Below are 144,179 nucleotides of genomic sequence, written 5' to 3' on the forward strand. Positions count from 1 at the left end.
ATTTTCTGGACTTTAGGGGGTCTAGGATGCCTGTAAACCCCTTTTTTGGGCCTCCAAAGTTTTCAACATTTTTGCAGCCTACGATGCATTTTAAGGCCTTTTTTGGGCTGCTATCATATTCTGAACTTTCAGTGGTGCAGGATGCATGTTATTTCCATAAATATTTTTGGGAATTTCAGTGGTCTAGGATGCGGGTTAATGCCCATTTCAGGCTGCAAATGTTTTTGGGATATTCAGAGCTCTCTGACACCGTTTTTGGGCAACCAACATTTTCTGGACTTTAGGGGGTCTAGGATGCCTGTAAACCCCTTTTTTGGGCCCCCAAAGTTTTCAACATTTTTGCAGCCTAAGATGCATTTTAAGGCCTTTTTTTGGGCTGCTAACATGTTCTGAACTTTCAGCGGTGCAGGATGCATTTTTCGTGCCATAAATATTTTTGGGAATTTCAGTGGTCTAGGATGAGGGTTAATGCCCATTTCAGGCTGCAAATGTTTTTGGGACATTCAGAGCTCTCTGACACAGTTTTTGGGCGACCAACTTTTTCTGGACTTTAGGGGGTCTAGGATGACTGTAAACCTCTTTTTTAGGCCTCTAAAGTTTTCAACATTTTTGCAGCCTAAAATGCATATTAAGGCCTTTTTTGGGCTGCTAAAATATTCTGAACTTTCAGTGGTGTAGGATGCATTTTCCGTGCCATAAATATATTTGGGAATTTCAGTGGTCTAGGATGCGGGTTAATGCCCATTTCAGGCTGCAAATGTTTTTGGGATATTCAGAGCTCTCTGACACCGTTTTTGGGCCACCAACATTTTCTGGACTTTAGGGGGTCTAGGATGTCTGTAAACCCCTTTTTTGGGCCTCCAAAGTTTTCTACATTTTTGCAGCCCTAAGATATGCATGTTATGGCCTTTTTTGGGCTGCTAACATATTCTGAACTTTCAGCGGTGTAGGATGCGTTTTTCCTGCCATAAATTTTTTGGGGAATTTCAGTGGTTAAGGATGCGGGTTAATGCCCATCTCAGGCTGCAAATGTTTTTGGGACATTCAGAGCTTTTTGACACAGTTTTTAGGCCACCAACATTTTCTGGACTTTAGGGGGTCTAGGATGCCTGTAAACCCCTTTTTTGGGCCTCCAAAGTTTTCTACATTTTTGCAGCCATAAAATGCATTTTAAGGCATATTTTGGGCTTCTAACATATTCTGAACTTTCAGGGTGTAAGATGCAATTTTCGTGCCATAAATATTTTTGGGAATTTCAGTGGTCTAGGATAGGTGTTAATGCCCCTTATGGGCTACAAATGTTTTTGGGATATTCAGAGCTCTCTGACACCGTTTTTGGGCATCCAACATTTTCTGGACATTAGGGGGTCTAGGATGCCTGCAAACCCCTTTTTTGGGCCTCCAAAGTTTTCAACATTTTTGCAGCCTAAAATGCATTTTAAGGCCTTTTTTGGGCTGCTAACATATTCTGAACTTTCAGTGGTGTAGGATGCATTTTTCGTGCCATAAATATTTTTGGGAATTTCAGTGGTCTAGGATGAGGGTTAATGCCCATTTCAGGCTTCAAATGTTTTTGGGACATTCAGAGCTCTCTGACACAGTTTTTGGGCCACCAACTTTTTCTGGACTTTAGGGGGTCTAGGATGCCTGTAAACCCCTTTTTTCGGCCTCCAAAGTTTTCTACATTTTTGCAGCCCTAAGATGCATGTTATGGCCTTTTTTGGGCTGCTAACATATTCTGAACTTTCAGCGGTGTAGGATGCGTTTTTCCTGCCATAAATATTTTTGGGAATTTCAGTGGTTAAGGATGCGGGTTAATGCCCATTTCAGGCTGCAAATGTTTTTGGGACATTCAGAGCTTTTTGACACAGTTTTTAGGCCACCAACATTTTCTGGACTTTAGGGGGTCTAGGATGCCTGTAAACCCCTTTTTTGGGCCTCCAAAGTTTTCTACATTTTTGCAGCCATAAAATGCATTTTAAGGCATTTTTTGGGCTTCTAACATATTCTGAACTTTCAGGGTGTAAGATGCAATTTTCGTACCATAAATATTTTTGGGAATTTCAGTGGTCTAGGATACGTGTTAATGCCCCTTATGGGCTACAAATGTTTTTGGGATATTCAGAGCTCTCTGACACCGTTTTTGGGCATCCAACATTTTCTGGACATTAGGGGGTCTAGGATGCCTACAAACCCCTTTTTTGGGCCTCCAAAGTTTTCAACATTTTTGCAGCCTAAGATGCATTTTAAGGCCTTTTTTTGGGCTGCTAACATGTTCTGAACTTTCAGCGGTGTAGGATGCATTTTTCGTGCCATGAATATTTTTGGGAATTTCAGTGGACTAGGATGCGGCTTAATGCCCATTTCAGGCTGCAAATATTTTTGGGACATTCAGAGCTCTCTGACACCGTTTTTGGGCAACCAACATTTTCTGGACTTTAGGGGGTCTAGGATGCCTGTAAACCCCTTTTTTGGGCCCCCAAAGTTTTCAACATTTTTGCAGCCTAAGATGCATTTTAAGGCCTTTTTTTGGGCTGCTAACATGTTCTGAACTTTCAGCGGTGCAGGATGCATTTTTCGTGCCATAAATATTTTTTGGGAATTTCAGTGGTCTAGGATGAGGGTTAATGCCCATTTCAGGCTGCAAATGTTTTTGGGACATTCAGAGCTCTCTGACACAGTTTTTGGGACACCAACTTTTTCTGGACATTAGGGGGTCTAGGATGCCTGTAAACCCCTTTTTTGGGCCCCCAAAGTTTTCAACATTTTTGCAGCCTAAGATGCATTTTAAGGCCTTTTTTTGGGCTGCTAACATGTTCTGAACTTTCAGCGGTGTAGGATGCATTTTCCGTGCCATAAATATATTTGGGAATTTCAGTGGTCTAGGATGCGGGTTAATGCCCATTTCAGGCTGCAAATGTTTTTGGGATATTCAGAGCTCTCTGACACCGTTTTTGGGCCACCAACATTTTCTGGACTTTAGGGGGTCTAGGATGTCTGTAAACCCCTTTTTTGGGCCTCCAAAGTTTTCTACATTTTTGCAGCCCTAAGATATGCATGTTATGGCCTTTTTTGGGCTGCTAACATATTCTGAACTTTCAGCGGTGTAGGATGCGTTTTTCCTGCCATAAATATTTTTGGGAATTTCAGTGGTTAAGGATGCGGGTTAATGCCCATCTCAGGCTGCAAATGTTTTTGGGACATTCAGAGCTTTTTGACACAGTTTTTAGGCCACCAACATTTTCTGGACTTTAGGGGGTCTAGGATGCCTGTAAACCCCTTTTTTGGGCCTCCAAAGTTTTCAACATTTTTGCAGCCTACGATGCATTTTAAGGCCTTTTTTGGGCTGCTATCATATTCTGAACTTTCAGTGGTGCAGGATGCATGTTATTTCCATAAATATTTTTGGGAATTTCAGTGGTCTAGGATGCGGGTTAATGCCCATTTCAGGCTGCAAATGTTTTTGGGATATTCAGAGCTCTCTGACACCGTTTTTGGGCAACCAACATTTTCTGGACTTTAGGGGGTCTAGGATGCCTGTAAACCCCTTTTTTGGGCCCCCAAAGTTTTCAACATTTTTGCAGCCTAAGATGCATTTTAAGGCCTTTTTTTGGGCTGCTAACATGTTCTGAACTTTCAGCGGTGCAGGATGCATTTTTCGTGCCATAAATATTTTTGGGAATTTCAGTGGTCTAGGATGAGGGTTAATGCCCATTTCAGGCTGCAAATGTTTTTGGGACATTCAGAGCTCTCTGACACAGTTTTTGGGCGACCAACTTTTTCTGGACTTTAGGGGGTCTAGGATGACTGTAAACCTCTTTTTTGGGCCTCTAAAGTTTTCAACATTTTTGCAGCCTAAAATGCATATTAAGGCCTTTTTTGGGCTGCTAAAATATTCTGAACTTTCAGTGGTGTAGGATGCATTTTCCGTGCCATAAATATATTTGGGAATTTCAGTGGTCTAGGATGCGGGTTAATGCCCGTTTCAGGCTGCAAATGTTTTTGGGATATTCAGAGCTCTCTGACACCGTTTTTGGGCAACCAACATTTTCTGGACTTTAGGGGGTCTAGGATGTCTGTAAACCCCTTTTTTGGGCCTCCAAAGTTTTCTACATTTTTGCAGCTCTAAGATATGCATGTTATGGCCTTTTTTGGGCTGCTAACATATTCTGAACTTTCAGCGGTGTAGGATGCGTTTTTCCTGCCATAAATTTTTTTGGGAATTTCAGTGGTTAAGGATGCGGGTTAATGCCCATCTCAGGCTGCAAATGTTTTTGGGACATTCAGAGCTTTTTGACACAGTTTTTAGGCCACCAACATTTTCTGGACTTTAGGGGGTCTAGGATGCCTGTAAACCCCTTTTTTGGGCCTCCAAAGTTTTCTACATTTTTGCAGCCATAAAATGCATTTTAAGGCATATTTTGGGCTTCTAACATATTCTGAACTTTCAGGGTGTAAGATGCAATTTTCGTGCCATAAATATTTTTGGGAATTTCAGTGGTCTAGGATAGGTGTTAATGCCCCTTATGGGCTACAAATGTTTTTGGGATATTCAGAGCTCTCTGACACCGTTTTTGGGCATCCAACATTTTCTGGACATTAGGGGGTCTAGGATGCCTGCAAACCCCTTTTTTGGGCCTCCAAAGTTTTCAACATTTTTGCAGCCTAAGATGCATTTTAAGGCCTTTTTTGGGCTGCTATCATATTCTGAACTTTCAGTGGTGCAGGATGCATGTTATTTCCATAAATATTTTTGGGAATTTCAGTGGTCTAGGATGCAGGTTAATGCCCATTTCAGGCTGCAAATGTTTTTGGGATATTCAGAGCTCTCTGACACCGTTTTTGGGCAACCAACATTTTCTGGACTTTAGGGGGTCTGGGATGCCTCTAAACCCCTTTTTTGGGCCTCCAAAGTTTTCAACATTTTTGCAGCCTAAGATGCATTTTAAGGCCTTTTTGTGGGCTGCTAACATATTCTGAACTTTCAGCGGTGCAGGATGCATTTTTCGTGCCATAAATATTTTTGGGGAATTTCAGTGGTCTAAGATGAGGGTTAATGCCCATTTCAGGCTGCAAATGTTTTTGGGATGTTCAGAGCTCTCTGACACCGTTTTTGGGCAACCAACATTTTCTGGACTTTAGGGGGTCTAGGATGCCTGTAAACCCCTTTTTTGGGCCCCCAAAGTTTTCAACATTTTTGCAGCCTAAGATGCATTTTAAGGCCTTTTTTTGGGCTGCTAACATGTTCTGAACTTTCAGCGGTGCAGGATGCATATTTCGTGCCATAAATATTTTTGGGAATTTCAGTGGTCTAGGATGAGGGTTAATGCCCATTTCAGGCTGCAAATGTTTTTGGGACATTCAGAGCTCTCTGACACAGTTTTTGGGCCACCAACTTTTTCTGGACTTTAGAGGGTCTAGGATGACTGTAAACCCCTTTTTTGGGCCTCCAAAGTTTTCAACATTTTTGCAGCCTAAGATGCATTTTAACGCCTTTTTTGGGCTGCTATCATATTCTGAACTTTCAGTGATGCAGGATGCATGTTATTTCCATAAATATTTTTGGGAATTTCAGTGGTCTAGGATGTGGGTTAATGCCCATTTCAGGCTGCAAATGTTTTTGGGATATTCAGAGCTCTCTGACACCGTTTTTGGGCAACCAACATTTTCTGGACTTTAGGGGGTCTAGGATGACTGTAAACCCCTTTTTTGGGCCCCCAAAGATTTCAACATTTTTGCAGCCTAAGATGCATTTTAAGGCCTTTTTTGGGCTGCTAACATGTTGTGAACTTTCAGCGGTGCAGGATGCATATTTCGTGCCATAAATATTTTTGGGAATTTCAGTGGTCTAGGATGAGGGTTAATGCCCATTTCAGGCTGCAAATGTTTTTGGGACATTCAGAGCTCTCTGACACAGTTTTTGGGCCACCAACGTTTTCTGGACTTTAGGGGGTCTAGGATGACTGTAAACCTCTTTTTTGGGCCTCTAAAGTTTTCAACATTTTTGCAGCCTAAAATGCATATTAAGGCCTTTTTTGGGCTGCTAAAATATTCTGAACTTTCAGTGGTGTAGGATGCATTTTCCGTGCCATAAATATATTTGGGAATTTCAGTGGTCTAGGATGCGGGTTAATGCCCATTTCAGGCTGCAAATGTTTTTGGGATATTCAGAGCTCTCTGACACAGTTTTTGGGCCACCAACATTTTCTGGAATTTAGGGGGTCTAGGATGCCTGTAAACCCCTTTTTTGGGCCTCCAAAGTTTTCTACATTTTTGCAGCCATAAAATGCATTTTAAGGCATTTTTTGGGCTTCTAACATATTCTGAACTTTCAGGGTGTAAGATGCAATTATCGTACCATAAATATTTTTGGGAATTTCAGTGGTCTAGGATACGTGTTAATGCCCCTTATGGGCTACAAATGTTTTTGGGATATTCAGAGCTCTCTGACACCGTTTTTGGGCATCCAACATTTTCTGGACATTAGGGGGTCTAAGATGCCTGCAAACCCCTTTTTTGGGCCTCCAAAGTTTTCAACATTTTTGCAGCCTAAGATGCATTTTAAGGCCTTTTTTGGGCTGCTATCATATTCTGAACTTTCAGTGGTGCAGGATGCATGTTATTTCCATAAATATTTTTGGGAATTTCAGTGGCCTAGGATGCGGGTTAATGCCCATTTCAGGCTGCAAATGTTTTTGGGATATTCAGAGCTCTCTGACACCGTTTTTGGGCAACCAACATTTTCTGGACTTTAGGGGGTCTAGGATGCCTGTAAACCCCTTTTTTGGGCCTCCAAAGTTTTCAACATTTTTGCAGCCTAAAATGCATATTAAGGCCTTTTTTGGGCTGCTAACATATTCTGAACTTTCAGTGGTGTAGGATGCATTTTTCGTGCCATAAATATTTTTGGGAATTTCAGTGGTCTAGGATGAGGGTTAATGCCCATTTCAGGCTGCAAATGTTTTTGGGACATTCAGAGCTCTCTGACACAGTTTTTGGGCCACCAACTTTTTCTGGACTTTAGGGGGTCTAGGATGCCTGTAAACCCCTTTTTTCGGCCTCCAAAGTTTTCTACATTTTTGCAGCCCTAAGATGCATGTTATGGCCTTTTTTGGGCTGCTAACATATTCTGAACTTTCAGCGGTGTAGGATGCGTTTTTCCTGCCATAAATATTTTTGGGAATTTCAGTGGTTAAGGATGCGGGTTAATGCCCATTTCAGGCTGCAAATGTTTTTGGGACATTCAGAGCTTTTTGACACAGTTTTTAGGCCACCAACATTTTCTGGACTTTAGGGGGTCTAGGATGCCTGTAAACCCCTTTTTTGGGCCTCCAAAGTTTTCTACATTTTTGCAGCCATAAAATGCATTTTAAGGCATTTTTTGGGCTTCTAACATATTCTGAACTTTCAGGGTGTAAGATGCAATTTTCGTACCATAAATATTTTTGGGAATTTCAGTGGTCTAGGATACGTGTTAATGCCCCTTATGGGCTACAAATGTTTTTGGGATATTCAGAGCTCTCTGACACCGTTTTTGGGCATCCAACATTTTCTGGACATTAGGGGGTCTAGGATGCCTGCAAACCCCTTTTTTGGGCCTCCAAAGTTTTCAACATTTTTGCAGCCTAAGATGCATTTTAAGGCCTTTTTTTGGGCTGCTAACATGTTCTGAACTTTCAGCGGTGTAGGATGCATTTTTCGTGCCATGAATATTTTTGGGAATTTCAGTGGTCTAGGATGCGGCTTAATGCCCATTTCAGGCTGCAAATATTTTTGGGACATTCAGAGCTCTCTGACACCGTTTTTGGGCAACCAACATTTTCTGGACTTTAGGGGGTCTAGGATGCCTGTAAACCCCTTTTTTGGGCCCCCAAAGTTTTCAACATTTTTGCAGCCTAAGATGCATTTTAAGGCCTTTTTTTGGGCTGCTAACATGTTCTGAACTTTCAGCGGTGCAGGATGCATTTTTCGTGCCATAAATATTTTTTGGGAATTTCAGTGGTCTAGGATGAGGGTTAATGCCCATTTCAGGCTGCAAATGTTTTTGGGACATTCAGAGCTCTCTGACACAGTTTTTGGGCGACCAACTTTTTCTGGACATTAGGGGGTCTAGGATGCCTGTAAACCCCTTTTTTGGGCCCCCAAAGTTTTCAACATTTTTGCAGCCTAAGATGCATTTTAAGGCCTTTTTTTGGGCTGCTAACATGTTCTGAACTTTCAGCGGTGTAGGATGCATTTTCCGTGCCATAAATATATTTGGGAATTTCAGTGGTCTAGGATGCGGGTTAATGCCCATTTCAGGCTGCAAATGTTTTTGGGATATTCAGAGCTCTCTGACACCGTTTTTGGGCCACCAACATTTTCTGGACTTTAGGGGGTCTAGGATGTCTGTAAACCCCTTTTTTGGGCCTCCAAAGTTTTCTACATTTTTGCAGCCCTAAGATATGCATGTTATGGCCTTTTTTGGGCTGCTAACATATTCTGAACTTTCAGCGGGGTAGGATGCGTTTTTCCTGCCATAAATATTTTTGGGAATTTCAGTGGTTAAGGATGCGGGTTAATGCCCATCTCAGGCTGCAAATGTTTTTGGGACATTCAGAGCTTTTTGACACAGTTTTTAGGCCACCAACATTTTCTGGACTTTAGGGGGTCTAGGATGCCTGTAAACCCCTTTTTTGGGCCTCCAAAGTTTTCAACATTTTTGCAGCCTACGATGCATTTTAAGGCCTTTTTTGGGCTGCTATCATATTCTGAACTTTCAGTGGTGCAGGATGCATGTTATTTCCATAAATATTTTTGGGAATTTCAGTGGTCTAGGATAGGTGTTAATGCCCCTTATGGGCTACAAATGTTTTTGGGATATTCAGAGCTCTCTGACACCGTTTTTGGGCATCCAACATTTTCTGGACATTAGGGGGTCTAGGATGCCTGCAAACCCCTTTTTTGGGCCTCCAAAGTTTTCAACATTTTTGCAGCCTAAGATGCATTTTAAGGCCTTTTTTGGGCTGCTAACATATTCTGAACTTTCAGTGGTGTAGGATGCATTTTTCGTGCCATAAATATTTTTGGGAATTTCAGTGGTCTAGGATGAGGGTTAATGCCCATTTCAGGCTGCAAATGTTTTTGGGACATTCAGAGCTCTCTGACACAGTTTTTGGGCCACCAACTTTTTCTGGACTTTAGGGGGTCTAGGATGCCTGTAAACCCCTTTTTTCGGCCTCCAAAGTTTTCTACATTTTTGCAGCCCTAAGATGCATGTTATGGCCTTTTTTGGGCTGCTAACATATTCTGAACTTTCAGCGGTGTAGGATGCGTTTTTCCTGCCATAAATATTTTTGGGAATTTCAGTGGTTAAGGATGCGGGTTAATGCCCATTTCAGGCTGCAAATGTTTTTGGGACATTCAGAGCTTTTTGACACAGTTTTTAGGCCACCAACATTTTCTGGACTTTAGGGGGTCTAGGATGCCTGTAAACCCCTTTTTTGGGCCTCCAAAGTTTTCTACATTTTTGCAGCCATAAAATGCATTTTAAGGCATTTTTTGGGCTTCTAACATATTCTGAACTTTCAGGGTGTAAGATGCAATTTTCGTACCATAAATATTTTTGGGAATTTCAGTGGTCTAGGATACGTGTTAATGCCCCTTATGGGCTACAAATGTTTTTGGGATATTCAGAGCTCTCTGACACTGTTTTTGGGACACCAACTTTTTCTGGACTTTAGGGGGTCTAGGATGCCTGTAAACCCCTTTTTTGGGCCCCCAAAGTTTTCAACATTTTTGCAGCCTAAGATGCATTTTAAGGCCTTTTTTTGGGCTGCTAACATGTTCTGAACTTTCAGGGTGTAAGATGCAATTTTCGTGCCATAAATATTTTTTGGGAATTTCAGTGGTCTAGGATGAGGGTTAATGCCCATTTCAGGCTGCAAATGTTTTTGGGACATTCAGAGCTCTCTGACACAGTTTTTGGGACACCAACTTTTTCTGGACTTTAGGGGGTCTAGGATGCCTGTAAACCCCTTTTTTGGGCCCCCAAAGTTTTCAACATTTTTGCAGCCTAAGATGCATTTTAAGGCCTTTTTTTGGGCTGCTAACATGTTCTGAACTTTCAGCGGTGCAGGATGCATTTTTCGTGCCATAAATATTTTTTGGGAATTTCAGTGGTCTAGGATGAGGGTTAATGCCCATTTCAGGCTGCAAATGTTTTTGGGACATTCAGAGCTCTCTGACACAGTTTTTGGGACACCAACTTTTTCTGGACATTAGGGGGTCTAGGATGCCTGTAAACCCCTTTTTTGGGCCCCCAAAGTTTTCAACATTTTTGCAGCCTAAGATGCATTTTAAGGCCTTTTTTTGGGCTGCTAACATGTTCTGAACTTTCAGCGGTGTAGGATGCATTTTCCGTGCCATAAATATATTTGGGAATTTCAGTGGTCTAGGATGCGGGTTAATGCCCATTTCAGGCTGCAAATGTTTTTGGGATATTCAGAGCTCTCTGACACCGTTTTTGGGCCACCAACATTTTCTGGACTTTAGGGGGTCTAGGATGTCTGTAAACCCCTTTTTTGGGCCTCCAAAGTTTTCTACATTTTTGCAGCCCTAAGATATGCATGTTATGGCCTTTTTTGGGCTGCTAACATATTCTGAACTTTCAGCGGTGTAGGATGCGTTTTTCCTGCCATAAATATTTTTGGGAATTTCAGTGGTTAAGGATGCGGGTTAATGCCCATTTCAGGCTGCAAATGTTTTTGGGACATTCAGAGCTTTTTGACACAGTTTTTAGGCCACCAACATTTTCTGGACTTTAGGGGGTCTAGGATGCCTGTAAACCCCTTTTTTGGGCCTCCAAAGTTTTCTACATTTTTGCAGCCATAAAATGCATTTTAAGGCATTTTTTGGGCTTCTAACATATTCTGAACTTTCAGGGTGTAAGATGCAATTTTCGTACCATAAATATTTTTGGGAATTTCAGTGGTCTAGGATACGTGTTAATGCCCCTTATGGGCTACAAATGTTTTTGGGATATTCAGAGCTCTCTGACACTGTTTTTGGGCAACCAACATTTTCTGGACTTTAGGGGGTCTAGGATGCCTGTAAACCCCTTTTTTGGGCCCCCAAAGTTTTCAACATTTTTGCAGCCTAAGATGCATTTTAAGGCCTTTTTTTGGGCTGCTAACATGTTCTGAACTTTCAGCGGTGCAGGATGCATTTTTCGTGCCATAAATATTTTTTGGGAATTTCAGTGGTCTAGGATGAGGGTTAATGCCCATTTCAGGCTGCAAATGTTTTTGGGACATTCAGAGCTCTCTGACACAGTTTTTGGGACACCAACTTTTTCTGGACTTTAGGGGGTCTAGGATGCCTGTAAACCCCTTTTTTGGGCCCCCAAAGTTTTCAACATTTTTGCAGCCTAAGATGCATTTTAAGGCCTTTTTTTGGGCTGCTAACATGTTCTGAACTTTCAGCGGTGCAGGATGCATTTTTCGTGCCATAAATATTTTTTGGGAATTTCAGTGGTCTAGGATGAGGGTTAATGCCCATTTCAGGCTGCAAATGTTTTTGGGACATTCAGAGCTCTCTGACACAGTTTTTGGGACACCAACTTTTTCTGGACATTAGGGGGTCTAGGATGCCTGTAAACCCCTTTTTTGGGCCCCCAAAGTTTTCAACATTTTTGCAGCCTAAGATGCATTTTAAGGCCTTTTTTTGGGCTGCTAACATGTTCTGAACTTTCAGCGGTGTAGGATGCATTTTCCGTGCCATAAATATATTTGGGAATTTCAGTGGTCTAGGATGCGGGTTAATGCCCATTTCAGGCTGCAAATGTTTTTGGGATATTCAGAGCTCTCTGACACCGTTTTTGGGCCACCAACATTTTCTGGACTTTAGGGGGTCTAGGATGTCTGTAAACCCCTTTTTTGGGCCTCCAAAGTTTTCTACATTTTTGCAGCCCTAAGATATGCATGTTATGGCCTTTTTTGGGCTGCTAACATATTCTGAACTTTCAGCGGTGTAGGATGCGTTTTTCCTGCCATAAATATTTTTGGGAATTTCAGTGGTTAAGGATGCGGGTTAATGCCCATCTCAGGCTGCAAATGTTTTTGGGACATTCAGAGCTTTTTGACACAGTTTTTAGGCCACCAACATTTTCTGGACTTTAGGGGGTCTAGGATGCCTGTAAACCCCTTTTTTGGGCCTCCAAAGTTTTCAACATTTTTGCAGCCTACGATGCATTTTAAGGCCTTTTTTGGGCTGCTATCATATTCTGAACTTTCAGTGGTGCAGGATGCATGTTATTTCCATAAATATTTTTGGGAATTTCAGTGGTCTAGGATGCGGGTTAATGCCCATTTCAGGCTGCAAATGTTTTTGGGATATTCAGAGCTCTCTGACACCGTTTTTGGGCAACCAACATTTTCTGGACTTTAGGGGGTCTAGGATGCCTGTAAACCCCTTTTTGGGGCCCCCAAAGTTTTCAACATTTTTGCAGCCTAAGATGCATTTTAAGGCCTTTTTTTGGGCTGCTAACATGTTCTGAACTTTCAGCGGTGCAGGATGCATTTTTCGTGCCATAAATATTTTTGGGAATTTCAGTGGTCTAGGATGAGGGTTAATGCCCATTTCAGGCTGCAAATGTTTTTGGGACATTCAGAGCTCTCTGACACAGTTTTTGGGCGACCAACTTTTTCTGGACTTTAGGGGGTCTAGGATGACTGTAAACCTCTTTTTTGGGCCTCTAAAGTTTTCAACATTTTTGCAGCCTAAAATGCATATTAAGGCCTTTTTTGGGCTGCTAAAATATTCTGAACTTTCAGTGGTGTAGGATGCATTTTCCGTGCCATAAATATATTTGGGAATTTCAGTGGTCTAGGATGCGGGTTAATGCCCGTTTCAGGCTGCAAATGTTTTTGGGATATTCAGAGCTCTCTGACACCGTTTTTGGGCAACCAACATTTTCTGGACTTTAGGGGGTCTAGGATGTCTGTAAACCCCTTTTTTGGGCCTCCAAAGTTTTCTACATTTTTGCAGCCCTAAGATATGCATGTTATGGCCTTTTTTGGGCTGCTAACATATTCTGAACTTTCAGCGGTGTAGGATGCGTTTTTCCTGCCATAAATTTTTTTGGGAATTTCAGTGGTTAAGGATGCGGGTTAATGCCCATCTCAGGCTGCAAATGTTTTTGGGACATTCAGAGCTTTTTGACACAGTTTTTAGGCCACCAACATTTTCTGGACTTTAGGGGGTCTAGGATGCCTGTAAACCCCTTTTTTGGGCCTCCAAAGTTTTCTACATTTTTGCAGCCATAAAATGCATTTTAAGGCATATTTTGGGCTTCTAACATATTCTGAACTTTCAGGGTGTAAGATGCAATTTTCGTGCCATAAATATTTTTGGGAATTTCAGTGGTCTAGGATAGGTGTTAATGCCCCTTATGGGCTACAAATGTTTTTGGGATATTCAGAGCTCTCTGACACCGTTTTTGGGCATCCAACATTTTCTGGACATTAGGGGGTCTAGGATGCCTGCAAACCCCTTTTTTGGGCCTCCAAAGTTTTCAACATTTTTGCAGCCTAAGATGCATTTTAAGGCCTTTTTTGGGCTGCTATCATATTCTGAACTTTCAGTGGTGCAGGATGCATGTTATTTCCATAAATATTTTTGGGAATTTCAGTGGTCTAGGATGCAGGTTAATGCCCATTTCAGGCTGCAAATGTTTTTGGGATATTCAGAGCTCTCTGACACCGTTTTTGGGCAACCAACATTTTCTGGACTTTAGGGGGTCTGGGATGCCTCTAAACCCCTTTTTTGGGCCTCCAAAGTTTTCAACATTTTTGCAGCCTAAGATGCATTTTAAGGCCTTTTTGTGGGCTGCTAACATATTCTGAACTTTCAGCGGTGCAGGATGCATTTTTCGTGCCATAAATATTTTTGGGGAATTTCAGTGGTCTAAGATGAGGGTTAATGCCCATTTCAGGCTGCAAATATTTTTGGGATGTTCAGAGCTCTCTGACACCGTTTTTGGGCAACCAACATTTTCTGGACTTTAGGGGGTCTACGATGCCTGTAAACCCCTTTTTTGGGCCCCCAAAGTTTTCAACATTTTTGCAGCCTAAGATGCATTTTAAGGCCTTTTTTTGGGCTGCTAACATGTTCTGAACTTTCAGCGGTGCAGGATGCATATTTCGTGCCATAAATATTTTTGGGAATTTCAGTGGTCTAGGATGAGGGTTAATGCCCATTTCAGGCTGCAAATGTTTTTGGGACATTCAGAGCTCTCTGACACAGTTTTTGGGCCACCAACTTTTTCTGGACTTTAGAGGGTCTAGGATGACTGTAAACCCCTTTTTTGGGCCTCCAAAGTTTTCAACATTTTTGCAGCCTAAGATGCATTTTAACGCCTTTTTTGGGCTGCTATCATATTCTGAACTTTCAGTGATGCAGGATGCATGTTATTTCCATAAATATTTTTGGGAATTTCAGTGGTCTAGGATGTGGGTTAATGCCCATTTCAGGCTGCAAATGTTTTTGGGATATTCAGAGCTCTCTGACACCGTTTTTGGGCAACCAACATTTTCTGGACTTTAGGGGGTCTAGGATGACTGTAAACCCCTTTTTTGGGCCCCCAAAGATTTCAACATTTTTGCAGCCTAAGATGCATTTTAAGGCCTTTTTTGGGCTGCTAACATGTTGTGAACTTTCAGCGGTGCAGGATGCATATTTCGTGCCATAAATATTTTTGGGAATTTCAGTGGTCTAGGATGAGGGTTAATGCCCATTTCAGGCTGCAAATGTTTTTGGGACATTCAGAGCTCTCTGACACAGTTTTTGGGCCACCAACGTTTTCTGGACTTTAGGGGGTCTAGGATGACTGTAAACCTCTTTTTTGGGCCTCTAAAGTTTTCAACATTTTTGCAGCCTAAAATGCATATTAAGGCCTTTTTTGGGCTGCTAAAATATTCTGAACTTTCAGTGGTGTAGGATGCATTTTCCGTGCCATAAATATATTTGGGAATTTCAGTGGTCTAGGATGCGGGTTAATGCCCATTTCAGGCTGCAAATGTTTTTGGGATATTCAGAGCTCTCTGACACAGTTTTTGGGCCACCAGCATTTTCTGGAATTTAGGGGGTCTAGGATGTCTGTAAACCCCTTTTTTGGGCCTCCAAAGTTTTCTACATTTTTGCAGCCCTAAGATGCATGTTATGGCCTTTTTTGGGCTGCTAACATATTCTGAACTTTCAGCGGTGTAGGATGCGTTTTTCCTGCCATAAATATTTTTGGGAATTTCAGTGGTTAAGGATGCGGGTTAATGCCCATTTCAGGCTGCAAATGTTTTTGGGACATTCAGAGCTTTTTGACACAGTTTTTAGGCCACCAACATTTTCTGGACTTTAGGGGGTCTAGGATGCCTGTAAACCCCTTTTTTGGGCCTCCAAAGTTTTCTACATTTTTGCAGCCATAAAATGCATTTTAAGGCATTTTATGGGCTTCTAACATATTCTGAACTTTCAGGGTGTAAGATGCAATTTTCGTACCATAAATATTTTTGGGAATTTCAGTGGTCTAGGATACGTGTTAATGCCCCTTATGGGCTACAAATGTTTTTGGGATATTCAGAGCTCTCTGACACCGTTTTTGGGCATCCAACATTTTCTGGACATTAGGGGGTCTAGGATGCCTGCAAACCCCTTTTTTGGGCCTCCAAAGTTTTCAACATTTTTGCAGCCTAAGATGCATTTTAAGGCCTTTTTTGGGCTGCTATCATATTCTGAACTTTCAGTGGTGCAGGATGCATGTTATTTCCATAAATATTTTTGGGAATTTCAGTGGTCTAGGATGCGGGTTAATGCCCATTTCAGGCTGCAAATGTTTTTGGGATATTCAGAGCTCTCTGACACCGTTTTTGGGCAACCAACATTTTCTGGACTTTAGGGGGTCTAGGATGCCTGTAAACCCCTTTTTTGGGCCTCCAAAGTTTTCAACATTTTTGCAACCTAAGATGCATTTTAAGGCCTTTTTTTGGGCTGCTAACATATTCTGAACTTTCAGCGGTGCAGGATGCATTTTTCGTGCCATAAATATTTTTTGGGAATTTCAGTGGTCTAGGATGAGGGTTAATGCCCATTTCAGGCTGCAAATGTTTTTGGGATATTCAGAGCTCTCTGACACCGTTTTTGGGCAACCAACATTTTCTGGACTTTAGGGGGTCTAGGATGCCTGTAAACCCCTTTTTTGGGCCTCCAAAGTTTTCAACATTTTTGCAACCTAAGATGCATTTTAAGGCCTTTTTATGGGCTTCTAACATATTCTGAACTTTCAGGGTGTAAGATGCAATTTTCGTACCATAAATATTTTTGGGAATTTCAGTGGTCTAGGATACGTGTTAATGCCCCTTATGGGCTACAAATGTTTTTGGGATATTCAGAGCTCTCTGACACCGTTTTTGGGCATCCAACTTTTTCTGGACTTTAGGGGGTCTATGATGACTGTAAACCCCTTTTTTGGGCCTCTAAAGTTTTCAACATTTTTGCAGCCTAAAATGCATATTAAGGCCTTTTTTGGGCTGCTAACATATTCTGAACTTTCAGTGGTGTAGGATGCATTTTTCGTGCCATAAATATTTTTGGGAATTTCAGTGGTCTAGGATGAGGGTTAATGCCCATTTCAGGCTGCAAATGTTTTTGGGACATTCAGAGCTCTCTGACACAGTTTTTGGGCCACCAACTTTTCTGGACTTTAGGGGGTCTAGGATGACTGTAAACCCCTTTTTTGGGCCTCTAAAGTTTTCAACATTTTTGCAGCCTAAAATGCATATTAAGGCCTTTTTTGGGCTGCTAACATATTCTGAACTTTCAGTGGTGTAGGATGCATTTTTCGTGCCATAAATATTTTTGGGAATTTCAGTGGTCTAGGATGAGGGTTAATGCCCATTTCAGGCTGCAAATGTTTTTGGGACATTCAGAGCTCTCTGACACAGTTTTTGGGCCACCAACTTTTCTGGACTTTAGGGGGTCTAGGATGACTGTAAACCCCTTTTTTGGGCCTCTAAAGTTTTCAACATTTTTGCAGCCTAAAATGCATATTAAGGCCTTTTTTGGGCTGCTAACATATTCTGAACTTTCAGTGGTGTAGGATGCATTTTTCGTGCCATAAATATTTTTGGGAATTTCAGTGGTCTAGGATGAGGGTTAATGCCCATTTCAGGCTGCAAATGTTTTTGGGACATTCAGAGCTCTCTGACACAGTTTTTGGGCCACCAACTATTTCTGGACTTTAGGGGTTCTAGGATGGCTGTAAACCCCTTTTTTGGGCCTCTAAAGTTTTCAACATTTTTGCAGCCTAAAATGCATATTAAGGCCTTTTTTGGGCTGCTAACATATTCTGAACTTTCAGTGGTGTAGCATGCATTTTTGTGCCATAAATATTTTTGGGAATTTCAGTGGTCTAGGATGAGGGTTAATGCCCATTTCAGGCTGCAAATGTTTTTGGGACATTCAGAGCTCTCTGACACAGTTTTTGGGCGACCAACTTTTTCTGGACATTAGGGGGTCTAGGATGCCTGTAAACCCCTTTTTTGGGCCCCCAAAGTTTTCAACATTTTTGCAGCCTAAGATGCATTTTAAGGCCTTTTTTTGGGCTGCTAACATGTTCTGAACTTTCAGCGGTGTAGGATGCATTTTCCGTGCCATAAATATATTTGGGAATTTCAGTGGTCTAGGATGCGGGTTAATGCCCATTTCAGGCTGCAAATGTTTTTGGGATATTCAGAGCTCTCTGACACCGTTTTTGGGCCACCAACATTTTCTGGACTTTAGGGGGTCTAGGATGTCTGTAAACCCCTTTTTTGGGCCTCCAAAGTTTTCTACATTTTTGCAGCCCTAAGATATGCATGTTATGGCCTTTTTTGGGCTGCTAACATATTCTGAACTTTCAGCGGTGTAGGATGCGTTTTTCCTGCCATAAATATTTTTGGGAATTTCAGTGGTTAAGGATGCGGGTTAATGCCCATCTCAGGCTGCAAATGTTTTTGGGACATTCAGAGCTTTTTGACACAGTTTTTAGGCCACCAACATTTTCTGGACTTTAGGGGGTCTAGGATGCCTGTAAACCCCTTTTTTGGGCCTCCAAAGTTTTCAACATTTTTGCAGCCTACGATGCATTTTAAGGCCTTTTTTGGGCTGCTATCATATTCTGAACTTTCAGTGGTGCAGGATGCATGTTATTTCCATAAATATTTTTGGGAATTTCAGTGGTCTAGGATAGGTGTTAATGCCCCTTATGGGCTACAAATGTTTTTGGGATATTCAGAGCTCTCTGACACCGTTTTTGGGCATCCAACATTTTCTGGACATTAGGGGCTCTAGGATGCCTGCAAACCCCTTTTTTGGGCCTCCAAAGTTTTCAACATTTTTGCAGCCTAAGATGCATTTTAAGGCCTTTTTTGGGCTGCTAACATATTCTGAACTTTCAGTGGTGTAGGATGCATTTTTCGTGCCATAAATATTTTTGGGAATTTCAGTGGTCTAGGATGAGGGTTAATGCCCATTTCAGGCTGCAAATGTTTTTGGGACATTCAGAGCTCTCTGACACAGTTTTTGGGCCACCAACTTTTTCTGGACTTTAGGGGGTCTAGGATGCCTGTAAACCCCTTTTTTCGGCCTCCAAAGTTTTCTACATTTTTGCAGCCCTAAGATGCATGTTATGGCCTTTTTTGGGCTGCTAACATATTCTGAACTTTCAGCGGTGTAGAATGCGTTTTTCCTGCCATAAATATTTTTGGGAATTTCAGTGGTTAAGGATGCGGGTTAATGCCCATTTCAGGCTGCAAATGTTTTTGGGACATTCAGAGCTTTTTGACACAGTTTTTAGGCCACCAACATTTTCTGGACTTTAGGGGGTCTAGGATGCCTGTAAACCCCTTTTTTGGGCCTCCAAAGTTTTCTACATTTTTGCAGCCATAAAATGCATTTTAAGGCATTTTTTGGGCTTCTAACATATTCTGAACTTTCAGGGTGTAAGATGCAATTTTCGTACCATAAATATTTTTGGGAATTTCAGTGGTCTAGGATACGTGTTAATGCCCCTTATGGGCTACAAATGTTTTTGGGATATTCAGAGCTCTCTGACACTGTTTTTGGGCAACCAACATTTTCTGGACTTTAGGGGGTCTAGGATGCCTGTAAACCCCTTTTTTGGGCCCCCAAAGTTTTCAACATTTTTGCAGCCTAAGATGCATTTTAAGGCCTTTTTTTGGGCTGCTAACATGTTCTGAACTTTCAGCGGTGCAGGATGCATTTTTCGTGCCATAAATATTTTTTGGGAATTTCAGTGGTCTAGGATGAGGGTTAATGCCCATTTCAGGCTGCAAATGTTTTTGGGACATTCAGAGCTCTCTGACACAGTTTTTGGGACACCAACTTTTTCTGGACTTTAGGGGGTCTAGGATGCCTGTAAACCCCTTTTTTGGGCCCCCAAAGTTTTCAACATTTTTGCAGCCTAAGATGCATTTTAAGGCCTTTTTTTGGGCTGCTAACATGTTCTGAACTTTCAGCGGTGTAGGATGCATTTTCCGTGCCATAAATATATTTGGGAATTTCAGTGGTCTAGGATGCGGGTTAATGCCCATTTCAGGCTGCAAATGTTTTTGGGATATTCAGAGCTCTCTGACACCGTTTTTGGGCCACCAACATTTTCTGGACTTTAGGGGGTCTAGGATGTCTGTAAACCCCTTTTTTGGGCCTCCAAAGTTTTCTACATTTTTGCAGCCCTAAGATATGCATGTTATGGCCTTTTTTGGGCTGCTAACATATTCTGAACTTTCAGCGGTGTAGAATGCGTTTTTCCTGCCATAAATATTTTTGGGAATTTCAGTGGTTAAGGATGCGGGTTAATGCCCATCTCAGGCTGCAAATGTTTTTGGGACATTCAGAGCTTTTTGACACAGTTTTTAGGCCACCAACATTTTCTGGACTTTAGGGGGTCTAGGATGCCTGTAAACCCCTTTTTTGGGCCTCCAAAGTTTTCAACATTTTTGCAGCCTACGATGCATTTTAAGGCCTTTTTTGGGCTGCTATCATATTCTGAACTTTCAGTGGTGCAGGATGCATGTTATTTCCATAAATATTTTTGGGAATTTCAGTGGTCTAGGATGCGGGTTAATGCCCATTTCAGGCTGCAAATGTTTTTGGGATATTCAGAGCTCTCTGACACCGTTTTTGGGCAACCAACATTTTCTGGACTTTAGGGGGTCTAGGATGCCTGTAAACCCCTTTTTTGGGCCCCCAAAGTTTTCAACATTTTTGCAGCCTAAGATGCATTTTAAGGCCTTTTTTTGGGCTGCTAACATGTTCTGAACTTTCAGCGGTGCAGGATGCATTTTTCGTGCCATAAATATTTTTGGGAATTTCAGTGGTCTAGGATGAGGGTTAATGCCCATTTCAGGCTGCAAATGTTTTTGGGACATTCAGAGCTCTCTGACACAGTTTTTGGGCGACCAACTTTTTCTGGACTTTAGGGGGTCTAGGATGACTGTAAACCTCTTTTTTGGGCCTCTAAAGTTTTCAACATTTTTGCAGCCTAAAATGCATATTAAGGCCTTTTTTGGGCTGCTAAAATATTCTGAACTTTCAGTGGTGTAGGATGCATTTTCCGTGCCATAAATATATTTGGGAATTTCAGTGGTCTAGGATGCGGGTTAATGCCCGTTTCAGGCTGCAAATGTTTTTGGGATATTCAGAGCTCTCTGACACCGTTTTTGGGCAACCAACATTTTCTGGACTTTAGGGGGTCTAGGATGTCTGTAAACCCCTTTTTTGGGCCTCCAAAGTTTTCTACATTTTTGCAGCCCTAAGATATGCATGTTATGGCCTTTTTTGGGCTGCTAACATATTCTGAACTTTCAGCGGTGTAGGATGCGTTTTTCCTGCCATAAATTTTTTTGGGAATTTCAGTGGTTAAGGATGCGGGTTAATGCCCATCTCAGGCTGCAAATGTTTTTGGGACATTCAGAGCTTTTTGACACAGTTTTTAGGCCACCAACATTTTCTGGACTTTAGGGGGTCTAGGATGCCTGTAAACCCCTTTTTTGGGCCTCCAAAGTTTTCTACATTTTTGCAGCCATAAAATGCATTTTAAGGCATATTTTGGGCTTCTAACATATTCTGAACTTTCAGGGTGTAAGATGCAATTTTCGTGCCATAAATATTTTTGGGAATTTCAGTGGTCTAGGATAGGTGTTAATGCCCCTTATGGGCTACAAATGTTTTTGGGATATTCAGAGCTCTCTGACACCGTTTTTGGGCATCCAACATTTTCTGGACATTAGGGGGTCTAGGATGCCTGCAAACCCCTTTTTTGGGCCTCCAAAGTTTTCAACATTTTTGCAGCCTAAGATGCATTTTAAGGCCTTTTTTGGGCTGCTATCATATTCTGAACTTTCAGTGGTGCAGGATGCATGTTATTTCCATAAATATTTTTGGGAATTTCAGTGGTCTAGGATGCAGGTTAATGCCCATTTCAGGCTGCAAATGTTTTTGGGATATTCAGAGCTCTCTGACACCGTTTTTGGGCAACCAACATTTTCTGGACTTTAGGGGGTCTGGGATGCCTCTAAACCCCTTTTTTGGGCCTCCAAAGTTTTCAACATTTTTGCAGCCTAAGATGCATTTTAAGGCCTTTTTGTGGGCTGCTAACATATTCTGAACTTTCAGCGGTGCAGGATGCATTTTTCGTGCCATAAATATTTTTGGGGAATTTCAGTGGTCTAAGATGAGGGTTAATGCCCATTTCAGGCTGCAAATGTTTTTGGGATGTTCAGAGCTCTCTGACACCGTTTTTGGGCAACCAACATTTTCTGGACTTTAGGGGGTCTAGGATGCCTGTAAACCCCTTTTTTGGGCCCCCAAAGTTTTCAACATTTTTGCAGCCTAAGATGCATTTTAAGGCCTTTTTTTGGGCTGCTAACATGTTCTGAACTTTCAGCGGTGCAGGATGCATATTTCGTGCCATAAATATTTTTGGGAATTTCAGTGGTCTAGGATGAGGGTTAATGCCCATTTCAGGCTGCAAATGTTTTTGGGACATTCAGAGCTCTCTGACACAGTTTTTGGGCCACCAACTTTTTCTGGACTTTAGAGGGTCTAGGATGACTGTAAACCCCTTTTTTGGGCCTCCAAAGTTTTCAACATTTTTGCAGCCTAAGATGCATTTTAACGCCTTTTTTGGGCTGCTATCATATTCTGAACTTTCAGTGATGCAGGATGCATGTTATTTCCATAAATATTTTTGGGAATTTCAGTGGTCTAGGATGTGGGTTAATGCCCATTTCAGGCTGCAAATGTTTTTGGGATATTCAGAGCTCTCTGACACCGTTTTTGGGCAACCAACATTTTCTGGACTTTAGGGGGTCTAGGATGACTGTAAACCCCTTTTTTGGGCCCCCAAAGATTTCAACATTTTTGCAGCCTAAGATGCATTTTAAGGCCTTTTTTGGGCTGCTAACATGTTGTGAACTTTCAGCGGTGCAGGATGCATATTTCGTGCCATAAATATTTTTGGGAATTTCAGTGGTCTAGGATGAGGGTTAATGCCCATTTCAGGCTGCAAATGTTTTTGGGACATTCAGAGCTCTCTGACACAGTTTTTGGGCCACCAACGTTTTCTGGACTTTAGGGGGTCTAGGATGACTGTAAACCTCTTTTTTGGGCCTCTAAAGTTTTCAACATTTTTGCAGCCTAAAATGCATATTAAGGCCTTTTTTGGGCTGCTAAAATATTCTGAACTTTCAGTGGTGTAGGATGCATTTTCCGTGCCATAAATATATTTGGGAATTTCAGTGGTCTAGGATGCGGGTTAATGCCCATTTCAGGCTGCAAATGTTTTTGGGACATTCAGAGCTCTCTGACACAGTTTTTGGGCCACCAGCATTTTCTGGAATTTAGGGGGTCTAGGATGTCTGTAAACCCCTTTTTTGGGCCTCCAAAGTTTTCTACATTTTTGCAGCCCTAAGATGCATGTTATGGCCTTTTTTGGGCTGCTAACATATTCTGAACTTTCAGCGGTGTAGGATGCGTTTTTCCTGCCATAAATATTTTTGGGAATTTCAGTGGTTAAGGATGCGGGTTAATGCCCATTTCAGGCTGCAAATGTTTTTGGGACATTCAGAGCTTTTTGACACAGTTTTTAGGCCACCAACATTTTCTGGACTTTAGGGGGTCTAGGATGCCTGTAAACCCCTTTTTTGGGCCTCCAAAGTTTTCTACATTTTTGCAGCCATAAAATGCATTTTAAGGCATTTTATGGGCTTCTAACATATTCTGAACTTTCAGGGTGTAAGATGCAATTTTCGTACCATAAATATTTTTGGGAATTTCAGTGGTCTAGGATACGTGTTAATGCCCCTTATGGGCTACAAATGTTTTTGGGATATTCAGAGCTCTCTGACACCGTTTTTGGGCATCCAACATTTTCTGGACATTAGGGGGTCTAGGATGCCTGCAAACCCCTTTTTTGGGCCTCCAAAGTTTTCAACATTTTTGCAGCCTAAGATGCATTTTAAGGCCTTTTTTGGGCTGCTATCATATTCTGAACTTTCAGTGGTGCAGGATGCATGTTATTTCCATAAATATTTTTGGGAATTTCAGTGGTCTAGGATGCGGGTTAATGCCCATTTCAGGCTGCAAATGTTTTTGGGATATTCAGAGCTCTCTGACACCGTTTTTGGGCAACCAACATTTTCTGGACTTTAGGGGGTCTAGGATGCCTGTAAACCCCTTTTTTGGGCCTCCAAAGTTTTCAACATTTTTGCAACCTAAGATGCATTTTAAGGCCTTTTTTTGGGCTGCTAACATATTCTGAACTTTCAGCGGTGCAGGATGCATTTTTCGTGCCATAAATATTTTTTGGGAATTTCAGTGGTCTAGGATGAGGGTTAATGCCCATTTCAGGCTGCAAATGTTTTTGGGATATTCAGAGCTCTCTGACACCGTTTTTGGGCAACCAACATTTTCTGGACTTTAGGGGGTCTAGGATGCCTGTAAACCCCTTTTTTGGGCCTCCAAAGTTTTCAACATTTTTGCAACCTAAGATGCATTTTAAGGCCTTTTTATGGGCTTCTAACATATTCTGAACTTTCAGGGTGTAAGATGCAATTTTCGTACCATAAATATTTTTGGGAATTTCAGTGGTCTAGGATACGTGTTAATGCCCCTTATGGGCTACAAATGTTTTTGGGATATTCAGAGCTCTCTGACACCGTTTTTGGGCATCCAACATTTTCTGGACATTAGGGGGTCTAGGATGTCTGCAAACCCCTTTTTTGGGCCTCCAAAGTTTTCAACATTTTTGCAGCCTAAGATGCATTTTAAGGCCTTTTTTGGGCTGCTATCATATTCTGAACTTTCAGTGGTGCAGGATGCATGTTATTTCCATAAATATTTTTGGGAATTTCAGTGGTCTAGGATGCGGGTTAATGCCCATTTCAGGCTGCAAATGTTTTTGGGATATTCAGAGCTCTCTGACACCGTTTTTGGGCAACCAACATTTTCTGGACTTTAGGGGGTCTAGGATGCCTGTAAACCCCTTTTTTGGGCCTCCAAAGTTTTCAACATTTTTGCAGCCTAAGATGCATTTTAAGGCCTTTTTTGGGCTGCTAACATATTCTGAATTTTCAGCGGTGCAGGATGCATTTTTCGTGCCATAAATATTTTTTGGGAATTTCAGTGGTCTAGGATGAGGGTTAATGCCCATTTCAGGCTGCAAATGTTTTTGGGACATTCAGAGCTCTCTGACACAGTTTTTGAGCCACCAACTTTTTCTGGACTTTAGGGGGTCTATGATGACTGTAAACCCCTTTTTTGGGCCTCTAAAGTTTTCAACATTTTTGCAGCCTAAAATGCATATTAAGGCCTTTTTTGGGCTGCTAACATATTCTGAACTTTCAGTGGTGTAGGATGCATTTTTCGTGCCATAAATATTTTTGGGAATTTCAGTGGTCTAGGATGAGGGTTAATGCCCATTTCAGGCTGCAAATGTTTTTGGGACATTCAGAGCTCTCTGACACAGTTTTTGGGCCACCAACTTTTCTGGACTTTAGGGGGTCTAGGATGACTGTAAACCCCTTTTTTGGGCCTCTAAAGTTTTCAACATTTTTGCAGCCTAAAATGCATATTAAGGCCTTTTTTGGGCTGCTAACATATTCTGAACTTTCAGTGGTGTAGGATGCATTTTTCGTGCCATAAATATTTTTGGGAATTTCAGTGGTCTAGGATGAGGGTTAATGCCCATTTCAGGCTGCAAATGTTTTTGGGACATTCAGAGCTCTCTGACACAGTTTTTGGGCCACCAACTTTTCTGGACTTTAGGGGGTCTAGGATGACTGTAAACCCCTTTTTTGGGCCTCTAAAGTTTTCAACATTTTTGCAGCCTAAAATGCATATTAAGGCCTTTTTTGGGCTGCTAACATATTCTGAACTTTCAGTGGTGTAGGATGCATTTTTCGTGCCATAAATATTTTTGGGAATTTCAGTGGTCTAGGATGAGGGTTAATGCCCATTTCAGGCTGCAAATGTTTTTGGGACATTCAGAGCTCTCTGACACAGTTTTTGGGCCACCAACTATTTCTGGACTTTAGGGGTTCTAGGATGGCTGTAAACCCCTTTTTTGGGCCTCTAAAGTTTTCAACATTTTTGCAGCCTAAAATGCATATTAAGGCCTTTTTTGGGCTGCTAACATATTCTGAACTTTCAGTGGTGTAGCATGCATTTTTGTGCCATAAATATTTTTGGGAATTTCAGTGGTCTAGGATGAGGGTTAATGCCCATTTCAGGCTGCAAATGTTTTTGGGACATTCAGAGCTCTCTGACACAGTTTTTGGGCGACCAACTTTTTCTGGACATTAGGGGGTCTAGGATGCCTGTAAACCCCTTTTTTGGGCCCCCAAAGTTTTCAACATTTTTGCAGCCTAAGATGCATTTTAAGGCCTTTTTTTGGGCTGCTAACATGTTCTGAACTTTCAGCGGTGTAGGATGCATTTTCCGTGCCATAAATATATTTGGGAATTTCAGTGGTCTAGGATGCGGGTTAATGCCCATTTCAGGCTGCAAATGTTTTTGGGATATTCAGAGCTCTCTGACACCGTTTTTGGGCCACCAACATTTTCTGGACTTTAGGGGGTCTAGGATGTCTGTAAACCCCTTTTTTGGGCCTCCAAAGTTTTCTACATTTTTGCAGCCCTAAGATATGCATGTTATGGCCTTTTTTGGGCTGCTAACATATTCTGAACTTTCAGCGGTGTAGGATGCGTTTTTCCTGCCATAAATATTTTTGGGAATTTCAGTGGTTAAGGATGCGGGTTAATGCCCATCTCAGGCTGCAAATGTTTTTGGGACATTCAGAGCTTTTTGACACAGTTTTTAGGCCACCAACATTTTCTGGACTTTAGGGGGTCTAGGATGCCTGTAAACCCCTTTTTTGGGCCTCCAAAGTTTTCAACATTTTTGCAGCCTACGATGCATTTTAAGGCCTTTTTTGGGCTGCTATCATATTCTGAACTTTCAGTGGTGCAGGATGCATGTTATTTCCATAAATATTTTTGGGAATTTCAGTGGTCTAGGATAGGTGTTAATGCCCCTTATGGGCTACAAATGTTTTTGGGATATTCAGAGCTCTCTGACACCGTTTTTGGGCATCCAACATTTTCTGGACATTAGGGGCTCTAGGATGCCTGCAAACCCCTTTTTTGGGCCTCCAAAGTTTTCAACATTTTTGCAGCCTAAGATGCATTTTAAGGCCTTTTTTGGGCTGCTAACATATTCTGAACTTTCAGTGGTGTAGGATGCATTTTTCGTGCCATAAATATTTTTGGGAATTTCAGTGGTCTAGGATGAGGGTTAATGCCCATTTCAGGCTGCAAATGTTTTTGGGACATTCAGAGCTCTCTGACACAGTTTTTGGGCCACCAACTTTTTCTGGACTTTAGGGGGTCTAGGATGCCTGTAAACCCCTTTTTTCGGCCTCCAAAGTTTTCTACATTTTTGCAGCCCTAAGATGCATGTTATGGCCTTTTTTGGGCTGCTAACATATTCTGAACTTTCAGCGGTGTAGGATGCGTTTTTCCTGCCATAAATATTTTTGGGAATTTCAGTGGTTAAGGATGCGGGTTAATGCCCATTTCAGGCTGCAAATGTTTTTGGGACATTCAGAGCTTTTTGACACAGTTTTTAGGCCACCAACATTTTCTGGACTTTAGGGGGTCTAGGATGCCTGTAAACCCCTTTTTTGGGCCTCCAAAGTTTTCTACATTTTTGCAGCCATAAAATGCATTTTAAGGCATTTTTTGGGCTTCTAACATATTCTGAACTTTCAGGGTGTAAGATGCAATTTTCGTACCATAAATATTTTTGGGAATTTCAGTGGTCTAGGATACGTGTTAATGCCCCTTATGGGCTACAAATGTTTTTGGGATATTCAGAGCTCTCTGACACTGTTTTTGGGCAACCAACATTTTCTGGACTTTAGGGGGTCTAGGATGCCTGTAAACCCCTTTTTTGGGCCCCCAAAGTTTTCAACATTTTTGCAGCCTAAGATGCATTTTAAGGCCTTTTTTTGGGCTGCTAACATGTTCTGAACTTTCAGCGGTGCAGGATGCATTTTTCGTGCCATAAATATTTTTTGGGAATTTCAGTGGTCTAGGATGAGGGTTAATGCCCATTTCAGGCTGCAAATGTTTTTGGGACATTCAGAGCTCTCTGACACAGTTTTTGGGACACCAACTTTTTCTGGACTTTAGGGGGTCTAGGATGCCTGTAAACCCCTTTTTTGGGCCCCCAAAGTTTTCAACATTTTTGCAGCCTAAGATGCATTTTAAGGCCTTTTTTTGGGCTGCTAACATGTTCTGAACTTTCAGCGGTGCAGGATGCATTTTTCGTGCCATAAATATTTTTGGGAATTTCAGTGGTCTAGGATGAGGGTTAATGCCCATTTCAGGCTGCAAATGTTTTTGGGACATTCAGAGCTCTCTGACACAGTTTTTGGGCGACCAACTTTTTCTGGACTTTAGGGGGTCTAGGATGACTGTAAACCTCTTTTTTGGGCCTCTAAAGTTTTCAACATTTTTGCAGCCTAAAATGCATATTAAGGCCTTTTTTGGGCTGCTAAAATATTCTGAACTTTCAGTGGTGTAGGATGCATTTTCCGTGCCATAAATATATTTGGGAATTTCAGTGGTCTAGGATGCGGGTTAATGCCCGTTTCAGGCTGCAAATGTTTTTGGGATATTCAGAGCTCTCTGACACCGTTTTTGGGCAACCAACATTTTCTGGACTTTAGGGGGTCTAGGATGTCTGTAAACCCCTTTTTTGGGCCTCCAAAGTTTTCTACATTTTTGCAGCCCTAAGATATGCATGTTATGGCCTTTTTTGGGCTGCTAACATATTCTGAACTTTCAGCGGTGTAGGATGCGTTTTTCCTGCCATAAATTTTTTTGGGAATTTCAGTGGTTAAGGATGCGGGTTAATGCCCATCTCAGGCTGCAAATGTTTTTGGGACATTCAGAGCTTTTTGACACAGTTTTTAGGCCACCAACATTTTCTGGACTTTAGGGGGTCTAGGATGCCTGTAAACCCCTTTTTTGGGCCTCCAAAGTTTTCTACATTTTTGCAGCCATAAAATGCATTTTAAGGCATATTTTGGGCTTCTAACATATTCTGAACTTTCAGGGTGTAAGATGCAATTTTCGTGCCATAAATATTTTTGGGAATTTCAGTGGTCTAGGATAGGTGTTAATGCCCCTTATGGGCTACAAATGTTTTTGGGATATTCAGAGCTCTCTGACACCGTTTTTGGGCATCCAACATTTTCTGGACATTAGGGGGTCTAGGATGCCTGCAAACCCCTTTTTTGGGCCTCCAAAGTTTTCAACATTTTTGCAGCCTAAGATGCATTTTAAGGCCTTTTTTGGGCTGCTATCATATTCTGAACTTTCAGTGGTGCAGGATGCATGTTATTTCCATAAATATTTTTGGGAATTTCAGTGGTCTAGGATGCAGGTTAATGCCCATTTCAGGCTGCAAATGTTTTTGGGATATTCAGAGCTCTCTGACACCGTTTTTGGGCAACCAACATTTTCTGGACTTTAGGGGGTCTGGGATGCCTCTAAACCCCTTTTTTGGGCCTCCAAAGTTTTCAACATTTTTGCAGCCTAAGATGCATTTTAAGGCCTTTTTGTGGGCTGCTAACATATTCTGAACTTTCAGCGGTGCAGGATGCATTTTTCGTGCCATAAATATTTTTGGGGAATTTCAGTGGTCTAAGATGAGGGTTAATGCCCATTTCAGGCTGCAAATGTTTTTGGGATGTTCAGAGCTCTCTGACACCGTTTTTGGGCAACCAACATTTTCTGGACTTTAGGGGGTCTAGGATGCCTGTAAACCCCTTTTTTGGGCCCCCAAAGTTTTCAACATTTTTGCAGCCTAAGATGCATTTTAAGGCCTTTTTTTGGGCTGCTAACATGTTCTGAACTTTCAGCGGTGCAGGATGCATATTTCGTGCCATAAATATTTTTGGGAATTTCAGTGGTCTAGGATGAGGGTTAATGCCCATTTCAGGCTGCAAATGTTTTTGGGACATTCAGAGCTCTCTGACACAGTTTTTGGGCCACCAACTTTTTCTGGACTTTAGAGGGTCTAGGATGACTGTAAACCCCTTTTTTGGGCCTCCAAAGTTTTCAACATTTTTGCAGCCTAAGATGCATTTTAACGCCTTTTTTGGGCTGCTATCATATTCTGAACTTTCAGTGATGCAGGATGCATGTTATTTCCATAAATATTTTTGGGAATTTCAGTGGTCTAGGATGTGGGTTAATGCCCATTTCAGGCTGCAAATGTTTTTGGGATATTCAGAGCTCTCTGACACCGTTTTTGGGCAACCAACATTTTCTGGACTTTAGGGGGTCTAGGATGACTGTAAACCCCTTTTTTGGGCCCCCAAAGATTTCAACATTTTTGCAGCCTAAGATGCATTTTAAGGCCTTTTTTGGGCTGCTAACATGTTGTGAACTTTCAGCGGTGCAGGATGCATATTTCGTGCCATAAATATTTTTGGGAATTTCAGTGGTCTAGGATGAGGGTTAATGCCCATTTCAGGCTGCAAATGTTTTTGGGACATTCAGAGCTCTCTGACACAGTTTTTGGGCCACCAACGTTTTCTGGACTTTAGGGGGTCTAGGATGACTGTAAACCTCTTTTTTGGGCCTCTAAAGTTTTCAACATTTTTGCAGCCTAAAATGCATATTAAGGCCTTTTTTGGGCTGCTAAAATATTCTGAACTTTCAGTGGTGTAGGATGCATTTTCCGTGCCATAAATATATTTGGGAATTTCAGTGGTCTAGGATGCGGGTTAATGCCCATTTCAGGCTGCAAATGTTTTTGGGATATTCAGAGCTCTCTGACACAGTTTTTGGGCCACCAGCATTTTCTGGACTTTAGGGGGTCTAGGATGCCTGTAAACCCCTTTTTTGGGCCTCCAAAGTTTTCTACATTTTTGCAGCCATAAAATGCATTTTAAGGCATTTTATGGGCTTCTAACATATTCTGAACTTTCAGGGTGTAAGATGCAATTTTCGTACCATAAATATTTTTGGGAATTTCAGTGGTCTAGGATACGTGTTAATGCCCCTTATGGGCTACAAATGTTTTTGGGATATTCAGAGCTCTCTGACACCGTTTTTGGGCATCCAACATTTTCTGGACATTAGGGGGTCTAGGATGCCTGCAAACCCCTTTTTTGGGCCTCCAAAGTTTTCAACATTTTTGCAGCCTAAGATGCATTTTAAGGCCTTTTTTGGGCTGCTATCATATTCTGAACTTTCAGTGGTGCAGGATGCATGTTATTTCCATAAATATTTTTGGGAATTTCAGTGGTCTAGGATGCGGGTTAATGCCCATTTCAGGCTGCAAATGTTTTTGGGATATTCAGAGCTCTCTGACACCGTTTTTGGGCAACCAACATTTTCTGGACTTTAGGGGGTCTAGGATGCCTGTAAACCCCTTTTTTGGGCCTCCAAAGTTTTCAACATTTTTGCAACCTAAGATGCATTTTAAGGCCTTTTTTTGGGCTGCTAACATATTCTGAACTTTCAGCGGTGCAGGATGCATTTTTCGTGCCATAAATATTTTTTGGGAATTTCAGTGGTCTAGGATGAGGGTTAATGCCCATTTCAGGCTGCAAATGTTTTTGGGATATTCAGAGCTCTCTGACACCGTTTTTGGGCAACCAACATTTTCTGGACTTTAGGGGGTCTAGGATGCCTGTAAACCCCTTTTTTGGGCCTCCAAAGTTTTCAACATTTTTGCAACCTAAGATGCATTTTAAGGCCTTTTTATGGGCTTCTAACATATTCTGAACTTTCAGGGTGTAAGATGCAATTTTCGTACCATAAATATTTTTGGGAATTTCAGTGGTCTAGGATACGTGTTAATGCCCCTTATGGGCTACAAATGTTTTTGGGATATTCAGAGCTCTCTGACACCGTTTTTGGGCATCCAACATTTTCTGGACATTAGGGGGTCTAGGATGTCTGCAAACCCCTTTTTTGGGCCTCCAATGTTTTCAACATTTTTGCAGCCTAAGATGCATTTTAAGGCCTTTTTTGGGCTGCTATCATATTCTGAACTTTCAGTGGTGCAGGATGCATGTTATTTCCATAAATATTTTTGGGAATTTCAGTGGTCTAGGATGCGGGTTAATGCCCATTTCAGGCTGCAAATGTTTTTGGGATATTCAGAGCTCTCTGACACCGTTTTTGGGCAACCAACATTTTCTGGACTTTAGGGGGTCTAGGATGCCTGTAAACCCCTTTTTTGGGCCTCCAAAGTTTTCAACATTTTTGCAGCCTAAGATGCATTTTAAGGCCTTTTTTGGGCTGCTAACATATTCTGAACTTTCAGGGTGTAAGATGCAATTTTCGTACCATAAATATTTTTGGGAATTTCAATGGTCTAGGATACGTGTTAATGCCCCTTATTGGCTACAAATGTTTTTGGGATATTCAGAGCTCTCTGACACCGTTTTTGGGCATCCAACATTTTCTGGACATTAGGGGGTCTAGGATGCCTGCAAACCCCTTTTTTGGGCCTCCAAAGTTTTCAACATTTTTGCAGCCTAAGATGCATTTTAAGGCCTTTTTTGGGCTGCTATCATATTCTGAACTTTCAGTGGTGCAGGATGCATGTTATTTCCATAAATATTTTTGGGAATTTCAGTGGTCTAGGATGCGGGTTAATGCCCATTTCAGGCTGCAAATATTTTTGGGATATTCAGAGCTCTCTGACACCGTTTTTGGGCAACCAACATTTTCTGGACTTTAGGGGGTCTAGGATGCCTGTAAACCCCTTTTTTGGGCCTCCAAAGTTTTGAACATTTTTGCAGCCTAAGATGCATTTTAAGGCCTTTTTTTGGGATGCTAACATATTCTGAACTTTCAGCGGTGCAGGATGCATTTTTCGTGCCATAAATATTTTTTGGGAATTTCAGTGGTCTAGGATGAGGGTTAATGCCCATTTCAGGCTGCAAATGTTTTTGGGACATTCAGAGCTCTCTGACACAGTTTTTGGGCCACCAACTTTTTCTGGACTTTAGGGGGTCTAGGATGACTGTAAACCCCTTTTTTGGGCCTCTAAAGTTTTCAACATTTTTGCAGCTTAAAATGCATATTAAGGCCTTTTTTGGGCTGCTAACATATTTTGAACTTTCAGTGGTGTAGGATGCATTTTTCATGCCATAAATATTTTTGGGAATTTCAGTGGTCTAGGATGAGGGTTAATGCCCATTTCAGGCTGCAAATGTTTTTGGGACATTCAGAGCTCTCTGACACAGTTTTTGGGCCACCAACTTTTTCTGGACTTTAGGGGGTCTAGGATGGCTGTAAACCCCTTTTTTGGGCCTCTAAAGTTTCAACATTTTTGCAGCCTAAAATGCATATTAAGGCCTTTTTTGGGCTGCTAACATATTCTGAACTTTCAGTGGTGTAGCATGCATTTTTCGTGCCATAAATATTTTTGGGAATTTCAGTGGTCTAGGATGCGGGTTAATGCCCATTTCAGGCTGCAAATGTTTTTGGGATATTCAGAGCTCTCTGACACCGTTTATGGGCCACCAACATTTTCTGGACTTTAGGGGGTCTAGGATGACTGTAAACCCCTTTTTTGGGCCTCTAAAGTTTTCAACATTTTTGCAGCCTAAAATGCATATTAAGGCCTTTTTTGGGCTGCTAACATATTCTGAACTTTCAGTGGTGTAGGATGCATTTTTCGTGCCATAAATATTTTTGGGAATTTCAGTGGTCTAGGATGAGGGTTAATGCCCATTTCAGGCTGCAAATGTTTTTGGGACATTCAGAGCTCTCTGACACAGTTTTTGGGCCACCAACTTTTCTGGACTTTAGGGGGTCTAGGATGACTGTAAACCCCTTTTTTGGGCCTCTAAAGTTTTCAACATTTTTGCAGCCTAAAATGCATATTAAGGCCTTTTTTGGGCTGCTAACATATTCTGAACTTTCAGTGGTGTAGGATGCATTTTTCGTGCCATAAATATTTTTGGGAATTTCAGTGGTCTAGGATGAGGGTTAATGCCCATTTCAGGCTGCAAATGTTTTTGGGACATTCAGAGCTCTCTGACACAGTTTTTGGGCCACCAACTATTTCTGGACTTTAGGGGTTCTAGGATGGCTGTAAACCCCTTTTTTGGGCCTCTAAAGTTTTCAACATTTTTGCAGCCTAAAATGCATATTAAGGCCTTTTTTGGGCTGCTAACATATTCTGAACTTTCAGTGGTGTAGCATGCATTTTTGTGCCATAAATATTTTTGGGAATTTCAGTGGTCTAGGATGAGGGTTAATGCCCATTTCAGGCTGCAAATGTTTTTGGGACATTCAGAGCTCTCTGACACAGTTTTTGGGCGACCAACTTTTTCTGGACATTAGGGGGTCTAGGATGCCTGTAAACCCCTTTTTTGGGCCCCCAAAGTTTTCAACATTTTTGCAGCCTAAGATGCATTTTAAGGCCTTTTTTTGGGCTGCTAACATGTTCTGAACTTTCAGCGGTGTAGGATGCATTTTCCGTGCCATAAATATATTTGGGAATTTCAGTGGTCTAGGATGCGGGTTAATGCCCATTTCAGGCTGCAAATGTTTTTGGGATATTCAGAGCTCTCTGACACCGTTTTTGGGCCACCAACATTTTCTGGACTTTAGGGGGTCTAGGATGTCTGTAAACCCCTTTTTTGGGCCTCCAAAGTTTTCTACATTTTTGCAGCCCTAAGATATGCATGTTATGGCCTTTTTTGGGCTGCTAACATATTCTGAACTTTCAGCGGTGTAGGATGCGTTTTTCCTGCCATAAATATTTTTGGGAATTTCAGTGGTTAAGGATGCGGGTTAATGCCCATCTCAGGCTGCAAATGTTTTTGGGACATTCAGAGCTTTTTGACACAGTTTTTAGGCCACCAACATTTTCTGGACTTTAGGGGGTCTAGGATGCCTGTAAACCCCTTTTTTGGGCCTCCAAAGTTTTCAACATTTTTGCAGCCTACGATGCATTTTAAGGCCTTTTTTGGGCTGCTATCATATTCTGAACTTTCAGTGGTGCAGGATGCATGTTATTTCCATAAATATTTTTGGGAATTTCAGTGGTCTAGGATAGGTGTTAATGCCCCTTATGGGCTACAAATGTTTTTGGGATATTCAGAGCTCTCTGACACCGTTTTTGGGCATCCAACATTTTCTGGACATTAGGGGCTCTAGGATGCCTGCAAACCCCTTTTTTGGGCCTCCAAAGTTTTCAACATTTTTGCAGCCTAAGATGCATTTTAAGGCCTTTTTTGGGCTGCTAACATATTCTGAACTTTCAGTGGTGTAGGATGCATTTTTCGTGCCATGAATATTTTTGGGAATTTCAGTGGTCTAGGATGAGGGTTAATGCCCATTTCAGGCTGCAAATGTTTTTGGGACATTCAGAGCTCTCTGACACAGTTTTTGGGCCACCAACTTTTTCTGGACTTTAGGGGGTCTAGGATGCCTGTAAACCCCTTTTTTCGGCCTCCAAAGTTTTCTACATTTTTGCAGCCCTAAGATGCATGTTATGGCCTTTTTTGGGCTGCTAACATATTCTGAACTTTCAGCGGTGTAGGATGCGTTTTTCCTGCCATAAATATTTTTGGGAATTTCAGTGGTTAAGGATGCGGGTTAATGCCCATTTCAGGCTGCAAATGTTTTTGGGACATTCAGAGCTTTTTGACACAGTTTTTAGGCCACCAACATTTTCTGGACTTTAGGGGGTCTAGGATGCCTGTAAACCCCTTTTTTGGGCCTCCAAAGTTTTCTACATTTTTGCAGCCATAAAATGCATTTTAAGGCATTTTTTGGGCTTCTAACATATTCTGAACTTTCAGGGTGTAAGATGCAATTTTCGTACCATAAATATTTTTGGGAATTTCAGTGGTCTAGGATACGTGTTAATGCCCCTTATGGGCTACAAATGTTTTTGGGATATTCAGAGCTCTCTGACACTGTTTTTGGGCAACCAACATTTTCTGGACTTTAGGGGGTCTAGGATGCCTGTAAACCCCTTTTTTGGGCCCCCAAAGTTTTCAACATTTTTGCAGCCTAAGATGCATTTTAAGGCCTTTTTTTGGGCTGCTAACATGTTCTGAACTTTCAGCGGTGCAGGATGCATTTTTCGTGCCATAAATATTTTTTGGGAATTTCAGTGGTCTAGGATGAGGGTTAATGCCCATTTCAGGCTGCAAATGTTTTTGGGACATTCAGAGCTCTCTGACACAGTTTTTGGGACACCAACTTTTTCTGGACTTTAGGGGGTCTAGGATGCCTGTAAACCCCTTTTTTGGGCCCCCAAAGTTTTCAACATTTTTGCAGGCTAAGATGCATTTTAAGGCCTTTTTTTGGGCTGCTAACATGTTCTGAACTTTCAGCGGTGCAGGATGCATTTTTCGTGCCATAAATATTTTTGGGAATTTCAGTGGTCTAGGATGAGGGTTAATGCCCATTTCAGGCTGCAAATGTTTTTGGGACATTCAGAGCTCTCTGACACAGTTTTTGGGCGACCAACTTTTTCTGGACTTTAGGGGGTCTAGGATGACTGTAAACCTCTTTTTTGGGCCTCTAAAGTTTTCAACATTTTTGCAGCCTAAAATGCATATTAAGGCCTTTTTTGGGCTGCTAAAATATTCTGAACTTTCAGTGGTGTAGGATGCATTTTCCGTGCCATAAATATATTTGGGAATTTCAGTGGTCTAGGATGCGGGTTAATGCCCGTTTCAGGCTGCAAATGTTTTTGGGATATTCAGAGCTCTCTGACACCGTTTTTGGGCAACCAACATTTTCTGGACTTTAGGGGGTCTAGGATGTCTGTAAACCCCTTTTTTGGGCCTCCAAAGTTTTCTACATTTTTGCAGCCCTAAGATATGCATGTTATGGCCTTTTTTGGGCTGCTAACATATTCTGAACTTTCAGCGGTGTAGGATGCGTTTTTCCTGCCATAAATTTTTTTGGGAATTTCAGTGGTTAAGGATGCGGGTTAATGCCCATCTCAGGCTGCAAATGTTTTTGGGACATTCAGAGCTTTTTGACACAGTTTTTAGGCCACCAACATTTTCTGGACTTTAGGGGGTCTAGGATGCCTGTAAACCCCTTTTTTGGGCCTCCAAAGTTTTCTACATTTTTGCAGCCATAAAATGCATTTTAAGGCATATTTTGGGCTTCTAACATATTCTGAACTTTCAGGGTGTAAGATGCAATTTTCGTGCCATAAATATTTTTGGGAATTTCAGTGGTCTAGGATAGGTGTTAATGCCCCTTATGGGCTACAAATGTTTTTGGGATATTCAGAGTTCTCTGACACCGTTTTTGGGCATCCAACATTTTCTGGACATTAGGGGGTCTAGGATGCCTGCAAACCCCTTTTTTGGGCCTCCAAAGTTTTCAACATTTTTGCAGCCTAAGATGCATTTTAAGGCCTTTTTTGGGCTGCTATCATATTCTGAACTTTCAGTGGTGCAGGATGCATGTTATTTCCATAAATATTTTTGGGAATTTCAGTGGTCTAGGATGCAGGTTAATGCCCATTTCAGGCTGCAAATGTTTTTGGGATATTCAGAGCTCTCTGACACCGTTTTTGGGCAACCAACATTTTCTGGACTTTAGGGGGTCTGGGATGCCTCTAAACCCCTTTTTTGGGCCTCCAAAGTTTTCAACATTTTTGCAGCCTAAGATGCATTTTAAGGCCTTTTTGTGGGCTGCTAACATATTCTGAACTTTCAGCGGTGCAGGATGCATTTTTCGTGCCATAAATATTTTTGGGGAATTTCAGTGGTCTAAGATGAGGGTTAATGCCCATTTCAGGCTGCAAATGTTTTTGGGATGTTCAGAGCTCTCTGACACCGTTTTTGGGCAACCAACATTTTCTGGACTTTAGGGGGTCTAGGATGCCTGTAAACCCCTTTTTTGGGCCCCCAAAGTTTTCAACATTTTTGCAGCCTAAGATGCATTTTAAGGCCTTTTTTTGGGCTGCTAACATGTTCTGAACTTTCAGCGGTGCAGGATGCATATTTCGTGCCATAAATATTTTTGGGAATTTCAGTGGTCTAGGATGAGGGTTAATGCCCATTTCAGGCTGCAAATGTTTTTGGGACATTCAGAGCTCTCTGACACAGTTTTTGGGCCACCAACTTTTTCTGGACTTTAGAGGGTCTAGGATGACTGTAAACCCCTTTTTTGGGCCTCCAAAGTTTTCAACATTTTTGCAGCCTAAGATGCATTTTAACGCCTTTTTTGGGCTGCTATCATATTCTGAACTTTCAGTGATGCAGGATGCATGTTATTTCCATAAATATTTTTGGGAATTTCAGTGGTCTAGGATGTGGGTTAATGACCATTTCAGGCTGCAAATGTTTTTGGGATATTCAGAGCTCTCTGACACCGTTTTTGGGCAACCAACATTTTCTGGACTTTAGGGGGTCTAGGATGACTGTAAACCCCTTTTTTGGGCCCCCAAAGATTTCAACATTTTTGCAGCCTAAGATGCATTTTAAGGCCTTTTTTGGGCTGCTAACATGTTGTGAACTTTCAGCGGTGCAGGATGCATATTTCGTGCCATAAATATTTTTGGGAATTTCAGTGGTCTAGGATGAGGGTTAATGCCCATTTCAGGCTGCAAATGTTTTTGGGACATTCAGAGCTCTCTGACACAGTTTTTGGGCCACCAATGTTTTCTGGACTTTAGGGGGTCTAGGATGACTGTAAACCTCTTTTTTGGGCCTCTAAAGTTTTCAACATTTTTGCAGCCTAAAATGCATATTAAGGCCTTTTTTGGGCTGCTAAAATATTCTGAACTTTCAGTGGTGTAGGATGCATTTTCCGTGCCATAAATATATTTGGGAATTTCAGTGGTCTAGGATGCGGGTTAATGCCCATTTCAGGCTGCAAATGTTTTTGGGATATTCAGAGCTCTCTGACACAGTTTTTGGGCCACCAGCATTTTCTGGAATTTAGGGGGTCTAGGATGTCTGTAAACCCCTTTTTTGGGCCTCCAAAGTTTTCTACATTTTTGCAGCCCTAAGATGCATGTTATGGCCTTTTTTGGGCTGCTAACATATTCTGAACTTTCAGCGGTGTAGGATGCGTTTTTCCTGCCATAAATATTTTTGGGAATTTCAGTGGTTAAGGATGCGGGTTAATGCCCATTTCAGGCTGCAAATGTTTTTGGGACATTCAGAGCTTTTTGACACAGTTTTTAGGCCACCAACATTTTCTGGACTTTAGGGGGTCTAGGATGCCTGTAAACCCCTTTTGTGGGCCTCCAAAGTTTTCTACATTTTTGCAGCCATAAAATGCATTTTAAGGCATTTTATGGGCTTCTAACATATTCTGAACTTTCAGGGTGTAAGATGCAATTTTCGTACCATAAATATTTTTGGGAATTTCAGTGGTCTAGGATACGTGTTAATGCCCCTTATGGGCTACAAATGTTTTTGGGATATTCAGAGCTCTCTGACACCGTTTTTGGGCATCCAACATTTTCTGGACATTAGGGGGTCTAGGATGCCTGCAAACCCCTTTTTTGGGCCTCCAAAGTTTTCAACATTTTTGCAGCCTAAGATGCATTTTAAGGCCTTTTTTGGGCTGCTATCATATTCTGAACTTTCAGTGGTGCAGGATGCATGTTATTTCCATAAATATTTTTGGGAATTTCAGTGGTCTAGGATGCGGGTTAATGCCCATTTCAGGCTGCAAATGTTTTTGGGATATTCAGAGCTCTCTGACACCGTTTTTGGGCAACCAACATTTTCTGGACTTTAGGGGGTCTAGGATGCCTGTAAACCCCTTTTTTGGGCCTCCAAAGTTTTCAACATTTTTGCAACCTAAGATGCATTTTAAGGCCTTTTTTTGGGCTGCTAACATATTCTGAACTTTCAGCGGTGCAGGATGCATTTTTCGTGCCATAAATATTTTTTGGGAATTTCAGTGGTCTAGGATGAGGGTTAATGCCCATTTCAGGCTGCAAATGTTTTTGGGATATTCAGAGCTCTCTGACACCGTTTTTGGGCAACCAACATTTTCTGGACTTTAGGGGGTCTAGGATGCCTGTAAACCCCTTTTTTGGGCCTCCAAAGTTTTCAACATTTTTGCAGCCTAAGATGCATTTTAAGGCCTTTTTTTGGGCTGCTAACATATTCTGAACTTTCAGCGGTGCAGGATGCATGTTATTTCCATAAATATTTTTGGGAATTTCAGTGGTCTAGGATGCGGGTTAATGCCCATTTCAGGCTGCAAATGTTTTTGGGATATTCAGAGCTCTCTGACACTGTTTTTGGGCAACCAACATTTTCTGGACTTTAGGGGGTCTAGGATGACTGTAAACTCCTTTTTTGGGCCCCCAAAGTTTTCAACATTTTTGCAGCCTAAGATGCATTTTAAGGCCTTTTTTTGGGCTGCTAACATGTTGTGAACTTTCAGCGGTGCAGGATGCATATTTCGTGCCATAAATATTTTTGGGAATTTCAGTGGTCTAGGATGAGGGTTAATGCCATTTCAGGCTGCAAATGTTTTTGGGACATTCAGAGCTCTCTGACACAGTTTTTGGGCCACCAACGTTTTCTGGACTTTAGGGGGTCTAGGATGACTGTAAACCTCTTTTTTGGGCCTCTAAAGTTTTCAACATTTTTGCAGCCTAAAATGCATATTAAGGCCTTTTTTGGGCTGCTAACATATTCTGAACTTTTCAGCGGTGTAGGATGCGTTTTTCCTGCCATAAATATTTTTGGGAATTTCAGTGGTTAAGGATGCGGGTTAATGCCCATTTCAGGCTGCAAATGTTTTTGGGACATTCAGAGCTTTTTGACACAGTTTTTAGGCCACCAACATTTTCTGGACTTTAGGGGGTCTAGGATGCCTGTAAACCCCTTTTTTGGGCCTCCAAAGTTTTCTGCATTTTTGCAGCCATAAAATGCATTTTAAGGCATTTTTTGGGCTTCTAACATATTCTGAACTTTCAGGGTGTAAGATGCAATTTTCGGACCATAAATATTTTTGGGAATTTCAGTGGTCTAGGATACGTGTTAATGCCCCTTATGGGCTACAAATGTTTTTGGGATATTCAGAGCTCTCTGACACCGTTTTTGGGCATCCAACATTTTCTGGACATTAGGGGGTCTAGGATGCCTGCAAACCCCTTTTTTGGGCCTCCAAAGTTTTCAACATTTTTGCAGCCTAAGATGCATTTTAAGGCCTTTTTTGGGCTGCTAAAATATTCTGAACTTTCAGTGGTGCAGGATGCATGTTATTTCCATAAATATTTTTGGGAATTTCAGTGGTCTAGGATGCGGGTTAATGCCCATTTCAGGCTGCAAATATTTTTGGGATATTCAGAGCTCTGTGACACCGTTTTTGGGCAACCAACATTTTCTGGACTTTAGGGGGTCTAGGATGCCTGTAAACCCCTTTTTTGGGCCTCCAAAGTTTTCAACATTTTTGCAGCCTAAGATGCATTTTAAGGCCTTTTTTTGTGCTGCTAACATATTCTGAACTTTCAGCGGTGCAGGATGCATTTTTCGTGCCATAAATATCTTTTGGGAATTTCAGTGGTCTAGGATGAGGGTTAATGCCCATTTCAGGCTGCAAATGTTTTTGGGACATTCAGAGCTCTCTGACACAGTTTTTGGGCCACCAACTTTTTCTGGACTTTAGGGGGTCTAGGATGACTGTAAACCCCTTTTTTGGGCCTCTAAATTTTTCAACATTTTTGCAGCTTAAAATGCATATTAAGGCCTTTTTTGGGCTGCTAACATATTCTGAACTTTCAGTGGTGTAGGATGCATTTTTCGTGCCATAAATATTTTTGGGAATTTCAGTGGTCTAGGATGAGGGTTAATGCCCATTTCAGGCTGCAAATGTTTTTGGGACATTCAGAGCTCTCTGACACAGTTTTTGGGCCACCAACTTTTTCTGGACTTTAGGGGGTCTAGGATGGCTGTAAACCCCTTTTTTGGGCCTCCAAAGTTTTCTACATTTTTGCAGCCCTAAGAGGCATGTTATGGCCTTTTTTGGGCTGCTAACATATTCTGAACTTTCAGCGGTGTAGGATGCGTTTTTCCTGCCATAAATATTTTTGGGAATTTCAGTGGTTAAGGATGCGGGTTAATGCCCATTTCAGGCTGCAAATGTTTTTGGGACATTCAGAGCTTTCTGACACAGTTTTTAGGCCACCAACATTTTCTGGACTTTAGGGGGTCTAGGATGCCTGTAAACCCCTTTTTTGGACCTCCAAAGTTTTCAACATTTTTGCAGCCTAAAATGCATATTAAGGCCTTTTTTGGGCTGCTAACATATTCTGAACTTTCAGTGGTGTAGCATGCATTTTTCGTGCCATAAATATTTTTGGGAATTTCAGTGGTCTAGGATGCGGGTTAATGCCCATTTCAGGCTGCAAATGTTTTTGGGATATTCAGAGCTCTCTGACACCGTTTTTGGGCCACCAACATTTTCTGGACTTTAGGGGGTCTAGGATGTCTGTAAACCCCTTTTTTGGGCCTCCAAAGTTTTCTACATTTTTGCAGCCCTAAGATGCATGTTATGGCCTTTTTTGGGCTGCTAACATATTCTGAACTTTCAGCGGTGTAGGATGCGTTTTTCCTGCCATAAATATTTTTGGGAATTTCAGTGGTTAAGGATGCGGGTTAATGCCCATTTCAGGCTGCAAATGTTTTTGGGACATTCAGAGCTTTTTGACACAGTTTTTAGGCCACCAACATTTTCTGGACTTTAGGGGGTCTAGGATGCCTGTAAACCCCTTTTTTGGGCCTCCAAAGTTTTCTACATTTTTGCAGCCATAAAATGCATTTTAAGGCATTTTTTGGGCTTCTAACATATTCTGAACTTTCAGGGTGTAAGATGCAATTTTCGTACCATAAATATTTTTGGGAATTTCAGTGGTCTAGGATACGTGTTAATGCCCCTTATGGGCTACAAATGTTTTTGGGATATTCAGAGCTCTCTGACACCGTTTTTGGGCATCCAACATTTTCTGGACATTAGGGGGTCTAGGATGCCTGCAAACCCCTTTTTTGGGCCTCCAAAGTTTTCAACATTTATGCAGCCTAAGATGCATTTTAAGGCCTTTTTTGTGCTGCTATCATATTCTGAACTTTCAGTGGTGCAGGATGCATGTTATTTCCATAAATATTTTTGGGAATTTCAGTGGTCTAGGATGCGGGTTAATGCCCATTTCAGGCTGCAAATGTTTTTGGGATATTCAGAGCTCTCTGACACCGTTTTTGGGCAACCAACATTTTCTGGACTTTAGGGGGTCTAGGATGCCTGTAAACCCCTTTTTTGGGCCTCCAAAGTTTTCAACATTTTTGCAGCCTAAGATGCATTTTAAGGCCTTTTTGTGGGCTGCTAACATATTCTGAACTTTCAGCGGAGCAGGATGCATTTTTCGTGCCATAAATATTTTTTGGGAATTTCAGTGGTCTAGGATGAGGGTTAATGCCCATTTCAGGCTGCAAATGTTTTTGGGACATTCAGAGCTCTCTGACACAGTTTTTGGGCCACCAACTTTTTCTGGACTTTAGGGGGTCTAGGATGACTGTAAACCCCTTTTTTGGGCCTCTAAAGTTTTCAACATTTTTGCAGCCTAAAATTCATATTAAGGCCTTTTTTGGGCTGCTAACATATTCTGAACTTTCAGTGGTGTAGGATGCATTTTTCGTGCCATAAATATTTTTGGGAATTTCAGTGGTCTAGGATGAGGGTTAATGCCCATTTCAGGCTGCAAATGTTTTTGGGACATTCAGAGCTCTCTGACACAGTTTTTGGGCCACCAACATTTTCTGGACTTTAGGGGGTCTAGGATGCCTGTAAACCCCTTTTTTGGACCTCCAAAGTTTTCGACATTTTTGCAGCCTAAGATGCATTTTAAGGCATTTTTTGGGCTGCTAACATATTCTGAACTTTCAGTGGTGTAAGATGCATTTTCCGTGCCAAATCTATTTTTCGGAATTTCAGTGGTCTAGGATGCAGGTTAATGCCCATTTCAGGCTGCAAATATTTTTGGGACATTCAGAGCTCTCTGACACCGTTTTTGGGCAACCAACATTTTCTGGACTTTAGGGGGTCTAGGATGCCTGTAAACCCCTTTTTTGGACCTCCAAAGTTTTCGACATTTTTGCAGCCTAAGATGCATTTTAAGGCATTTTTTGGGCTGCTAACATATTCTGAACTTTCAGTGGTGTAAGATGCATTTTCCGTGCCAAATCTATTTTTCGGAATTTCAGTGGTCTAGGATGCAGGTTAATGCCCATTTCAGGCTGCAAATATTTTTGGGACATTCAGAGCTCTCTGACACCGTTTTTGGGCAACCAACATTTTCTGGACTTTAGGGGGTCTAGGATGCCTGTAAACCCCTTTTTTGGACCTCCAAAGTTTTCAATATTTTTGCAGCCTAAGATGCATTTTAAGGCCTTTTTTGGGCTGCTAACATATTCTGAACTTTCAGCGGTGTAGGATGCATTTTTCGTGCCATGAATATTTTTGGGAATTTCAGTGGTCTAGGATGAGGGTTAATGCCCATTTCAGGCTGCAAATGTTTTTGGGACATTCAGAGCTCTCTGACACAGTTTTTGGGCCACCAACTTTTTCTGGACTTTAGGGGGTCTAGGATGACTGTAAACCCCTTTTTTGGGCCTCCAAAGTTTTCAACATTTTTGCAGCCTAAGATGCATTTTAAGGCCTTTTTTGGGCTGCTAACATATTCTGAACTTTCATTGGTGTAGCATGCATTTTTCGTGCCATAAATATTTTTGGGAATTTCAGTGGTCTAGGATGCGGGTTAATGCCCATTTCAGGCTGCAAATGTTTTTGGGATATTCAGAGCTCTCTGACACCGTTTTTGGGCAACCAACATTTTTTGGACTTTAGGGGGTCTAGGATGCCTGTAAACCCCTTTTTTGGGCCCCCAAAGTTTTCAACATTTTTGCAGCCTAAGATGCATTTTAAGGCCTTTTTTTGGGCTGCTAACATGTTCTGAACTTTCAGCGGTGCAGGATGCATATTTTGTGCCATAAATATTTTTGGGAATTTCAGTGGTCTAGGATGAGGGTTAATGCCCATTTCAGGCTGCAAATGTTTTTGGGACATTCAGAGCTCTCTGACACAGTTTTTGGGCCACCAACTTTTTCTGGACTTTAGGGGGTCTAGGATGACTGTAAACCCCTTTTTTGGGCCTCCAAAGTTTTCAACATTTTTGCAGCCTAAGATGCATTTTAAGGCCTTTTTTGGGCTGCTATCATATTCTGAACTTTCAGTGATGCAGGATGCATGTTATTTCCATAAATATTTTTGGGAATTTCAGTGGTCTAGGATGCGGGTTAATGCCCATTTCAGGCTGCAAATGTTTTTGGGATATTCAGAGCTCTCTGACACTGTTTTTGGGCAACCAACATTTTCTGGACTTTAGGGGGTCTAGGATGACTGTAAACCCCTTTTTTGGGCCCCCAAAGTTTTCAACATTTTTGCAGCCTAAGATGCATTTTAAGGCCTTTTTTTGGGCTGCTAACATGTTGTGAACTTTCAGCGGTGCAGGATGCATATTTCGTGCCATAAATATTTTTGGGAATTTCAGTGGTCTAGGATGAGGGTTAATGCCATTTCAGGCTGCAAATGTTTTTGGGACATTCAGAGCTCTCTGACACAGTTTTTGGGCCACCAACGTTTTCTGGACTTTAGGGGGTCTAGGATGACTGTAAACCTCTTTTTTGGGCCTCTAAAGTTTTCAACATTTTTGCAGCCTAAAATGCATATTAAGGCCTTTTTTGGGCTGCTAAAATATTCGGAACTTTCAGTGGTGTAGGATGCATTTTCCGTGCCATAAATATATTTGGGAATTTCAGTGGTCTAGGATGCGGGTTAATGCCCATTTCAGGCTGCAAATGTTTTTGGGACATTCAGAGCTTTTTGACACAGTTTTTAGGCCACCAACATTTTCTGGACTTTAGGGGGTCTAGGATGCCTGTAAACCCCTTTTTTGGGCCTCCAAAGTTTTCTGCATTTTTGCAGCCATAAAATGCATTTTAAGGCATTTTTTGGGCTTCTAACATATTCTGAACTTTCAGGGTGTAAGATGCAATTTTCGTACCATAAATATTTTTGGGAATTTCAATGGTCTAGGATACGTGTTAATGCCCCTTATTGGCTACAAATGTTTTTGGGATATTCAGAGCTCTCTGACACCGTTTTTGGGCATCCAACATTTTCTGGACATTAGGGGGTCTAGGATGCCTGCAAACCCCTTTTTTGGGCCTCCAAAGTTTTCAACATTTTTGCAGCCTAAGATGCATTTTAAGGCCTTTTTTGGGCTGCTATCATATTCTGAACTTTCAGTGGTGCAGGATGCATGTTATTTCCATAAATATTTTTGGGAATTTCAGTGGTCTAGGATGCGGGTTAATGCCCATTTCAGGCTGCAAATATTTTTGGGATATTCAGAGCTCTCTGACACCGTTTTTGGGCAACCAACATTTTCTGGACTTTAGGGGGTCTAGGATGCCTGTAAACCCCTTTTTTGGGCCTCCAAAGTTTTGAACATTTTTGCAGCCTAAGATGCATTTTAAGGCCTTTTTTTGGGCTGCTAACATATTCTGAACTTTCAGCGGTGCAGGATGCATTTTTCGTGCCATAAATATTTTTGGGAATTTCAGTGGTCTAGGATGAGGGTTAATGCCCATTTCAGGCTGCAAATGTTTTTGGGACATTCAGAGCTCTCTGACACAGTTTTTGGGCCACCAACTTTTTCTGGACTTTAGGGGGTCTAGGATGGCTGTAAACCCCTTTTTTGGGCCTCTAAAGTTTCAACATTTTTGCAGCCTAAAATGCATATTAAGGCCTTTTTTGGGCTGCTAACATATTCTGAACTTTCAGTGGTGTAGCATGCATTTTTCGTGCCATAAATATTTTTGGGAATTTCAGTGGTCTAGGATGCGGGTTAATGCCCATTTCAGGCTGCAAATGTTTTTGGGATATTCAGAGCTCTCTGACACCGTTTATGGGCCACCAACATTTTCTGGACTTTAGGGGGTCTAGGATGACTGTAAACCCCTTTTTTGGGCCTCTAAAGTTTTCAACATTTTTGCAGCCTAAAATGCATATTAAGGCCTTTTTTGGGCTGCTAACATATTCTGAACTTTCAGTGGTGTAGGATGCATTTTTCGTGCCATAAATATTTTTGGGAATTTCAGTGGTCTAGGATGAGGGTTAATGCCCATTTCAGGCTGCAAATGTTTTTGGGACATTCAGAGCTCTCTGACACAGTTTTTGGGCCACCAACTTTTCTGGACTTTAGGGGGTCTAGGATGACTGTAAACCCCTTTTTTGGGCCTCTAAAGTTTTCAACATTTTTGCAGCCTAAAATGCATATTAAGGCCTTTTTTGGGCTGCTAACATATTCTGAACTTTCAGTGGTGTAGGATGCATTTTTCGTGCCATAAATATTTTTGGGAATTTCAGTGGTCTAGGATGAGGGTTAATGCCCATTTCAGGCTGCAAATGTTTTTGGGACATTCAGAGCGCTCTGACACAGTTTTTGGGCCACCAACTATTTCTGGACTTTAGGGGTTCTAGGATGGCTGTAAACCCCTTTTTTGGGCCTCTAAAGTTTTCAACATTTTTGCAGCCTAAAATGCATATTAAGGCCTTTTTTGGGCTGCTAACATATTCTGAACTTTCAGTGGTGTAGCATGCATTTTTGTGCCATAAATATTTTTGGGAATTTCAGTGGTCTAGGATGAGGGTTAATGCCCATTTCAGGCTGCAAATGTTTTTGGGACATTCAGAGCTCTCTGACACAGTTTTTGGGCGACCAACTTTTTCTGGACATTAGGGGGTCTAGGATGCCTGTAAACCCCTTTTTTGGGCCCCCAAAGTTTTCAACATTTTTGCAGCCTAAGATGCATTTTAAGGCCTTTTTTTGGGCTGCTAACATGTTCTGAACTTTCAGCGGTGTAGGATGCATTTTCCGTGCCATAAATATATTTGGGAATTTCAGTGGTCTAGGATGCGGGTTAATGCCCATTTCAGGCTGCAAATGTTTTTGGGATATTCAGAGCTCTCTGACACCGTTTTTGGGCCACCAACATTTTCTGGACTTTAGGGGGTCTAGGATGTCTGTAAACCCCTTTTTTGGGCCTCCAAAGTTTTCTACATTTTTGCAGCCCTAAGATATGCATGTTATGGCCTTTTTTGGGCTGCTAACATATTCTGAACTTTCAGCGGTGTAGGATGCGTTTTTCCTGCCATAAATATTTTTGGGAATTTCAGTGGTTAAGGATGCGGGTTAATGCCCATCTCAGGCTGCAAATGTTTTTGGGACATTCAGAGCTTTTTGACACAGTTTTTAGGCCACCAACATTTTCTGGACTTTAGGGGGTCTAGGATGCCTGTAAACCCCTTTTTTGGGCCTCCAAAGTTTTCAACATTTTTGCAGCCTACGATGCATTTTAAGGCCTTTTTTGGGCTGCTATCATATTCTGAACTTTCAGTGGTGCAGGATGCATGTTATTTCCATAAATATTTTTGGGAATTTCAGTGGTCTAGGATAGGTGTTAATGCCCCTTATGGGCTACAAATGTTTTTGGGATATTCAGAGCTCTCTGACACCGTTTTTGGGCATCCAACATTTTCTGGACATTAGGGGCTCTAGGATGCCTGCAAACCCCTTTTTTGGGCCTCCAAAGTTTTCAACATTTTTGCAGCCTAAGATGCATTTTAAGGCCTTTTTTGGGCTGCTAACATATTCTGAACTTTCAGTGGTGTAGGATGCATTTTTCGTGCCATAAATATTTTTGGGAATTTCAGTGGTCTAGGATGAGGGTTAATGCCCATTTCAGGCTGCAAATGTTTTTGGGACATTCAGAGCTCTCTGACACAGTTTTTGGGCCACCAACTTTTCTGGACTTTAGGGGGTCTAGGATGACTGTAAACCCCTTTTTTGGGCCTCTAAAGTTTTCAACATTTTTGCAGCCTAAAATGCATATTAAGGCCTTTTTTGGGCTGCTAACATATTCTGAACTTTCAGTGGTGTAGGATGCATTTTTCGTGCCATAAATATTTTTGGGAATTTCAGTGGTCTAGGATGAGGGTTAATGCCCATTTCAGGCTGCAAATGTTTTTGGGACATTCAGAGCTCTCTGACACAGTTTTTGGGCCACCAACTTTTCTGGACTTTAGGGGGTCTAGGATGACTGTAAACCCCTTTTTTGGGCCTCTAAAGTTTTCAACATTTTTGCAGCCTAAAATGCATATTAAGGCCTTTTTTGGGCTGCTAACATATTCTGAACTTTCAGTGGTGTAGGATGCATTTTTCGTGCCATAAATATTTTTGGGAATTTCAGTGGTCTAGGATGAGGGTTAATGCCCATTTCAGGCTGCAAATGTTTTTGGGACATTCAGAGCTCTCTGACACAGTTTTTGGGCCACCAACTTTTTCTGGACTTTAGGGGGTCTAGGATGACTGTAAACCCCTTTTTTGGGCCTCCAAAGTTTTCAACATTTTTGCAGCCTAAGATGCATTTTAAGGCCTTTTTTGGGCTGCTATCATATTCTGAACTTTCAGTGATGCAGGATGCATGTTATTTCCATAAATATTTTTGGGAATTTCAGTGGTCTAGGATGCGGGTTAATGCCCATTTCAGGCTGCAAATGTTTTTGGGATATTCAGAGCTCTCTGACACTGTTTTTGGGCAACCAACATTTTCTGGACTTTAGGGGGTCTAGGATGACTGTAAACCCCTTTTTTGGGCCCCCAAAGTTTTCAACATTTTTGCAGCCTAAGATGCATTTTAAGGCCTTTTTTTGGGCTGCTAACATGTTGTGAACTTTCAGCGGTGCAGGATGCATATTTCGTGCCATAAATATTTTTGGGAATTTCAGTGGTCTAGGATGAGGGTTAATGCCATTTCAGGCTGCAAATGTTTTTGGGACATTCAGAGCTCTCTGACACAGTTTTTGGGCCACCAACGTTTTCTGGACTTTAGGGGGTCTAGGATGACTGTAAACCTCTTTTTTGGGCCTCTAAAGTTTTCAACATTTTTGCAGCCTAAAATGCATATTAAGGCCTTTTTTGGGCTGCTAAAATATTCGGAACTTTCAGTGGTGTAGGATGCATTTTCCGTGCCATAAATATATTTGGGAATTTCAGTGGTCTAGGATGCGGGTTAATGCCCATTTCAGGCTGCAAATGTTTTTGGGACATTCAGAGCTTTTTGACACAGTTTTTAGGCCACCAACATTTTCTGGACTTTAGGGGGTCTAGGATGCCTGTAAACCCCTTTTTTGGGCCTCCAAAGTTTTCTGCATTTTTGCAGCCATAAAATGCATTTTAAGGCATTTTTTGGGCTTCTAACATATTCTGAACTTTCAGGGTGTAAGATGCAATTTTCGTACCATAAATATTTTTGGGAATTTCAATGGTCTAGGATACGTGTTAATGCCCCTTATTGGCTACAAATGTTTTTGGGATATTCAGAGCTCTCTGACACCGTTTTTGGGCATCCAACATTTTCTGGACATTAGGGGGTCTAGGATGCCTGCAAACCCCTTTTTTGGGCCTCCAAAGTTTTCAACATTTTTGCAGCCTAAGATGCATTTTAAGGCCTTTTTTGGGCTGCTATCATATTCTGAACTTTCAGTGGTGCAGGATGCATGTTATTTCCATAAATATTTTTGGGAATTTCAGTGGTCTAGGATGCGGGTTAATGCCCATTTCAGGCTGCAAATATTTTTGGGATATTCAGAGCTCTCTGACACCGTTTTTGGGCAACCAACATTTTCTGGACTTTAGGGGGTCTAGGATGCCTGAAAACCCCTTTTTTGGGCCTCCAAAGTTTTGAACATTTTTGCAGCCTAAGATGCATTTTAAGGCCTTTTTTTGGGCTGCTAACATATTCTGAACTTTCAGCGGTGCAGGATGCATTTTTCGTGCCATAAATATTTTTTGGGAATTTCAGTGGTCTAGGATGAGGGTTAATGCCCATTTCAGGCTGCAAATGTTTTTGGGACATTCAGAGCTCTCTGACACAGTTTTTGGGCCACCAACTTTTTCTGGACTTTAGGGGGTCTAGGATGACTGTAAACCCCTTTTTTGGGCCTCTAAAGTTTTCAACATTTTTGCAGCTTAAAATGCATATTAAGGCCTTTTTTGGGCTGCTAACATATTTTGAACTTTCAGTGGTGTAGGATGCATTTTTCATGCCATAAATATTTTTGGGAATTTCAGTGGTCTAGGATGAGGGTTAATGCCCATTTCAGGCTGCAAATGTTTTTGGGACATTCAGAGCTCTCTGACACAGTTTTTGGGCCACCAACTTTTTCTGGACTTTAGGGGGTCTAGGATGGCTGTAAACCCCTTTTTTGGGCCTCTAAAGTTTCAACATTTTTGCAGCCTAAAATGCATATTAAGGCCTTTTTTGGGCTGCTAACATATTCTGAACTTTCAGTGGTGTAGCATGCATTTTTCGTGCCATAAATATTTTTGGGAATTTCAGTGGTCTAGGATGCGGGTTAATGCCCATTTCAGGCTGCAAATGTTTTTGGGATATTCAGAGCTCTCTGACACCGTTTATGGGCCACCAACATTTTCTGGACTTTAGGGGGTCTAGGATGACTGTAAACCCCTTTTTTGGGCCTCTAAAGTTTTCAACATTTTTGCAGCCTAAAATGCATATTAAGGCCTTTTTTGGGCTGCTAACATATTCTGAACTTTCAGTGGTGTAGGATGCATTTTTCGTGCCATAAATATTTTTGGGAATTTCAGTGGTCTAGGATGAGGGTTAATGCCCATTTCAGGCTGCAAATGTTTTTGGGACATTCAGAGCTCTCTGACACAGTTTTTGGGCCACCAACTTTTCTGGACTTTAGGGGGTCTAGGATGACTGTAAACCCCTTTTTTGGGCCTCTAAAGTTTTCAACATTTTTGCAGCCTAAAATGCATATTAAGGCCTTTTTTGGGCTGCTAACATATTCTGAACTTTCAGTGGTGTAGGATGCATTTTTCGTGCCATAAATATTTTTGGGAATTTCAGTGGTCTAGGATGAGGGTTAATGCCCATTTCAGGCTGCAAATGTTTTTGGGACATTCAGAGCTCTCTGACACAGTTTTTGGGCCACCAACTATTTCTGGACTTTAGGGGTTCTAGGATGGCTGTAAACCCCTTTTTTGGGCCTCTAAAGTTTTCAACATTTTTGCAGCCTAAAATGCATATTAAGGCCTTTTTTGGGCTGCTAACATATTCTGAACTTTCAGTGGTGTAGCATGCATTTTTGTGCCATAAATATTTTTGGGAATTTCAGTGGTCTAGGATGAGGGTTAATGCCCATTTCAGGCTGCAAATGTTTTTGGGACATTCAGAGCTCTCTGACACAGTTTTTGGGCGACCAACTTTTTCTGGACATTAGGGGGTCTAGGATGCCTGTAAACCCCTTTTTTGGGCCCCCAAAGTTTTCAACATTTTTGCAGCCTAAGATGCATTTTAAGGCCTTTTTTTGGGCTGCTAACATGTTCTGAACTTTCAGCGGTGTAGGATGCATTTTCCGTGCCATAAATATATTTGGGAATTTCAGTGGTCTAGGATGCGGGTTAATGCCCATTTCAGGCTGCAAATGTTTTTGGGATATTCAGAGCTCTCTGACACCGTTTTTGGGCCACCAACATTTTCTGGACTTTAGGGGGTCTAGGATGTCTGTAAACCCCTTTTTTGGGCCTCCAAAGTTTTCTACATTTTTGCAGCCCTAAGATATGCATGTTATGGCCTTTTTTGGGCTGCTAACATATTCTGAACTTTCAGCGGTGTAGGATGCGTTTTTCCTGCCATAAATATTTTTGGGAATTTCAGTGGTTAAGGATGCGGGTTAATGCCCATCTCAGGCTGCAAATGTTTTTGGGACATTCAGAGCTTTTTGACACAGTTTTTAGGCCACCAACATTTTCTGGACTTTAGGGGGTCTAGGATGCCTGTAAACCCCTTTTTTGGGCCTCCAAAGTTTTCAACATTTTTGCAGCCTACGATGCATTTTAAGGCCTTTTTTGGGCTGCTATCATATTCTGAACTTTCAGTGGTGCAGGATGCATGTTATTTCCATAAATATTTTTGGGAATTTCAGTGGTCTAGGATAGGTGTTAATGCCCCTTATGGGCTACAAATGTTTTTGGGATATTCAGAGCTCTCTGACACCGTTTTTGGGCATCCAACATTTTCTGGACATTAGGGGCTCTAGGATGCCTGCAAACCCCTTTTTTGGGCCTCCAAAGTTTTCAACATTTTTGCAGCCTAAGATGCATTTTAAGGCCTTTTTTGGGCTGCTAACATATTCTGAACTTTCAGTGGTGTAGGATGCATTTTTCGTGCCATAAATATTTTTGGGAATTTCAGTGGTCTAGGATGAGGGTTAATGCCCATTTCAGGCTGCAAATGTTTTTGGGACATTCAGAGCTCTCTGACACAGTTTTTGGGCCACCAACTTTTTCTGGACTTTAGGGGGTCTAGGATGCCTGTAAACCCCTTTTTTCGGCCTCCAAAGTTTTCTACATTTTTGCAGCCCTAAGATGCATGTTATGGCCTTTTTTGGGCTGCTAACATATTCTGAACTTTCAGCGGTGTAGGATGCGTTTTTCCTGCCATAAATATTTTTGGGAATTTCAGTGGTTAAGGATGCGGGTTAATGCCCATTTCAGGCTGCAAATGTTTTTGGGACATTCAGAGCTTTTTGACACAGTTTTTAGGCCACCAACATTTTCTGGACTTTAGGGGGTCTAGGATGCCTGTAAACCCCTTTTTTGGGCCTCCAAAGTTTTCTACATTTTTGCAGCCATAAAATGCATTTTAAGGCATTTTTTGGGCTTCTAACATATTCTGAACTTTCAGGGTGTAAGATGCAATTTTCGTACCATAAATATTTTTGGGAATTTCAGTGGTCTAGGATACGTGTTAATGCCCCTTATGGGCTACAAATGTTTTTGGGATATTCAGAGCTCTCTGACACTGTTTTTGGGCAACCAACATTTTCTGGACTTTAGGGGGTCTAGGATGCCTGTAAACCCCTTTTTTGGGCCCCCAAAGTTTTCAACATTTTTGCAGCCTAAGATGCATTTTAAGGCCTTTTTTTGGGCTGCTAACATGTTCTGAACTTTCAGCGGTGCAGGATGCATTTTTCGTGCCATAAATATTTTTTGGGAATTTCAGTGGTCTAGGATGAGGGTTAATGCCCATTTCAGGCTGCAAATGTTTTTGGGACATTCAGAGCTCTCTGACACAGTTTTTGGGACACCAACTTTTTCTGGACTTTAGGGGGTCTAGGATGCCTGTAAACCCCTTTTTTGGGCCCCCAAAGTTTTTAACATTTTTGCAGCCTAAGATGCATTTTAAGGCCTTTTTTTGGGCTGCTAACATGTTCTGAACTTTCAGCGGTGCAGGATGCATTTTTCGTGCCATAAATATTTTTGGGAATTTCAGTGGTCTAGGATGAGGGTTAATGCCCATTTCAGGCTGCAAATGTTTTTGGGACATTCAGAGCTCTCTGACACAGTTTTTGGGCGACCAACTTTTTCTGGACTTTAGGGGGTCTAGGATGACTGTAAACCTCTTTTTTGGGCCTCTAAAGTTTTCAACATTTTTGCAGCCTAAAATGCATATTAAGGCCTTTTTTGGGCTGCTAAAATATTCTGAACTTTCAGTGGTGTAGGATGCATTTTCCGTGCCATAAATATATTTGGGAATTTCAGTGGTCTAGGATGCGGGTTAATGCCCGTTTCAGGCTGCAAATGTTTTTGGGATATTCAGAGCTCTCTGACACCGTTTTTGGGCAACCAACATTTTCTGGACTTTAGGGGGTCTAGGATGTCTGTAAACCCCTTTTTTGGGCCTCCAAAGTTTTCTACATTTTTGCAGCCCTAAGATATGCATGTTATGGCCTTTTTTGGGCTGCTAACATATTCTGAACTTTCAGCGGTGTAGGATGCGTTTTTCCTGCCATAAATTTTTTTGGGAATTTCAGTGGTTAAGGATGCGGGTTAATGCCCATCTCAGGCTGCAAATGTTTTTGGGACATTCAGAGCTTTTTGACACAGTTTTTAGGCCACCAACATTTTCTGGACTTTAGGGGGTCTAGGATGCCTGTAAACCCCTTTTTTGGGCCTCCAAAGTTTTCTACATTTTTGCAGCCATAAAATGCATTTTAAGGCATATTTTGGGCTTCTAACATATTCTGAACTTTCAGGGTGTAAGATGCAATTTTCGTGCCATAAATATTTTTGGGAATTTCAGTGGTCTAGGATAGGTGTTAATGCCCCTTATGGGCTACAAATGTTTTTGGGATATTCAGAGCTCTCTGACACCGTTTTTGGGCATCCAACATTTTCTGGACATTAGGGGGTCTAGGATGCCTGCAAACCCCTTTTTTGGGCCTCCAAAGTTTTCAACATTTTTGCAGCCTAAGATGCATTTTAAGGCCTTTTTTGGGCTGCTATCATATTCTGAACTTTCAGTGGTGCAGGATGCATGTTATTTCCATAAATATTTTTGGGAATTTCAGTGGTCTAGGATGCAGGTTAATGCCCATTTCAGGCTGCAAATGTTTTTGGGATATTCAGAGCTCTCTGACACCGTTTTTGGGCAACCAACATTTTCTGGACTTTAGGGGGTCTGGGATGCCTCTAAACCCCTTTTTTGGGCCTCCAAAGTTTTCAACATTTTTGCAGCCTAAGATGCATTTTAAGGCCTTTTTGTGGGCTGCTAACATATTCTGAACTTTCAGCGGTGCAGGATGCATTTTTCGTGCCATAAATATTTTTGGGGAATTTCAGTGGTCTAAGATGAGGGTTAATGCCCATTTCAGGCTGCAAATGTTTTTGGGATGTTCAGAGCTCTCTGACCCCGTTTTTGGGCAACCAACATTTTCTGGACTTTAGGGGGTCTAGGATGCCTGTAAACCCCTTTTTTGGGCCCCCAAAGTTTTCAACATTTTTGCAGCCTAAGATGCATTTTAAGGCCTTTTTTTGGGCTGCTAACATGTTCTGAACTTTCAGCGGTGCAGGATGCATATTTTGTGCCATAAATATTTTTGGGAATTTCAGTGGTCTAGGATGAGGGTTAATGCCCATTTCAGGCTGCAAATGTTTTTGGGACATTCAGAGCTCTCTGACACAGTTTTTGGGCCACCAACTTTTTCTGGACTTTAGGGGGTCTAGGATGACTGTAAACCCCTTTTTTGGGCCTCCAAAGTTTTCAACATTTTTGCAGCCTAAGATGCATTTTAAGGCCTTTTTTGGGCTGCTATCATATTCTGAACTTTCAGTGATGCAGGATGCATGTTATTTCCATAAATATTTTTGGGAATTTCAGTGGTCTAGGATGCGGGTTAATGCCCATTTCAGGCTGCAAATGTTTTTGGGATATTCAGAGCTCTCTGACACTGTTTTTGGGCAACCAACATTTTCTGGACTTTAGGGGGTCTAGGATGACTGTAAACCCCTTTTTTGGGCCCCCAAAGTTTTCAACATTTTTGCAGCCTAAGATGCATTTTAAGGCCTTTTTTTGGGCTGCTAACATGTTGTGAACTTTCAGCGGTGCAGGATGCATATTTCGTGCCATAAATATTTTTGGGAATTTCAGTGGTCTAGGATGAGGGTTAATGCCATTTCAGGCTGCAAATGTTTTTGGGACATTCAGAGCTCTCTGACACAGTTTTTGGGCCACCAACGTTTTCTGGACTTTAGGGGGTCTAGGATGACTGTAAACCTCTTTTTTGGGCCTCTAAAGTTTTCAACATTTTTGCAGCCTAAAATGCATATTAAGGCCTTTTTTGGGCTGCTAAAATATTCGGAACTTTCAGTGGTGTAGGATGCATTTTCCGTGCCATAAATATATTTGGGAATTTCAGTGGTCTAGGATGCGGGTTAATGCCCATTTCAGGCTGCAAATGTTTTTGGGACATTCAGAGCTTTTTGACACAGTTTTTAGGCCACCAACATTTTCTGGACTTTAGGGGGTCTAGGATGCCTGTAAACCCCTTTTTTGGGCCTCCAAAGTTTTCTGCATTTTTGCAGCCATAAAATGCATTTTAAGGCATTTTTTGGGCTTCTAACATATTCTGAACTTTCAGGGTGTAAGATGCAATTTTCGTACCATAAATATTTTTGGGAATTTCAATGGTCTAGGATACGTGTTAATGCCCCTTATTGGCTACAAATGTTTTTGGGATATTCAGAGCTCTCTGACACCGTTTTTGGGCATCCAACATTTTCTGGACATTAGGGGGTCTAGGATGCCTGCAAACCCCTTTTTTGGGCCTCCAAAGTTTTCAACATTTTTGCAGCCTAAGATGCATTTTAAGGCCTTTTTTGGGCTGCTATCATATTCTGAACTTTCAGTGGTGCAGGATGCATGTTATTTCCATAAATATTTTTGGGAATTTCAGTGGTCTAGGATGCGGGTTAATGCCCATTTCAGGCTGCAAATATTTTTGGGATATTCAGAGCTCTCTGACACCGTTTTTGGGCAACCAACATTTTCTGGACTTTAGGGGGTCTAGGATGCCTGTAAACCCCTTTTTTGGGCCTCCAAAGTTTTGAACATTTTTGCAGCCTAAGATGCATTTTAAGGCCTTTTTTTGGGCTGCTAACATATTCTGAACTTTCAGCGGTGCAGGATGCATTTTTCGTGCCATAAATATTTTTTGGGAATTTCAGTGGTCTAGGATGAGGGTTAATGCCCATTTCAGGCTGCAAATGTTTTTGGGACATTCAGAGCTCTCTGACACAGTTTTTGGGCCACCAACTTTTTCTGGACTTTAGGGGGTCTAGGATGACTGTAAACCCCTTTTTTGGGCCTCTAAAGTTTTCAACATTTTTGCAGCTTAAAATGCATATTAAGGCCTTTTTTGGGCTGCTAACATATTTTGAACTTTCAGTGGTGTAGGATGCATTTTTCATGCCATAAATATTTTTGGGAATTTCAGTGGTCTAGGATGAGGGTTAATGCCCATTTCAGGCTGCAAATGTTTTTGGGACATTCAGAGCTCTCTGACACAGTTTTTGGGCCACCAACTTTTTCTGGACTTTAGGGGGTCTAGGATGGCTGTAAACCCCTTATTTGGGCCTCTAAAGTTTCAACATTTTTGCAGCCTAAAATGCATATTAAGGCCTTTTTTGGGCTGCTAACATATTCTGAACTTTCAGTGGTGTAGCATGCATTTTTCGTGCCATAAATATTTTTGGGAATTTCAGTGGTCTAGGATGCGGGTTAATGCCCATTTCAGGCTGCAAATGTTTTTGGGATATTCAGAGCTCTCTGACACCGTTTATGGGCCACCAACATTTTCTGGACTTTAGGGGGTCTAGGATGACTGTAAACCCCTTTTTTGGGCCTCTAAAGTTTTCAACATTTTTGCAGCCTAAAATGCATATTAAGGCCTTTTTTGGGCTGCTAACATATTCTGAACTTTCAGTGGTGTAGGATGCATTTTTCGTGCCATAAATATTTTTGGGAATTTCAGTGGTCTAGGATGAGGGTTAATGCCCATTTCAGGCTGCAAATGTTTTTGGGACATTCAGAGCTCTCTGACACAGTTTTTGGGCCACCAACTTTTCTGGACTTTAGGGGGTCTAGGATGACTGTAAACCCCTTTTTTGGGCCTCTAAAGTTTTCAACATTTTTGCAGCCTAAAATGCATATTAAGGCCTTTTTTGGGCTGCTAACATATTCTGAACTTTCAGTGGTGTAGGATGCATTTTTCGTGCCATAAATATTTTTGGGAATTTCAGTGGTCTAGGATGAGGGTTAATGCCCATTTCAGGCTGCAAATGTTTTTGGGACATTCAGAGCTCTCTGACACAGTTTTTGGGCCACCAACTATTTCTGGACTTTAGGGGTTCTAGGATGGCTGTAAACCCCTTTTTTGGGCCTCTAAAGTTTTCAACATTTTTGCAGCCTAAAATGCATATTAAGGCCTTTTTTGGGCTGCTAACATATTCTGAACTTTCAGTGGTGTAGCATGCATTTTTGTGCCATAAATATTTTTGGGAATTTCAGTGGTCTAGGATGAGGGTTAATGCCCATTTCAGGCTGCAAATGTTTTTGGGACATTCAGAGCTCTCTGACACAGTTTTTGGGCGACCAACTTTTTCTGGACATTAGGGGGTCTAGGATGCCTGTAAACCCCTTTTTTGGGCCCCCAAAGTTTTCAACATTTTTGCAGCCTAAGATGCATTTTAAGGCCTTTTTTTGGGCTGCTAACATGTTCTGAACTTTCAGCGGTGTAGGATGCATTTTCCGTGCCATAAATATATTTGGGAATTTCAGTGGTCTAGGATGCGGGTTAATGCCCATTTCAGGCTGCAAATGTTTTTGGGATATTCAGAGCTCTCTGACACCGTTTTTGGGCCACCAACATTTTCTGGACTTTAGGGGGTCTAGGATGTCTGTAAACCCCTTTTTTGGGCCTCCAAAGTTTTCTACATTTTTGCAGCCCTAAGATATGCATGTTATGGCCTTTTTTGGGCTGCTAACATATTCTGAACTTTCAGCGGTGTAGGATGCGTTTTTCCTGCCATAAATATTTTTGGGAATTTCAGTGGTTAAGGATGCGGGTTAATGCCCATCTCAGGCTGCAAATGTTTTTGGGACATTCAGAGCTTTTTGACACAGTTTTTAGGCCACCAACATTTTCTGGACTTTAGGGGGTCTAGGATGCCTGTAAACCCCTTTTTTGGGCCTCCAAAGTTTTCAACATTTTTGCAGCCTACGATGCATTTTAAGGCCTTTTTTGGGCTGCTATCATATTCTGAACTTTCAGTGGTGCAGGATGCATGTTATTTCCATAAATATTTTTGGGAATTTCAGTGGTCTAGGATAGGTGTTAATGCCCCTTATGGGCTACAAATGTTTTTGGGATATTCAGAGCTCTCTGACACCGTTTTTGGGCATCCAACATTTTCTGGACATTAGGGGCTCTAGGATGCCTGCAAACCCCTTTTTTGGGCCTCCAAAGTTTTCAACATTTTTGCAGCCTAAGATGCATTTTAAGGCCTTTTTTGGGCTGCTAACATATTCTGAACTTTCAGTGGTGTAGGATGCATTTTTCGTGCCATAAATATTTTTGGGAATTTCAGTGGTCTAGGATGAGGGTTAATGCCCATTTCAGGCTGCAAATGTTTTTGGGACATTCAGAGCTCTCTGACACAGTTTTTGGGCCACCAACTTTTTCTGGACTTTAGGGGGTCTAGGATGCCTGTAAACCCCTTTTTTCGGCCTCCAAAGTTTTCTACATTTTTGCAGCCCTAAGATGCATGTTATGGCCTTTTTTGGGCTGCTAACATATTCTGAACTTTCAGCGGTGTAGGATGCGTTTTTCCTGCCATAAATATTTTTGGGAATTTCAGTGGTTAAGGATGCGGGTTAATGCCCATTTCAGGCTGCAAATGTTTTTGGGACATTCAGAGCTTTTTGACACAGTTTTTAGGCCACCAACATTTTCTGGACTTTAGGGGGTCTAGGATGCCTGTAAACCCCTTTTTTGGGCCTCCAAAGTTTTCTACATTTTTGCAGCCATAAAATGCATTTTAAGGCATTTTTTGGGCTTCTAACATATTCTGAACTTTCAGGGTGTAAGATGCAATTTTCGTACCATAAATATTTTTGGGAATTTCAGTGGTCTAGGATACGTGTTAATGCCCCTTATGGGCTACAAATGTTTTTGGGATATTCAGAGCTCTCTGACACTGTTTTTGGGCAACCAACATTTTCTGGACTTTAGGGGGTCTAGGATGCCTGTAAACCCCTTTTTTGGGCCCCCAAAGTTTTCAACATTTTTGCAGCCTAAGATGCATTTTAAGGCCTTTTTTTGGGCTGCTAACATGTTCTGAACTTTCAGCGGTGCAGGATGCATTTTTCGTGCCATAAATATTTTTTGGGAATTTCAGTGGTCTAGGATGAGGGTTAATGCCCATTTCAGGCTGCAAATGTTTTTGGGACATTCAGAGCTCTCTGACACAGTTTTTGGGACACCAACTTTTTCTGGACTTTAGGGGGTCTAGGATGCCTGTAAACCCCTTTTTTGGGCCCCCAAAGTTTTCAACATTTTTGCAGCCTAAGATGCATTTTAAGGCCTTTTTTTGGGCTGCTAACATGTTCTGAACTTTCAGCGGTGCAGGATGCATTTTTCGTGCCATAAATATTTTTGGGAATTTCAGTGGTCTAGGATGAGGGTTAATGCCCATTTCAGGCTGCAAATGTTTTTGGGACATTCAGAGCTCTCTGACACAGTTTTTGGGCGACCAACTTTTTCTGGACTTTAGGGGGTCTAGGATGACTGTAAACCTCTTTTTTGGGCCTCTAAAGTTTTCAACATTTTTGCAGCCTAAAATGCATATTAAGGCCTTTTTTGGGCTGCTAAAATATTCTGAACTTTCAGTGGTGTAGGATGCATTTTCCGTGCCATAAATATATTTGGGAATTTCAGTGGTCTAGGATGCGGGTTAATGCCCGTTTCAGGCTGCAAATGTTTTTGGGATATTCAGAGCTCTCTGACACCGTTTTTGGGCAACCAACATTTTCTGGACTTTAGGGGGTCTAGGATGTCTGTAAACCCCTTTTTTGGGCCTCCAAAGTTTTCTACATTTTTGCAGCCCTAAGATATGCATGTTATGGCCTTTTTTGGGCTGCTAACATATTCTGAACTTTCAGCGGTGTAGGATGCGTTTTTCCTGCCATAAATTTTTTTGGGAATTTCAGTGGTTAAGGATGCGGGTTAATGCCCATCTCAGGCTGCAAATGTTTTTGGGACATTCAGAGCTTTTTGACACAGTTTTTAGGCCACCAACATTTTCTGGACTTTAGGGGGTCTAGGATGCCTGTAAACCCCTTTTTTGGGCCTCCAAAGTTTTCTACATTTTTGCAGCCATAAAATGCATTTTAAGGCATATTTTGGGCTTCTAACATATTCTGAACTTTCAGGGTGTAAGATGCAATTTTCGTGCCATAAATATTTTTGGGAATTTCAGTGGTCTAGGATAGGTGTTAATGCCCCTTATGGGCTACAAATGTTTTTGGGATATTCAGAGCTCTCTGACACCGTTTTTGGGCATCCAACATTTTCTGGACATTAGGGGGTCTAGGATGCCTGCAAACCCCTTTTTTGGGCCTCCAAAGTTTTCAACATTTTTGCAGCCTAAGATGCATTTTAAGGCCTTTTTTGGGCTGCTATCATATTCTGAACTTTCAGTGGTGCAGGATGCATGTTATTTCCATAAATATTTTTGGGAATTTCAGTGGTCTAGGATGCAGGTTAATGCCCATTTCAGGCTGCAAATGTTTTTGGGATATTCAGAGCTCTCTGACACCGTTTTTGGGCAACCAACATTTTCTGGACTTTAGGGGGTCTGGGATGCCTCTAAACCCCTTTTTTGGGCCTCCAAAGTTTTCAACATTTTTGCAGCCTAAGATGCATTTTAAGGCCTTTTTGTGGGCTGCTAACATATTCTGAACTTTCAGCGGTGCAGGATGCATTTTTCGTGCCATAAATATTTTTGGGGAATTTCAGTGGTCTAAGATGAGGGTTAATGCCCATTTCAGGCTGCAAATGTTTTTGGGATGTTCAGAGCTCTCTGACACCGTTTTTGGGCAACCAACATTTTCTGGACTTTAGGGGGTCTAGGATGCCTGTAAACCCCTTTTTTGGGCCCCCAAAGTTTTCAACATTTTTGCAGCCTAAGATGCATTTTAAGGCCTTTTTTTGGGCTGCTAACATGTTCTGAACTTTCAGCGGTGCAGGATGCATATTTCGTGCCATAAATATTTTTGGGAATTTCAGTGGTCTAGGATGAGGGTTAATGCCCATTTCAGGCTGCAAATGTTTTTGGGACATTCAGAGCTCTCTGACACAGTTTTTGGGCCACCAACTTTTTCTGGACTTTAGAGGGTCTAGGATGACTGTAAACCCCTTTTTTGGGCCTCCAAAGTTTTCAACATTTTTGCAGCCTAAGATGCATTTTAACGCCTTTTTTGGGCTGCTATCATATTCTGAACTTTCAGTGATGCAGGATGCATGTTATTTCCATAAATATTTTTGGGAATTTCAGTGGTCTAGGATGTGGGTTAATGCCCATTTCAGGCTGCAAATGTTTTTGGGATATTCAGAGCTCTCTGACACCGTTTTTGGGCAACCAACATTTTCTGGACTTTAGGGGGTCTAGGATGACTGTAAACCCCTTTTTTGGGCCCCCAAAGATTTCAACATTTTTGCAGCCTAAGATGCATTTTAAGGCCTTTTTTGGGCTGCTAACATGTTGTGAACTTTCAGCGGTGCAGGATGCATATTTCGTGCCATAAATATTTTTGGGAATTTCAGTGGTCTAGGATGAGGGTTAATGCCCATTTCAGGCTGCAAATGTTTTTGGGACATTCAGAGCTCTCTGACACAGTTTTTGGGCCACCAACGTTTTCTGGACTTTAGGGGGTCTAGGATGACTGTAAACCTCTTTTTTGGGCCTCTAAAGTTTTCAACATTTTTGCAGCCTAAAATGCATATTAAGGCCTTTTTTGGGCTGCTAAAATATTCTGAACTTTCAGTGGTGTAGGATGCATTTTCCGTGCCATAAATATATTTGGGAATTTCAGTGGTCTAGGATGCGGGTTAATGCCCATTTCAGGCTGCAAATGTTTTTGGGATATTCAGAGCTCTCTGACACAGTTTTTGGGCCACCAGCATTTTCTGGAATTTAGGGGGTCTAGGATGTCTGTAAACCCCTTTTTTGGGCCTCCAAAGTTTTCTACATTTTTGCAGCCCTAAGATGCATGTTATGGCCTTTTTTGGGCTGCTAACATATTCTGAACTTTCAGCGGTGTAGGATGCGTTTTTCCTGCCATAAATATTTTTGGGAATTTCAGTGGTTAAGGATGCGGGTTAATGCCCATTTCAGGCTGCAAATGTTTTTGGGACATTCAGAGCTTTTTGACACAGTTTTTAGGCCACCAACATTTTCTGGACTTTAGGGGGTCTAGGATGCCTGTAAACCCCTTTTTTGGGCCTCCAAAGTTTTCTACATTTTTGCAGCCATAAAATGCATTTTAAGGCATTTTATGGGCTTCTAACATATTCTGAACTTTCAGGGTGTAAGATGCAATTTTCGTACCATAAATATTTTTGGGAATTTCAGTGGTCTAGGATACGTGTTAATGCCCCTTATGGGCTACAAATGTTTTTGGGATATTCAGAGCTCTCTGACACCGTTTTTGGGCATCCAACATTTTCTGGACATTAGGGGGTCTAGGATGCCTGCAAACCCCTTTTTTGGGCCTCCAAAGTTTTCAACATTTTTGCAGCCTAAGATGCATTTTAAGGCCTTTTTTGGGCTGCTATCATATTCTGAACTTTCAGTGGTGCAGGATGCATGTTATTTCCATAAATATTTTTGGGAATTTCAGTGGTCTAGGATGCGGGTTAATGCCCATTTCAGGCTGCAAATGTTTTTGGGATATTCAGAGCTCTCTGACACCGTTTTTGGGCAACCAACATTTTCTGGACTTTAGGGGGTCTAGGATGCCTGTAAACCCCTTTTTTGGGCCTCCAAAGTTTTCAACATTTTTGCAACCTAAGATGCATTTTAAGGCCTTTTTTTGGGCTGCTAACATATTCTGAACTTTCAGCGGTGCAGGATGCATTTTTCGTGCCATAAATATTTTTTGGGAATTTCAGTGGTCTAGGATGAGGGTTAATGCCATTTCAGGCTGCAAATGTTTTTGGGACATTCAGAGCTCTCTGACACAGTTTTTGGGCCACCAACGTTTTCTGGACTTTAGGGGGTCTAGGATGACTGTAAACCTCTTTTTTGGGCCTCTAAAGTTTTCAACATTTTTGCAGCCTAAAATGCATATTAAGGCCTTTTTTGGGCTGCTAAAATATTCTGAACTTTCAGTGGTGTAGGATGCATTTTCCGTGCCATAAATATATTTGGGAATTTCAGTGGTCTAGGATGCGGGTTAATGCCCATTTCAGGCTGCAAATGTTTTTGGGATATTCAGAGCTCTCTGACACCGTTTTTGGGCCACCAACATTTTCTGGAATTTAGGGGGTCTAGGATGTCTGTAAACCCCTTTTTTGGGCCTCCAAAGTTTTCTACATTTTTGCAGCCCTAAGATGCATGTTATGGCCTTTTTTGGGCTGCTAACATATTCTGAACTTTTCAGCGGTGTAGGATGCGTTTTTCCTGCCATAAATATTTTTGGGAATTTCAGTGGTTAAGGATGCGGGTTAATGCCCATTTCAGGCTGCAAATGTTTTTGGGACAATCAGAGCTTTTTGACACAGTTTTTAGGCCACCAACATTTTCTGGACTTTAGGGGGTCTAGAATGCCTGTAAACCCCTTTTTTGGGCCTCCAAAGTTTTCTGCATTTTTGCAGCCATAAAATGCATTTTAAGGCATTTTTTGGGCTTCTAACATATTCTGAACTTTCAGGGTGTAAGATGCAATTTTCGTACCATAAATATTTTTGGGAATTTCAGTGGTCTAGGATACGTGTTAATGCCCCTTATGGGCTACAAATGTTTTTGGGATATTCAGAGCTCTCTGACACCGTTTTTGGGCATCCAACATTTTCTGGACATTAGGGGGTCTAGGATGCCTGCAAACCCCTTTTTTGGGCCTCCAAAGTTTTCAACATTTTTGCAGCCTAAGATGCATTTTAAGGCCTTTTTTGGGCTGCTATCATATTCTGAACTTTCAGTGGTGCAGGATGCATGTTATTTCCATAAATATTTTTGGGAATTTCAGTGGTCTAGGATGCGGGTTAATGCCCATTTCAGGCTGCAAATATTTTTGGGATATTCAGAGCTCTCTGACACCGTTTTTGGGCAACCAACATTTTCTGGACTTTAGGGGGTCTAGGATGCCTGTAAACCCCTTTTTTGGGCCTCCAAAGTTTTCAACATTTTTGCAGCCTAAGATGCATTTTAAGGCCTTTTTTTGGGCTGCTAACATATTCTGAACTTTCAGCGGTGCAGGATGCATATTTCGTGCCATAAATATTTTTGGGAATTTCAGTGGTCTAGGATGAGGGTTAATGCCATTTCAGGCTGCAAATGTTTTTGGGACATTCAGAGCTCTCTGACACAGTTTTTGGGCCACCAACGTTTTCTGGACTTTAGGGGGTCTAGGATGACTGTAAACCTCTTTTTTGGGCCTCTAAAGTTTTCAACATTTTTGCAGCCTAAAATGCATATTAAGGCCTTTTTTGGGCTGCTAAAATATTCTGAACTTTCAGTGGTGTAGGATGCATTTTCCGTGCCATAAATATATTTGGGAATTTCAGTGGTCTAGGATGCGGGTTAATGCCCATTTCAGGCTGCAAATGTTTTTGGGACATTCAGAGCTTTTTGACAGTTTTTAGGCCACCAACATTTTCTGGACTTTAGGGGGTCTAGGATGCCTGTAAACCCCTTTTTTGGACCTCCAAAGTTTTCTGCATTTTTGCAGCCATAAAATGCATTTTAAGGCATTTTTTGGGCTTCTAACATATTCTGAACTTTCAGGGTGTAAGATGCAATTTTCGTACCATAAATATTTTTGGGAATTTCAGTGGTCTAGGATACGTGTTAATGCCCCTTATTGGCTACAAATGTTTTTGGGATATTCAGAGCTCTCTGACACCGTTTTTGGGCATCCAACATTTTCTGGACATTAGGGGGTCTAGGATGCCTGCAAACCCCTTTTTTGGGCCTCCAAAGTTTTCAACATTTTTGCAGCCTAAGATGCATTTTAAGGCCTTTTTTGGGCTGCTATCATATTCTGAACTTTCAGTGGTGCAGGATGCATGTTATTTCCATAAATATTTTTGGGAATTTCAGTGGTCTAGGATGCGGGTTAATGCCCATTTCAGGCTGCAAATATTTTTGGGATATTCAGAGCTCTCTGACACCGTTTTTGGGCAACCAACATTTTCTGGACTTTAGGGGGTCTAGGATGCCTGTAAACCCCTTTTTTGGGCCTCCAAAGTTTTGAACATTTTTGCAGCCTAAGATGCATTTTAAGGCCTTTTTTTGGGCTGCTAACATATTCTGAACTTTCAGCGGTGCAGGATGCATTTTTCGTGCCATAAATATTTTTTGGGAATTTCAGTGGTCTAGGATGAGGGTTAATGCCCATTTCAGGCTGCAAATGTTTTTGGGACATTCAGAGCTCTCTGACACAGTTTTTGGGCCACCAACTTTTTCTGGACTTTAGGGGGTCTAGGATGACTGTAAACCCCTTTTTTGGGCCTCTAAAGTTTTCAACATTTTTGCAGCTTAAAATGCATATTAAGGCCTTTTTTGGGCTGCTAACATATTTTGAACTTTCAGTGGTGTAGGATGCATTTTTCATGCCATAAATATTTTTGGGAATTTCAGTGGTCTAGGATGAGGGTTAATGCCCATTTCAGGCTGCAAATGTTTTTGGGACATTCAGAGCTCTCTGACACAGTTTTTGGGCCACCAACTTTTTCTGGACTTTAGGGGGTCTAGGATGGCTGTAAACCCCTTTTTTGGGCCTCTAAAGTTTCAACATTTTTGCAGCCTAAAATGCATATTAAGGCCTTTTTTGGGCTGCTAACATATTCTGAACTTTCAGTGGTGTAGCATGCATTTTTCGTGCCATAAATATTTTTGGGAATTTCAGTGGTCTAGGATACGGGTTAATGCCCATTTCAGGCTGCAAATGTTTTTGGGATATTCAGAGCTCTCTGACACCGTTTATGGGCCACCAACATTTTCTGGACTTTAGGGGGCCTAGGATGTCTGTAAACCCCTTTTTTGGGCCTCCAAAGTTTTCTACATTTTTGCAGCCCTAAGAGGCATGTTATGGCCTTTTTTGGGCTGCTAACATATTCTGAACTTTCAGCGGTGTAGGATGCGTTTTTCCTGCCATAAATAATTTTGGGAATTTCGGTGGTTAAGGATGCGGGTTAATGCCCATTTCAGGCTGCAAATGTTTTTGGGACATTCAGAGCTTTCTGACACAGTTTTTAGGCCACCAACATTTTCTGGACTTTAGGGGGTCTAGGATGCCTGTAAACCCCTTTTTTGGACCTCCAAAGTTTTCAATATTTTTGCAGCCTAAGATGCATTTTAAGGCCTTTTTTGGGCTGCTAACATATTCTGAACTTTCAGCGGTGTAGGATGCATTTTTCGTGCCATGAATATTTTTGGGAATTTCAGTGGTCTAGGATGCAGTTTAATGCCCATTTCAGGCTGCAAATATTTTTGGGACATTCAGAGCTCTCTGACACCGTTTTTGGGCAACCAACATTTTCTGGACTTTAGGGGGTCTAGGATGCCTGTAAACCCCTTTTTTGGGCCTCCAAAGTTTTCAACATTTTTGCAGCCTAAGATGCATTTTAAGGCCTTTTTTTGGGCTGCTAACATGTTGTGAACTTTCAGCGGTGCAGGATGCATATTTCGTGCCATAAATATTTTTGGGAATTTCAGTGGTCTAGGATGAGGGTTAATGCCATTTCAGGCTGCAAATGTTTTTGGGACATTCAGAGCTCTCTGACACAGTTTTTGGGCCACCAACGTTTTCTGGACTTTAGGGGGTCTAGGATGACTGTAAACCTCTTTTTTGGGCCTCTAAAGTTTTCAACATTTTTGCAGCCTAAGATGCATTTTAAGGCCTTTTTTGGGCTGCTATCATATTCTGAACTTTCAGTGATGCAGGATGCATGTTATTTCCATAAATATTTTTGGGAATTTCAGTGGTCTAGGATGCGGGTTAATGCCCATTTCAGGCTGCAAATGTTTTTGGGATATTCAGAGCTCTCTGACACCGTTTTTGGGCAACCAACATTTTCTGGACTTTAGGGGGTCTAGGATGACTGTAAACCCCTTTTTTGGGCCCCCAAAGTTTTCAACATTTTTGCAGCCTAAGATGCATTTTAAGGCCTTTTTTTGGGCTGCTAACATGTTGTGAACTTTCAGCGGTGCAGGATGCATATTTCGTGCCATAAATATTTTTGGGAATTTCAGTGGTCTAGGATGAGGGTTAATGCCCATTTCAGGCTGCAAATGTTTTTGGGACATTCAGAGCTCTCTGACACAGTTTTTGGGCCACCAACTTTTTCTGGACTTTAGGGGGTCTTGGATGGCTGTAAACCCCTTTTTTGGGCCTCTAAAGTTTTCAACATTTTTGCAGCTTAAAATGCATATTAAGGCCTTTTTTGGGCTGCTAACATATTTTGAACTTTCAGTGGTGTAGGATGCATTTTTCATGCCATAAATATTTTTGGGAATTTCAGTGGTCTAGGATGAGGGTTAATGCCCATTTCAGGCTGCAAATGTTTTTGGGACATTCAGAGCTCTCTGACACAGTTTTTGGGCCACCAACTTTTTCTGGACTTTAGGGGGTCTAGGATGGCTGTAAACCCCTTTTTTGGGCCTCTAAAGTGTCAACATTTTTGCAGCCTAAAATGCATATTAAGGCCTTTTTTGGGCTGCTAACATATTCTGAACTTTCAGTGGTGTAGCATGCATTTTTCGTGCCATAAATATTTTTGGGAATTTCAGTGGTCTAGGATACGGGTTAATGCCCATTTCAGGCTGCAAATGTTTTTGGGATATTCAGAGCTCTCTGACACCGTTTATGGGCCACCAACATTTTCTGGACTTTAGGGGGCCTAGGATGTCTGTAAACCCCTTTTTTGGGCCTCCAAAGTTTTCTACATTTTTGCAGCCCTAAGAGGCATGTTATGGCCTTTTTTGGGCTGCTAACATATTCTGAACTTTCAGCGGTGTAGGATGCGTTTTTCCTGCCATAAATAATTTTGGGAATTTCGGTGGTTAAGGATGCGGGTTAATGCCCATTTCAGGCTGCAAATGTTTTTGGGACATTCAGAGCTTTCTGACACAGTTTTTAGGCCACCAACATTTTCTGGACTTTAGGGGGTCTAGGATGCCTGTAAACCCCTTTTTTGGACCTCCAAAGTTTTCAATATTTTTGCAGCCTAAGATGCATTTTAAGGCCTTTTTTGGGCTGCTAACATATTCTGAACTTTCAGCGGTGTAGGATGCATTTTTCGTGCCATGAATATTTTTGGGAATTTCAGTGGTCTAGGATGCAGTTTAATGCCCATTTCAGGCTGCAAATATTTTTGGGACATTCAGAGCTCTCTGACACCGTTTTTGGGCAACCAACATTTTCTGGACTTTAGGGGGTCTAGGATGCCTGTAAGCCCCTTTTTTGGGCCTCCAAAGTTTTCAACATTTTTGCAGCCTAAGATGCATTTTAAGGCCTTTTTTTGGGCTGCTAACATGTTGTGAACTTTCAGCGGTGCAGGATGCATATTTCGTGCCATAAATATTTTTGGGAATTTCAGTGGTCTAGGATGAGGGTTAATGCCATTTCAGGCTGCAAATGTTTTTGGGACATTCAGAGCTCTCTGACACAGTTTTTGGGCCACCAACGTTTTCTGGACTTTAGGGGGTCTAGGATGACTGTAAACCTCTTTTTTGGGCCTCTAAAGTTTTCAACATTTTTGCAGCCTAAGATGCATTTTAAGGCCTTTTTTGGGCTGCTATCATATTCTGAACTTTCAGTGATGCAGGATGCATGTTATTTCCATAAATATTTTTGGGAATTTCAGTGGTCTAGGATGCGGGTTAATGCCCATTTCAGGCTGCAAATGTTTTTGGGATATTCAGAGCTCTCTGACACCGTTTTTGGGTAACCAACATTTTCTGGACTTTAGGGGGTCTAGGATGACTGTAAACCCCTTTTTTGGGCCCCCAAAGTTTTCAACATTTTTGCAGCCTAAGATGCATTTTAAGGCCTTTTTTTGGGCTGCTAACATGTTGTGAACTTTCAGCGGTGCAGGATGCATATTTCGTGCCATAAATATTTTTGGGAATTTCAGTGGTCTAGGATGAGGGTTAATGCCCATTTCAGGCTGCAAATGTTTTTGGGACATTCAGAGCTCTCTGACACAGTTTTTGGGCCACCAACGTTTTCTGGACTTTAGGGGGTCTAGGATGACTGTAAACCTCTTTTTTGGGCCTCTAAAGTTTTCAACATTTTTGCAGCCTAAAATGCATATTAAGGCCTTTTTTGGGCTGCTAAAATATTCTGAACTTTCAGTGGTGTAGGATGCATTTTCCGTGCCATAAATATATTTGGGAATTTCAGTGGTCTAGGATGCAGGTTAATGCCCATTTCAGGCTGCAAATATTTTTGGGACATTCAGAGCTCTCTGACACCGTTTTTGGGCAACCAACATTTTCTGGACTTTAGGGGGTCTAGGATGCCTGTAAACCCCTTTTTTGGACCTCCAAAGTTTTCAATATTTTTGCAGCCTAAGATGCATTTTAAGGCCTTTTTTGGGCTGCTAACATATTCTGAACTTTCAGCGGTGTAGGATGCATTTTTCGTGCCATGAATATTTTTGGGAATTTCAGTGGTCTAGGATGCGGTTTAATGCCCATTTCAGGCTGCAAATATTTTTGGGACATTCAGAGCTCTCTGACACCGTTTTTGGGCAACCAACATTTTCTGGACTTTAGGGGGTCTAGGATGCCTGTAAACCCCTTTTTTGGGCCTCCAAAGTTTTCAACATTTTTGCAGCCTAAGATGCATTTTAAGGCCTTTTTTTGGGCTGCTAACATATTCTGAACTTTCAGCGGTGCAGGATGCATTTTTCGTGCCATAAATATATTTGGGAATTTCAGTGGTCTAGGATGCGGGTTAATGCCCATTTCAGGCTGCAAATGTTTTTGGGATATTCAGAGCTCTCTGACACCGTTTTTGGGCCACCAACATTTTCTGGACTTTAGGGGGTCTAGGATGTCTGTAAACCCCTTTTTTGGGCCTCCAAAGTTTTCAACATTTTTGCAGCCTAAGATGCATTTTAAGGCCTTTTTTGGGCTGCTATCATATTCTGAACTTTCAGTGGTGCAGGATGCATGTTATTTCCATAAATATTTTTGGCAATTTCAGTGGTCTAGGATGCGGGTTAATGCCCATTTCAGGCTGCAAATGTTTTTGGGATATTCAGAGCTCTCTGACACCGTTTTTGGGCAACCAACATTTTCTGGACTTTAGGGGGTCTAGGATGCCTGTAAACCCCTTTTTTGGGCCTCCAAAGTTTTCAACATTTTTGCAGCCTAAGATGCATTTTAAGGCCTTTTTGTGGGCTGCTAACATATTCTGAACTTTCAGCGGCGCAGGATGCATTTTTCGTGCCATAAATATTTTTTGGGAATTTCAGTGGTCTAGGATGAGGGTTAATGCCCATTTCAGGCTGCAAATGTTTTTGGGACATTCAGAGCTCTCTGACACAGTTTTTGGGCCACCAACTTTTTCTGGACTTTAGGGGGTCTAGGATGACTGTAAACCCCTTTTTTGGGCCTCTAAAGTTTTCAACATTTTTGCAGCCTAAAATGCATATTAAGGCCTTTTTTGGGCTGCTAACATATTCTGAACTTTTAGTGGTGTAGCATGCATTTTTCGTGCCATAAATATTTTTGGGAATTTCAGTGGTCTAGGATGCGGGTTAATGCCCATTTCAGGCTGCAAATGTTTTTGGGATATTCAGAGCTCTCTGACACCGTTTTTGGGCAACCAACATTTTCTGGACTTTAGGGGGTCTAGGATGCCTGTAAACCCCTTTTTGGGCCCCCAAAGTTTTCAACATTTTTGCAGCCTAAGATGCATTTTAAGGCCTTTTTTTGGGCTACTAACATGTTCTGAACTTTCAGCGGTGCAGGATGCATTTTTCGTGCCATAAATATTTTTTGGGAATTTCAGTGGTCTAGGATGAGGGTTAATGCCCATTTCAGGCTGCAAATGTTTTTGGGACATTCAGAGCTCTCTGACACAGTTTTTGGGCCACCAACTTTTTCTGGACTTTAGGGGGTCTAGGATGACTGTAAACCCCTTTTTTGGGCCTCTAAAGTTTTCAACATTTTTGCAGCCTAAAATGCATATTAAGGCCTTTTTTGGGCTGCTAACATATTCTGAACTTTCAGTGGTGTAGGATGCATTTTTCGTGCCATAAATATTTTTGGGAATTTCAGTGGTCTAGGATGAGGGTTAATGCCCATTTCAGGCTGCAAATGTTTTTGGGACATTCAGAGCTCTCTGACACAGTTTTTGGGCCACCAACTTATTCTGGACTTTAGGGGGTCTAGGATGACTGTAAACCCCTTTTTTGGGCCTCCAAAGTTTTCAACATTTTTGCAGCTTAAAATGCATATTAAGGCCTTTTTTGGGCTGCTAACATATTCTGAACTTTCAGTGGTGTAGGATGCATTTTTCGTGCCATAAATATTTTTGGGAATTTCAGTGGTCTAGGATGAGGGTTAATGCCCATTTCAGGCTGCAAATGTTTTTGGGACATTCAGAGCTCTCTGACACAGTTTTTGGGCCACCAACTTTTTCTGGACTTTAGGGGGTCTAGGATGGCTGTAAACCCCTTTTTTGGGCCTCCAAAGTTTTCTACATTTTTGCAGCCCTAAGAGGCATGTTATGGCCTTTTTTGGGCTGCTAACATATTCTGAACTTTCAGCGGTGTAGGATGCGTTTTTCCTGCCATAAATATTTTTGGGAATTTCAGTGGTTAAGGATGCGGGTTAATGCCCATTTCAGGCTGCAAATGTTTTTGGGACATTCAGAGCTTTCTGACACAGTTTTTAGGCCACCAACATTTTCTGGACTTTAGGGGGTCTAGGATGCCTGTAAACCCCTTTTTTGGACCTCCAAAGTGTTCAACATTTTTGCAGCCTAAAATGCATATTAAGGCCTTTTTTGGGCTGCTAACATATTCTGAACTTTCAGTGGTGTAGCATGCATTTTTCGTGCCATAAATATTTTTGGGAATTTCAGTGGTCTAGGATGCGGGTTAATGCCCATTTCAGGCTGCAAATGTTTTTGGGATATTCAGAGCTCTCTGACACCGTTTTTGGGCCACCAACATTTTCTGGACTTTAGGGGGTCTAGGATGTCTGTAAACCCCTTTTTTGGGCCTCCAAAGTTTTCTACATTTTTGCAGCCCTAAGATGCATGTTATGGCCTTTTTTGGGCTGCTAACATATTCTGAACTTTCAGCGGTGTAGGATGCGTTTTTCCTGCCATAAATATTTTTGGGAATTTCAGTGGTTAAGGATGCGGGTTAATGCACATTTCAGGCTGCAAATGTTTTTGGGACATTCAGAGCTTTTTGACACAATTTTTAGGCCACCAACATTTTCTGGACTTTAGGGGGTCTAGGATGCCTGTAAACCCCTTTTTTGGGCCTCCAAAGTTTTCTAGATTTTTGCAGCCATAAAATGCATTTTAAGGCATTTTTTGGGCTTCTAACATATTCTGAACTTTCAGGGTGTAAGATGCAATTTTCGTACCATAAATATTTTTGGGAATTTCAGTGGTCTAGGATACGTGTTAATGCCCCTTATGGGCTACAAATGTTTTTGGGATATTCAGAGCTCTCTGACACCGTTTTTGGGCATCCAACATTTTCTGGACATTAGGGGGTCTAGGATGCCTGCAAACCCCTTTTTTGGGCCTCCAAAGTTTTCAACATTTATGCAGCCTAAGATGCATTTTAAGGCCTTTTTTGGGCTGCTATCATATTCTGAACTTTCAGTGGTGCAGGATGCATGTTATTTCCATAAATATTTTTGGGAATTTCAGTGGTCTAGGATGCGGGTTAATGCCCATTTCAGGCTGCAAATGTTTTTGGGATATTCAGAGCTCTCTGACACCGTTTTTGGGCAACCAACATTTTCTGGACTTTAGGGGGTCTAGGATGCCTGTAAACCCCTTTTTTGGGCCTCCAAAGTTTTCAACATTTTTGCAGCCTAAGATGCATTTTAAGGCCTTTGTGTGGGCTGCTAACATATTCTGAACTTTCAGCGGAGCAGGATGCATTTTTCGTGCCATAAATATTTTTTGGGAATTTCAGTGGTCTAGGATGAGGGTTAATGCCCATTTCAGGCTGCAAATGTTTTTGGGACATTCAGAGCTCTCTGACACAGTTTTTGGGCCACCAACTTTTTCTGGACTTTAGGGGGTCTAGGATGACTGTAAACCCCTTTTTTGGGCCTCTAAAGTTTTCAACATTTTTGCAGCCTAAAATTCATATTAAGGCCTTTTTTGGGCTGCTAACATATTCTGAACTTTCAGTGGTGTAGGATGCATTTTTCGTGCCATAAATATTTTTGGGAATTTCAGTGGTCTAGGATGAGGGTTAATGCCCATTTCAGGCTGCAAATGTTTTTGGGACATTCAGAGCTCTCTGACACAGTTTTTGGGCCACCAACATTTTCTGGACTTTAGGGGGTCTAGGATGCCTGTAAACCCCTTTTTTGGACCTCCAAAGTTTTCGACATTTTTGCAGCCTAAGATGCATTTTAAGGCATTTTTTGGGCTGCTAACATATTCTGAACTTTCAGTGGTGTAAGATGCATTTTCCGTGCCAAATCTATTTTTCGGAATTTCAGTGGTCTAGGATGCAGGTTAATGCCCATTTCAGGCTGCAAATATTTTTGGGACATTCAGAGCTCTCTGACACCGTTTTTGGGCAACCAACATTTTCTGGACTTTAGGGGGTCTAGGATGCCTGTAAACCCCTTTTTTGGACCTCCAAAGTTTTCAATATTTTTGCAGCCTAAGATGCATTTTAAGGCCTTTTTTGGGCTGCTAACATATTCTGAACTTTCAGCGGTGTAGGATGCATTTTTCGTGCCATGAATATTTTTGGGAATTTCAGTGGTCTAGGATGAGGGTTAATGCCCATTTCAGGCTGCAAATGTTTTTGGGACATTCAGAGCTCTCTGACACAGTTTTTGGGCCACCAACTTTTTCTGGACTTTAGGGGGTCTAGGATGACTGTAAACCCCTTTTTTGGGCCTCCAAAGTTTTCAACATTTTTGCAGCCTAAGATGCATTTTAAGGCCTTTTTTGGGCTGCTAACATATTCTGAACTTTCAGCGGTGTAGCATGCATTTTTCGTGCCATAAATATTTTTGGGAATTTCAGTGGTCTAGGATGAGGGTTAATGCCCATTTCAGGCTGCAAATGTTTTTGGGATATTCAGAGCTCTCTGACACCGTTTTTGGGCAACCAACATTTTTTGGACTTTAGGGGGTCTAGGATGCCTGTAAACCCCTTTTTTGGGCCCCCAAAGTTTTCAACATTTTTGCAGCCTAAGATGCATTTTAAGGCCTTTTTTTGGGCTGCTAACATGTTCTGAACTTTCAGCGGTGCAGGATGCATATTTTGTGCCATAAATATTTTTGGGAATTTCAGTGGTCTAGGATGAGGGTTAATGCCCATTTCAGGCTGCAAATGTTTTTGGGACATTCAGAGCTCTCTGACACAGTTTTTGGGCCACCAACTTTTTCTGGACTTTAGGGGGTCTAGGATGACTGTAAACCCCTTTTTTGGGCCTCCAAAGTTTTCAACATTTTTGCAGCCTAAGATGCATTTTAAGGCCTTTTTTGGGCTGCTATCATATTCTGAACTTTCAGTGATGCAGGATGCATGTTATTTCCATAAATATTTTTGGGAATTTCAGTGGTCTAGGATGCGGGTTAATGCCCATTTCAGGCTGCAAATGTTTTTGGGATATTCAGAGCTCTCTGACACTGTTTTTGGGCAACCAACATTTTCTGGACTTTAGGGGGTCTAGGATGACTGTAAACCCCTTTTTTGGGCCCCCATAGTTTTCAACATTTTTGCAGCCTAAGATGCATTTTAAGGCCTTTTTTTGGGCTGCTAACATGTTGTGAACTTTCAGCGGTGCAGGATGCATATTTCGTGCCATAAATATTTATGGGAATTTCAGTGGTCTAGGATGAGGGTTAATGCCATTTCAGGCTGCAAATGTTTTTGGGACATTCAGAGCTCTCTGACACAGTTTTTGGGCCACCAACGTTTTCTGGACTTTAGGGGGTCTAGGATGACTGTAAACCTCTTTTTTGGGCCTCTAAAGTTTTCAACATTTTTGCAGCCTAAAATGCATATTAAGGCCTTTTTTGGGCTGCTAAAATATTCTGAACTTTCAGTGGTGTAGGATGCATTTTCCGTGCCATAAATATATTTGGGAATTTCAGTGGTCTAGGATGCGGGTTAATGCCCATTTCAGGCTGCAAATGTTTTTGGGATATTCAGAGCTCTCTGACACCGTTTTTGGGCCACCAACATTTTCTGGAATTTAGGGGGTCTAGGATGTCTGTAAACCCCTTTTTTGGGCCTCCAAAGTTTTCTACATTTTTGCAGCCCTAAGATGCATGTTATGGCCTTTTTTGGGCTGCTAACATATTCTGAACTTTTCAGCGGTGTAGGATGCGTTTTTCCTGCCATAAATATTTTTGGGAATTTCAGTGGTTAAGGATGCGGGTTAATGCCCATTTCAGGCTGCAAATGTTTTTGGGACATTCAGAGCTTTTTGACACAGTTTTTAGGCCACCAACATTTTCTGGACTTTAGGGGGTCTAGGATGCCTGTAAACCCCTTTTTTGGGCCTCCAAAGTTTTCTGCATTTTTGCAGCCATAAAATGCATTTTAAGGCATTTTTTGGGCTTCTAACATATTCTGAACTTTCAGGGTGTAAGATGCAATTTTCGTACCATAAATATTTTTGGGAATTTCAGTGGTCTAGGATACGTGTTAATGCCCCTTATGGGCTACAAATGTTTTTGGGATATTCAGAGCTCTCTGACACCGTTTTTGGGCATCCAACATTTTCTGGACATTAGGGGGTCTAGGATGCCTGCAAACCCCTTTTTTGGGCCTCCAAAGTTTTCAACATTTTTGCAGCCTAAGATGCATTTTAAGGCCTTTTTTGGGCTGCTATCATATTCTGAACTTTCAGTGGTGCAGGATGCATGTTATTTCCATAAATATTTTTGGGAATTTCAGTGGTCTAGGATGCGGGTTAATGCCCATTTCAGGCTGCAAATATTTTTGGGATATTCAGAGCTCTCTGACACCGTTTTTGGGCAACCAACATTTTCTGGACTTTAGGGGGTCTAGGATGCCTGTAAACCCCTTTTTTGGGCCTCCAAAGTTTTGAACATTTTTGCAGCCTAAGATGCATTTTAAGGCCTTTTTTTGGGCTGCTAACATATTCTGAACTTTCAGCGGTGCAGGATGCATTTTTCGTGCCATAAATATTTTTTGGGAATTTCAGTGGTCTAGGATGAGGGTTAATGCCCATTTCAGGCTGCAAATGTTTTTGGGACATTCAGAGCTCTCTGACACAGTTTTTGGGACACCAACTTTTTCTGGACTTTAGGGGGTCTAGGATGACTGTAAACCCCTTTTTTGGGCCTCTAAAGTTTTCAACATTTTTGCAGCTTTAAATGCATATTAAGGCCTTTTTTGGGCTGCTAACATATTTTGAACTTTCAGTGGTGTAGGATGCATTTTTCATGCCATAAATATTTTTGGGAATTTCAGTGGTCTAGGATGAGGGTTAATGCCCATTTCAGGCTGCAAATGTTTTTGGGACATTCAGAGCTCTCTGACACAGTTTTTGGGCCACCAACTTTTTCTGGACTTTAGGGGGTCTAGGATGGCTGTAAACCCCTTTTTTGGGCCTCTAAAGTTTCAACATTTTTGCAGCCTAAAATGCATATTAAGAACTTTTTTGGGCTGCTAACATATTCTGAACTTTCAGTGGTGTAGCATGCATTTTTCGTGCCATAAATATTTTTGGGAATTTCAGTGGTCTAGGATGCGGGTTAATGCCCATTTCAGGCTGCAAATGTTTTTGGGATATTCAGAGCTCTCTGACACCGTTTATGGGCCACCAACATTTTCTGGACTTTAGGGGGCCTAGGATGTCTGTAAACCCCTTTTTTGGGCCTCCAAAGTTTTCTACATTTTTGCAGCCCTAAGAGGCATGTTATGGCCTTTTTTGGGCTGCTAACATATTCTGAACTTTCAGCGGTGTAGGATGCGTTTTTCCTGCCATAAATAATTTTGGGAATTTCGGTGGTTAAGGATGCGGGTTAATGCCCATTTCAGGCTGCAAATGTTTTTGGGACATTCAGAGCTTTCTGACACAGTTTTTAGGCCACCAACATTTTCTGGACTTTAGGGGGTCTAGGATGCCTGTAAACCCCTTTTTTGGACCTCCAAAGTTTTCAATATTTTTGCAGCCTAAGATGCATTTTAAGGCCTTTTTTGGGCTGCTAACATATTCTGAACTTTCAGCGGTGTAGGATGCATTTTTCGTGCCATGAATATTTTTGGGAATTTCAGTGGTCTAGGATGCGGTTTAATGCCCATTTCAGGCTGCAAATATTTTTGGGACATTCAGAGCTCTCTGACACCGTTTTTGGGCAACCAACATTGTCTGGACTTTAGGGGGTCTAGGATGCCTGTAAACCCCTTTTTTGGGCCTCCAAAGTTTTCAACATTTTTGCAGCCTAAGATGCATTTTAAGGCCTTTTTTTGGGCTGCTAACATGTTGTGAACTTTCAGCGGTGCAGGATGCATATTTCGTGCCATAAATATTTTTGGGAATTTCAGTGGTCTAGGATGAGGGTTAATGCCATTTCAGGCTGCAAATGTTTTTGGGACATTCAGAGCTCTCTGACACAGTTTTTGGGCCACCAACGTTTTCTGGACTTTAGGGGGTCTAGGATGACTGTAAACCTCTTTTTTGGGCCTCTAAAGTTTTCAACATTTTTGCAGCCTAAGATGCATTTTAAGGCCTTTTTTGGGCTGCTATCATATTCTGAACTTTCAGTGATGCAGGATGCATGTTATTTCCATAAATATTTTTGGGAATTTCAGTGGTCTAGGATGCGGGTTAATGCCCATTTCAGGCTGCAAATGTTTTTGGGATATTCAGAGCTCTCTGACACCGTTTTTGGGTAACCAACATTTTCTGGACTTTAGGGGGTCTAGGATGACTGTAAACCCCTTTTTTGGGCCCCCAAAGTTTTCAACATTTTTGCAGCCTAAGATGCATTTTAAGGCCTTTTTTTGGGCTGCTAACATGTTGTGAACTTTCAGCGGTGCAGGATGCATATTTCGTGCCATAAATATTTTTGGGAATTTCAGTGGTCTAGGATGAGGGTTAATGCCCATTTCAGGCTGCAAATGTTTTTGGGACATTCAGAGCTCTCTGACACAGTTTTTGGGCCACCAACGTTTTCTGGACTTTAGGGGGTCTAGGATGACTGTAAACCTCTGTTTTGGGCCTCTAAAGTTTTCAACATTTTTGCAGCCTAAAATGCATATTAAGGCCTTTTTTGGGCTGCTAAAATATTCTGAACTTTCAGTGGTGTAGGATGCATTTTCCGTGCCATAAATATATTTGGGAATTTCAGTGGTCTAGGATGCAGGTTAATGCCCATTTCAGGCTGCAAATATTTTTGGGACATTCAGAGCTCTCTGACACCGTTTTTGGGCAACCAACATTTTCTGGACTTTAGGGGGTCTAGGATGCCTGTAAACCCCTTTTTTGGACCTCCAAAGTTTTCAATATTTTTGCAGCCTAAGATGCATTTTAAGGCCTTTTTTGGGCTGCTAACATATTCTGAACTTTCAGCGGTGTAGGATGCATTTTTCGTGCCATGAATATTTTTGGGAATTTCAGTGGTCTAGGATGCGGTTTAATGCCCATTTCAGGCTGCAAATATTTTTGGGACATTCAGAGCTCTCTGACACCGTTTTTGGGCAACCAACATTTTCTGGACTTTAGGGGGTCTAGGATGTCTGTAAACCCCTTTTTTGGGCCTCCAAAGTTTTCAACATTTTTGCAGCCTAAGATGCATTTTAAGGCCTTTTTTGGGCTGCTATCATATTCTGAACTTTCAGTGGTGCAGGATGCATGTTATTTCCATAAATATTTTTGGGAATTTCAGTGGTCTAGGATGCGGGTTAATGCCCATTTCAGGCTGCAAATGTTTTTGGGATATTCAGAGCTCTCTGACACCGTTTTTGGGCAACCAACATTTTCTGGACTTTAGGGGGTCTAGGATGCCTGTAAACCCCTTTTTTGGGCCTCCAAAGTTTTCAACATTTTTGCAGCCTAAGATGCATTTTAAGGCCTTTTTGTGGGCTGCTAACATATTCTGAACTTTCAGCGGCGCAGGATGCATTTTTCGTGCCATAAATATTTTTTGGGAATTTCAGTGGTCTAGGATGAGGGTTAATGCCCATTTCAGGCTGCAAATGTTTTTGGGACATTCAGAGCTCTCTGACACAGTTTTTGGGCCACCAACTTTTTCTGGACTTTAGGGGGTCTAGGATGACTGTAAACCCCTTTTTTGGGCCTCTAAAGTTTTCAACATTTTTGCAGCCTAAAATGCATATTAAGGCCTTTTTTGGGCTGCTAACATATTCTGAACTTTTAGTGGTGTAGCATGCATTTTTCGTGCCATAAATATTTTTGGGAATTTCAGTGGTCTAGGATGCGGGTTAATGCCCATTTCAGGCTGCAAATGTTTTTGGGATATTCAGAGCTCTCTGACACCGTTTTTGGGCAACCAACATTTTCTGGACTTTAGGGGGTCTAGGATGCCTGTAAACCCCTTTTTGGGCCCCCAAAGTTTTCAACATTTTTGCAGCCTAAGATGCATTTTAAGGCCTTTTTTTGGGCTACTAACATGTTCTGAACTTTCAGCGGTGCAGGATGCATTTTTCGTGCCATAAATATTTTTTGGGAATTTCAGTGGTCTAGGATGAGGGTTAATGCCCATTTCAGGCTGCAAATGTTTTTGGGACATTCAGAGCTCTCTGACACAGTTTTTGGGCCACCAACTTTTTCTGGACTTTAGGGGGTCTAGGATGACTGTAAACCCCTTTTTTGGGCCTCTAAAGTTTTCAACATTTTTGCAGCCTAAAATGCATATTAAGGCCTTTTTTGGGCTGCTAACATATTCTGAACTTTCAGTGGTGTAGGATGCATTTTTCGTGCCATAAATATTTTTGGGAATTTCAGTGGTCTAGGATGAGGGTTAATGCCCATTTCAGGCTGCAAATGTTTTTGGGACATTCAGAGCTCTCTGACACAGTTTTTGGGCCACCAACTTATTCTGGACTTTAGGGGGTCTAGGATGACTGTAAACCCCTTTTTTGGGCCTCCAAAGTTTTCAACATTTTTGCAGCTTAAAATGCATATTAAGGCCTTTTTTGGGCTGCTAACATATTCTGAACTTTCAGTGGTGTAGGATGCATTTTTCGTGCCATAAATATTTTGGGAATTTCAGTGGTCTAGGATGAGGGTTAATGCCCATTTCAGGCTGCAAATGTTTTTGGGACATTCAGAGCTCTCTGACACAGTTTTTGGGCCACCAACTTTTTCTGGACTTTAGGGGGTCTAGGATGGCTGTAAACCCCTTTTTTGGGCCTCCAAAGTTTTCTACATTTTTGCAGCCCTAAGAGGCATGTTATGGCCTTTTTTGGGCTGCTAACATATTCTGAACTTTCAGCGGTGTAGGATGCGTTTTTCCTGCCATAAATATTTTTGGGAATTTCAGTGGTTAAGGATGCGGGTTAATGCCCATTTCAGGCTGCAAATGTTTTTGGGACATTCAGAGCTTTCTGACACAGTTTTTAGGCCACCAACATTTTCTGGACTTTAGGGGGTCTAGGATGCCTGTAAACCCCTTTTTTGGACCTCCAAAGTGTTCAACATTTTTGCAGCCTAAAATGCACATTAAGGCCTTTTTTGGGCTGCTAACATATTCTGAACTTTCAGTGGTGTAGCATGCATTTTTCGTGCCATAAATATTTTTGGGAATTTCAGTGGTCTAGGATGCGGGTTAATGCCCATTTCAGGCTGCAAATGTTTTTGGGATATTCAGAGCTCTCTGACACCGTTTTTGGGCCACCAACATTTTCTGGACTTTAGGGGGTCTAGGATGTCTGTAAACCCCTTTTTTGGGCCTCCAAAGTTTTCTACATTTTTGCAGCCCTAAGATGCATGTTATGGCCTTTTTTGGGCTGCTAACATATTCTGAACTTTCAGCGGTGTAGGATGCGTTTTTCCTGCCATAAATATTTTTGGGAATTTCAGTGGTTAAGGATGCGGGTTAATGCCCATTTCAGGCTGCAAATGTTTTTGGGACATTCAGAGCTTTTTGACACAATTTTTAGGCCACCAACATTTTCTGGACTTTAGGGGGTCTAGGATGCCTGTAAACCCCTTTTTTGGGCCTCCAAAGTTTTCTACATTTTTGCAGCCATAAAATGCATTTTAAGGCATTTTTTGGGCTTCTAACATATTCTGAACTTTCAGGGTGTAAGATGCAATTTTCGTACCATAAATATTTTTGGGAATTTCAGTGGTCTAGGATACGTGTTAATGCCCCTTATGGGCTACAAATGTTTTTGGGATATTCAGAGCTCTCTGACACCGTTTTTGGGCATCCAACATTTTCTGGACATTAGGGGGTCTAGGATGCCTGCAAACCCCTTTTTTGGGCCTCCAAAGTTTTCAACATTTATGCAGCCTAAGATGCATTTTAAGGCCTTTTTTGGGCTGCTATCATATTCTGAACTTTCAGTGGTGCAGGATGCATGTTATTTCCATAAATATTTTTGGGAATTTCAGTGGTCTAGGATGCGGGTTAATGCCCATTTCAGGCTGCAAATGTTTTTGGGATATTCAGAGCTCTCTGACACCGTTTTTGGGCAACCAACATTTTCTGGACTTTAGGGGGTCTAGGATGCCTGTAAACCCCTTTTTTGGGCATCCAAAGTTTTCAACATTTTTGCAGCCTAAGATGCATTTTAAGGCCTTTTTGTGGGCTGCTAACATATTCTGAACTTTCAGCGGAGCAGGATGCATTTTTCGTGCCATAAATATTTTTTGGGAATTTCAGTGGTCTAGGATGAGGGTTAATGCCCATTTCAGGCTGCAAATGTTTTTGGGACATTCAGAGCTCTCTGACACAGTTTTTGGGCCACCAACTTTTTCTGGACTTTAGGGGGTCTAGGATGACTGTAAACCCCTTTTTTGGGCCTCTAAAGTTTTCAACATTTTTGCAGCCTAAAATTCATATTAAGGCCTTTTTTGGGCTGCTAACATATTCTGAACTTTCAGTGGTGTAGGATGCATTTTTCGTGCCATAAATATTTTTGGGAATTTCAGTGGTCTAGGATGAGGGTTAATGCCCATTTCAGGCTGCAAATGTTTTTGGGACATTCAGAGCTCTCTGACACAGTTTTTGGGCCACCAACATTTTCTGGACTTTAGGGGGTCTAGGATGCCTGTAAACCCCTTTTTTGGACCTCCAAAGTTTTCGACATTTTTGCAGCCTAAGATGCATTTTAAGGCATTTTTTGGGCTGCTAACATATTCTGAACTTTCAGTGGTGTAAGATGCATTTTCCGTGCCAAATCTATTTTTCGGAATTTCAGTGGTCTAGGATGCAGGTTAATGCCCATTTCAGGCTGCAAATATTTTTGGGACATTCAGAGCTCTCTGACACCGTTTTTGGGCAACCAACATTTTCTGGACTTTAGGGGGTCTAGGATGCCTGTTAACCCCTTTTTTGGACCTCCAAAGTTTTCAATATTTTTGCAGCCTAAGATGCATTTTAAGGCCTTTTTTGGGCTGCTAACATATTCTGAACTTTCAGCGGTGTAGGATGCATTTTTCGTGCCATGAATATTTTTGGGAATTTCAGTGGTCTAGGATGAGGGTTAATGCCCATTTCAGGCTGCAAATGTTTTTGGGACATTCAGAGCTCTCTGACACAGTTTTTGGGCCACCAACTTTTTCTGGACTTTAGGGGGTCTAGGATGACTGTAAACCCCTTTTTTGGGCCTCCAAAGTTTTCAACATTTTTGCAGCCTAAGATGCATTTTAAGGCCTTTTTTGGGCTGCTAACATATTCTGAACTTTCAGTGGTGTAGCATGCATTTTTCGTGCCATAAATATTTTTGGGAATTTCAGTGGTCTAGGATGCGGGTTAATGCCCATTTCAGGCTGCAAATGTTTTTGGGATATTCAGAGCTCTCTGACACCGTTTTTGGGCAACCAACATTTTTTGGACTTTAGGGGGTCTAGGATGCCTGTAAACCCCTTTTTTGGGCCCCCAAAGTTTTCAACATTTTTGCAGCCTAAGATGCATTTTAAGGCCTTTTTTTGGGCTGCTAACATGTTCTGAACTTTCAGCGGTGCAGGATGCATATTTTGTGCCATAAATATTTTTGGGAATTTCAGTGGTCTAGGATGAGGGTTAATGCCCATTTCAGGCTGCAAATGTTTTTGGGACATTCAGAGCTCTCTGACACAGTTTTTGGGCCACCAACTTTTTCTGGACTTTAGGGGGTCTAGGATGACTGTAAACCCCTTTTTTGGGCCTCCAAAGTTTTCAACATTTTTGCAGCCTAAGATGCATTTTAAGGCCTTTTTTGGGCTGCTATCATATTCTGAACTTTGAGTGATGCAGGATGCATGTTATTTCCATAAATATTTTTGGGAATTTCAGTGGTCTAGGATGCGGGTTAATGCCCATTTCAGGCTGCAAATGTTTTTGGGATATTCAGAGCTCTCTGACACTGTTTTTGGGCAACCAACATTTTCTGGACTTTAGGGGGTCTAGGATGACTGTAAACCCCTTTTTTGGGCCCCCATAGTTTTCAACATTTTTGCAGCCTAAGATGCATTTTAAGGCCTTTTTTTGGGCTGCTAACATGTTGTGAACTTTCAGCGGTGCAGGATGCATATTTCGTGCCATAAATATTTATGGGAATTTCAGTGGTCTAGGATGAGGGTTAATGCCATTTCAGGCTGCAAATGTTTTTGGGACATTCAGAGCTCTCTGACACAGTTTTTGGGCCACCAACGTTTTCTGGACTTTAGGGGGTCTAGGATGACTGTAAACCTCTTTTTTGGGCCTCTAAAGTTTTCAACATTTTTGCAGCCTAAAATGCATATTAAGGCCTTTTTTGGGCTGCTAAAATATTCTGAACTTTCAGTGGTGTAGGATGCATTTTCCGTGCCATAAATATATTTGGGAATTTCAGTGGTCTAGGATGCGGGTTAATGCCCATTTCAGGCTGCAAATGTTTTTGGGATATTCAGAGCTCTCTGACACCGTTTTTGGGCCACCAACATTTTCTGGAATTTAGGGGGTCTAGGATGTCTGTAAACCCCTTTTTTGGGCCTCCAAAGTTTTCTACATTTTTGCAGCCCTAAGATGCATGTTATGGCCTTTTTTGGGCTGCTAACATATTCTGAACTTTTCAGCGGTGTAGGATGCGTTTTTCCTGCCATAAATATTTTTGGGAATTTCAGTGGTTAAGGATGCGGGTTAATGCCCATTTCAGGCTGCAAATGTTTTTGGGACATTCAGAGCTTTTTGACACAGTTTTTAGGCCACCAACATTTTCTGGACTTTAGGGGGTCTAGGATGCCTGTAAACCCCTTTTTTGGGCCTCCAAAGTTTTCTGCATTTTTGCAGCCATAAAATGCATTTTAAGGCATTTTTTGGGCTTCTAACATATTCTGAACTTTCAGGGTGTAAGATGCAATTTTCGTACCATAAATATTTTTGGGAATTTCAGTGGTCTAGGATACGTGTTAATGCCCCTTATGGGCTACAAATGTTTTTGGGATATTCAGAGCTCTCTGACACCGTTTTTGGGCATCCAACATTTTCTGGACATTAGGGGGTCTAGGATGCCTGCAAACCCCTTTTTTGGGCCTCCAAAGTTTTCAACATTTTTGCAGCCTAAGATGCATTTTAAGGCCTTTTTTGGGCTGCTATCATATTCTGAACTTTCAGTGGTGCAGGATGCATGTTATTTCCATAAATATTTTTGGGAATTTCAGTGGTCTAGGATGCGGGTTAATGCCCATTTCAGGCTGCAAATATTTTTGGGATATTCAGAGCTCTCTGACACCGTTTTTGGGCAACCAACATTTTCTGGACTTTAGGGGGTCTAGGATGCCTGTAAACCCCTTTTTTGGGCCTCCAAAGTTTTGAACATTTTTGCAGCCTAAGATGCATTTTAAGGCCTTTTTTTGGGCTGCTAACATATTCTGAACTTTCAGCGGTGCAGGATGCATTTTTCGTGCCATAAATATTTTTTGGGAATTTCAGTGGTCTAGGATGAGGGTTAATGCCCATTTCAGGCTGCAAATGTTTTTGGGACATTCAGAGCTCTCTGACACAGTTTTTGGGCCACCAACTTTTTCTGGACTTTAGGGGGTCTAGGATGGCTGTAAACCCCTTTTTTGGGCCTCTAAAGTTTCAACATTTTTGCAGCCTAAAATGCATATTAAGAACTTTTTTGGGCTGCTAACATATTCTGAACTTTCAGTGGTGTAGCATGCATTTTTCGTGCCATAAATATTTTTGGGAATTTCAGTGGTCTAGGATGCGGGTTAATGCCCATTTCAGGCTGCAAATGTTTTTGGGATATTCAGAGCTCTCTGACACCGTTTATGGGCCACCAACATTTTCTGGACTTTAGGGGGCCTAGGATGTCTGTAAACCCCTTTTTTGGGCCTCCAAAGTTTTCTACATTTTTGCAGCCCTAAGAGGCATGTTATGGCCTTTTTTGGGCTGCTAACATATTCTGAACTTTCAGCGGTGTAGGATGCGTTTTTCCTGCCATAAATAATTTTGGGAATTTCGGTGGTTAAGGATGCGGGTTAATGCCCATTTCAGGCTGCAAATGTTTTTGGGACATTCAGAGCTTTCTGACACAGTTTTTAGGCCACCAACATTTTCTGGACTTTAGGGGGTCTAGGATGCCTGTAAACCCCTTTTTTGGACCTCCAAAGTTTTCAATATTTTTGCAGCCTAAGATGCATTTTAAGGCCTTTTTTGGGCTGCTAACATATTCTGAACTTTCAGCGGTGTAGGATGCATTTTTCGTGCCATGAATATTTTTGGGAATTTCAGTGGTCTAGGATGCGGTTTAATGCCCATTTCAGGCTGCAAATATTTTTGGGACATTCAGAGCTCTCTGACACCGTTTTTGGGCAACCAACATTTTCTGGACTTTAGGGGGTCTAGGATGCCTGTAAACCCCTTTTTTGGGCCTCCAAAGTTTTCAACATTTTTGCAGCCTAAGATGCATTTTAAGGCCTTTTTTTGGGCTGCTAACATGTTGTGAACTTTCAGCGGTGCACGATGCATATTTCGTGCCATAAATATTTTTGGGAATTTCAGTGGTCTAGGATGAGGGTTAATGCCATTTCAGGCTGCAAATGTTTTTGGGACATTCAGAGCTCTCTGACACAGTTTTTGGGCCACCAACGTTTTCTGGACTTTAGGGGGTCTAGGATGACTGTAAACCTCTTTTTTGGGCCTCTAAAGTTTTCAACATTTTTGCAGCCTAAAATGCATTTTAAGGCCTTTTTTGGGCTGCTAAAATATTCTGAACTTTCAGTGGTGTAGGATGCATTTTCCGTGCCATAAATATATTTGGGAATTTCAGTGGTCTAGGATGCGGGTTAATGCCCATTTCAGGCTGCAAATGTTTTTGGGATATTCAGAGCTCTCTGACACCGTTTTTGGGCCACCAACATTTTCTGGAATTTAGGGGGTCTAGGATGTCTGTAAACCCCTTTTTTGGGCCTCCAAAGTTTTCTACATTTTTGCAGCCCTAAGATGCATGTTATGGCCTTTTTTGGGCTGCTAACATATTCTGAACTTTTCAGCGGTGTAGGATGCGTTTTTCCTGCCATAAATATTTTTGGGAATTTCAGTGGTTAAGGATGCGGGTTAATGCCCATTTCAGGCTGCAAATGTTTTTGGGACATTCAGAGCTTTTTGACACAGTTTTTAGGCCACCAACATTTTCTGGACTTTAGGGGGTCTAGGATGCCTGTAAACCCCTTTTTTGGGCCTCCAAAGTTTTCTGCATTTTTGCAGCCATAAAATGCATTTTAAGGCATTTTTTGGGCTTCTAACATATTCTGAACTTTCAGGGTGTAAGATGCAATTTTCGTACCATAAATATTTTTGGGAATTTCAGTGGTCTAGGATACGTGTTAATGCCCCTTATGGGCTACAAATGTTTTTGGGATATTCAGAGCTCTCTGACACCGTTTTTGGGCATCCAACATTTTCTGGACATTAGGGGGTCTAGGATGCCTGCAAACCCCTTTTTTGGGCCTCCAAAGTTTTCAACATTTTTGCAGCCTAAGATGCATTTTAAGGCCTTTTTTGGGCTGCTATCATATTCTGAACTTTCAGTGGTGCAGGATGCATGTTATTTCCATAAATATTTTTGGGAATTTCAGTGGTCTAGGATGCGGGTTAATGCCCATTTCAGGCTGCAAATATTTTTGGGATATTCAGAGCTCTCTGACACCGTTTTTGGGCAACCAACATTTTCTGGACTTTAGGGGGTCTAGGATGCCTGTAAACCCCTTTTTTGGGCCTCCAAAGTTTTCAACATTTTTGCAGCCTAAGATGCATTTTAAGGCCTTTTTTTGGGCTGCTAACATATTCTGAACTTTCAGCGGTGCAGGATGCATTTTTCGTGCCATAAATATTTTTTGGGAATTTCAGTGGTCTAGGATGAGGGTTAATGCCCATTTCAGGCTGCAAATGTTTTTGGGACATTCAGAGCTCTCTGACACAGTTTTTGGGCCACCAACTTTTTCTGGACTTTAGGGGGTCTAGGATGGCTGTAAACCCCTTTTTTGGGCCTCTAAAGTTTCAACATTTTTGCAGCCTAAAATGCATATTAAGGCCTTTTTTGGGCTGCTAACATATTCTGAACTTTCAGTGGTGTAGCATGCATTTTTCGTGCCATAAATATTTTTGGGAATTTCAGTGGTCTAGGATGCGGGTTAATGCCCATTTCAGGCTGCAAATGTTTTTGGGATATTCAGAGCTCTCTGACACCGTTTATGGGCCACCAACATTTTCTGGACTTTAGGGGGCCTAGGATGTCTGTAAACCCCTTTTTTGGGCCTCCAAAGTTTTCTACATTTTTGCAGCCCTAAGAGGCATGTTATGGCCTTTTTTGGGCTGCTAACATATTCTGAACTTTCAGCGGTGTAGGATGCGTTTTTCCTGCCATAAATATTTTTGGGAATTTCAGTGGTTAAGGATGCGGGTTAATGCCCATTTCAGGCTGCAAATGTTTTTGGGACATTCAGAGCTTTCTGACACAGTTTTTAGGCCACCAACATTTTCTGGACTTTAGGGGGTCTAGGATGCCTGTAAACCCCTTTTTTGGACCTCCAAAGTTTTCAACATTTTTGCAGCCTAAAATGCATATTAAGGCCTTTTTTGGGCTGCTAACATATTCTGAACTTTCAGTGGTGTAGCATGCATTTTTCGTGCCATAAATATTTTTGGGAATTTCAGTGGTCTAGGATGCGGGTTAATGCCCATTTCAGGCTGCAAATGTTTTTGGGATATTCAGAGCTCTCTGACACCGTTTTTGGGCAACCAACATTTTCTGGACTTTAGGGGGTCTAGGATGCCTGTAAACCCCTTTTTTGGGCCCCCAAAGTTTTCAACATTTTTGCAGCCTAAGATGCAATTTAACGCCTTTTTTTGGGCTGCTAACATGTTCTGAACTTTCAGCGGTGCAGGATGCATATTTCGTCCCCTAAATATTTTTGGGAATTTCAGTGGTCTAGGATGAGGGTTAATGCCCATTTCAGGCTGCAAATGTTTTTGGGACATTCAGAGCTCTCTGACATAGTTTTTGGGCCACCAACTTTTTCTGGACTTTAGGGGGTCTAGGATGACTGTAAACCCCTTTTTTGGGCCTCCAAATTTTTCAACATTTTTGCAGCCTAAGATGCATTTTAAGGCCTTTTTTGGGCTGCTATCATATTCTGAACTTTCAGTGATGCAGGATGCATGTTATTTCCATAAATATTTTTGGGAATTTCAGTGGTCTAGGATGCGGGTTAATGCCCATTTCAGGCTGCAAATGTTTTTGGGATATTCAGAGCTCTCTGACACCGTTTTTGGGCAACCAACATTTTCTGGACTTTAGGGGGTCTAGGATGACTGTAAACCCCTTTTTTGGGCCCCCAAAGTTTTCAACATTTTTGCAGCCTAAGATGCATTTTAAGGCCTTTTTTTGGGCTGCTAACATGTTGTGAACTTTCAGCGGTGCAGGATGCATATTTCGTGCCATAAATATTTTTGGGAATTTCAGTGGTCTAGGATGAGGGTTAATGCCCATTTCAGGCTGCAAATGTTTTTGGGACATTCAGAGCTCTCTGACACAGTTTTTGGGCCACCAACGTTTTCTGGACTTTAGGGGGTCTAGGATGACTGTAAACCTCTTTTTTGGGCCTCTAAAGTTTTCAATATTTTTGCAGCCTACGATGCATTTTAAGGCCTTTTTTGGGCTGCTAACATATTCTGAACTTTCAGCGGTGTAGGATGCATTTTTCGTGCCATGAATATTTTTGGGAATTTCAGTGGTCTAGGATGCGGTTTAATGCCCATTTCAGGCTGCAAATATTTTTGGGACATTCAGAGCTCTCTGACACCGTTTTTGGGCAACCAACATTTTCTGGACTTTAGGTGGACTAGGATGCCTGTAAACCCCTTTTTTGGGCCTCCAAAGTTTTCAACATTTTTGCAGCCTAAGATGCATTTTAAGGCCTTTTTTTGGGCTGCTAACATATTCTGAACTTTCAGCGGTGCAGGATCCATTTTTCGTGCCATAAATATATTTGGGAATTTCAGTGGTCTAGGATGCGGGTTAATGCCCATTTCAGGCTGCAAATGTTTTTGGGATATTCAGAGCTCTCTGACACCGTTTTTGGGCCACCAACATTTTCTGGACTTTAGGGGGTCTAGGATGTCTGTAAACCCCTTTTTTGGGCCTCCAAAGTTTTCTACATTTTTGCAGCCCTAAGATGCATGTTATGGCCTTTTTTGGGCTGCTAACATATTCTGAACTTTCAGCGGTGTAGGATGCGTTTTTCCTGCCATAAATATTTTTGGGAATTTCAGTGGTTAAGGATGCGGGTTAATGCCCATTTCAGGCTGCAAATGTTTTTGGGACATTCAGAGCTTTTTGACACAGTTTTTAGGCCACCAACATTTTCTGGACTTTAGGGGGTCTAGGATGCCTGTAAACCCCTTTTTTGGGCCTCCAAAGTTTTCTACATTTTTGCAGCCATAAAATGCATTTTAAGGCATTTTTTGGGCTTCTAACATATTCTGAACTTTCAGGGTGTAAGATGCAATTTTCGTACCATAAATATTTTTGGGAATTTCAGTGGTCTAGGATACGTGTTAATGCCCCTTATGGGCTACAAATGTTTTTGGGATATTCAGAGCTCTCTGACACCGTTTTTGGGCATCCAACATTTTCTGGACATTAGGGGGTCTAGGATGCCTGCAAACCCCTTTTTTGGGCCTCCAAAGTTTTCAACATTTTTGCAGCCTAAGATGCATTTTAAGGCCTTTTTTGGGCTGCTATCATATTCTGAACTTTCAGTGGTGCAGGATGCATGTTATTTCCATAAATATTTTTGGGAATTTCAGTGGTCTAGGATGCGGGTTAATGCCCATTTCAGGCTGCAAATGTTTTTGGGATATTCAGAGCTCTCTGACACCGTTTTTGGGCAACCAACATTTTCTGGACTTTAGGGGGTCTAGGATGCCTGTAAACCCCTTTTTTGGGCCTCCAAAGTTTTCAACATTTTTGCAGCCTAAGATGCATTTTAAGGCCTTTTTGTGGGCTGCTAACATATTCTGAACTTTCAGCGGCGCAGGATGCATTTTTCGTGCCATAAATATTTTTTGGGAATTTCAGTGGTCTAGGATGAGGGTTAATGCCCATTTCAGGCTGCAAATGTTTTTGGGACATTCAGAGCTCTCTGACACAGTTTTTGGGCCACCAACTTTTTCTGGACTTTAGGGGGTCTAGGATGACTGTAAACCCCTTTTTTGGGCCTCTAAAGTTTTCAACATTTTTGCAGCCTAAAATTCATATTAAGGCCTTTTTTGGGCTGCTAACATATTCTGAACTTTCAGTGGTGTAGGATGCATTTTTCGTGCCATAAATATTTTTGGGAATTTCAGTGGTCTAGGATGAGGGTTAATGCCCATTTCAGGCTGCAAATGTTTTTGGGACATTCAGAGCTCTCTGACACAGTTTTTGGGCCACCAACTTTTTCTGGACTTTAGGGGGTCTAGGATGACTGTAAACCCCTTTTTTGGGCCTCTAAAGTTTTCTACATTTTTGCAGCCTAAAATGCATATTAAGGCCTTTTTTGGGCTGCTAACATATTCTGAACTTTTAGTGGTGTAGCATGCATTTTTCGTGCCATAAATATTTTTGGGAATTTCAGTGGTCTAGGATGCGGGTTAATGCCCATTTCAGGCTGCAAATGTTTTTGGGATATTCAGAGCTCTCTGACACCGTTTTTGGGCAACCAACATTTTCTGGACTTTAGGGGGTCTAGGATGCCTGTAAACCCCTTTATGGGCCCCCAAAGTTTTCAACATTTTTGCAGCCTAAGATGCATTTTAAGGCCTTTTTTTGGGCTACTAACATGTTCTGAACTTTCAGCGGTGCAGGATGCATTTTTCGTGCCATAAATATTTTTTGGGAATTTCAGTGGTCTAGGATGAGGGTTAATGCCCATTTCAGGCTGCAAATGTTTTTGGGACATTCAGAGCTCTCTGACACAGTTTTTGGGCCACCAACTTTTTCTGGACTTTAGGGGGTCTAGGATGACTGTAAACCCCTTTTTTGGGCCTCTAAAGTTTTCAACATTTTTGCAGCCTAAAATGCATATTAAGGCCTTTTTTGGGCTGCTAACATATTCTGAACTTTCAGTGGTGTAGGATGCATTTTTCGTGCCATAAATATTTTTGGGAATTTCAGTGGTCTAGGATGAGGGTTAATGCCCATTTCAGGCTGCAAATGTTTTTGGGACATTCAGAGCTCTCTGACACAGTTTTTGGGCCACCAACTTTTTCTGGACTTTAGGGGGTCTAGGATGACTGTAAACCCCTTTTTTGGGCCTCCAAAGTTTTCAACATTTTTGCAGCCTAAGATGCATTTTAAGGTCTTTTTTGGGCTGCTAACATATTCTGAACTTTCAGTGGTGTAGCATGCATTTTTCGTGCCATAAATATTTTTGGGAATTTCAGTGGTCTAGGATGCGGGTTAATGCCCATTTCAGGCTGCAAATGTTTTTGGGATATTCAGAGCTCTCTGACACCGTTTTTGGGCATCCAACATTTTCTGGACATTAGGGGGTCTAGGATGCCTGCAAACCCCTTTTTTGGGCCTCCAAAGTTTTCAACATTTATGCAGCCTAAGATGCATTTTAAGGCCTTTTTTGGGCTGCTATCATATTCTGAACTTTCAGTGGTGCAGGATGCATGTTATTTCCATAAATATTTTTGGGAATTTCAGTGGTCTAGGATGCGGGTTAATGCCCATTTCAGGCTGCAAATGTTTTTGGGATATTCAGAGCTCTCTGACACCGTTTTTGGGCAACCAACATTTTCTGGACTTTAGGGGGTCTAGGATGCCTGTAAACCCCTTTTTTGGGCCTCCAAAGTTTTCAACATTTTTGCAGCCTAAGATGCATTTTAAGGCCTTTTTGTGGGCTGCTAACATATTCTGAACTTTCAGCGGAGCAGGATGCATTTTTCGTGCCATAAATATTTTTTGGGAATTTCAGTGGTCTAGGATGAGGGTTAATGCCCATTTCAGGCTGCAAATGTTTTTGGGACATTCAGAGCTCTCTGACACAGTTTTTGGGCCACCAACTTTTTCTGGACTTTAGGGGGTCTAGGATGACTGTAAACCCCTTTTTTGGGCCTCTAAAGTTTTCAACATTTTTGCAGCCTAAAATTCATATTAAGGCCTTTTTTGGGCTGCTAACATATTCTGAACTTTCAGTGGTGTAGGATGCATTTTTCGTGCCATAAATATTTTTGGGAATTTCAGTGGTCTAGGATGAGGGTTAATGCCCATTTCAGGCTGCAAATGTTTTTGGGACATTCAGAGCTCTCTGACACAGTTTTTGGGCCACCAACATTTTCTGGACTTTAGGGGGTCTAGGATGCCTGTAAACCCCTTTTTTGGACCTCCAAAGTTTTCGACATTTTTGCAGCCTAAGATGCATTTTAAGGCATTTTTTGGGCTGCTAACATATTCTGAACTTTCAGTGGTGTAAGATGCATTTTCCGTGCCAAATCTATTTTTCGGAATTTCAGTGGTCTAGGATGCAGGTTAATGCCCATTTCAGGCTGCAAATATTTTTGGGACATTCAGAGCTCTCTGACACCGTTTTTGGGCAACCAACATTTTCTGGACTTTAGGGGGTCTAGGATGCCTGTAAACCCCTTTTTTGGACCTCCAAAGTTTTCAATATTTTTGCAGCCTAAGATGCATTTTAAGGCCTTTTTTGGGCTGCTAACATATTCTGAACTTTCAGCGGTGTAGGATGCATTTTTCGTGCCATGAATATTTTTGGGAATTTCAGTGGTCTAGGATGAGGGTTAATGCCCATTTCAGGCTGCACATGTTTTTGGGACATTCAGAGCTCTCTGACACAGTTTTTGGGCCACCAACTTTTTCTGGACTTTAGGGGGTCTAGGATGACTGTAAACCCCTTTTTTGGGCCTCCAAAGTTTTCAACATTTTTGCAGCCTAAGATGCATTTTAAGGCCTTTTTTGGGCTGCTAACATATTCTGAACTTTCAGTGGTGTAGCATGCATTTTTCGTGCCATAAATATTTTTGGGAATTTCATTGGTCTAGGATGCGGGTTAATGCCCATTTCAGGCTGCAAATGTTTTTGGGATATTCAGAGCTCTCTGACACCGTTTTTGGGCAACCAACATTTTTTGGACTTTAGGGGGTCTAGGATGCCTGTAAACCCCTTTTTTGGGCCCCCAAAGTTTTCAACATTTTTGCAGCCTAAGATGCATTTTAAGGCCTTTTTTTGGGCTGCTAACATGTTCTGAACTTTCAGCGGTGCAGGATGCATTTTTTGTGCCATAAATATTTTTGGGAATTTCAGTGGTCTAGGATGAGGGTTAATGCCCATTTCAGGCTGCAAATGTTTTTGGGACATTCAGAGCTCTCTGACACAGTTTTTGGGCCACCAACTTTTTCTGGACTTTAGGGGGTCTAGGATGACTGTAAACCCCTTTTTTGGGCCTCCAAAGTTTTCAACATTTTTGCAGCCTAAGATGCATTTTAAGGCCTTTTTTGGGCTGCTATCATATTCTGAACTTTCAGTGATGCAGGATGCATGTTATTTCCATAAATATTTTTGGGAATTTCAGTGGTCTAGGATGCGGGTTAATGCCCATTTCAGGCTGCAAATGTTTTTGGGATATTCAGAGCTCTCTGACACTGTTTTTGGGCAACCAACATTTTCTGGACTTTAGGGGGTCTAGGATGACTGTAAACCCCTTTTTTGGGCCCCCAAAGTTTTCAACATTTTTGCAGCCTAAGATGCATTTTAAGGCCTTTTTTTGGGCTGCTAACATGTTGTGAACTTTCAGCGGTGCAGGATGCATATTTCGTGCCATAAATATTTTTGGGAATTTCAGTGGTCTAGGATGAGGGTTAATGCCATTTCAGGCTGCAAATGTTTTTGGGACATTCAGAGCTCTCTGACACAGTTTTTGGGCCACCAACGTTTTCTGGACTTTAGGGGGTCTAGGATGACTGTAAACCTCTTTTTTGGGCCTCTAAAGTTTTCAACATTTTTGCAGCCTAAGATGCATTTTAAGGCCTTTTTGTGGGCTGCTAACATATTCTGAACTTTCAGCGGAGCAGGATGCATTTTTCGTGCCATAAATATTTTTTGGGAATTTCAGTGGTCTAGGATGAGGGTTAATGCCCATTTCAGGCTGCAAATGTTTTTGGGACATTCAGAGCTCTCTGACACAGTTTTTGGGCCACCAACTTTTTCTGGACTTTAGGGGGTCTAGGATGACTGTAAACCCCTTTTTTGGGCCTCTAAAGTTTTCAACATTTTTGCAGCCTAAAATTCATATTAAGGCCTTTTTTGGGCTGCTAACATATTCTGAACTTTCAGTGGTGTAGGATGCATTTTTCGTGCCATAAATATTTTTGGGAATTTCAGTGGTCTAGGATGAGGGTTAATGCCCATTTCAGGCTGCAAATGTTTTTGGGACATTCAGAGCTCTCTGACACAGTTTTTGGGCCACCAACATTTTCTGGACTTTAGGGGGTCTAGGATGCCTGTAAACCCCTTTTTTGGACCTCCAAAGTTTTCGACATTTTTGCAGCCTAAGATGCATTTTAAGGCATTTTTTGGGCTGCTAACATATTCTGAACTTTCAGTGGTGTAAGATGCATTTTCCGTGCCAAATCTATTTTTCGGAATTTCAGTGGTCTAGGATGCAGGTTAATGCCCATTTCAGGCTGCAAATATTTTTGGGACATTCAGAGCTCTCTGACACCGTTTTTGGGCAACCAACATTTTCTGGACTTTAGGGGGTCTAGGATGCCTGTAAACCCCTTTTTTGGACCTCCAAAGTTTTCAATATTTTTGCAGCCTAAGATGCATTTTAAGGCCTTTTTTGGGCTGCTAACATATTCTGAACTTTCAGCGGTGTAGGATGCATTTTTCGTGCCATGAATATTTTTGGGAATTTCAGTGGTCTAGGATGAGGGTTAATGCCCATTTCAGGCTGCACATGTTTTTGGGACATTCAGAGCTCTCTGACACAGTTTTTGGGCCACCAACTTTTTCTGGACTTTAGGGGGTCTAGGATGACTGTAAACCCCTTTTTTGGGCCTCCAAAGTTTTCAACATTTTTGCAGCCTAAGATGCATTTTAAGGCCTTTTTTGGGCTGCTAACATATTCTGAACTTTCAGTGGTGTAGCATGCATTTTTCGTGCCATAAATATTTTTGGGAATTTCATTGGTCTAGGATGCGGGTTAATGCCCATTTCAGGCTGCAAATGTTTTTGGGATATTCAGAGCTCTCTGACACCGTTTTTGGGCAACCAACATTTTTTGGACTTTAGGGGGTCTAGGATGCCTGTAAACCCCTTTTTTGGGCCCCCAAAGTTTTCAACATTTTTGCAGCCTAAGATGCATTTTAAGGCCTTTTTTTGGGCTGCTAACATGTTCTGAACTTTCAGCGGTGCAGGATGCATTTTTTGTGCCATAAATATTTTTGGGAATTTCAGTGGTCTAGGATGAGGGTTAATGCCCATTTCAGGCTGCAAATGTTTTTGGGACATTCAGAGCTCTCTGACACAGTTTTTGGGCCACCAACTTTTTCTGGACTTTAGGGGGTCTAGGATGACTGTAAACCCCTTTTTTGGGCCTCCAAAGTTTTCAACATTTTTGCAGCCTAAGATGCATTTTAAGGCCTTTTTTGGGCTGCTATCATATTCTGAACTTTCAGTGATGCAGGATGCATGTTATTTCCATAAATATTTTTGGGAATTTCAGTGGTCTAGGATGCGGGTTAATGCCCATTTCAGGCTGCAAATGTTTTTGGGATATTCAGAGCTCTCTGACACTGTTTTTGGGCAACCAACATTTTCTGGACTTTAGGGGGTCTAGGATGACTGTAAACCCCTTTTTTGGGCCCCCAAAGTTTTCAACATTTTTGCAGCCTAAGATGCATTTTAAGGCCTTTTTTTGGGCTGCTAACATGTTGTGAACTTTCAGCGGTGCAGGATGCATATTTCGTCCCATAAATATTTTTGGGAATTTCAGTGGTCTAGGATGAGGGTTAATGCCATTTCAGGCTGCAAATGTTTTTGGGACATTCAGAGCTCTCTGACACAGTTTTTGGGCCACCAACGTTTTCTGGACTTTAGGGGGTCTAGGATGACTGTAAACCTCTTTTTTGGGCCTCTAAAGTTTTCAACATTTTTGCAGCCTAAGATGCATTTTAAGGCCTTTTTGTGGGCTGCTAACATATTCTGAACTTTCAGCGGAGCAGGATGCATTTTTCGTGCCATAAATATTTTTTGGGAATTTCAGTGCTCTAGGATGAGGGTTAATGCCCATTTCAGGCTGCAAATGTTTTTGGGACATTCAGAGCTCTCTGACACAGTTTTTGGGCCACCAACATTTTCTGGACTTTAGGGGGTCTAGGATGCCTGTAAACCCCTTTTTTGGACCTCCAAAGTTTTCGACATTTTTGCAGCCTAAGATGCATTTTAAGGCATTTTTTGGGCTGCTAACATATTCTGAACTTTCAGTGGTGTAAGATGCATTTTCCGTGCCAAATCTATTTTTCGGAATTTCAGTGGTCTAGGATGCAGGTTAATGCCCATTTCAGGCTGCAAATATTTTTGGGACATTCAGAGCTCTCTGACACCGTTTTTGGGCAACCAACATTTTCTGGACTTTAGGGGGTCTAGGATGCCTGTAAACCCCTTTTTTGGACCTCCAAAGTTTTCAATATTTTTGCAGCCTAAGATGCATTTTAAGGCCTTTTTTGGGCTGCTAACATATTCTGAACTTTCAGCGGTGTAGGATGCATTTTTCGTGCCATGAATATTTTTGGGAATTTCAGTGGTCTAGGATGAGGGTTAATGCCCATTTCAGGCTGCACATGTTTTTGGGACATTCAGAGCTCTCTGACACAGTTTTTGGGCCACCAACTTTTTCTGGACTTTAGGGGGTCTAGGATGACTGTAAACCCCTTTTTTGGGCCTCCAAAGTTTTCAACATTTTTGCAGCCTAAGATGCATTTTAAGGCCTTTTTTGGGCTGCTAACATATTCTGAACTTTCAGTGGTGTAGCATGCATTTTTCGTGCCATAAATATTTTTGGGAATTTCAGTGGTCTAGGATGCGGGTTAATGCCCATTTCAGGCTGCAAATGTTTTTGGGATATTCAGAGCTCTCTGACACCGTTTTTGGGCAACCAACATTTTTTGGACTTTAGGGGGTCTAGGATGCCTGTAAACCCCTTTTTTGGGCCCCCAAAGTTTTCAACATTTTTGCAGCCTAAGATGCATTTTAAGGCCTTTTTTTGGGCTGCTAACATGTTCTGAACTTTCAGCGGTGCAGGATGCATTTTTTGTGCCATAAATATTTTTGGGAATTTCAGTGGTCTAGGATGAGGGTTAATGCCCATTTCAGGCTGCAAATGTTTTTGGGACATTCAGAGCTCTCTGACACAGTTTTTGGGCCACCAACTTTTTCTGGACTTTAGGGGGTCTAGGATGACTGTAAACCCCTTTTTTGGGCCCCCAAAGTTTTCAACATTTTTGCAGCCTAAGATGCATTTTAAGGCCTTTTTTTGGGCTGCTAACATGTTGTGAACTTTCAGCGGTGCAGGATGCATATTTCGTGCCATAAATATTTTTGGGAATTTCAGTGGTCTAGGATGAGGGTTAATGCCATTTCAGGCTGCAAATGTTTTTGGGACATTCAGAGCTCTCTGACACAGTTTTTGGGCCACCAACGTTTTCTGGACTTTAGGGGGTCTAGGATGACTGTAAACCTCTTTTTTGGGCCTCTAAAGTTTTCAACATTTTTGCAGCCTAAAATGCATATTAAGGCCTTTTTTGGGCTGCTAAAATATTCTGAACTTTCAGTGGTGTAGGATGCATTTTCCGTGCCATAAATATATTTGGGAATTTCAGTGGTCTAGGATGCGGGTTAATGCCCATTTCAGGCTGCAAATGTTTTTGGGATATTCAGAGCTCTCTGACACCGTTTTTGGGCCACCAACATTTTCTGGAATTTAGGGGGTCTAGGATGTCTGTAAACCCCTTTTTTGGGCCTCCAAAGTTTTCTACATTTTTGCAGCCCTAAGATGCATGTTATGGCCTTTTTTGGGCTGCTAACATATTCTGAACTTTTCAGCGGTGTAGGATGCGTTTTTCCTGCCATAAATATTTTTGGGAATTTCAGTGGTTAAGGATGCGGGTTAATGCCCATTTCAGGCTGCAAATGTTTTTGGGACATTCAGAGCTTTTTGACACAGTTTTTAGGCCACCAACATTTTCTGGACTTTAGGGGGTCTAGGATGCCTGTAAACCCCTTTTTTGGGCCTCCAAAGTTTTCTGCATTTTTGCAGCCATAAAATGCATTTTAAGGCATTTTTTGGGCTTCTAACATATTCTGAACTTTCAGGGTGTAAGATGCAATTTTCGTACCATAAATATTTTTGGGAATTTCAGTGGTCTAGGATACGTGTTAATGCCCCTTATGGGCTACAAATGTTTTTGGGATATTCAGAGCTCTCTGACACCGTTTTTGGGCATCCAACATTTTCTGGACATTAGGGGGTCTAGGATGCCTGCAAACCCCTTTTTTGGGCCTCCAAAGTTTTCAACATTTTTGCAGCCTAAGATGCATTTTAAGGCCTTTTTTGGGCTGCTATCATATTCTGAACTTTCAGTGGTGCAGGATGCATGTTATTTCCATAAATATTTTTGGGAATTTCAGTGGTCTAGGATGCGGGTTAATGCCCATTTCAGGCTGCAAATATTTTTGGGATATTCAGAGCTCTCTGACACCGTTTTTGGGCAACCAACATTTTCTGGACTTTAGGGGGTCTAGGATGCCTGTAAACCCCTTTTTTGGGCCTCCAAAGTTTTGAACATTTTTGCAGCCTAAGATGCATTTTAAGGCCTTTTTTTGGGCTGCTAACATATTCTGAACTTTCAGCGGTGCAGGATGCATTTTTCGTGCCATAAATATTTTTTGGGAATTTCAGTGGTCTAGGATGAGGGTTAATGCCCATTTCAGGCTGCAAATGTTTTTGGGACATTCAGAGCTCTCTGACACAGTTTTTGGGCCACCAACTTTTTCTGGACTTTAGGGGGTCTAGGATGACTGTAAACCCCTTTTTTGGGCCTCTAAAGTTTTCAACATTTTTGCAGCTTAATATGCATATTAAGGCCTTTTTTGGGCTGCTAACATATTTTGAACTTTCAGTGGTGTAGGATGCATTTTTCGTGCCATAAATATTTTTGGGAATTTCAGTGGTCTAGGATGCGGGTTAATGCCCATTTCAGGCTGCAAATGTTTTTGGGATATTCAGAGCTCTCTGACACCGTTTATGGGCCACCAACATTTTCTGGACTTTAGGGGGCCTAGGATGTCTGTAAACCCCTTTTTTGGGCCTCCAAAGTTTTCTACATTTTTGCAGCCCTAAGAGGCATGTTATGGCCTTTTTTGGGCTGCTAACATATTCTGAACTTTCAGCGGTGTAGGATGCGTTTTTCCTGCCATAAATATTTTTGGGAATTTCAGTGGTTAAGGATGCGGGTTAATGCCCATTTCAGGCTGCAAATGTTTTTGGGACATTCAGAGCTTTCTGACACAGTTTTTAGGCCACCAACATTTTCTGGACTTTAGGGGGTCTAGGATGCCTGTAAACCCCTTTTTTGGACCTACAAAGTTTTCAATATTTTTGCAGCCTAAGATGCATTTTAAGGCCTTTTTTGGGCTGCTAACATATTCTGAACTTTCAGCGGTGAAGGATGCATTTTTCGTGCCATGAATATTTTTGGGAATTTCAGTGGTCTAGGATGCGGTTTAATGCCCATTTCAGGCTGCAAATATTTTTGGGACATTCAGAGCTCTCTGACACCGTTTTTGGGCAACCAACATTTTCTGGACTTTAGGGGGTCTAGGATGCCTGTAAACCCCTTTTTTGGGCCTCCAAAGTTTTCAATATTTTTGCAGCCTAAGATGCATTTTAAGGCCTTTTTTGGGCTGCTAACATATTCTGAACTTTCAGCGGTGTAGGATGCATTTTTCGTGCCATGAATATTTTTGGGAATTTCAGTGGTCTAGGATGCCGTTTAATGCCCATTTCAGGCTGCAAATATTTTTGGGACATTCAGAGCTCTCTGACACCGTTTTTGGGCAACCAACATTTTCTGGACTTTAGCGGGTCTAGGATGCCTGTAAACCCCTTTTTTGGGCCTCCAAAGTTTTCAACATTTTTGCAGCCTAAGATGCATTTTAAGGCCTTTTTTTGGGCTGCTAACATATTCTGAACTTTCAGCGGTGCAGGATGCATTTTTCGTGCCATAAATATATTTGGGAATTTCAGTGGTCTAGGATGCGGGTTAATGCCCATTTCAGGCTGCAAATGTTTTTGGGATATTCAGAGCTCTCTGACACCGTTTATGGGCCACCAACATTTTCTGGACTTTAGGGGGCCTAGGATGTCTGTAAACCCCTTTTTTGGGCCTCCAAAGTTTTCTACATTTTTGCAGCCCTAAGATGCATGTTATGGCCTTTTTTGGGCTGCTAACATATTCTGAACTTTCAGCGGTGTAGGATGCGTTTTTCCTGCCATAAATATTTTTGGGAATTTCAGTGGTTAAGGATGCGGGTTAATGCCCATTTCAGGCTGCAAATGTTTTTGGGACATTCAGAGCTTTCTGACACAGTTTTTAGGCCACCAACATTTTCTGGACTTTAGGGGGTCTAGGATGCCTGTAAACCCCTTTTTTGGACCTCCAAAGTTTTCAACATTTTTGCAGCCTAAGATGCATTTTAAGGCATTTTTTGGGCTGCTAACATATTCTGAACTTTCAGTGGTGTAAGATGCATTTTCCGTGCCAAATCTATTTTTCGGAATTTCAGTGGTCTAGGATACGTGTTAATGCCCCTTATGGGCTACAAATGTTTTTGGGATATTCAGAGCTCTCTGACACCGTTTTTGGGCATCCAACATTTTCTGGACATTAGGGGGTCTAGGATGCCTGCAAACCCCTTTTTTGGGCCTCCAAAGTTTTCAACATTTTTGCAGCCTAAGATGCATTTTAAGGCCTTTTTTGGGCTGCTATCATATTCTGAACTTTAAGTGGTGCAGGATGCATGTTATTTCCATAAATATTTTTGGGAATTTCAGTGGTCTAGGATGCGGGTTAATGCCCATTTCAGGCTGCAAATATTTTTGGGATATTCAGAGCTCTCTGACACCGTTTTTGGGCAACCAACATTTTCTGGACTTTAGGGGGTCTAGGATGCCTGTAAACCCCTTTTTTGGGCCTCCAAAGTTTTCAACATTTTTGCAGCCTAAGATGCATTTTAAGGCCTTTTTTTGGGCTGCTAACATATTCTGAACTTTCAGCGGCGCAGGATGCATTTTTCGTGCCATAAATATTTTTTGGGAATTTCAGTGGTCTAGGATGAGGGTTAATGACCATTTCAGGCTGCAAATGTTTTTGGGACATTCAGAGCTCTCTGACACAGTTTTTGGGCCACCAACTTTTTCTGGACTTTAGGGGGTCTAGGATGACTGTAAACCCCTTTTTTGGGCCTCTAAAGTTTTCAACATTTTTGCAGCCTAAAATTCATATTAAGGCCTTTTTTGGGCTGCTAACATATTCTAAACTTTCAGTGGTGTAGGATGCATTTTTCATGCCATAAATATTTTTGGGAATTTCAGTGGTCTAGGATGAGGGTTAATGCCCATTTCAGGCTGCAAATGTTTTTGGGACATTCAGAGCTCTCTGACACAGTTTTTGGGCCACCAACTTTTTCTGGACTTTAGGGGGTCTAGGATGGCTGTAAACCCCTTTTTTGGGCCTCTAAAGTTTTCAACATTTTTGCAGCCTAAAATGCATATTAAGGCCTTTTTTGGGCTGCTAACATATTCTGAACTTTTAGTGGTGTAGCATGCATTTTTCGTGCCATAAATATTTTTGGGAATTTCAGTGGTCTAGGATGCGGGTTAATGCCCATTTCAGGCTGCAAATGTTTTTGGGATATTCAGAGCTCTCTGACACCGTTTTTGGGCAACCAACATTTTCTGGACTTTAGGGGGTCTAGGATGCCTGTAAACCCCTTTTTGGGCCCCCAAAGTTTTCAACATTTTTGCAGCCTAAGATGCATTTTAAGGCCTTTTTTTGGGCTACTAACATGTTCTGAACTTTCAGCGGTGCAGGATGCATTTTTCGTGCCATAAATATTTTTTGGGAATTTCAGTGGTCTAGGATGAGGGTTAATGCCCATTTCAGGCTGCAAATGTTTTTGGGACATTCAGAGCTCTCTGACACAGTTTTTGGGCCACCAACTTTTTCTGGACTTTAGGGGGTCTAGGATGACTGTAAACCCCTTTTTTGGGCCTCTAAAGTTTTCAACATTTTTGCAGCCTAAGATGCATTTTAAGGCATTTTTTGGGCTGCTAACATATTCTGAACTTTCAGTGGTGTAAGATGCATTTTCCGTGCCAAATCTATTTTTCGGAATTTCAGTGGTCTAGGATACGTGTTAATGCCCCTTATGGGCTACAAATGTTTTTGGGATATTCAGAGCTCTCTGACACCGTTTTTGGGCATCCAACATTTTCTGGACATTAGGGGGTCTAGGATGCCTGCAAACCCCTTTTTTGGGCCTCCAAAGTTTTCAACATTTTTGCAGCCTAAGATGCATTTTAAGGCCTTTTTTGGGCTGCTATCATATTCTGAACTTTCAGTGGTGCAGGATGCATGTTATTTCCATAAATATTTTTGGGAATTTCAGTGGTCTAGGATGCGGGTTAATGCCCATTTCAGGCTGCAAATATTTTTGGGATATTCAGAGCTCTCTGACACCGTTTTTGGGCAACCAACATTTTCTGGACTTTAGGGGGTCTAGGATGCCTGTAAACCCCTTTTTTGGGCCTCCAAAGTTTTCAACATTTTTGCAGCCTAAGATGCATTTTAAGGCCTTTTTTTGGGCTGCTAACATATTCTGAACTTTCAGCGGTGCAGGATGCATTTTTCGTGCCATAAATATTTTTTGGGAATTTCAGTGGTCTAGGATGAGGGTTAATGCCCATTTCAGGCTGCAAATGTTTTTGGGACATTCAGAGCTCTCTGACACAGTTTTTGGGCCACCAACTTTTTCTGGACTTTAGGGGGTCTAGGATGACTGTAAACCCCTTTTTTGGGCCTCTAAAGTTTTCAACATTTTTGCAGCCTAAAATTCATATTAAGGCCTTTTTTGGGCTGCTAACATATTCTGAACTTTCAGTGGTGTAGGATGCATTTTTCATGCCATAAATATTTTTGGGAATTTCAGTGGTCTAGGATGAGGGTTAATGCCCATTTCAGGCTGCAAATGTTTTTGGGACATTCAGAGCTCTCTGACACAGTTTTTGGGCCACCAACTTTTTCTGGACTTTAGGGGGTCTAGGATGGCTGTAAACCCCTTTTTTGGCCTCTAAAGTTTTCAACATTTTTGCAGCCTGAAATGCATATTAAGGCCTTTTTTGGGCTGCTAACATATTCTGAACTTTTAGTGGTGTAGCATGCATTTTTCGTGCCATAAATATTTTTGGGAATTTCAGTGGTCTAGGATGCGGGTTAATGCCCATTTCAGGCTGCAAATGTTTTTGGGATATTCAGAGCTCTCTGACACCGTTTTTGGGCAACCAACATTTTCTGGACTTTAGGGGGTCTAGGATGCCTGTAAACCCCTTTTTGGGCCCCCAAAGTTTTCAACATTTTTGCAGCCTAAGATGCATTTTAAGGCCTTTTTTTGGGCTACTAACATGTTCTGAACTTTCAGCGGTGCAGGATGCATTTTTCGTGCCATAAATATTTTTTGGGAATTTCAGTGGTCTAGGATGAGGGTTAATGCCCATTTCAGGCTGCAAATGTTTTTGGGACATTCAGAGCTCTCTGACACAGTTTTTGGGCCACCAACTTTTTCTGGACTTTAGGGGGTCTAGGATGACTGTAAACCCCTTTTTTGGGCCTCTAAAGTTTTCAACATTTTTGCAGCCTAAAATGCATATTAAGGCCTTTTTTGGGCTGCTAACATATTCTGAACTTTCAGTGGTGTAGGATGCATTTTTCGTGCCATAAATATTTTTGGGAATTTCAGTGGTCTAGGATGAGGGTTAATGCCCATTTCAGGCTGCAAATGTTTTTGGGACATTCAGAGCTCTCTGACACAGTTTTTGGGCCACCAACTTTTTCTGGACTTTAGGGGGTCTAGGATGACTGTAAACCCCTTTTTTGGGCCTCCAAAGTTTTCAACATTTTTGCAGCCTAAGATGCATTTTAAGGCCTTTTTTGGGCTGCTAACATATTCTGAACTTTCAGTGGTGTAGCATGCATTTTTCGTGCCATAAATATTTTTGGGAATTTCAGTGGTCTAGGATGCGGGTTAATGCCCATTTCAGGCTGCAAATGTTTTTGGGATATTCAGAGCTCTCTGACACCGTTTTTGGGCAACCAACATTTTTTGGACTTTAGGGGGTCTAGGATGCCTGTAAACCCCTTTTTTGGACCTCCAAAGCTTTCAATATTTTTGCAGCCTAAGATGCATTTTAAGGCATTTTTTGGGCTGCTAACATATTCTGAACTTTCAGTGGTGTAAGATGCATTTTCCGTGCCAAATCTATTTTTCGGAATTTCAGTGGTCTAGGATGCAGGTTAATGCCCATTTCAGGCTGCAAATATTTTTGGGACATTCAGAGCTCTCTGACACCGTTTTTGGGCAACCAACATTTTCTGGACTTTAGGGGGTCTAGGATGCCTGTAAACCCCTTTTTTGGACCTCCAAAGTTTTCAATATTTTTGCAGCCTAAGATGCATTTTAAGGCCTTTTTTGGGCTGCTAACATATTCTGAACTTTCTGCGGTGTAGGATGCATTTTTCGTGCCATGAATATTTTTGGGAATTTCAGTGGTCTAGGATGCGGTTTAATGCCCATTTCAGGCTGCAAATATTTTTGGGACATTCAGAGCTCTCTGACACCGTTTTTGGGCAACCAACATTTTCTGGACTTTAGGGGGTCTAGGATGCCTGTAAACCCCTTTTTTGGGCCTCCAAAGTTTTCAACATTTTTGCAGCCTAAGATGCATTTTAAGGCCTTTTTTTGGGCTGCTAACATATTCTGAACTTTCAGCGGTGCAGGATGCATTTTTCGTGCCATAAATATATTTGGGAATTTCAGTGGTCTAGGATGCGGGTTAATGCCCATTTCAGGCTGCAAATGTTTTGGGATATTCAGAGCTCTCTGACACCGTTTTTGGGCCACCAACATTTTCTGGACATTAGGGGGTCTAGGATGCCTGCAAACCCCTTTTTTGGGCCTCCAAAGTTTTCAACATTTTTGCAGCCTAAGATGCATTTTAAGGCCTTTTTTGGGCTGCTATCATATTCTGAACTTTCAGTGGTGCAGGATGCATGTTATTTCCATAAATATTTTTGGGAATTTCAGTGGTCTAGGATGCGGGTTAATGCCCATTTCAGGCTGCAAATGTTTTTGGGATATTCAGAGCTCTCTGACACCGTTTTTGGGCAACCAACATTTTCTGGACTTTAGTGGGTCTAGGATGCCTGTAAACCCCTTTTTTGGGCCTCCAAAGTTTTCAACATTTTTGCAGCCTAAGATGCATTTTAAGGCCTTTTTGTGGGCTGCTAACATATTCTGAACTTTCAGCGGCGCAGGATGCATTTTTCGTGCCATAAATATTTTTTGGGAATTTCAGTGGTCTAGGATGAGGGTTAATGCCCATTTCAGGCTGCAAATGTTTTTGGGACATTCAGAGCTCTCTGACACAGTTTTTGGGCCACCAACTGTTTCTGGACTTTAGGGGGTCTAGGATGACTGTAAACTCCTTTTTTGGGCCTCTAAAGTTTTCAACATTTTTGCAGCCTAAAATTCATATTAAGGCCTTTTTTGGGCTGCTAACATATTCTGAACTTTCAGTGGTGTAGGATGCATTTTTCGTGCCATAAATATTTTTGGGAATTTCAGTGGTCTAGGATGAGGGTTAATGCCCATTTCAGGCTGCAAATGTTTTTGGGACATTCAGAGCTCTCTGACACAGTTTTTGGGCCACCAACTTTTTCTGGACTTTAGGGGGTCTAGGATGACTGTAAACCCCTTTTTTGGGCCTCTAAAGTTTTCAACATTTTTGCAGCCTAAAATGCATATTAAGGCCTTTTTTGGGCTGCTAACATATTCTGAACTTTTAGTGGTGTAGCATGCATTTTTCGTGCCATAAATATTTTTGGGAATTTCAGTGGTCTAGGATGCGGGTTAATGCCCATTTCAGGCTGCAAATGTTTTTGGGATATTCAGAGCTCTCTGACACCGTTTTTGGGCAACCAACATTTTCTGGACTTTAGGGGGTCTAGGATGCCTGTAAACCCCTTTTTGGGCCCCCAAAGTTTTCAACATTTTTGCAGCCTAAGATGCATTTTAAGGCCTTTTTTTGGGCTACTAACATGTTCTGAACTTTCAGCGGTGCAGGATGCATTTTTCGTGCCATAAATATTTTTTGAGAATTTCAGTGGTCTAGGATGAGGGTTAATGCCCATTTCAGGCTGCAAATGTTTTTGGGACATTCAGAGCTCTCTGACACAGTTTTTGGGCCACCAACTTTTTCTGGACTTTAGGGGGTCTAGGATGACTGTAAACCCCTTTTTTGGGCCTCTAAAGTTTTCAACATTTTTGCAGCCTAAAATGCATATTAAGGCCTTTTTTGGGCTGCTAACATATTCTGAACTTTCAGTGGTGTAGGATGCATTTTTCGTGCCATAAATATTTTTGGGAATTTCAGTGGTCTAGGATGAGGGTTAATGCCCATTTCAGGCTGCACATGTTTTTGGGACATTCAGAGCTCTCTGACACAGTTTTTGGGCCACCAACTTTTTCTGGACTTTAGGGGGTCTAGGATGACTGTAAACCCCTTTTTTGGGCCTCCAAAGTTTTCAACATTTATGCAGCCTAAGATGCATTTTAAGGCCTTTTTTGGGCTGCTATCATATTCTGAACTTTCAGTGGTGCAGGATGCATGTTATTTCCATAAATATTTTTGGGAATTTCAGTGGTCTAGGATGCGGGTTAATGCCCATTTCAGGCTGCAAATGTTTTTGGGATATTCAGAGCTCTCTGACACCGTTTTTGGGCATCCAACATTTTCTGGACATTAGGGGGTCTAGGATGCCTGCAAACCCCTTTTTTGGGCCTCCAAAGTTTTCAACATTTATGCAGCCTAAGATGCATTTTAAGGCCTTTTTTGGGCTGCTATCATATTCTGAACTTTCAGTGGTGCAGGATGCATGTTATTTCCATAAATATTTTTGGGAATTTCAGTGGTCTAGGATGCGGGTTAATGCCCATTTCAGGCTGCAAATGTTTTTGGGATATTCAGAGCTCTCTGACACCGTTTTTGGGCAACCAACATTTTCTGGACTTTAGGGGGTCTAGGATGCCTGTAAACCCCTTTTTTGGGCCTCCAAAGTTTTCAACATTTTTGCAGCCTAAGATGCATGCATTTTAAGGCCTTTTTGTGGGCTGCTAACATATTCTGAACTTTCAGCGGAGCAGGATGCATTTTTCGTGCCATAAATATTTTTTGGGAATTTCAGTGGTCTAGGATGAGGGTTAATGCCCATTTCAGGCTGCAAATGTTTTTGGGACATTCAGAGCTCTCTGACACAGTTTTTGGGCCACCAACTTTTTCTGGACTTTAGGGGGTCTAGGATGACTGTAAACCCCTTTTTTGGGCCTCTAAAGTTTTCAACATTTTTGCAGCCTAAAATTCATATTAAGGCCTTTTTTGGGCTGCTAACATATTCTGAACTTTCAGTGGTGTAGGATGCATTTTTCGTGCCATAAATATTTTTGGGAATTTCAGTGGTCTAGGATGAGGGTTAATGCCCATTTCAGGCTGCAAATGTTTTTGGGACATTCAGAGCTCTCTGACACAGTTTTTGAGCCACCAACATTTTCTGGACTTTAGGGGGTCTAGGATGCCTGTAAACCCCTTTTTTGGACCTCCAAAGTTTTCGACATTTTTGCAGCCTAAGATGCATTTTAAGGCATTTTTTGGGCTGCTAACATATTCTGAACTTTCAGTGGTGTAAGATGCATTTTCCGTGCCAAATCTATTTTTCGGGATTTTCAGTAGTCTAGGATGCGGGTTAATGCCCATTTCAGGCTGCAAATGTTTTTGGGACATTCAGAGCTCTCTGACACAGTTTTTGGGCCACCAACTTTTTCTGGACTTTAGGGGGTCTAGGATGACTGTAAACCCCTTTTTTGGGCCTCTAAAGTTTTCAACATTTTTGCAGCCTAAAATTCATATTAAGGCCTTTTTTGGGCTGCTAACATATTCTGAACTTTCAGTGGTGTAGGATGCATTTTTCATGCCATAAATATTTTTGGGAATTTCAGTGGTCTAGGATGAGGGTTAATGCCCATTTCAGGCTGCAAATGTTTTTGGGACATTCAGAGCTCTCTGACACAGTTTTTGGGCCACCAACTTTTTCTGGACTTTAGGGGGTCTAGGATGGCTGTAAACCCCTTTTTGGGCCTCTAAAGTTTTCAACATTTTTGCAGCCTAAAATGCATATTAAGGCCTTTTTTGGGCTGCTAACATATTCTGAACTTTTAGTGGTGTAGCATGCATTTTTCGTGCCATAAATATTTTTGGGAATTTCAGTGGTCTAGGATGCGGGTTAATGCCCATTTCAGGCTGCAAATGTTTTTGGGATATTCAGAGCTCTCTGACACCGTTTTTGGGCAACCAACATTTTCTGGACTTTAGGGGGTCTAGGATGCCTGTAAACCCCTTTTTGGGCCCCCAAAGTTTTCAACATTTTTGCAGCCTAAGATGCATTTTAAGGCCTTTTTTTGGGCTACTAACATGTTCTGAACTTTCAGCGGTGCAGGATGCATTTTTCGTGCCATAAATATTTTTTGGGAATTTCAGTGGTCTAGGATGAGGGTTAATGCCCATTTCAGGCTGCAAATGTTTTTGGGACATTCAGAGCTCTCTGACACAGTTTTTGGGCCACCAACTTTTTCTGGACTTTAGGGGGTCTAGGATGACTGTAAACCCCTTTTTTGGGCCTCTAAAGTTTTCAACATTTTTGCAGCCTAAAATGCATATTAAGGCCTTTTTTGGGCTGCTAACATATTCTGAACTTTCAGTGGTGTAGGATGCATTTTTCGTGCCATAAATATTTTTGGGAATTTCAGTGGTCTAGGATGAGGGTTAATGCCCATTTCAGGCTGCAAATGTTTTTGGGACATTCAGAGCTCTCTGACACAGTTTTTGGGCCACCAACTTTTTCTGGACTTTAGGGGGTCTAGGATGACTGTAAACCCCTTTTTTGGGCCTCCAAAGTTTTCAACATTTTTGCAGCCTAAGATGCATTTTAAGGCCTTTTTTGGGCTGCTATCATATTCTGAACTTTCAGTGATGCAGGATGCATGTTATTTCCATAAATATTTTTGGGAATTTCAGTGGTCTAGGATGCGGGTTAATGCCCATTTCAGGCTGCAAATGTTTTTGGGATATTCAGAGCTCTCTGACACTGTTTTTGGGCAACCAACATTTTCTGGACTTTAGGGGGTCTAGGATGACTGTAAACCCCTTTTTTGGGCCCCCAAAGTTTTCAACATTTTTGCAGCCTAAGATGCATTTTAAGGCCTTTTTTTGGGCTGCTAACATGTTGTGAACTTTCAGCGGTGCAGGATGCATATTTCGTGCCATAAATATTTTTGGGAATTTCAGTGGTCTAGGATGAGGGTTAATGCCATTTCAGCCTGCAAATGTTTTTGGGACATTCAGAGCTCTCTGACACAGTTTTTGGGCCACCAACGTTTTCTGGACTTTAGGGGGTCTAGGATGACTGTAAACCTCTTTTTTGGGCCTCTAAAGTTTTCAACATTTTTGCAGCCTAAGATGCATTTTAAGGCCTTTTTGTGGGCTGCTAACATATTCTGAACTTTCAGCGGAGCAGGATGCATTTTTCGTGCCATAAATATTTTTTGGGAATTTCAGTGGTCTAGGATGAGGGTTAATGCCCATTTCAGGCTGCAAATGTTTTTGGGACATTCAGAGCTCTCTGACACAGTTTTTGGGCCACCAACTTTTTCTGGACTTTAGGGGGTCTAGGATGACTGCAAACCCCTTTTTTGGGCCTCTAAAGTTTTCAACATTTTTGCAGCCTAAAATTCATATTAAGGCCTTTTTTGGGCTGCTAACATATTCTGAACTTTCAGTGGTGTAGGATGCATTTTTCGTGCCATAAATATTTTTGGGAATTTCAGTGGTCTAGGATGAGGGTTAATGCCCATTTCAGGCTGCAAATGTTTTTGGGACATTCAGAGCTCTCTGACACAGTTTTTGGGCCACCAACATTTTCTGGACTTTAGGGGGTCTAGGATGCCTGTAAACCCCTTTTTTGGACCTCCAAAGTTTTCGACATTTTTGCAGCCTAAGATGCATTTTAAGGCATTTTTTGGGCTGCTAACATATTCTGAACTTTCAGTGGTGTAAGATGCATTTTCTGTGTCAAATCTATTTTTCGGAATTTCAGTGGTCTAGGATGCAGGTTAATGCCCATTTCAGGCTGCAAATATTTTTGGGACATTCAGAGCTCTCTGACACCGTTTTTGGGCAACCAACATTTTCTGGACTTTAGGGGGTCTAGGATGCCTGTAAACCCCTTTTTTGGACCTCCAAAGTTTTCAATATTTTTGCAGCCTAAGATGCATTTTAAGGCCTTTTTTGGGCTGCTAACATATTCTGAACTTTCAGCGGTGTAGGATGCATTTTTCGTGCCATGAATATTTTTGGGAATTTCAGTGGTCTAGGATGAGGGTTAATGCCCATTTCAGGCTGCACATGTTTTTGGGACATTCAGAGCTCTCTGACACAGTTTTTGGGCCACCAACTTTTTCTGGACTTTAGGGGGTCTAGGATGACTGTAAACCCCTTTTTTGGGCCTCCAAAGTTTTCAACATTTTTGCAGCCTAAGATGCATTTTAAGGCCTTTTTTGGGCTGCTAACATATTCTGAACTTTCAGTGGTGTAGCATGCATTTTTCGTGCCATAAATATTTTTGGGAATTTCAGTGGTCTAGGATGCGGGTTAATGCCCATTTCAGGCTGTAAATGTTTTTGGGATATTCAGAGCTCTCTGACACCGTTTTTGGGCACCCAACATTTTCTGGACTTTAGGGGGTCTAGGATGCCTGTAAACCCCTTTTTGGGCCCCCAAAGTTTTCAACATTTTTGCAGCCTAAGATGCATTTTAAGGCCTTTTTTTGGGCTACTAACATGTTCTGAACTTTCAGCGGTGCAGGATGCATTTTTCGTGCCATAAATATTTTTTGGGAATTTCAGTGGTCTAGGATGAGGGTTAATGCCCATTTCAGGCTGCAAATGTTTTTGGGACATTCAGAGCTCTCTGACACAGTTTTTGGGCCACCAACTTTTTCTGGACTTTAGGGGGTCTAGGATGACTGTAAACCCCTTTTTTGGGCCTCTAAAGTTTTCAACATTTTTGCAGCCTAAAATGCATATTAAGGCCTTTTTTGGGCTGCTAACATATTCTGAACTTTCAGTGGTGTAGGATGCATTTTTCGTGCCATAAATATTTTTGGGAATTTCAGTGGTCTAGGATGAGGGTTAATGCCCATTTCAGGCTGCAAATGTTTTTGGGACATTCAGAGCTCTCTGACACAGTTTTTGGGCCACCAACTTTTTCTGGACTTTAGGGGGTCTAGGATGACTGTAAACCCCTTTTTTGGGCCTCCAAAGTTTTCAACATTTTTGCAGCCTAAGATGCATTTTAAGGCCTTTTTTGGGCTGCTATCATATTCTGAACTTTCAGTGATGCAGGATGCATGTTATTTCCATAAATATTTTTGGGAATTTCAGTGGTCTAGGATGCGGGTTAATGCCCATTTCAGGCTGCAAATGTTTTTGGGATATTCAGAGCTCTCTGACACTGTTTTTGGGCAACCAACATTTTCTGGACTTTAGGGGGTCTAGGATGACTGTAAACCCCTTTTTTGGGCCCCCAAAGTTTTCAACATTTTTGCAGCCTAAGATGCATTTTAAGGCCTTTTTTTGGGCTGCTAACATGTTGTGAACTTTCAGCGGTGCAGGATGCATATTTCGTGCCATAAATATTTTTGGGAATTTCAGTGGTCTAGGATGAGGGTTAATGCCATTTCAGCCTGCAAATGTTTTTGGGACATTCAGAGCTCTCTGACACAGTTTTTGGGCCACCAACGTTTTCTGGACTTTAGGGGGTCTAGGATGACTGTAAACCTCTTTTTTGGGCCTCTAAAGTTTTCAACATTTTTGCAGCCTAAGATGCATTTTAAGGCCTTTTTGTGGGCTGCTAACATATTCTGAACTTTCAGCGGAGCAGGATGCATTTTTCGTGCCATAAATATTTTTTGGGAATTTCAGTGGTCTAGGATGAGGGTTAATGCCCATTTCAGGCTGCAAATGTTTTTGGGACATTCAGAGCTCTCTGACACAGTTTTTGGGCCACCAACTTTTTCTGGACTTTAGGGGGTCTAGGATGACTGCAAACCCCTTTTTTGGGCCTCTAAAGTTTTCAAAATTTTTGCAGCCTAAAATTCATATTAAGGCCTTTTTTGGGCTGCTAACATATTCTGAACTTTCAGTGGTGTAGGATGCATTTTTCGTGCCATAAATATTTTTGGGAATTTCAGTGGTCTAGGATGAGGGTTAATGCCCATTTCAGGCTGCAAATGTTTTTGGGACATTCAGAGCTCTCTGACACAGTTTTTGGGCCACCAACATTTTCTGGACTTTAGGGGGTCTAGGATGCCTGTAAACCCCTTTTTTGGACCTCCAAAGTTTTCGACATTTTTGCAGCCTAAGATGCATTTTAAGGCATTTTTTGGGCTGCTAACATATTCTGAACTTTCAGTGGTGTAAGATGCATTTTCTGTGTCAAATCTATTTTTCGGAATTTCAGTGGTCTAGGATGCAGGTTAATGCCCATTTCAGGCTGCAAATATTTTTGGGACATTCAGAGCTCTCTGACACCGTTTTTGGGCAACCAACATTTTCTGGACTTTAGGGGGTCTAGGATGCCTGTAAACCCCTTTTTTGGACCTCCAAAGTTTTCAATATTTTTGCAGCCTAAGATGCATTTTAAGGCCTTTTTTGGGCTGCTAACATATTCTGAACTTTCAGCGGTGTAGGATGCATTTTTCGTGCCATGAATATTTTTGGGAATTTCAGTGGTCTAGGATGAGGGTTAATGCCCATTTCAGGCTGCACATGTTTTTGGGACATTCAGAGCTCTCTGACACAGTTTTTGGGCCACCAACTTTTTCTGGACTTTAGGGGGTCTAGGATGACTGTAAACCCCTTTTTTGGGCCTCCAAAGTTTTCAACATTTTTGCAGCCTAAGATGCATTTTAAGGCCTTTTTTGGGCTGCTAACATATTCTGAACTTTCAGTGGTGTAGCATGCATTTTTCGTGCCATAAATATTTTTGGGAATTTCAGTGGTCTAGGATGCGGGTTAATGCCCATTTCAGGCTGTAAATGTTTTTGGGATATTCAGAGCTCTCTGACACCGTTTTTGGGCAACCAACATTTTTTGGACTTTAGGGGGTCTAGGATGCCTGTAAACCCCTTTTTTGGGCCCCCAAAGTTTTCAACATTTTTGCAGCCTAAGATGCATTTTAAGGCCTTTTTTTGGGCTGCTAACATGTTCTGAACTTTCAGCGGTGCAGGATGCATTTTTTGTGCCATAAATATTTTTGGGAATTTCAGTGGTCTAGGATGAGGGTTAATGCCCATTTCAGGCTGCAAATGTTTTTGGGACATTCAGAGCTCTCTGACACAGTTTTTGGGCCACCAACTTTTTCTGGACTTTAGGGGGTCTAGGATGACTGTAAACCCCTTTTTTGGGCCCCCAAAGTTTTCAACATTTTTGCAGCCTAAGATGCATTTTAAAGCCTTTTTTTGGGCTGCTAACATGTTGTGAACTTTCAGCGGTGCAGGATGCATATTTCGTGCCATAAATATTTTTGGGAATTTCAGTGGTCTAGGATGAGGGTTAATGCCATTTCAGGCTGCAAATGTTTTTGGGACATTCAGAGCTCTCTGACACAGTTTTTGGGCCACCAACGTTTTCTGGACTTTAGGGGGTCTAGGATGACTGTAAACCTCTTTTTTGGGCCTCTAAAGTTTTCAACATTTTTGCAGCCTAAAATGCATATTAAGGCCTTTTTTGGGCTGCTAAAATATTCTGAACTTTCAGTGGTGTAGGATGCATTTTCCGTGCCATAAATATATTTGGGAATTTCAGTGGTCTAGGATGCGGGTTAATGCCCATTTCAGGCTGCAAATGTTTTTGGGATATTCAGAGCTCTCTGACACCGTTTTTGGGCCACCAACATTTTCTGGAATTTAGGGGGTCTAGGATGTCTGTAAAACCCTTTTTTGGGCCTCCAAAGTTTTCTACATTTTTGCAGCCCTAAGATGCATGTTATGGCCTTTTTTGGGCTGCTAACATATTCTGAACTTTTCAGCGGTGTAGGATGCGTTTTTCCTGCCATAAATATTTTTGGGAATTTCAGTGGTTAAGGATGCGGGTTAATGCCCATTTCAGGCTGCAAATGTTTTTGGGACATTCAGAGCTTTTTGACACAGTTTTTAGGCCACCAACATTTTCTGGACTTTAGGGGGTCTAGGATGCCTGTAAACCCCTTTTTTGGGCCTCCAAAGTTTTCTGCATTTTTGCAGCCATAAAATGCATTTTAAGGCATTTTTTGGGCTTCTAACATATTCTGAACTTTCAGGGTGTAAGATGCAATTTTCGTACCATAAATATTTTTGGGAATTTCAGTGGTCTAGGATACGTGTTAATGCCCCTTATGGGCTACAAATGTTTTTGGGATATTCAGAGCTCTCTGACACCGTTTTTGGGCATCCAACATTTTCTGGACATTAGGGGGTCTAGGATGCCTGCAAACCCCTTTTTTGGGCCTCCAAAGTTTTCAACATTTTTGCAGCCTAAGATGCATTTTAAGGCCTTTTTTGGGCTGCTATCATATTCTGAACTTTCAGTGGTGCAGGATGCATGTTATTTCCATAAATATTTTTGGGAATTTCAGTGGTCTAGGATGCGGGTTAATGCCCATTTCAGGCTGCAAATATTTTTGGGATATTCAGAGCTCTCTGACACCGTTTTTGGGCAACCAACATTTTCTGGACTTTAGGGGGTCTAGGATGCCTGTAAACCCCTTTTTTGGGCCTCCAAAGTTTTGAACATTTTTGCAGCCTAAGATGCATTTTAAGGCCTTTTTTTGGGCTGCTAACATATTCTGAACTTTCAGCGGTGCAGGATGCATTTTTCGTGCCATAAATATTTTTTGGGAATTTCAGTGGTCTAGGATGAGGGTTAATGCCCATTTCAGGCTGCAAATGTTTTTGGGACATTCAGAGCTCTCTGACACAGTTTTTGGGCCACCAACTTTTTCTGGACTTTAGGGGGTCTAGGATGACTGTAAACCCCTTTTTTGGGCCTCTAAAGTTTTCAACATTTTTGCAGCTTAAAATGCATATTAAGGCCTTTTTTGGGCTGCTAACATATTTTGAACTTTCAGTGGTGTAGGATGCATTTTTCATGCCATAAATATTTTTGGGAATTTCAGTGGTCTAGGATGAGGGTTAATGCCCATTTCAGGCTGCAAATGTTTTTGGGACATTCAGAGCTCTCTGACACAGTTTTTGGGCCACCAACTTTTTCTGGACTTTAGGGGGTCTAGGATGGCTGTAAACCCCTTTTTTGGGGCCTCTAAATTTTCAACATTTTTGCAACCTAAAATGCATATTAAGGCCTTTTTTGGGCTGCTAACATATTCTGAACTTTCAGTGGTGTAGCATGCATTTTTCGTGCCATAAATATTTTTGGGAATTTCAGTGGTCTAGGATGCGGGTTAATGCCCATTTCAGGCTGCAAATGTTTTTGGGATATTCAGAGCTCTCTGACACCGTTTATGGGCCACCAACATTTTCTGGACTTTAGGGGGCCTAGGATGTCTGTAAACCCCTTTTTTGGGCCTCCAAAGTTTTCTACATTTTTGCAGCCCTAAGAGGCATGTTATGGCCTTTTTTGGGCTGCTAACATATTCTGAACTTTCAGCGGTGTAGGATGCGTTTTTCCTGCCATAAATATTTTTGGGAATTTCAGTGGTTAAGGATGCGGGTTAATGCCCATTTCAGGCTGCAAATGTTTTTGGGACATTCAGAGCTTTCTGACACAGTTTTTAGGCCACCAACATTTTCTGGACTTTAGGGGGTCTAGGATGCCTGTAAACCCCTTTTTTGGACCTCCAAAGTTTTCAATATTTTTGCAGCCTAAGATGCATTTTAAGGCCTTTTTTGGGCTGCTAACATATTCTGAACTTTCAGCGGTGTAGGATGCATTTTTCGTGCCATGAATATTTTTGGGAATTTCAGTGGTCTAGGATGCGGTTTAATGCCCATTTCAGGCTGCAAATATTTTTGGGACATTCAGAGCTCTCTGACACCGTTTTTGGGCAACCAACATTTTCTGGACTTTAGGGGGTCTAGGATGCCTGTAAACCCCTTTTTTGGGCCTCCAAAGTTTTCAATATTTTTGCAGCCTAAGATGCATTTTAAGGCCTTTTTTGGGCTGCTAACATATTCTGAACTTTCAGCGGTGTAGGATGCATTTTTCGTGCCATGAATATTTTTGGGAATTTCAGTGGTCTAGGATGCCGTTTAATGCCCATTTCAGGCTGCAAATATTTTTGGGACATTCAGAGCTCTCTGACACCGTTTTTGGGCAACCAACATTTTCTGGACTTTAGGGGGTCTAGGATGCCTGTAAACCCCTTTTTTGGGCCTCCAAAGTTTTCAACATTTTTGCAGCCTAAGATGCATTTTAAGGCCTTTTTTTGGGCTGCTAACATATTCTGAACTTTCAGCGGTGCAGGATGCATTTTTCGTGCCATAAATATATTTGGGAATTTCAGTGGTCTAGGATGCGGGTTAATGCCCATTTCAGGCTGCAAATGTTTTTGGGATATTCAGAGCTCTCTGACACCGTTTATGGGCCACCAACATTTTCTGGACTTTAGGGGGCCTAGGATGTCTGTAAACCCCTTTTTTGGGCCTCCAAAGTTTTCTACATTTTTGCAGCCCTAAGATGCATGTTATGGCCTTTTTTGGGCTGCTAACATATTCTGAACTTTCAGCGGTGTAGGATGCGTTTTTCCTGCCATAAATATTTTTGGGAATTTCAGTGGTTAAGGATGCGGGTTAATGCCCATTTCAGGCTGCAAATGTTTTTGGGACATTCAGAGCTTTCTGACACAGTTTTTAGGCCACCAACATTTTCTGGACTTTAGGGGGTCTAGGATGCCTGTAAACCCCTTTTTTGGACCTCCAAAGTTTTCGACATTTTTGCAGCCTAAAATGCATTTTAAGGCATTTTTTGGGCTGCTAACATATTCTGAACTTTCAGTGGTGTAAGATGCACTTTCCGTGCCAAATCTATTTTTCGGAATTTCAGTGGTCTAGGATGCAGGTTAATGCCCATTTCAGGCTGCAAATATTTTTGGGACATTCAGAGCTCTCTGACACCGTTTTTGGGCAACCAACATTTTCTGGACTTTAGGGGGTCTAGGATGCCTGTAAACCCCTTTTTTGGACCTCCAAAGTTTTCAATATTTTTGCAGCCTAAGATGCATTTTAAGGCCTTTTTTGGGCTGCTAACATATTCTGAACTTTCAGCGGTGTAGGATGCATTTTTCGTGCCATGAATATTTTTGGGAATTTCAGTGGTCTAGGATGAGGGTTAATGCCCATTTCAGGCTGCACATATTTTTGGGACATTCAGAGCTCTCTGACACAGTTTTTGGGCCACCAACTTTTTCTGGACTTTAGGGGGTCTAGGATGACTGTAAACCCCTTTTTTGGGCCTCCAAAGTTTTCAACATTTTTGCAGCCTAAGATGCATTTTAAGGCCTTTTTTGGGCTGCTAACATATTCTGAACTTTCAGTGGTGTAGCATGCATTTTTCGTGCCATAAATATTTTTGGGAATTTCAGTGGTCTAGGATGCGGGTTAATGCCCATTTCAGGCTGCAAATGTTTTTGGGATATTCAGAGCTCTCTGACACCGTTTTTGGGCAACCAACATTTTTTGGACTTTAGGGGGTCTAGGATGCCTGTAAACCCCTTTTTTGGGCCCCCAAAGTTTTCAACATTTTTGCAGCCTAAGATGCATTTTAAGGCCTTTTTTTGGGCTGCTAACATGTTCTGAACTTTCAGCGGTGCAGGATGCATTTTTTGTGCCATAAATATTTTTGGGAATTTCAGTGGTCTAGGATGAGGGTTAATGCCCATTTCAGGCTGCAAATGTTTTTGGGACATTCAGAGCTCTCTGACACAGTTTTTGGGCCACCAACTTTTTCTGGACTTTAGGGGGTCTAGGATGACTGTAAACCCCTTTTTTGGGCCCCCAAAGTTTTCAACATTTTTGCAGCCTAAGATGCATTTTAAGGCCTTTTTTTGGGCTGCTAACATGTTGTGAACTTTCAGCGGTGCAGGATGCATATTTCGTGCCATAAATATTTTTGGGAATTTCAGTGGTCTAGGATGAGGGTTAATGCCATTTCAGGCTGCAAATGTTTTTGGGACATTCAGAGCTCTCTGACACAGTTTTTGGGCCACCAACGTTTTCTGGACTTTAGGGGGTCTAGGATGACTGTAAACCTCTTTTTTGGGCCTCTAAAGTTTTCAACATTTTTGCAGCCTAAAATTTATATTAAGGCCTTTTTTGGGCTGCTAAAATATTCTGAACTTTCAGTGGTGTAGGATGCATTTTCCGTGCCATAAATATATTTGGGAATTTCAGTGGTCTAGGATGCGGGTTAATGCCCATTTCAGGCTGCAAATGTTTTTGGGATATTCAGAGCTCTCTGACACCGTTTTTGGGCCACCAACATTTTCTGGAATTTAGGGGGTCTAGGATGTCTGTAAACCCCTTTTTTGGGCCTCCAAAGTTTTCTACATTTTTGCAGCCCTAAGATGCATGTTATGGCCTTTTTTGGGCTGCTAACATATTCTGAACTTTTCAGCGGTGTAGGATGCGTTTTTCCTGCCATAAATATTTTTGGGAATTTCAGTGGTTAAGGATGCGGGTTAATGCCCATTTCAGGCTGCAAATGTTTTTGGGACATTCAGAGCTTTTTGACACAGTTTTTAGGCCACCAACATTTTCTGGACTTTAGGGGGTCTAGGATGCCTGTAAACCCCTTTTTTGGGCCTCCAAAGTTTTCTGCATTTTTGCAGCCATAAAATGCATTTTAAGGCATTTTTTGGGCTTCTAACATATTCTGAACTTTCAGGGTGTAAGATGCAATTTTCGTACCATAAATATTTTTGGGAATTTCAGTGGTCTAGGATACGTGTTAATGCCCCTTATGGGCTACAAATGTTTTTGGGATATTCAGAGCTCTCTGACACCGTTTTTGGGCATCCAACATTTTCTGGACATTAGGGGGTCTAGGATGCCTGCAAACCCCTTTTTTGGGCCTCCAAAGTTTTCAACATTTTTGCAGCCTAAGATGCATTTTAAGGCCTTTTTTGGGCTGCTATCATATTCTGAACTTTCAGTGGTGCAGGATGCATGTTATTTCCATAAATATTTTTGGGAATTTCAGTGGTCTAGGATGCGGGTTAATGCCCATTTCAGGCTGCAAATATTTTTGGGATATTCAGAGCTCTCTGACACCGTTTTTGGGCAACCAACATTTTCTGGACTTTAGGGGGTCTAGGATGCCTGTAAACCCCTTTTTTGGGCCTCCAAAGTTTTGAACATTTTTGCAGCCTAAGATGCATTTTAAGGCCTTTTTTTGGGCTGCTAACATATTCTGAACTTTCAGCGGTGCAGGATGCATTTTTCGTGCCATAAATATTTTTTGGGAATTTCAGTGGTCTAGGATGAGGGTTAATGCCCATTTCAGGCTGCAAATGTTTTTGGGACATTCAGAGCTCTCTGACACAGTTTTTGGGCCACCAACTTTTTCTGGACTTTAGGGGGTCTAGGATGACTGTAAACCCCTTTTTTGGGCCTCTAAAGTTTTCAACATTTTTGCAGCTTAAAATGCATATTAAGGCCTTTTTTGGGCTGCTAACATATTTTGAACTTTCAGTGGTGTAGGATGCATTTTTCATGCCATAAATATTTTTGGGAATTTCAGTGGTCTAGGATGAGGGTTAATGCCCATTTCAGGCTGCAAATGTTTTTGGGACATTCAGAGCTCTCTGACACAGTTTTTGGGCCACCAACTTTTTCTGGACTTTAGGGGGTCTAGGATGGCTGTAAACCCCTTTTTTGGGGCCTCTAAATTTTCAACATTTTTGCAGCCTAAAATGCATATTAAGGCCTTTTTTGGGCTGCTAACATATTCTGAACTTTCAGTGGTGTAGCATGCATTTTTCGTGCCATAAATATTTTTGGGAATTTCAGTGGTCTAGGATGCGGGTTAATGCCCATTTCAGGCTGCAAATGTTTTTGGGATATTCAGAGCTCTCTGACACCGTTTATGGGCCACCAACATTTTCTGGACTTTAGGGGGCCTAGGATGTCTGTAAACCCCTTTTTTGGGCCTCCAAAGTTTTCTACATTTTTGCAGCCCTAAGAGGCATGTTATGGCCTTTTTTGGGCTGCTAACATATTCTGAACTTTCAGCGGTGTAGGATGCGTTTTTCCTGCCATAAATATTTTTGGGAATTTCAGTGGTTAAGGATGCGGGTTAATGCCCATTTCAGGCTGCAAATGTTTTTGGGACATTCAGAGCTTTCTGACACAGTTTTTAGGCCACCAACATTTTCTGGACTTTAGGGGGTCTAGGATGCCTGTAAACCCCTTTTTTGGACCTCCAAAGTTTTCAATATTTTTGCAGCCTAAGATGCATTTTAAGGCCTTTTTTGGGCTGCTAACATATTCTGAACTTTCAGCGGTGTAGGATGCATTTTTCGTGCCATGAATATTTTTGGGAATTTCAGTGGTCTAGGATGCGGTTTAATGCCCATTTCAGGCTGCAAATATTTTTGGGACATTCAGAGCTCTCTGACACCGTTTTTGGGCAACCAACATTTTCTGGACTTTAGGGGGTCTAGGATGCCTGTAAACCCCTTTTTTGGGCCTCCAAAGTTTTCAATATTTTTGCAGCCTAAGATGCATTTTAAGGCCTTTTTTGGGCTGCTAACATATTCTGAACTTTCAGCGGTGTAGGATGCATTTTTCGTGCCATGAATATTTTTGGGAATTTCAGTGGTCTAGGATGCCGTTTAATGCCCATTTCAGGCTGCAAATATTTTTGGGACATTCAGAGCTCTCTGACACCGTTTTTGGGCAACCAACATTTTCTGGACTTTAGGGGGTCTAGGATGCCTGTAAACCCCTTTTTTGGGCCTCCAAAGTTTTCAACATTTTTGCAGCCTAAGATGCATTTTAAGGCCTTTTTTTGGGCTGCTAACATATTCTGAACTTTCAGCGGTGCAGGATGCATTTTTCGTGCCATAAATATATTTGGGAATTTCAGTGGTCTAGGATGCGGGTTAATGCCCATTTCAGGCTGCAAATGTTTTTGGGATATTCAGAGCTTTCTGACACAGTTTTTAGGCCACCAACATTTTCTGGACTTTAGGGGGTCTAGGATGCCTGTAAACCCCTTTTTTGGACCTCCAAAGTTTTCAACATTTTTGCAGCCTAAGATGCATTTTAAGGCATTTTTTGGGCTGCTAACATATTCTGAACTTTCAGTGGTGTAAGATGCATTTTCCGTGCCAAATCTATTTTTCGGAATTTCAGTGGTCTAGGATACGTGTTAATGCCCCTTATGGGCTACAAATGTTTTTGGGATATTCAGAGCTCTCTGACACCGTTTTTGGGCATCCAACATTTTCTGGACATTAGGGGGTCTAGGATGCCTGCAAACCCCTTTTTTGGGCCTCCAAAGTTTTCAACATTTTTGCAGCCTAAGATGCATTTTAAGGCCTTTTTTGGGCTGCTATCATATTCTGAACTTTCAGTGGTGCAGGATGCATGTTATTTCCATAAATATTTTTGGGAATTTCAGTGGTCTAGGATGCGGGTTAATGCCCATTTCAGGCTGCAAATATTTTTGGGATATTCAGAGCTCTCTGACACCGTTTTTGGGCAACCAACATTTTCTGGACTTTAGGGGGTCTAGGATGCCTGTAAACCCCTTTTTTGGGCCTCCAAAGTTTTCAACATTTTTGCAGCCTAAGATGCATTTTAAGGCCTTTTTTTGGGCTGCTAACATATTCTGAACTTTCAGCGGTGCAGGATGCATTTTTCGTGCCATAAATATTTTTTGGGAATTTCAGTGGTCTAGGATGAGGGTTAATGCCCATTTCAGGCTGCAAATGTTTTTGGGACATTCAGAGCTCTCTGACACAGTTTTTGGGCCACCAACTTTTTCTGGACTTTAGGGGGTCTAGGATGACTGTAAACCCCTTTTTTGGGCCTCTAAAGTTTTCAACATTTTTGCAGCCTAAAATTCATATTAAGGCCTTTTTTGGGCTGCTAACATATTCTGAACTTTCAGTGGTGTAGGATGCATTTTTCATGCCATAAATATTTTTGGGAATTTCAGTGGTCTAGGATGAGGGTTAATGCCCATTTCAGGCTGCAAATGTTTTTGGGACATTCAGAGCTCTCTGACACCGTTTTTGGGCAACCAACATTTTCTGGACTTTAGGGGGTCTAGGATGCCTGTAAACCCCTTTTTTGGGCCTCCAAAGTTTTCAACATTTTTGCAGCCTAAGATGCATTTTAAGGCCTTTTTTTGGGCTGCTAACATATTCTGAACTTTCAGCGGTGCAGGATGCATTTTTCGTGCCATAAATATATTTGGGAATTTCAGTGGTCTAGGATGCGGGTTAATGCCCATTTCAGGCTGCAAATGTTTTTGGGATATTCAGAGCTTTCTGACACAGTTTTTAGGCCACCAACATTTTCTGGACTTTAGGGGGTCTAGGATGCCTGTAAACCCCTTTTTTGGACCTCCAAAGTTTTCAACATTTTTGCAGCCTAAGATGCATTTTAAGGCATTTTTTGGGCTGCTAACATATTCTGAACTTTCAGTGGTGTAAGATGCATTTTCCGTGCCAAATCTATTTTTCGGAATTTCAGTGGTCTAGGATACGTGTTAATGCCCCTTATGGGCTACAAATGTTTTTGGGATATTCAGAGCTCTCTGACACCGTTTTTGGGCATCCAACATTTTCTGGACATTAGGGGGTCTAGGATGCCTGCAAACCCCTTTTTTGGGCCTCCAAAGTTTTCAACATTTTTGCAGCCTAAGATGCATTTTAAGGCCTTTTTTGGGCTGCTATCATATTCTGAACTTTCAGTGGTGCAGGATGCATGTTATTTCCATAAATATTTTTGGGAATTTCAGTGGTCTAGGATGCGGGTTAATGCCCATTTCAGGCTGCAAATATTTTTGGGATATTCAGAGCTCTCTGACACCGTTTTTGGGCAACCAACATTTTCTGGACTTTAGGGGGTCTAGGATGCCTGTAAACCCCTTTTTTGGGCCTCCAAAGTTTTCAACATTTTTGCAGCCTAAGATGCATTTTAAGGCCTTTTTTTGGGCTGCTAACATATTCTGAACTTTCAGCGGTGCAGGATGCATTTTTCGTGCCATAAATATTTTTTGGGAATTTCAGTGGTCTAGGATGAGGGTTAATGCCCATTTCAGGCTGCAAATGTTTTTGGGACATTCAGAGCTCTCTGACACAGTTTTTGGGCCACCAACTTTTTCTGGACTTTAGGGGGTCTAGGATGACTGTAAACCCCTTTTTTGGGCCTCTAAAGTTTTCAACATTTTTGCAGCCTAAAATTCATATTAAGGCCTTTTTTGGGCTGCTAACATATTCTGAACTTTCAGTGGTGTAGGATGCATTTTTCATGCCATAAATATTTTTGGGAATTTCAGTGGTCTAGGATGAGGGTTAATGCCCATTTCAGGCTGCAAATGTTTTTGGGACATTCAGAGCTCTCTGACACAGTTTTTGGGCCACCAACTTTTTCTGGACTTTAGGGGGTCTAGGATGGCTGTAAACCCCTTTTTTGGGCCTCTAAAGTTTTCAACATTTTTGCAGCCTAAAATGCATATTAAGGCCTTTTTTGGGCTGCTAACATATTCTGAACTTTTAGTGGTGTAGCATGCATTTTTCGTGCCATAAATATTTTTGGGAATTTCAGTGGTCTAGGATGCGGGTTAATGCCCATTTCAGGCTGCAAATGTTTTTGGGATATTCAGAGCTCTCTGACACCGTTTTTGGGCAACCAACATTTTCTGGACTTTAGGGGGTCTAGGATGCCTGTAAACCCCTTTTTGGGCCCCCAAAGTTTTCAACATTTTTGCAGCCTAAGATGCATTTTAAGGCCTTTTTTTGGGCTACTAACATGTTCTGAACTTTCAGCGGTGCAGGATGCATTTTTCGTGCCATAAATATTTTTTGGGAATTTCAGTGGTCTAGGATGAGGGTTAATGCCCATTTCAGGCTGCAAATGTTTTTGGGACATTCAGAGCTCTCTGACACAGTTTTTGGGCCACCAACTTTTTCTGGACTTTAGGGGGTCTAGGATGACTGTAAACCCCTTTTTTGGGCCTCTAAAGTTTTCAACATTTTTGCAGCCTAAGATGCATTTTAAGGCATTTTTTGGGCTGCTAACATATTCTGAACTTTCAGTGGTGTAAGATGCATTTTCCGTGCCAAATCTATTTTTCGGAATTTCAGTGGTCTAGGATACGTGTTAATGCCCCTTATGGGCTACAAATGTTTTTGGGATATTCAGAGCTCTCTGACACCGTTTTTGGGCATCCAACATTTTCTGGACATTAGGGGGTCTAGGATGCCTGCAAACCCCTTTTTTGGGCCTCCAAAGTTTTCAACATTTTTGCAGCCTAAGATGCATTTTAAGGCCTTTTTTGGGCTGCTATCATATTCTGAACTTTCAGTGGTGCAGGATGCATGTTATTTCCATAAATATTTTTGGGAATTTCAGTGGTCTAGGATGCGGGTTAATGCCCATTTCAGGCTGCAAATATTTTTGGGATATTCAGAGCTCTCTGACACCGTTTTTGGGCAACCAACATTTTCTGGACTTTAGGGGGTCTAGGATGCCTGTAAACCCCTTTTTTGGGCCTCCAAAGTTTTCAACATTTTTGCAGCCTAAGATGCATTTTAAGGCCTTTTTTTGGGCTGCTAACATATTCTGAACTTTCAGCGGTGCAGGATGCATTTTTCGTGCCATAAATATTTTTTGGGAATTTCAGTGGTCTAGGATGAGGGTTAATGCCCATTTCAGGCTGCAAATGTTTTTGGGACATTCAGAGCTCTCTGACACAGTTTTTGGGCCACCAACTTTTTCTGGACTTTAGGGGGTCTAGGATGACTGTAAACCCCTTTTTTGGGCCTCTAAAGTTTTCAACATTTTTGCAGCCTAAAATTCATATTAAGGCCTTTTTTGGGCTGCTAACATATTCTGAACTTTCAGTGGTGTAGGATGCATTTTTCATGCCATAAATATTTTTGGGAATTTCAGTGGTCTAGGATGAGGGTTAATGCCCATTTCAGGCTGCAAATGTTTTTGGGACATTCAGAGCTCTCTGACACAGTTTTTGGGCCACCAACTTTTTCTGGACTTTAGGGGGTCTAGGATGGCTGTAAACCCCTTTTTTGGGCCTCTAAAGTTTTCAACATTTTTGCAGCCTAAAATGCATATTAAGGCCTTTTTTGGGCTGCTAACATATTCTGAACTTTTAGTGGTGTAGCATGCATTTTTCGTGCCATAAATATTTTTGGGAATTTCAGTGGTCTAGGATGCGGGTTAATGCCCATTTCAGGCTGCAAATGTTTTTGGGATATTCAGAGCTCTCTGACACCGTTTTTGGGCAACCAACATTTTCTGGACTTTAGGGGGTCTAGGATGCCTGTAAACCCCTTTTTGGGCCCCCAAAGTTTTCAACATTTTTGCAGCCTAAGATGCATTTTAAGGCCTTTTTTTGGGCTACTAACATGTTCTGAACTTTCAGCGGTGCAGGATGCATTTTTCGTGCCATAAATATTTTTTGGGAATTTCAGTGGTCTAGGATGAGGGTTAATGCCCATTTCAGGCTGCAAATGTTTTTGGGACATTCAGAGCTCTCTGACACAGTTTTTGGGCCACCAACTTTTTCTGGACTTTAGGGGGTCTAGGATGACTGTAAACCCCTTTTTTGGGCCTCTAAAGTTTTCAACATTTTTGCAGCCTAAAATGCATATTAAGGCCTTTTTTGGGCTGCTAACATATTCTGAACTTTCAGTGGTGTAGGATGCATTTTTCGTGCCATAAATATTTTTGGGAATTTCAGTGGTCTAGGATGAGGGTTAATGCCCATTTCAGGCTGCAAATGTTTTTGGGACATTCAGAGCTCTCTGACACAGTTTTTGGGCCACCAACTTTTTCTGGACTTTAGGGGGTCTAGGATGACTGTAAACCCCTTTTTTGGGCCTCCAAAGTTTTCAACATTTTTGCAGCCTAAGATGCATTTTAAGGCCTTTTTTGGGCTGCTAACATATTCTGAACTTTCAGTGGTGTAGCATGCATTTTTCGTGCCATAAATATTTTTGGGAATTTCAGTGGTCTAGGATGCGGGTTAATGCCCATTTCAGGCTGCAAATGTTTTTGGGATATTCAGAGCTCTCTGACACCGTTTTTGGGCAACCAACATTTTTTGGACTTTAGGGGGTCTAGGATGCCTGTAAACCCCTTTTTTGGACCTCCAAAGCTTTCAATATTTTTGCAGCCTAAGATGCATTTTAAGGCATTTTTTGGGCTGCTAACATATTCTGAACTTTCAGTGGTGTAAGATGCATTTTCCGTGCCAAATCTATTTTTCGGAATTTCAGTGGTCTAGGATGCAGGTTAATGCCCATTTCAGGCTGCAAATATTTTTGGGACATTCAGAGCTCTCTGACACCGTTTTTGGGCAACCAACATTTTCTGGACTTTAGGGGGTCTAGGATGCCTGTAAACCCCTTTTTTGGACCTCCAAAGTTTTCAATATTTTTGCAGCCTAAGATGCATTTTAAGGCCTTTTTTGGGCTGCTAACATATTCTGAACTTTCTGCGGTGTAGGATGCATTTTTCGTGCCATGAATATTTTTGGGAATTTCAGTGGTCTAGGATGCGGTTTAATGCCCATTTTAGGCTGCAAATATTTTTGGGACATTCAGAGCTCTCTGACACCGTTTTTGGGCAACCAACATTTTCTGGACTTTAGGGGGTCTAGGATGCCTGTAAACCCCTTTTTTGGGCCTCCAAAGTTTTCAACATTTTTGCAGCCTAAGATGCATTTTAAGGCCTTTTTTTGGGCTGCTAACATATTCTGAACTTTCAGCGGTGCAGGATGCATTTTTCGTGCCATAAATATATTTGGGAATTTCAGTGGTCTAGGATGCGGGTTAATGCCCATTTCAGGCTGCAAATGTTTTGGGATATTCAGAGCTCTCTGACACCGTTTTTGGGCCACCAACATTTTCTGGACTTTAGGGGGTCTACGATGTCTGTAAACCCCTTTTTTGGGCCTCTAAAGTTTCAACATTTTTGCAGCCTAAAATGCATATTAAGGCCTTTTTTGGGCTGCTAACATATTCTGAACTTTCAGTGGTGTAGCATGCATTTTTCGTGCCATAAATATTTTTGGGAATTTCAGTGGTCTAGGATGCGGGTTAATGCCCATTTCAGGCTGCAAATGTTTTTGGGATATTCAGAGCTCTCTGACACCGTTTATGGGCCACCAACATTTTCTGGACTTTAGGGGGCCTAGGATGTCTGTAAACCCCTTTTTTGGGCCTCCAAAGTTTTCTACATTTTTGCAGCCCTAAGAGGCATGTTATGGCCTTTTTTGGGCTGCTAACATATTCTGAACTTTCAGCGGTGTAGGATGCGTTTTTCCTGCCATAAATATTTTTGGGAATTTCAGTGGTTAAGGATGCGGGTTAATGCCCATTTCAGGCTGCAAATGTTTTTGGGACATTCAGAGCTTTCTGACACAGTTTTTAGGCCACCAACATTTTCTGGACTTTAGGGGGTCTAGGATGCCTGTAAACCCCTTTTTTGGACCTCCAAAGTTTTCAACATTTTTGCAGCCTAAGATGCATTTTAAGGCATTTTTTGGGCTGCTAACATATTCTGAACTTTCAGTGGTGTAAGATGCATTTTCCGTGCCAAATCTATTTTTCGGAATTTCAGTGGTCTAGGATGCAGGTTAATGCCCATTTCAGGCTGCAAATATTTTTGGGACATTCAGAGCTCTCTGACACCGTTTTTGGGCAACCAACATTTTCTGGACTTTAGGGGGTCTAGGATGCCTGTAAACCCCTTTTTTGGACCTCCAAAGTTTTCAATATTTTTGCAGCCTAAGATGCATTTTAAGGCCTTTTTTGGGCTGCTAACATATTCTGAACTTTCAGCAGTGTAGGATGCATTTTTCGTGCCATGAATATTTTTGGGAATTTCAGTGGTCTAGGATGCGGCTTAATGCCCATTTCAGGCTGCAAATATTTTTGGGACATTCAGAGCTCTCTGACACCGTTTTTGGGCAACCAACATTTTCTGGACTTTAGGGGGTCTAGGATGACTGTAAACCCCTTTTTTGGGCCTCCAAAGTTTTCAACATTTTTGCAGCCTAAGATGCATTTTAAGGCCTTTTTTTGGGCTGCTAACATATTCTGAACTTTCAGCGGTGCAGGATGCATTTTTCGTGCCATAAATATATTTGGGAATTTCAGTGGTCTAGGATGCGGGTTAATGCCCATTTCAGGCTGCAAATGTTTTGGGATATTCAGAGCTCTCTGACACCGTTTTTGGGCCACCAACATTTTCTGGACTTTAGGGGGTCTACGATGTCTGTAAACCCCTTTTTTGGGCCTCCAAAGTTTTCTACATTTTTGCAGCCCTAAGATGCATGTTATGGCCTTTTTTGGGCTGCTAACATATTCTGAACTTTCAGCGGTGTAGGATGCGTTTTTCCTGCCATAAATATTTTTGGGAATTTCAGTGGTTAAGGATGCGGGTTAATGCCCATTTCAGGCTGCAAATGTTTTTGGGACATTCAGAGCTTTTTGACACAGTGTTTAGGCCACCAACATTTTCTGGACTTTAGGGGGTCTAGGATGCCTGTAAACCCCTTTTTTGGGCCTCCAAAGTTTTCTACATTTTTGCAGCCATAAAATGCATTTTAAGGCATTTTTTGGGCTTCTAACATATTCTGAACTTTCAGGGTGTAAGATGCAATTTTCGTACCATAAATATTTTTGGGAATTTCAGTGGTCTAGGATACGTGTTAATGCCCCTTATGGGCTACAAATGTTTTTGGGATATTCAGAGCTCTCTGACACCGTTTTTGGGCATCCAACATTTTCTGGACATTAGGGGGTCTAGGATGCCTGCAAACCCCTTTTTTGGGCCTCCAAAGTTTTCAACATTTTTGCAGCCTAAGATGCATTTTAAGGCCTTTTTTGGGCTGCTATCATATTCTGAACTTTCAGTGGTGCAGGATGCATGTTATTTCCATAAATATTTTTGAGAATTTCAGTGGTCTAGGATGCGTTTTAATGCCCATTTCAGGCTGCAAATGTTTTTGGGATATTCAGAGCTCTCTGACACCGTTTTTGGGCAACCAACATTTTCTGGGCTTTAGGGGGTCTAGGATGCCTGTAAACCCCTTTTTTGGGCCTCCAAAGTTTTCAACATTTTTGCAGCCTAAAATTCATATTAAGGCCTTTTTTGGGCTGCTAACATATTCTGAACTTTCAGTGGTGTAGGATGCATTTTTCGTGCCATAAATATTTTTGGGAATTTCAGTGGTCTAGGATGAGGGTTAATGCCCATTTCAGGCTGCAAATGTTTTTGGGACATTCAGAGCTCTCTGACACAGTTTTTGGGCCACCAACTTTTTCTGGACTTTAGGGGGTCTAGGATGACTGTAAACCCCTTTTTTGGGCCTCTAAAGTTTTCAACATTTTTGCAGCCTAAAATGCATATTAAGGCCTTTTTTGGGCTGCTAACATATTCTGAACTTTCAGTGGTGTAGCATGCATTTTTCGTGCCATAAATATTTTTGGGAATTTCAGTGGTCTAGGATGCGGGTTAATGCCCATTTCAGGCTGCAAATGTTTTTGGGATATTCAGAGCTCTCTGACACCGTTTTTGGGCAACCAACATTTTCTGGAATTTAGGGGGTCTAGGATGTCTGTAAACCCCTTTTTTGGGCCTCCAAAGTTTTCTACATTTTTGCAGCCCTAAGATGCATGTTATGGCCTTTTTTGGGCTGCTAACATATTCTGAACTTTTCAGCGGTGTAGGATGCGTTTTTCCTGCCATAAATATTTTTGGGAATTTCAGTGGTTAAGGATGCGGGTTAATGCCCATTTCAGGCTGCAAATGTTTTTGGGACATTCAGAGCTTTTTGACACAGTTTTTAGGCCACCAACATTTTCTGGACTTTAGGGGGTCTAGGATGCCTGTAAACCCCTTTTTTGGGCCTCCAAAGTTTTCTGCATTTTTGCAGCCATAAAATGCATTTTAAGGCATTTTTTGGGCTTCTAACATATTCTGAACTTTCAGGGTGTAAGATGCAATTTTCGTACCATAAATATTTTTGGGAATTTCAGTGGTCTAGGATACGTGTTAATGCCCCTTATGGGCTACAAATGTTTTTGGGATATTCAGAGCTCTCTGACACCGTTTTTGGGCATCCAACATTTTCTGGACATTAGGGGGTCTAGGATGCCTGCAAACCCCTTTTTTGGGCCTCCAAAGTTTTCAACATTTTTGCAGCCTAAGATGCATTTTAAGGCCTTTTTTGGGCTGCTATCATATTCTGAACTTTCAGTGGTGCAGGATGCATGTTATTTCCATAAATATTTTTGGGAATTTCAGTGGTCTAGGATGCGGGTTAATGCCCATTTCAGGCTGCAAATATTTTTGGGATATTCAGAGCTCTCTGACACCGTTTTTGGGCAACCAACATTTTCTGGACTTTAGGGGGTCTAGGATGCCTGTAAACCCCTTTTTTGGGCCTCCAAAGTTTTGAACATTTTTGCAGCCTAAGATGCATTTTAAGGCCTTTTTTTGGGCTGCTAACATATTCTGAACTTTCAGCGGTGCAGGATGCATTTTTCGTGCCATAAATATTTTTTGGGAATTTCAGTGGTCTAGGATGAGGGTTAATGCCCATTTCAGGCTGCAAATGTTTTTGGGACATTCAGAGCTCTCTGACACAGTTTTTGGGCCACCAACTTTTTCTGGACTTTAGGGGGTCTAGGATGACTGTAAACCCCTTTTTTGGGCCTCTAAAGTTTTCAACATTTTTGCAGCTTAAAATGCATATTAAGGCCTTTTTTGGGCTGCTAACATATTTTGAACTTTCAGTGGTGTAGGATGCATTTTTCATGCCATAAATATTTTTGGGAATTTCAGTGGTCTAGGATGAGGGTTAATGCCCATTTCAGGCTGCAAATGTTTTTGGGACATTCAGAGCTCTCTGACACAGTTTTTGGGCCACCAACTTTTTCTGGACTTTAGGGGGTCTAGGATGGCTGTAAACCCCTTTTTTGGGGCCTCTAAATTTTCAACATTTTTGCAGCCTAAAATGCATATTAAGGCCTTTTTTGGGCTGCTAACATATTCTGAACTTTCAGTGGTGTAGCATGCATTTTTCGTGCCATAAATATTTTTGGGAATTTCAGTGGTCTAGGATGCGGGTTAATGCCCATTTCAGGCTGCAAATGTTTTTGGGATATTCAGAGCTCTCTGACACCGTTTATGGGCCACCAACATTTTCTGGACTTTAGGGGGCCTAGGATGTCTGTAAACCCCTTTTTTGGGCCTCCAAAGTTTTCTACATTTTTGCAGCCCTAAGAGGCATGTTATGGCCTTTTTTGGGCTGCTAACATATTCTGAACTTTCAGCGGTGTAGGATGCGTTTTTCCTGCCATAAATATTTTTGGGAATTTCAGTGGTTAAGGATGCGGGTTAATGCCCATTTCAGGCTGCAAATGTTTTTGGGACATTCAGAGCTTTCTGACACAGTTTTTAGGCCACCAACATTTTCTGGACTTTAGGGGGTCTAGGATGCCTGTAAACCCCTTTTTTGGACCTCCAAAGTTTTCAATATTTTTGCAGCCTAAGATGCATTTTAAGGCCTTTTTTGGGCTGCTAACATATTCTGAACTTTCAGCGGTGTAGGATGCATTTTTCGTGCCATGAATATTTTTGGGAATTTCAGTGGTCTAGGATGCGGTTTAATGCCCATTTCAGGCTGCAAATATTTTTGGGACATTCAGAGCTCTCTGACACCGTTTTTGGGCAACCAACATTTTCTGGACTTTAGGGGGTCTAGGATGCCTGTAAACCCCTTTTTTGGGCCTCCAAAGTTTTCAATATTTTTGCAGCCTAAGATGCATTTTAAGGCCTTTTTTGGGCTGCTAACATATTCTGAACTTTCAGCGGTGTAGGATGCATTTTTCGTGCCATGAATATTTTTGGGAATTTCAGTGGTCTAGGATGCCGTTTAATGCCCATTTCAGGCTGCAAATATTTTTGGGACATTCAGAGCTCTCTGACACCGTTTTTGGGCAACCAACATTTTCTGGACTTTAGGGGGTCTAGGATGCCTGTAAACCCCTTTTTTGGGCCTCCAAAGTTTTCAACATTTTTGCAGCCTAAGATGCATTTTAAGGCCTTTTTTTGGGCTGCTAACATATTCTGAACTTTCAGCGGTGCAGGATGCATTTTTCGTGCCATAAATATATTTGGGAATTTCAGTGGTCTAGGATGCGGGTTAATGCCCATTTCAGGCTGCAAATGTTTTTGGGATATTCAGAGCTTTCTGACACAGTTTTTAGGCCACCAACATTTTCTGGACTTTAGGGGGTCTAGGATGCCTGTAAACCCCTTTTTTGGACCTCCAAAGTTTTCAACATTTTTGCAGCCTAAGATGCATTTTAAGGCATTTTTTGGGCTGCTAACATATTCTGAACTTTCAGTGGTGTAAGATGCATTTTCCGTGCCAAATCTATTTTTCGGAATTTCAGTGGTCTAGGATACGTGTTAATGCCCCTTATGGGCTACAAATGTTTTTGGGATATTCAGAGCTCTCTGACACCGTTTTTGGGCATCCAACATTTTCTGGACATTAGGGGGTCTAGGATGCCTGCAAACCCCTTTTTTGGGCCTCCAAAGTTTTCAACATTTTTGCAGCCTAAGATGCATTTTAAGGCCTTTTTTGGGCTGCTATCATATTCTGAACTTTCAGTGGTGCAGGATGCATGTTATTTCCATAAATATTTTTGGGAATTTCAGTGGTCTAGGATGCGGGTTAATGCCCATTTCAGGCTGCAAATATTTTTGGGATATTCAGAGCTCTCTGACACCGTTTTTGGGCAACCAACATTTTCTGGACTTTAGGGGGTCTAGGATGCCTGTAAACCCCTTTTTTGGGCCTCCAAAGTTTTCAACATTTTTGCAGCCTAAGATGCATTTTAAGGCCTTTTTTTGGGCTGCTAACATATTCTGAACTTTCAGCGGTGCAGGATGCATTTTTCGTGCCATAAATATATTTGGGAATTTCAGTGGTCTAGGATGCGGGTTAATGCCCATTTCAGGCTGCAAATGTTTTTGGGATATTCAGAGCTTTCTGACACAGTTTTTAGGCCACCAACATTTTCTGGACTTTAGGGGGTCTAGGATGCCTGTAAACCCCTTTTTTGGACCTCCAAAGTTTTCAACATTTTTGCAGCCTAAGATGCATTTTAAGGCATTTTTTGGGCTGCTAACATATTCTGAACTTTCAGTGGTGTAAGATGCATTTTCCGTGCCAAATCTATTTTTCGGAATTTCAGTGGTCTAGGATACGTGTTAATGCCCCTTATGGGCTACAAATGTTTTTGGGATATTCAGAGCTCTCTGACACCGTTTTTGGGCATCCAACATTTTCTGGACATTAGGGGGTCTAGGATGCCTGCAAACCCCTTTTTTGGGCCTCCAAAGTTTTCAACATTTTTGCAGCCTAAGATGCATTTTAAGGCCTTTTTTGGGCTGCTATCATATTCTGAACTTTCAGCGGTGCAGGATGCATTTTTCGTGCCATAAATATTTTTTGGGAATTTCAGTGGTCTAGGATGAGGGTTAATGCCCATTTCAGGCTGCAAATGTTTTTGGGACATTCAGAGCTCTCTGACACAGTTTTTGGGCCACCAACTTTTTCTGGACTTTAGGGGGTCTAGGATGACTGTAAACCCCTTTTTTGGGCCTCTAAAGTTTTCAACATTTTTGCAGCCTAAAATTCATATTAAGGCCTTTTTTGGGCTGCTAACATATTCTGAACTTTCAGTGGTGTAGGATGCATTTTTCATGCCATAAATATTTTTGGGAATTTCAGTGGTCTAGGATGAGGGTTAATGCCCATTTCAGGCTGCAAATGTTTTTGGGACATTCAGAGCTCTCTGACACAGTTTTTGGGCCACCAACTTTTTCTGGACTTTAGGGGGTCTAGGATGGCTGTAAACCCCTTTTTTGGGCCTCTAAAGTTTTCAACATTTTTGCAGCCTAAAATGCATATTAAGGCCTTTTTTGGGCTGCTAACATATTCTGAACTTTTAGTGGTGTAGCATGCATTTTTCGTGCCATAAATATTTTTGGGAATTTCAGTGGTCTAGGATGCGGGTTAATGCCCATTTCAGGCTGCAAATGTTTTTGGGATATTCAGAGCTCTCTGACACCGTTTTTGGGCAACCAACATTTTCTGGACTTTAGGGGGTCTAGGATGCCTGTAAACCCCTTTTTGGGCCCCCAAAGTTTTCAACATTTTTGCAGCCTAAGATGCATTTTAAGGCCTTTTTTTGGGCTACTAACATGTTCTGAACTTTCAGCGGTGCAGGATGCATTTTTCGTGCCATAAATATTTTTTGGGAATTTCAGTGGTCTAGGATGAGGGTTAATGCCCATTTCAGGCTGCAAATGTTTTTGGGACATTCAGAGCTCTCTGACACAGTTTTTGGGCCACCAACTTTTTCTGGACTTTAGGGGGTCTAGGATGACTGTAAACCCCTTTTTTGGGCCTCTAAAGTTTTCAACATTTTTGCAGCCTAAGATGCATTTTAAGGCATTTTTTGGGCTGCTAACATATTCTGAACTTTCAGTGGTGTAAGATGCATTTTCCGTGCCAAATCTATTTTTCGGAATTTCAGTGGTCTAGGATACGTGTTAATGCCCCTTATGGGCTACAAATGTTTTTGGGATATTCAGAGCTCTCTGACACCGTTTTTGGGCATCCAACATTTTCTGGACATTAGGGGGTCTAGGATGCCTGCAAACCCCTTTTTTGGGCCTCCAAAGTTTTCAACATTTTTGCAGCCTAAGATGCATTTTAAGGCCTTTTTTGGGCTGCTATCATATTCTGAACTTTCAGCGGTGCAGGATGCATTTTTCGTGCCATAAATATTTTTTGGGAATTTCAGTGGTCTAGGATGAGGGTTAATGCCCATTTCAGGCTGCAAATGTTTTTGGGACATTCAGAGCTCTCTGACACAGTTTTTGGGCCACCAACTTTTTCTGGACTTTAGGGGGTCTAGGATGACTGTAAACCCCTTTTTTGGGCCTCTAAAGTTTTCAACATTTTTGCAGCCTAAAATTCATATTAAGGCCTTTTTTGGGCTGCTAACATATTCTGAACTTTCAGTGGTGTAGGATGCATTTTTCATGCCATAAATATTTTTGGGAATTTCAGTGGTCTAGGATGAGGGTTAATGCCCATTTCAGGCTGCAAATGTTTTTGGGACATTCAGAGCTCTCTGACACAGTTTTTGGGCCACCAACTTTTTCTGGACTTTAGGGGGTCTAGGATGGCTGTAAACCCCTTTTTTGGGCCTCTAAAGTTTTCAACATTTTTGCAGCCTAAAATGCATATTAAGGCCTTTTTTGGGCTGCTAACATATTCTGAACTTTTAGTGGTGTAGCATGCATTTTTCGTGCCATAAATATTTTTGGGAATTTCAGTGGTCTAGGATGCGGGTTAATGCCCATTTCAGGCTGCAAATGTTTTTGGGATATTCAGAGCTCTCTGACACCGTTTTTGGGCAACCAACATTTTCTGGACTTTAGGGGGTCTAGGATGCCTGTAAACCCCTTTTTGGGCCCCCAAAGTTTTCAACATTTTTGCAGCCTAAGATGCATTTTAAGGCCTTTTTTTGGGCTACTAACATGTTCTGAACTTTCAGCGGTGCAGGATGCATTTTTCGTGCCATAAATATTTTTTGGGAATTTCAGTGGTCTAGGATGAGGGTTAATGCCCATTTCAGGCTGCAAATGTTTTTGGGACATTCAGAGCTCTCTGACACAGTTTTTGGGCCACCAACTTTTTCTGGACTTTAGGGGGTCTAGGATGACTGTAAACCCCTTTTTTGGGCCTCTAAAGTTTTCAACATTTTTGCAGCCTAAGATGCATTTTAAGGCATTTTTTGGGCTGCTAACATATTCTGAACTTTCAGTGGTGTAAGATGCATTTTCCGTGCCAAATCTATTTTTCGGAATTTCAGTGGTCTAGGATACGTGTTAATGCCCCTTATGGGCTACAAATGTTTTTGGGATATTCAGAGCTCTCTGACACCGTTTTTGGGCATCCAACATTTTCTGGACATTAGGGGGTCTAGGATGCCTGCAAACCCCTTTTTTGGGCCTCCAAAGTTTTCAACATTTTTGCAGCCTAAGATGCATTTTAAGGCCTTTTTTGGGCTGCTATCATATTCTGAACTTTCAGTGGTGCAGGATGCATGTTATTTCCATAAATATTTTTGGGAATTTCAGTGGTCTAGGATGCGGGTTAATGCCCATTTCAGGCTGCAAATATTTTTGGGATATTCAGAGCTCTCTGACACCGTTTTTGGGCAACCAACATTTTCTGGACTTTAGGGGGTCTAGGATGCCTGTAAACCCCTTTTTTGGGCCTCCAAAGTTTTCAACATTTTTGCAGCCTAAGATGCATTTTAAGGCCTTTTTTTGGGCTGCTAACATATTCTGAACTTTCAGCGGTGCAGGATGCATTTTTCGTGCCATAAATATTTTTTGGGAATTTCAGTGGTCTAGGATGAGGGTTAATGCCCATTTCAGGCTGCAAATGTTTTTGGGACATTCAGAGCTCTCTGACACAGTTTTTGGGCCACCAACTTTTTCTGGACTTTAGGGGGTCTAGGATGACTGTAAACCCCTTTTTTGGGCCTCTAAAGTTTTCAACATTTTTGCAGCCTAAAATTCATATTAAGGCCTTTTTTGGGCTGCTAACATATTCTGAACTTTCAGTGGTGTAGGATGCATTTTTCATGCCATAAATATTTTTGGGAATTTCAGTGGTCTAGGATGAGGGTTAATGCCCATTTCAGGCTGCAAATGTTTTTGGGACATTCAGAGCTCTCTGACACAGTTTTTGGGCCACCAACTTTTTCTGGACTTTAGGGGGTCTAGGATGGCTGTAAACCCCTTTTTTGGGCCTCTAAAGTTTTCAACATTTTTGCAGCCTAAAATGCATATTAAGGCCTTTTTTGGGCTGCTAACATATTCTGAACTTTTAGTGGTGTAGCATGCATTTTTCGTGCCATAAATATTTTTGGGAATTTCAGTGGTCTAGGATGCGGGTTAATGCCCATTTCAGGCTGCAAATGTTTTTGGGATATTCAGAGCTCTCTGACACCGTTTTTGGGCAACCAACATTTTCTGGACTTTAGGGGGTCTAGGATGCCTGTAAACCCCTTTTTGGGCCCCCAAAGTTTTCAACATTTTTGCAGCCTAAGATGCATTTTAAGGCCTTTTTTTGGGCTACTAACATGTTCTGAACTTTCAGCGGTGCAGGATGCATTTTTCGTGCCATAAATATTTTTTGGGAATTTCAGTGGTCTAGGATGAGGGTTAATGCCCATTTCAGGCTGCAAATGTTTTTGGGACATTCAGAGCTCTCTGACACAGTTTTTGGGCCACCAACTTTTTCTGGACTTTAGGGGGTCTAGGATGACTGTAAACCCCTTTTTTGGGCCTCTAAAGTTTTCAACATTTTTGCAGCCTAAAATGCATATTAAGGCCTTTTTTGGGCTGCTAACATATTCTGAACTTTCAGTGGTGTAGGATGCATTTTTCGTGCCATAAATATTTTTGGGAATTTCAGTGGTCTAGGATGCGGGTTAATGCCCATTTCAGGCTGCAAATGTTTTTGGGATATTCAGAGCTCTCTGACACCGTTTTTGGGCAACCAACATTTTTTGGACTTTAGGGGGTCTAGGATGCCTGTAAACCCCTTTTTTGGACCTCCAAAGCTTTCAATATTTTTGCAGCCTAAGATGCATTTTAAGGCATTTTTTGGGCTGCTAACATATTCTGAACTTTCAGTGGTGTAAGATGCATTTTCCGTGCCAAATCTATTTTTCGGAATTTCAGTGGTCTAGGATGCAGGTTAATGCCCATTTCAGGCTGCAAATATTTTTGGGACATTCAGAGCTCTCTGACACCGTTTTTGGGCAACCAACATTTTCTGGACTTTAGGGGGTCTAGGATGCCTGTAAACCCCTTTTTTGGACCTCCAAAGTTTTCAATATTTTTGCAGCCTAAGATGCATTTTAAGGCCTTTTTTGGGCTGCTAACATATTCTGAACTTTCTGCGGTGTAGGATGCATTTTTCGTGCCATGAATATTTTTGGGAATTTCAGTGGTCTAGGATGCGGTTTAATGCCCATTTTAGGCTGCAAATATTTTTGGGACATTCAGAGCTCTCTGACACCGTTTTTGGGCAACCAACATTTTCTGGACTTTAGGGGGTCTAGGATGCCTGTAAACCCCTTTTTTGGGCCTCCAAAGTTTTCAACATTTTTGCAGCCTAAGATGCATTTTAAGGCCTTTTTTTGGGCTGCTAACATATTCTGAACTTTCAGCGGTGCAGGATGCATTTTTCGTGCCATAAATATATTTGGGAATTTCAGTGGTCTAGGATGCGGGTTAATGCCCATTTCAGGCTGCAAATGTTTTGGGATATTCAGAGCTCTCTGACACCGTTTTTGGGCCACCAACATTTTCTGGACTTTAGGGGGTCTACGATGTCTGTAAACCCCTTTTTTGGGCCTCTAAAGTTTCAACATTTTTGCAGCCTAAAATGCATATTAAGGCCTTTTTTGGGCTGCTAACATATTCTGAACTTTCAGTGGTGTAGCATGCATTTTTCGTGCCATAAATATTTTTGGGAATTTCAGTGGTCTAGGATGCGGGTTAATGCCCATTTCAGGCTGCAAATGTTTTTGGGATATTCAGAGCTCTCTGACACCGTTTATGGGCCACCAACATTTTCTGGACTTTAGGGGGCCTAGGATGTCTGTAAACCCCTTTTTTGGGCCTCCAAAGTTTTCTACATTTTTGCAGCCCTAAGAGGCATGTTATGGCCTTTTTTGGGCTGCTAACATATTCTGAACTTTCAGCGGTGTAGGATGCGTTTTTCCTGCCATAAATATTTTTGGGAATTTCAGTGGTTAAGGATGCGGGTTAATGCCCATTTCAGGCTGCAAATGTTTTTGGGACATTCAGAGCTTTCTGACACAGTTTTTAGGCCACCAACATTTTCTGGACTTTAGGGGGTCTAGGATGCCTGTAAACCCCTTTTTTGGACCTCCAAAGTTTTCAACATTTTTGCAGCCTAAGATGCATTTTAAGGCATTTTTTGGGCTGCTAACATATTCTGAACTTTCAGTGGTGTAAGATGCATTTTCCGTGCCAAATCTATTTTTCGGAATTTCAGTGGTCTAGGATGCAGGTTAATGCCCATTTCAGGCTGCAAATATTTTTGGGACATTCAGAGCTCTCTGACACCGTTTTTGGGCAACCAACATTTTCTGGACTTTAGGGGGTCTAGGATGCCTGTAAACCCCTTTTTTGGACCTCCAAAGTTTTCAATATTTTTGCAGCCTAAGATGCATTTTAAGGCCTTTTTTGGGCTGCTAACATATTCTGAACTTTCAGCAGTGTAGGATGCATTTTTCGTGCCATGAATATTTTTGGGAATTTCAGTGGTCTAGGATGCGGCTTAATGCCCATTTCAGGCTGCAAATATTTTTGGGACATTCAGAGCTCTCTGACACCGTTTTTGGGCAACCAACATTTTCTGGACTTTAGGGGGTCTAGGATGACTGTAAACCCCTTTTTTGGGCCTCCAAAGTTTTCAACATTTTTGCAGCCTAAGATGCATTTTAAGGCCTTTTTTTGGGCTGCTAACATATTCTGAACTTTCAGCGGTGCAGGATGCATTTTTCGTGCCATAAATATATTTGGGAATTTCAGTGGTCTAGGATGCGGGTTAATGCCCATTTCAGGCTGCAAATGTTTTGGGATATTCAGAGCTCTCTGACACCGTTTTTGGGCCACCAACATTTTCTGGACTTTAGGGGGTCTACGATGTCTGTAAACCCCTTTTTTGGGCCTCCAAAGTTTTCTACATTTTTGCAGCCCTAAGATGCATGTTATGGCCTTTTTTGGGCTGCTAACATATTCTGAACTTTCAGCGGTGTAGGATGCGTTTTTCCTGCCATAAATATTTTTGGGAATTTCAGTGGTTAAGGATGCGGGTTAATGCCCATTTCAGGCTGCAAATGTTTTTGGGACATTCAGAGCTTTTTGACACAGTGTTTAGGCCACCAACATTTTCTGGACTTTAGGGGGTCTAGGATGCCTGTAAACCCCTTTTTTGGGCCTCCAAAGTTTTCTACATTTTTGCAGCCATAAAATGCATTTTAAGGCATTTTTTGGGCTTCTAACATATTCTGAACTTTCAGGGTGTAAGATGCAATTTTCGTACCATAAATATTTTTGGGAATTTCAGTGGTCTAGGATACGTGTTAATGCCCCTTATGGGCTACAAATGTTTTTGGGATATTCAGAGCTCTCTGACACCGTTTTTGGGCATCCAACATTTTCTGGACATTAGGGGGTCTAGGATGCCTGCAAACCCCTTTTTTGGGCCTCCAAAGTTTTCAACATTTTTGCAGCCTAAGATGCATTTTAAGGCCTTTTTTGGGCTGCTATCATATTCTGAACTTTCAGTGGTGCAGGATGCATGTTATTTCCATAAATATTTTTGAGAATTTCAGTGGTCTAGGATGCGTTTTAATGCCCATTTCAGGCTGCAAATGTTTTTGGGATATTCAGAGCTCTCTGACACCGTTTTTGGGCAACCAACATTTTCTGGGCTTTAGGGGGTCTAGGATGCCTGTAAACCCCTTTTTTGGGCCTCCAAAGTTTTCAACATTTTTGCAGCCTAAAATTCATATTAAGGCCTTTTTTGGGCTGCTAACATATTCTGAACTTTCAGTGGTGTAGGATGCATTTTTCGTGCCATAAATATTTTTGGGAATTTCAGTGGTCTAGGATGAGGGTTAATGCCCATTTCAGGCTGCAAATGTTTTTGGGACATTCAGAGCTCTCTGACACAGTTTTTGGGCCACCAACTTTTTCTGGACTTTAGGGGGTCTAGGATGACTGTAAACCCCTTTTTTGGGCCTCTAAAGTTTTCAACATTTTTGCAACCTAAAATGCATATTAAGGCCTTTTTTGGGCTGCTAACATATTCTGAACTTTCAGTGGTGTAGCATGCATTTTTCGTGCCATAAATATTTTTGGGAATTTCAGTGGTCTAGGATGCGGGTTAATGCCCATTTCAGGCTGCAAATGTTTTTGGGATATTCAGAGCTCTCTGACACCGTTTTTGGGCAACCAACATTTTCTGGAATTTAGGGGGTCTAGGATGACTGTAAACCCCTTTTTTGGGCCTCCAAAGTTTTCAACATTTTTGCAGCCTAAGATGCATT

The sequence above is a fragment of the Ambystoma mexicanum genome, chromosome 12 (assembly GCF_040938575.1).
Source record: "Ambystoma mexicanum isolate Mex_15411 chromosome 12, UKY_AmexF1_1, whole genome shotgun sequence".
Lineage (NCBI taxonomy): Eukaryota > Metazoa > Chordata > Amphibia > Caudata > Ambystomatidae > Ambystoma > Ambystoma mexicanum.